The 127,073-nt window shown below is 50.1% G+C and overlaps 4 protein-coding genes and 1 non-coding gene across 11 annotated transcripts; 3 read left to right on the top strand and 2 right to left on the bottom strand.

The window, feature by feature from the left end:
• Window positions 1-30,284: 30,284 nt before the first annotated feature.
• On the top strand, window positions 30,285-48,836 carry LOC127667623 (NADH-cytochrome b5 reductase 3). 3 transcript variants are annotated; one of them, XM_052160769.1, is made up of 10 exons: window positions 32,403-32,467; window positions 32,699-32,770; window positions 36,765-36,896; window positions 41,420-41,492; window positions 41,758-41,864; window positions 42,695-42,824; window positions 43,220-43,303; window positions 43,478-43,563; window positions 44,474-44,573; window positions 47,645-48,836. In XM_052160769.1, exons 3-10 carry the CDS (start codon window positions 36,813-36,815, stop codon window positions 47,815-47,817), a joined length of 837 nt encoding a protein of 278 aa, XP_052016729.1. In that variant the 5' UTR covers window positions 32,403-32,467; window positions 32,699-32,770; window positions 36,765-36,812; the 3' UTR covers window positions 47,818-48,836. The 3 variants fall into 3 exon arrangements, with proteins under 3 accessions (XP_052016728.1, XP_052016727.1, XP_052016729.1); XM_052160768.1 differs by lacking the exons at window positions 32,403-32,467; window positions 32,699-32,770 and adding an exon at window positions 30,285-30,401; XM_052160767.1 differs by lacking the exon at window positions 32,699-32,770 and having other exon boundaries at window positions 32,362-32,467.
• Window positions 48,837-51,189: 2,353 nt separating this feature from the next.
• On the bottom strand, window positions 51,190-51,340 carry LOC127668278 (U12 minor spliceosomal RNA). The gene has a single exon (XR_007974051.1). It is a non-coding gene; the product is annotated as a U12 minor spliceosomal RNA (small nuclear RNA).
• A 277-nt stretch (window positions 51,341-51,617) lies between these two features.
• On the top strand, window positions 51,618-83,339 carry Poldip3 (DNA polymerase delta interacting protein 3). The gene is made up of 9 exons (XM_052160508.1): window positions 51,618-51,783; window positions 69,702-70,092; window positions 70,731-70,817; window positions 72,857-72,952; window positions 75,186-75,365; window positions 75,794-75,871; window positions 77,056-77,185; window positions 80,201-80,267; window positions 81,337-83,339. Exons 1-9 carry the CDS (start codon window positions 51,725-51,727, stop codon window positions 81,509-81,511), a joined length of 1,263 nt encoding a protein of 420 aa, XP_052016468.1. The 5' UTR covers window positions 51,618-51,724; the 3' UTR covers window positions 81,512-83,339.
• Window positions 83,340-87,088: 3,749 nt separating this feature from the next.
• On the top strand, window positions 87,089-93,692 carry Rrp7a (ribosomal RNA processing 7 homolog A). The gene is made up of 7 exons (XM_052160984.1): window positions 87,089-87,202; window positions 88,059-88,201; window positions 89,989-90,114; window positions 90,677-90,794; window positions 91,789-91,886; window positions 92,233-92,431; window positions 93,121-93,692. Exons 1-7 carry the CDS (start codon window positions 87,130-87,132, stop codon window positions 93,204-93,206), a joined length of 843 nt encoding a protein of 280 aa, XP_052016944.1. The 5' UTR covers window positions 87,089-87,129; the 3' UTR covers window positions 93,207-93,692.
• On the bottom strand, window positions 93,434-113,770 carry Serhl2 (serine hydrolase like 2). Of its 5 annotated transcripts, none has more exons than XM_052160978.1 (12): window positions 113,649-113,770; window positions 111,888-112,037; window positions 111,690-111,803; window positions 111,311-111,352; window positions 110,926-110,945; window positions 110,550-110,624; window positions 108,857-108,966; window positions 107,706-107,785; window positions 98,374-98,408; window positions 95,991-96,073; window positions 94,487-94,583; window positions 93,434-93,824 (listed from the first exon to the last, which is right to left on the bottom strand). In XM_052160978.1, exons 1-12 carry the CDS (start codon window positions 113,650-113,652, stop codon window positions 93,702-93,704), a joined length of 933 nt encoding a protein of 310 aa, XP_052016938.1. In that variant the 5' UTR covers window positions 113,653-113,770; the 3' UTR covers window positions 93,434-93,701. The 5 variants fall into 5 exon arrangements, with proteins under 5 accessions (XP_052016938.1, XP_052016940.1, XP_052016939.1 ...); XM_052160982.1 differs by having other exon boundaries at window positions 93,732-93,986; XM_052160980.1 differs by lacking the exon at window positions 110,550-110,624.
• Window positions 113,771-127,073: the final 13,303 nt, after the last annotated feature.

The following is a 127,073-nucleotide window of genomic DNA, read 5'->3' as shown; positions in this document are numbered from 1 at the left end:
AGGGGGGTTGAGACTACACAGCTTCATTTTTCATGTTGCCAATGTCTACAACATGCATTGGCTCCAAAGAACAGAGTACACATGGACATCACAGACTTGTGTCTGCCTGGGTGGGTCAGAGTAGCTGGACTGGGTTCCTCCCCTGAGGAGGCAGGGTTTTTCTGTGTAGCCCTGGCTGTCCTCCAACTAAGGTATCTGTCCCTACCTCCCGAGTGTTGGGATTAAAGGCGTATGGCACTATGCCTGGCTGCAACTTTTGTGTTTTAAGACTAATTTACAGCAAATTCCTTGTGAGGTCCTGTTTGTCCACACTGGAGACAGGTGAGAACTCGGAAAGTACTCTAGGCCTAGTCAAAGATCAGGTTGCGAGCGGAGCTGCTACCGGCAGGGGGCGCTCGGAGCCATCCAATGCCACTCCCAGTCCCGACAGTCTATGAAGACGTGGTTTTCACCACAAACATCAGAGGACCCATGGAGAACATGGTAGAGACGGGGACCCGGATTTGTGGCAAGATCCCCGCCCCGAGACACACACACACACACCCGCGCTAGATGGACCCACACCCCCTGGGCAAGACAGAAGGCCGGAAAAAGAGGCTCTTCTAGTAAAATGGACTGAGCAACGCCCCCTGTTGCGAATCTAGCGCTTAACTGAAAAGAAAAGGCGCTGTGGAGATGGCCTAGGATTTAATTGCACCAAGCTGATCATGGTTCTTTTTTATTTCTGGCCCGTGAAACTTATATTCAGTTTGTGATGATCAGAAACACGGCGATCTGGACCCCTCCCCCCCCCCACGCGCGCGCGCGCGCACACACACACTGCTGCCGCTATTCGTGGGGTGGAAAGCGCGTCCTCCCCCAACCCCCGGGAGAGTAGGGAGTCACACTCTTAACCCCCCCTTAGTTCCCCCTACCTGGGAACCACAGCTAAGCTGTAGCTCTGTGCTCCATCACCCTTAGAACACGCCAGGGACTATTTCCTACAGAGAAGGATGCTGTTGGGTCGCGCTCAGAGGTAATATTGTCCCAGTCTCTGCTGTTTTGGACTGAGATTCTACAGGAAGCTTCGACAAACCAAACCAAAGCACACATCTCTCAAGATAAGTAAGTGCCTCTCAACCCAAGCAAAGGTTCGTAGCACCCAATCAGATCCAGTTCCCTGGGGCTGTGAGGCTGCCGGTGGTGTGATAGGAAGCCCCTCTGTGTTTTAACTCAGCTAGGAAAACCACCTTGAAAATACCATTCTGCTTTTGCTCCTCCTGTTTCCTTTGGCTCTTTCCTGCCTGTGGAGTTCGCCTCCTCCGCTCAGCCAGTCTGTTCACCACGTTCTGTTTTACAGAACAAGATGCTGCATGTGATATCAGAGATGTGACTATCCCAGAGCCCTGCTGTGTCTTCAAAGCATCCTAGGAGGCAGCACACACCTGCCAGAGTTCCACAGCAAAGGCAGCTGTGGAAAGGAAGGGGGGAATAGAAGGCAGGGAAGTAGTAAGGGAGGGTGGGGAGGAAAGACAGAGAGAAGGATGTTCGACAACAGCAGGGGGCTGTAATCTGAGATGTCTGGGATGCCACAGACACCCCTCCTCCCACAGTTCTGTATCTGATAACCCACGGATTGCAGCAGTGGTCCTGATGTTGCACCTCACTACTAAGGTTGTAGTTTACAGTGTGCCTGACATCTTTCCTGAGCTCAGCACAAAATGAAGAACTCCCTTTTCTTTGCAGGGCTTGTTGTCTGCCTTATATGGGGAGCCCAATCTACAATCTACCTGGGGAATGTCACTGGTTCAATTCCTTGGAATCCCTCTCCATGCAAATGAGGCACACCTTAAGCATCAGCCAGTGAAACTTCATCCTAAGAAGTCCTTCCACAGCCGGGTGGTGGTGGCGCACGCCTGTAATCCCAGCACTCTGGGAGGCAGAGGCAGGCAGATTTCTGAGTTCGAGGCCAGCCTGGTCTACAAAGTGAGTTCCAGGACAGCCAGGGCTATACAGAGAAACCCTGTCTCGAAAAAAACAAATCCAAAAAAAAAAAAAAAAAGCCCACCACATTGGTTTGTACACAAGCTAAGATTGTCACAGAGAGCTGTTTCATTGAAGATTGTAGGAGAAGGCTTACACATACACACACTCACACTCTCCCAGCTGGACCAAGATCCTGCAGACTCCACCCTTTCCGGACTCTACTTCCTTGCAGCCTGTGTGCAGCAGCATCTGGACACCCTGAGAGAGGAAACAGGAAGTAGAACCACAGCTGGACCCCATCATACATACCGCACCCCTTGGCATATCTGTTCGGAGGGTAAAGGAACTCATCAAAACCTACTGATTCCTGAGCTGGAAAACCCATAAATCTCTGGGCTTGCCTTGAAATCCCACCAACCCCCACCCCGGAAATTTCCACTCTGGAAAACTCTACCCCCCAAGAAACCCCGTGTACATCTGCCTCCTGCTCAGCTCTTTGGGGCTTCCTAGCTAAGCAGAGCCAGCCACCCTCCGGGTCTTTCCCAGTGCATCTCCGTGTAAAGTTTCTTGTACGGTGTGACAATAGGTATGGTGTGACAATAGGTATGGTGTGATCATAGCTCTGGACTTCCAGGACACCTTTCCCCTCAGAGAAGCAACACTTCTGCCGGAAAAGCCTTTCCCTTCAGAACTGTAACGTCCACTGGGGAGCCTTTCACTGCCCTCCTCTCTCAGGCCCGGACCCTCTTCCCCAACACACAAGGAAATAAATGCCATTTTTATAAAGTTTGCTGGGGGTTGGTGACTCACGCCTTTAAAAAAGTCCCAGCGGGCTGGAGAGATGGCTCAGTGGTTAAGAGCACTGACTGCTCTTCTGAAGGTCCTGAGTTCAAATCCCAGCAACCACAAGGTGGCTCACAACCATTTGTAATGAGATCTGATACCCTCTTCTGGGAGTGTCTGAAGACAGCTACCGTGTACTAATAATACTAATACTAATAACAATACTACTACTAATAATAATAAAAGTCCCAGCACTAGGGAGGCAGAGGCAGGTGGATTTCTGAGTTTTATGCCAGCCGGGTCTACAGAGTGAGTTCCAGGACAGACTACACAGAGGATCCCTGTGCAGGATATAAATAAATAAGAAAAAATAAAATAACTTTCCATGTCTGTGGGGACCTTTCCAAGTGAGTGAAGCCCACAAAGATGATAACACCTTTCAGATGGAGCAACCCACCCGTGAAGGAGCGGGCATCTGGGCTGGAGTAGGGAATTATCCGGAGGAAGACTCGGAGGTTGGAATCTAGGGGCAGGTAGGGCTCCCTGGGGTTCCTTAGTCAGGCTTTGTGCCACCACCGCAGCCAAGGCTCTTGTCCAGCCCAATGCACAAGGGGCAGGCCTCCTGAGAGGATGCTCACGGCTGTGTGGGGGAACCGCAGTGGTCTGGAGTGCTCCATCTTGGGTCCCCAGTGTACCAGATCAGCATCTGCTGATCTAGCTCCTTCCATGAGCAGCCTTCTGGGCTGTTGGGATCTTGTGGTTTTGGAAATATTGCTTCCAGGAAGTTCTGACTGCCTGTTTAAATGTGTCTCAAGAGGAGGGGCCAGAGCAGTGCCACTGAGCTGCTGGGTGATGAGTCTGGTTGCCCTGGATACAGAGTGGCCAGCGTGGGGTGGGGGTGGGGATGAATAGGTGCACTGGCTGGTTTGTGTGGCAACTTGACACAAGCTAGAGTCATAGGGGAAAAGGAGCTTCAGTTGAGGAAATGCCTCCATGAGATCCAGCTATGAGGCATTTTCTCAATTAGTGATCAAGGAGGGAGGACCCAGCCCATGGTGGGCGGAGCCACTCCTGAGCTAGTGGTCCTGGGTTCTACAAGAAAGCAGGCTGAGCAAGTCACAGGAAACAAGCCAGTAAGTAACACCCTCCCTGGCCTCTGCATCAGCTCCTGCCACCAGGATCCTGTCCTGTGTGAGTTCCTGTCCTGACTTCCTTCAATAATGAATAGCAATGTGGAAGTGTAAGCCAAACCCTTCCCTCCCCAACTTGCGTTTTGGCCCTTGTGTTTTATTGCAGCAGTAGAAACCCTGACTAAGGCAGTGGACACCAGAAGCAACCCCAATAATTATGGGCCCAGTCCCATTCTATTCTATCCTGTTAATTTTTTTTTTTTTTTTTTTTTTGAGACAGGCCTCATGTAGTCCAGGCTGGCCTCAAACTCACTAAAAGTAGCTAAGAATCACCTTAAACTTCTTTAATTTTTTTTTTCTAATTTTGAGGCTGGAGTAATGGGTTGGTGGCTAATAGCACTTTCCTGCTCCTGCAGAAGACCTGGGTTTGGTTCCCAACACCCACGTGATGGCTCACAACCATTCATAACTCCAATTAGAGGGGACTCTTCTAACCTCTGGCGGGCACCAGGCATGCATGCGGTGCACATACCTATATGCCAGGAAAACACTCACACAACATAAAATAAATCTAGAATAAAAAATACCCTTACGGTTCTTGTTGGGGAGGAGGGTCCACGTGTCTGTCACTGTGCCCATGTGGAGGTCAGAGGATAATTCTCTCCACCATGTCCACTCAAGACATGGAGCTCTGATTATCAGGATTACCCACTCAGTTCACAGGCCAGAATCTGAATTTCTGATCCTCTGTCCTCCGTCCTCCCTGACCTGGGATCATCACTGGTGTGCACCACCACATTATAGGCTACGCTTAAGAATCAAACCTAGGAGCTGGTGCCAGTTGCACAGCACGAACGAGCTACATCACTGGTCCCTTGCATCCCATCTTTTAATATAATAAAACTGAGAGTTTCGTGAGCTGGCTGGGGCGCCAGAGCAGGGAGGGGCACTGGGATAGGATGGCTGTGGCGGCGGCTCTTGCCCATCTGTTATGTTACAAGACTGGCCAATTCGTAACTTATTTTTCAATTCTCCACATGGGGGCACTGTTGTCTTCAGGCTGTTCTTATAGCGTGAGCTTCCGATAATGAAATCCGTGCACTGAGAAGGCAGAGGCAAGCAGAGCTCTGATTTCAAGGCCAACTTGGTCTAGAGAGTGAATTCCAGGACAGCCAGGGCGGGCTACACAGAGAAATCCTGTCGCGGTGTGGGGCCGGGGGAGGGAAGCTTTGCAGAGACATCTCTGACCCAGCCAATCCAAATGTCTTCCTTACAGGGCTCCAGAAACCCCTCCGTCTTCCCAGAGCAAAACTGGCACCGGGCGTCTCCCTGCACCCAGGCAGGAGCCATGCACACTTCAGGTACCTGCGGAGATTAGTGTCAGCCCCACCCTCGCCCGAGACCAGCCTTGTGTTATCCAGGCCTGAGAACCCAAGTGAAGCCAGGCGTGGCTTAGTAGAGGAGCTTTACACCTCTGTGACCCAGAGCATGGCCGAGCAGTCTGCACACCAAGCTTATTGGCCTCCAGAGACAGCCAGACTCTCAGTCCAGACCCCCTCACTTCTTCCATCTCCAAAATGCCTCCATGTGTTTTGGCTGCACTCTGCAGTTGGCTTGTGAGCCCACAGGACCGCTTACAGGCTCACTGGTCTCTGCCTGGAAGAGTCCAAGGAGCTCATCCTGCACCTTCCTGGCCATGATATCCAGGGCCAGCCCCAGGAGGGAAGGAACCATGGTAGGAAGGGGGTGTGGGTGTTTCTAGATAACAGGCCCAGGGGCAGGAGGGGAACAGGACCTGATGGGCCAGGGCCAGAGGTGTCCACAGAACTGGCTTTCTTCTAACCAGACTGCAAGAAATCAGCAAGGTTCCAGCTCACAGGACAATGAACTTGGGCAAACTGCAGAGGAAGTGGAACCCCAAGGCTGCAACTGGGACATCAGGGTTCACAAAGCAAGCCTGTTCTCACTCACGCTATGTGGGACAGTCCCTGGGTGCTTTGATGATACGGACATGGACTGCCCCTGAGAGAGTCAGGGTCCCTAGACTCTGTAATCTGAAGAGAGTAGAGGGGGGAAGTGTACTTTGGCCACAGTAATCTAAAACTCGTATTTATTTATTTATTTATTATATGTGAGCACACTGTAGCTGTCTTCAGACACTCCAGAAAAAGGAGTCAGATCTCATTACAGATGGTTGTGAACCACCATGTGGTTGCTGGGAATTGAACTCAGGATGTTTGGAAAAGCAGTCAGTGCTTTTAACTACTGAGCCATCTCTCCAGCCCCTGACCACAGTAATCTAAAGGCAACAATTATCTAGGATTTTTCTTTTCAAATATTCATTTTATTTTGGCTTAAGTACACTTTTAATCCCAGCACTCAGGAGCCAGAAGCAGGCGGGTCTCTGTGAGTTGGAGACCAAACTGGTCTATAGAGTAAGTTCCAGGCCAGCCAAGACTACAATAGTGACATCCCATCTCTATTTAATCCTGGCTGGTCTTGAACTCTGAGATCAGTTTCCTTGAGAGACAACCCTGTATCAAAGAAAAAAAAATGTATTTTTCTTTTATAAGCATTCGCCTGTCTGTATGTCTGTCCACCACATGCATGCCTGGTGCCTTCAGAGGCGGGTAGAGGTTTGTACCTCCCCTGGAGGAGGAGTTACAGACTTTCTTCCCTGACTATCTTCAGTGGTGGACTGGGATATGAAGGTACACACTAAATAAACCCTTTCCTCTCCAAGTTGCTTTTGGCTATGGTGTTTTATCACAATAATATAGAACATATATTCATAATTTGTTGTGTTGATACTATGATCCAAACTCTGACCCCCAGGATTGCACACATGTGCCCTGAACTACTAAACTGTGTCTCCTCCCCTCCCTCCTTCTCCCCCCTCCTCCTCCCCCTCCTTCTCCCCCTCCTTCCCCTCCTCCTTTACTTGCCTGTGACCAGTCTGACATCCAAGTAGACTGAGTCAGGCAGTGATGGTGGTATCAGTGGTTGCTGGGGCAAAAGTTGCTTATTTATCTGGCAATTTGTTTCTTCCTTTAACTCTTTGTTATTCTAAGGCTAAAAGTGTAGGTACCTGAGGCCTGCAAAGCTTGTGACACCATACAAGCAATGTATAGGTCTGTTGCCAAGGCAACAGCTGCCATTTACCCAGAATTCCATAGCCCACCTTTACCTGTAATTACGTCACCCCCGGTATATAACCGGGCAGTGCTCTTTCCCTCTTTCTCTTTTCTCTTCTCCCCTTCCTTCCTGCCCGCTACCCCTTCCGAATCTTAAATAAAATCCCACGTGGAACTATCTGGCCTAGTGTGTCTCATTGTGGCTCACCGTTCCACCGCGTCTGGCGGCGAGGTGTGGCGGGCGTGCGCGTGTGGGCACAGCGAGCAGCCGCAGCCGCAACACAGCGAGCAGACAGGACCTTCGAGCGAGCACAGAAACCAACATTTTGGCGAGCTATCCAGGAGCGCTACCCGGTTATATACCGGTGGTGCCGTAATTACAGGTAAAGGTGGGCTATGGAATTCTGGGTAAACGGCAGCTGTTGCCTTGGCAACAGACCTATACATTGCTTGTATGGCTTCACAAGCTTTGCAGGCCTCAGGTACCTACATTCCTGCATTTCTTTCATTAAAAAAGAAAAAGAAAAAGGGAGGGGGGACCCGATGATGAAAAGGAGTGAGGGCGCCGTGTCTCTTAAACTACTTCCTGCTGTCTAGGGGCATTGTCAATTTTGGGGTATAGATGACTTTCATCATCGGGGTCCACCTGGTGCATGTTGGCATCGGCTACATCTGGGGACGGGGGCTCTTCCGTGGGCAGCGGCTGGTAATTCTGTAACAGAAGCTGATTAATAGTTTGGTTAGAAATTTTTTGCATTTGCCGTTGGAGGAATGTAGAAACAAGATTAATTAGGCAGGGAGCAAACAATAACACCAGGAAAATGACTAGAAGAGGCGTTACAAAAGGGAGTATCCATTTCCATATAGGGTTTTCGAAAATGCCAGAGCTGGAGGTCTCATGATCTCTGAAGTTCTTTATGTCTGACTGAAGCTCCTGTATTTTGTTTCTCACTATCCCGGATTGGTTGACATAGAAACAGCATTCTTCTTGGAGGAACAGGCAAAGACCACCTTCCTTAGCTGTTAAAACATCTAGGCCCCGTTGGTTCTGAAGCACCACGGCTGCCAAAGAATCTATCTGCTTCTGGATAGTAAGCACAGTTTCAGTCATTCCCTGGAGGTCACTTTTGAACTGAGAAGTAAATGTATTGTATTGGGCCAGAGAAGTTGTTATTCCTGCCACCCCAGTACCAACACCTATGGCTATTCCTGTAGCTACCAAAAGAGGCACGATCTGAACTGCTCTCTCGTGTCGAGCAGCTATCATATTTATAACTGGGATTGGCAGGGGCTCATTTCCCTGGATCACTCCCACCTCAGGGAAAAGGAGTACCAACGTGCAAACTCCTGACCAGCTGGCAGGTAGGCGATGATATACCTGAGTGCCACAAAGAATTGACATGTTTTGGATTGCCGGGCATTGTGGCAAAGATGATATATCAAGGCTTACGGTTTTATTACAGTCTAGGGAGCTTAATGTTCCTACAGAACGTGTCCCAGAGGTCTTAAAACAGTTTGCCATGCCAGAGAGAGGGACAGAGGTAAGGTACGGAGCCATGGTGACATCGGAGTCAGGACAGCTAACAAAAGGTGAGGTAAGGTTATTTGGCAGTATCACCGGAGAAGCTGTAAGTGACAGTTTTGAGTCAATTCCTGGGGGTACACATAACCAACAATCTTTAAAGCGACCAGGCCTGGTGACATTAAGGAGCTGGTATGCTGAGGTCAAGGTTTGAAGCAAAAAGCCACTGGCCTCTGGTATTTAACTCTAGTAATTAACTAGTAAACAGCAGGGGATTAAGAAAAAAGGCCTAGTTACCAGTTTGTTTTCTCTTTGTCTCAAGGGTCCCTTGCTGGCCAGGCAAGAGGCTTGGAGTTCATTAACTCTTCATGAACCAGAAGGAAAAGAAAAGAAGGGAAAGAAAGAGGGAAAAGAAGAGTCACATATGCAGAAAAACACACACTCTCTTGACCAGGCAGTGGTGGTGCACTCCTTTAATCCCAGCACTTGGGAGGAAGACGCAGGTAGATTTCTGAGTTCAAGGCCAACCTGGTCTACAGAGTGAGTTCCAGGACAGCCAGGGCTACACAGAGAAACCCTGACTCAAAAACAAAACAATAATCCTAGCACTCTGGGAGGTAGAGGCAGGCGAATTTCTGAGTTCGAGGCCAGCCTGATCTACAGAGTGAGCTCCAGGGCAGCCAGGGCTACACAGAGAAACCCTGTCTCGAAAAAAACCAAATCTAAAAAACAACAAACAAACAAAAACAAAATCCCAAACAAAACAAAACAAAACAAAAGAGAAAACAAAAACACAAACTCTGGATGAGGCGGAGAAGTAAATGCTCTAACAAGCCTTATTTCTGTTGTCAGTATTTATACTTTCTCTGAAAAATCACCTCATACAACCATCGGGCAGAACTGTTAGAGCAGTATAATTGATTACGTGATTTTCTAATTACTTTTACATGCCAATAAGTTCATAGTAAGTTTAAGGCAATAATTCAGGTCATAGATTGATACGACTTTAGCAATTACAGCAGAATTGTTTATATGTCTTTCCATTAAGACTAGTATCTAGGGCTGGATACTGACTGCTCTTCCAGAGGTCCTGAGTTCAATTTCCAGCAACCACATGGTGGCTCACAACCATCTGTAATGGAATCCGAGGCCCTCTTTTGGTGTGTCTGAAGACAGAGACAGTGTATTCATATAAATAAAATAAATAAATCTTTAAAAAAATGTTTTCCTTTGTAAGAGTTATCATGGTTGGGCTGGAGACATGGCTTAGCCTCCTATAAGCAATAATTTTTATGTCACAAGTCAGCATAGTTTTGACAAGAGACAGATAAATCATCTGCCTTTTGTCTAATTAGTTTTGAAGTTTTGTATAAACAAACTAGTCCATATTTTGTTTTCTGTCCTTGCACCTACAACAAGCTGTTCATTCCCAGTTTGTGACCTTTAGTTACCAGACAATGGTCTCAGAGCTAACCTAGAAGGGATGTCTTCCTTGATTACAAGTTCATTCCAAGCCTGCTTTCTTAGTGCAGTTCGCCTGTGGCACATGAAGGTTTACAGAGCTCTGTTATTTTATACAGGGATTTAAATGACCTGTACCAATTTAGGAGTTCTATAAAATCATTATCGGTAATCATGAAATCATCAATTTGTCTACATGAGAGTACATCTTCACGGTGATCTGCAGAAAATCTGCCCAATGGAGTGGGCCAGTGGCCAGGAATCATTAGAATATGTAATAGTGACAGGGAGGGCATCTCAGCAGCAAGAAGCAATCCTGGGATGAAGTCTCTTAGGGCCCTGCCTCTTGGAGATCACCCATCTCAGGCCATGCAAAACAAGAAATCTCACTTGCATGCCTTAGCCTTTCCTAGATCGATGGCTTCTGACAGTTACTTGTTTGTGTTTCTTGAGACAGGGTTTCACAGTGTGGCCCTGGCTGTCCTGGAACTCACTTTGTAGACCCGGTTGAATTTGAATGAACGGAAATCCACCTGCCTCTGGATCCGCCTCCTGAGTGCTAGGATTGAAGGCGTGCCACCCCACTGCCCTGCCCTTTCCCTTTGGAGCGCATCTCGCCACGGTGCTCCTAGTGAGGAGCTGCAGCCGGCACCACTGGGAGAGCCCACACTATAAAGTATCAGCCATCCGTGGGGTACACCGTGACCTGTTGTGAGGCTCAGTTACAGCTTCCGGGAAACAAGGCTATCAGCTCTGCTGGAGCCCGGGAGCCAATCAGCTCTGAGCTTTGAGCTGCCCAGTGCGCCTTCCCCTTGCCGACCTCCACTCCACTGCATCAGCTGCCCCGGGCCCTGTCAGGAATCTGAGCCCTATCCCAGTGGAATCTGCTGGTATCCGCAAAAGTTGAAAGGCAGCTGGGGGGTCTCTGATAAGTTACTCTCTGCTGATGAAATAAGCGAGTTCAAGCCAGGTATAAAAGCAGGGGGACCAACCACACAGGAGGAAGTCTGTGAATTCTCCATGGAGTGGGAGACTGAGGGGGAAGAGAGACAGAAAGCAAGTAAGCAGAGAGAGGAGAGAGAGAAGCAGAGAAGAGCGAGGGAGAGAGATAGACAGGGAGAGGGACAGGGAGAAAGAGAGAGAGAAGGCGGAGGGGAAGGGAGATGGAAAAAGAGAGGGAGAGGGAGGGAGGGAAGCTTCTGAAGGGGGAAGCCTGGCTCCTGGTCTGGGTATGCCAGCCACGCCCTGTAACGGGTAGGGACTGAGGAATGCTGGGAGAACCAGGAGTCATGTGTAAAATACTCACCAGCCGGGCAGTGGTGGCGCACGCCTGTAATCCCAGCACTCTGGGAGGCAGAGGCAGGCGGATATCTGAGTTTGAAGCCAGCCTGGTCTACAGAGTGAGTTCCAGGACAGCCAAGGCTATACAGAGAGACCCTGTCTCGAAAAAACCAAAAATCAAAAACAAACAAACAAACAAAAAATACTCACCAAAACCCTTTGTCCCGGCTCTGAATCCCAACATCACCAACAGGTTATTTTGAGATAAGGTCTCTAAATTTGCCCGGACTGGCCTCGAACTTGAGACACTCCTGCCCTGGGCCTCCTTTGTAGCTTGGATTGTGACCCTATGCCGCAGGTCTGACCATGTCTTAGCTTGCTTTAGCTTGTGGAAATGAACGAGTGCTCCTCTTGACTGCTGGGGAGGAACCAGGGGCTCAAGGCTGGTCCGCGTCCCCTTGGTGCCCTCATCATGTGATGGGGAGACACTAAGTCAGCTGCACTAAGGAATATGTGAGAAAACGAAAGGGGCTCAGCCGTGCGATTTGTTTTTGTAAAAATGGCACCGGAAGCACGGCCAGTGGATCGCGGCTCACATGTACGGTGGCCTCGGTCTTCTGGGCAGTGTTTTGTTTTGTTTTGTTTGGGGCAGTGTCTCACTATTCCTGACTGGAATGTGCCTTCCAAGTGCTGAAATTAAGGGTGTGTGCCACTGTGCCTGTGACCTTTGATAATTATCCCTAACTCAAGGGGGAGCCGGGCTGTTCCTCACTGAGGTTCAATGATGCAGTCTATGCCCAATTGGCTACTGTAGAAACCGAGAGAGAGAGAGAGAGAGAGAGAGAGAGAGAGAGAGAGAGAACAGGAAAATGCAGGTTAGCAATGTTGGCTGTTTAACCATTTCAGGAATTCCAGGAAGCTGATCACACCGGGTCAGACAAGCTTATCTAACAAAAGACTAACAAAAGGTCCCTGCTGGTGGTGGAGGGAGGGCTCTAACAAAAGGTCCCTGCTGGTGGTGGACAGAGGGCTTGCCCGCATTTAACCTCTGCAAAAAAGTGCCCTGTGGTCCTTTTTTCTGGTAACCTTGGAATGGACCTGGCCAAGTCCACCATCCTGGCCAGTATTTAATTAAAACTTGCTTCAGACTGGATTAATAATTGTAGAACTTGTCTTTGTAGAACTCAGACTTAATAGTAGCATCTGTAACAGTGGCATCTTGGCTTCCCCAATTAGGAGTTCAAATTCATGCCTTAAGAAGACTCCAAACAGCCGGGCGGTGGTGGCGCACGCCTGTAATCCCAGCACTCTGGGAGGCAGAGGCAGGCGGATTTCTGAGTTCCAGGCCAGCCTGGTCTACAGAGTGAGTTCCAGGACAGCCAGGGCTATACAGAGAAACCCTGTCTCGGAAAAAACAAAACAAAACAAAAAATCCAAAAGAGCACTGACTGTTCTTCCAGAGGTCCTGAGTTCAATTCCCAGCAACCACATGGTGGCGCACAACCATCTGTATTGGGATCTGATGCCCTCTCCTGGTGTACTCATATTAATAAAAAAATTAAATCTTTAGCCAGGCAGTGGTGGCGTATGCCTTTAATCCCAGCAGAGGCAGGCAAATTTCCAAGTTCAAGGCTATCCTGGTCTACAGAGTGAGCGCCAGGATAGCCAGGGCTGCACAGAGAAACCCTGTCTCAGAAAAACCAGAGAGAGAGAGAGAGAGAGAGAGAGAGAGAGAGAGAGAGAGAGAAATGGGCTGTGTAAGGGGAGGAGCCATGAGGGAGGATCCAAGAGTCTATACTGAGGTAGAGACTTGCTCAGCACTGGTCCTGGGGGAGGGTGTAGGTATCTCCAGAGGCCAAAATTAGGACATCTAGACCTCTTGGATTTTGGAGTACCAAGCTGATCTTGAATTGTGTTGAACTGATCTGAAATTTCTTTGAGGCTTTCTGATAAATGCCTTGATTGGGAAGCAAACTTGCCTCTCCATTAGAGTGACTACTGCTATGATCACACACCATGATCACAAGCAAATTGGGAAAGAAGGGTTTACGTGATTCACACTTCCCTATAACTCATGTACATATGTTCATCATAGAAGGAAGTCAAGACAGGAACTCAAAAAGCGCAGGAACCTAGAGGCAGGAGCTGAGGCAGAGATCCTGGAGAGTATGCATGCTCGCCAACCTTATAACACTCAATGGTTTTTCTCACCAAAGAGTTCCAAAGTTTTTCCATAGTCTTCCCCCAAAACATACCATTAGGTTGACACAGTGATTTCCCACTGTCGTGGCACCAGTTAGAATCACTGTTGATAAAACGTTATGACCAAAGCAACTGTGGGAGGAAAGGGTTTTATTTAGTGTATGCTTCCCCTTTATTTTCCTCATGGAAGGAAGACAGGACAGGAAGTGGAAATGCCTAATTTCTTTGGAGAATCAGTTGTGTCACGTGATGTTTTTCTGGAGGCTGTCTTATAAGAGGATGTTTTGCTGTAACTTTAATTTTTTCAAACCTTATTTATTTATTTATTTATTTGGCTTTTTTTTTTCCAGACAGGGTTTCTCTGTGTAGCCCTGGCTGTCCTGGAACTCACTCAGTAGACCAGGCTGGCCTCGAACTCAGAAATCCACCTGCCTCTGCCTCCCAAGTACTGGGATTAAAGGTGTGCGCCACCACCGCCTGGCTCAAACCCTATTTTTTTTCTTTTTTTTTTTTTGATTTGGTTTTTTCGAGACAGGGTTTCTCTGTATAGCCCTGGCTGTCCTGGAACTCACTCTGTAGACCAGGCTGGCCTCGAACTCAGAAATCCACCTGCCTCTGCCTCCCAAAGTGCTGGGATTACAGGCGTGTGCCACCACCGCCCGGCTAGACAAACCCTATTTTTAATGATGGTCCTTAAATGTTTTAACCTTCCTTGTAGCGCACAGCTCACCAGAGGTAGTGAGAAAGAAAGGCTACAGGGGAAGTGGACCTGTTTAGAAAGGTTCTCTGGAGCAATTCCCATCTGTGTTGTCTGGGAATCAGCAGTTCAGTTCACAGGTCAGCACTGGCAGCTCGATCCACTCACAAACACTTCACGGATACACCTGCAGTCCAGTTTGGTAGAGTTGGGTTACAACAGTGGTGACATGACCTAGCAGAGACAGCCAGGGCTCAGCCTTGGCTCACAGCAGGAGGGATCAGCAGGAACACCAGGAGAAGTTCTCAGCTGTGCCTCTCTCGGGGAAGCGAAGATCAGCGAGGATGAGAGACACTCAAGCATTGCACATCTGGCTGGACCAGCAAGCCAAGCTCTGTCTCTGTCACTCCGTGGAGTCCTGTTTATATCCTCCAAACACCAGCGTCCTCCACAGGCCTTGCCTCAACATGTACATCCAAACAGCCCGAGTCAGAGGAGTCCTGACAAATACAGCTAGCTCAACTATGCAATGTAAGACAGACCAATACATGTGTGCTATTAGCAAAAAATCTTTCTTCACATGCTTGCTTTAACAGAACATCCTCTCTCCTGTGTCTGCTTCAATGAAATGTTCCTTCATGAGTCTGCCTTAGCCTTTCACCTGTGTCCTCTTCAGGAAAACACTCCCTCACGTGCTTGCCCCAGCAAAACACCATCTAACACAACTGACTCTCCAAAGATCCCTTAAGTTTCTACATCATTTTGCTGAAGCAGACACATGAGAGGATGTTTTGCTACCAACAGACACATGGTGTCTTTCTGGAAGCTATCTTGTGAAAGGGGATGTGATGTTTTGCTAGAATGGATGCTGAGAGGGTACATGATATTTAGAAAGCATATAACTATAACCCCACAGACGGTGAGAGGATATTCTTGCATTGGTTTGCCTTGCAACACTTTGCTGGTCTTTGTTGATCTTTGTGTTGACTTGATAGAGAGAAAGGCATGAACGAATGTCTGTTGTTATTGTGGCTGCTTCTTGCTGCTTCTGCTGACTTGTGTTTTCTGCTGGATCTAGCCGCTGTTACTAATTCATGTTTGATGTTTGCTATTGGACTGGACTGCTGACAATGCAGATTGTAATCACCCCAAAGAACTATTTCTCAACAGGCCTACAACCCGCATTTCTGATTAACCTTTCTTTTCTCCTACCTCTGGTGGGTGGGTGGGGCTAGAATGGAGATTGAAACATTTAAGAACCCTTATTAAAGTGGGTTCTATAAAACCTAAGTCTACAGGGCAGTAACCTGGAGGCAGGAGTGTTGTAGAGCAGCCACCAGTCTGAAAAGACGGCTCAGACATGAGACTAAGCCAACAGAAATTATTTATTAGCTAACAAGTGACTATACCAGGTGTTAGGGACTATCCCAGTGTAGTACATCATCAGGGTGAGCTTTAAACACAAAAACCGTGTTCTAGGTTGACATGCTTCATAACAAAAATGGTTACCCAGAAGCTGAGCTACAGAAAGCAAAAAAAAAAACAAAAAACAAAAAACAAAAAAAACAAAACAAACAAACAAACAAAACAAACAAACAAACAAAAAAAAAAAAACCTCCAAGGTTAGTACATTTAGAAACCTTTTCCAAAACTACGGACTTTGATGGATTAAGCCTTTGTTTTAGTTTTGGCCGGTGGTGCTTTCTGTGTGCTGGGTTTTACAGCCTGAACGGTCTTTCCGTCTTGGAGTCAGTTGTGCTAAGGTCCGGAGGTCTGCAGTAGGAGCTGATGCAGAGGCCATGGAGGGGTGCTGCTTTCTGCTGTGCCCCCCATGCCTGCTCAGCCTGCTTCCTTTGTTTTTTTAAAAGATTTTTTTATTTATTATATGTAAGTACACTGTAGCTGTCTTCAGACACACCAGAAGAGGGCGTCAGATCTTATTATGGATGGTTGTGAGCCACCATGTGGTTGCTGGGATTTGAACTCAGAACCTTTGGAAGAGCAATCAGTGCTGTTAACTGCTGAGCCATCTCTCCAGCCCTAAATTAAGATTTTTTTAAAAAAGTGAGAGAAAGGAGGGCAAAAAAGAGTGGCAAGTGCAATACTGATTAAGAAATGAGGTACTGGGAGTCAAAGAGATGGCTCAGCGTTTAAGAGCACCGACAGCTCTTCCAGAGGTCATGAGTTCAATTCCCAGCAAGCACATGGTAGCTCACAACCACTTGTAATGGGATCCAAATCCCTTTTCTGGTGTGTCTGAAGACAACTACCGTGTAATCATATACACAAAATAAATAAAACGTTTTAAAAAAGAGAAAGAAAGGGGGTGTCATCCTAGCACCTGGCCTCTCCGCGATTCATTTTCCCTGCCTGTAAAATGGGAATGATTATGGTGAGTTCACGACTCCATAGGCTCCAGTTTGATGTGCTGTTGAAGAAGCTAGTATGTGTATCCACACCTAAAAACATGAAGCAGGTATAGTGGTGGTGCATGTCTTTAATCCCAGCCCTCAGGAGGCAGAGGCAGGTGGATCTATGAGTTGAAGTCTGGTCTATGGAGTGAGGCCAGGAAAGAGAAAACCTGTCTCAAAAAACCAAGAAGGAAGAGGAGAAGGAGGAGGGACAGAGTGGGGAGGGAATGAATGAATGAATGGGGGTGTCAGAAGTTGCCTCTTCTGTGAAATTGTGTAAATTGAGCAGGGTCCTAGATCCTGTCCTCTCACCCTATAAGGCAGTGAGGGCTAGGCTCCTGGCTTTACCATGACCTCCTAGAGCCTGTGTGAGAACTGCAGCGGGAGGTTTTATGTGTGTGCTGGGAATGGATTTTACAGGAAGAAAAAAACAAAAACAAAAACAAAAACAAACCAGGCCCTGTGTTCTAAGTGGCAGCCTCCTGTATCAGGCTGATTGCCTGGCTTCGTTCTGTCTGAGGAGTTCCGACCTGAGGGGCAGGCGGCTCTGGCAATGGTTCACTCATCCTCTACGGTTTCTGTAGGGACTCTCCGCTTCAAAAGTTTTATGCAAACTAGAGGGGAGTGGTTAAAATTAAACAATTCCCGGCCATCCTCCTTTCTCTGGGTCCTAGTAGTCGGGGATTTACCTGGAACGCTCCTCTCAGGCAATGCGCCCCCTTACCCTGTGGCTGAGCCCTGTGCGGTCATTACACCCAGGACTGTGTCCTCTTCTCTAGCTGCCCTCTATGTGGGAAGAGGTGTCTCCCAGACCTGCAAGCCTTCCCTAGGTGAGTGCTAAGAGCCCTTCCGAGGGTGCGTGCAAGGGTGCGCAAAAAGTCTGCTCCCAGCTCACCTCTTCAGAATTTTGCCAGAGCGAGCAGAGAAAAAAGGTCAGGAGAAAAATAGGGCAGGCACAGACCGCAGACTGAAGATCAGCATCTGCGATCGATCGCGACTGTGCACCAGAGCCAAAGCCACCGCGGCTGGCTGCACAGGGCGGCTCTTTGGGGGTGGGGTCGCTCTCTTCTCTCTCTGTCTCTCTGTCTCTCTCTCTCCCTCCCTCCCTCTTTCTCTCTCTCTCTCTCTCTCTCTCTCTCTCTCTCTCTGTCTCTGTCTCTGTCTCTCTTTCCCCTCCCTTTCCCCTTCTCTCTCCCCTCCCTCTCCCTCTTCCTCCCCTCTCCCTTTCCCCCCTCTCCCCTCCCTTGCTCCCTCTCTTTCTCGGACTCCCGAGCCCTTGCCCATCATCCCTCCATGGCTCAAAGTCACACAGTAAGCTAAAGGCGAGCCCTTTCCCAGCTCCAGAACCCAGTAGCGATTCCCTTCACAGGAATCTTTTCCCAGCCTTTTCCCCTCCCCGTGTGGCCGTGGGTATGCAGATCCTTCTGAGGACCTTCCAGACCCACAGGCCCCACTCCCTTGGTTCCAGGGAGAGTTTCTAGATCTCCCACTGAACTCCACCCCCATTAGTATGACTGGACAAAGAACGGTCGGTCGCCTGATCTAAACTGAGCCAGTTAAGGTTGCCAATTTCTTGGCACCATTGATGTGGCGATGGACACATGACAAAACAGGCCAATCAGAGTTTCTCCTGCAGATCTTTTTTTTTTTTTTCATCTGCTTCCCTGGACCAAATTATGGTAAGACCCAGGTAGGACGATGCCCACGTTGGTGGGAGAGTTGGTGGGAGAACTGGGGCTCCCTGGAACAAGAGTGAAAGAGGAACCCTGACCCTCTCCCGAGGATTCTCCAAATAGTTGATGAGCCATCCCGGGACCTTCCTCCGCAGCTACTTTGAATTAGGGTTCTGTCTACCAGAGCCACACCCAGTTAAGAATGTGGCTAGGAGCCCAGCATGGCTGAGCAGGCCTTTAGTCCCAGCACTTGGGAAGCAGAGGCAGATCTCTGTGAGTTCCAGAATAGCCTGGCTGTATAGGAAGACCCTGTCTCAGAAAGTGGGGAGGGGGACGGAGGGAAAGACAGACGGAGAGACAGACACACAGAAGCTGGGGTTTTAGGGTCCCTTGTCCTGGTAACGGTAACAAGCTAGGTTCAGTCACAAGTCCCCAATTAAAGTGGCAACAAAAAAATAGTGGAAAGCAGAGAAAGGTGACTGTCAGTGCGGTCACTTTGAGAGGAGGGACTGACAAAGAGGTCCAGTTACTACAGGAGCTCCAGAACCTCCTGTTTCCTTGGTAACACTAGAAATGTAAACATCAGTTTTGCCTTTCCTTGACATTTAAGCTACCTTGTAGGATAAGGCTTTGTATGATACTAATATGAGGGTAGAATGATCTGGCTTCGTTCTAAGTTCCATCTCTAGTCCTGGTGGGGACCTACCCAGGAGGAGCTGGTAGGGCAAACGATTCCCCTCAAGCAGACAAACACTCCCCTGACCCCACCCGGAAGCCCCCTGACCCCACCCAGAAGTCCCTTCTCTTCGGCAGCTGCTTCCAGTCACTGGTGGAATTTCTGCCTATTTCTTTTCTTTTTTTTAAAAAAAAGATTTATTTATTATTATATGTAAGTACGCTGTTGCTGTCTTTAGACACACCAGAGGAGGGCATCAGATCTCATTTCGGATAGTTGTAAGCCCATGTGGTTGCTGGAATTTGAACCTTTGGAAGAGCAGTCAGTGCTCTTAACCGCTGAGCCATCTCTCCGTCTCCCAGTGAATTATTTTGTAAATGTATGGTTTACCTACGTGTGGGTCTGTGCATCAGGTCCGTGCCTATTGCCCAAGGGGGTCAGAAGAGGCTTTGGATCCCCTGGAGCTGGAGTCACAGGTGGTGTGAGCCATCTTGCCTGGGTGTGGGAACTGAACTTGAAGGAATCTCCGCACTCTTAACCCCTGATCTGTCACTTCTGCTCCAAAGCGTAGCACAGAGCCAAGGGTGACCTTGAACTCCTGCTCCTGTTTCCTCTGCCTCCCAAGTGCTGGCTGATGAACATATGCCCCGTGCTTGACCCAGACAGCTCTCTGTGTTCCTTACGTCCTCTCCTCCTCTGTGGCACCAGCCCACCCTACCCCCAGCTCTGGTGTGGAGGCTGAAGAGATGGCTTAGCAATGAAGCTCTTCCAGAGAATTTGAGTTTAAAACCCAGCACCCATATGGTAACTCATGGTCACAAGTACTTGTAACTACCTCTCCGTGGGGCCCAAGAACTTCTTTGGATCTGCACATAAACACACACGCGCATGCACACAGTACACATAAATAACAAAATACCTTTTTTATTTTTTTTAAAGATAAAGCTAGTGTCATGGTATATAGCTTTAGTCCCAACACTTAGGAGTAGGCAGAAGATATCTGAGTCTGGAGCTAGCCTGGTCTACATAGTTTCAGGCCAGCAAGGGGAAAATGGTATAGAAGCAAGAGTTTTTGACAGGGTCTCCATATGTTGCCCTTGACTAATCTGGATTTTTTTTTCTTTTTTTTTTTTTTTTTGGTTTTGTTGAGACAAGGTTTCTCTGTATAGCGCTGGCTGTCCTGGAACTCACTCTGTAGACCAGGCTGGCCTCAAACTCAGAAATCCGCCTGCCTCTGTCTCCCAGAGTGCTGGGATCACAGGCATACGCCACCACCGCCCAGCTTGGATCTTGATATATACATCAGTAAGGCCTCAGACTCAGAGATCTCCCTGACTTTGCCTCCCAAGTTCTGGGACTGAAAGCCAAGCCACTACTGCTCAGGAGAGAGCTGTGGGAGAATACTCCAGAGAGAAGCGACGATGTGGACTTTCGGGTGTTTTAAGCTGTGAGAGAAGATATCTTTGCCAACCTCAGCCAGTTCATGGCTGTTTTTAGGGCGTCCCCCAGTCACTCATGCCAGTTCATGGCTGTTTTTAGGGCGTCCCCCAGTCACTCATGCCAGTGCACAAAGATGCCATTGGCAGTTTGGCAGAAAGACTTATGCATACCGGCTCAAAGGATGATCTCGTGACCCAAGCAGCAGGGATGGGACTTTATAAGAAGACATGACTTAGTGGAGGGACCAAGTAACCCACTGTGATGGTTCCTATATGACTGGCCTAGGAAGTGACCCTATTAGGAGGTGTGGCCTTGTTGGAGTAGATGTGTCACTGTGGGTATGGGCTTCAGACCCTCACCCTAGTTGCCTGGAAGTCAGTCTTCTACTAGCAGCCTTCAGATGAAGATGTAGAACTCTCAGCTCCTCCTGCACCATATCTGCCTGGATTCTGCCACGTTTCTGCATTGACGACAATGGACTGACCGTCTGAGCCTGTAAGCCAGCCCCAATTAAATGTTGTCCTTTATAAGACTTGCCTTAGTCATGGTGTCTGTTCACAGCAGTGAAACCCTAACTAAGACACCCATCACCTGTCAACAGTGCTGCCTCACGGCCTTTGTGTGTGCTGTCTCTGTCTCTTCATTGTCCCAGGCAGGGTTTCTCTGTGGAGCCCTGGCTGTCCTGAAACTCTCACTCTGTAGACCAGGCTGGCCTTAAACTCAGAGATCCGCCTGCCTCTGCCTCCCAAGTGCTGGGATTAAAGGCCTGCGCCACCACTGCCTGGCCTTTTTTTTTTTAATATTTATTTTTATTTTATGCACATTGGTGTGAGAGTGTCAGTTCTGCAGCAACTGAAGTTACAGATATGAGTTGCCATGTCGGCGCTAGGAACTGAGCCTCAGTAGCCAGTACCTCTAACCACTGAGCCAACTCTCTCTCTCTCTCTGTAGCCCTGGCTATCCTGGAACTCACTCTGTAGACCAGGCTAGCCTCCAATTCAGAAATCCACCTGCCTCTGCCTCCCGAGTGCTGGGATTAAAGGCGTGCGCCACCACTGTGCAAATGTTCTCTTCTTATGGCCAGGAATGCTCTTCCCCAGTTGTCTATGAGACTTGTTGCGACACCCCCTCAGGCCTCCATTTCCGTGCACACCTTAGAAGCCATCCCACTTACCCTAGCCCCTATTCCCACTCTTCCTTCCCCCTGCCATCTGCCATCACAGTCTCCTTCCCTTCCCTCTCCTTCCTTTGTCTTCCTGTCTTATTTCTTGTTTTTTCCATTAATTTATTGTTCCCTTTACATCCTGATCTAAGCCTCCTTCTCTTCCCAGTCCCTCCCTCACATGCCCCCCTCCCACCCCACCCCTTCTTCCCCTTCATCTCTGACTGGGTGTTGTATAGATCAGGGCTGGCCTCAAACTTGCTTCCCTCTGAGAGGCCAAACCTACTCCATCTCGGGACCAGCCACCATCTTAAGAGAAACTTGACCTATAGCTGGACCCAAGCTGCACCCTAGTACCAGGAAGGACCCCATGGCTTGTCCTTGCCCCATACTCCAGAGCTACTCCCTAGCTACTTCCTAGCAACAGTCAATCAAAGATAAGTCCGATTGTTTCAGATGGACTTTCAGACGGTTCATGGTTTTGTCTAATAGTCATTTGATTAGGCGCTTGCCAGGCTGAAACCCCCTCGCTTGCTTGCCGTTTCCTAGAGAGCCTAGTTCAATTGCATCGTAGTCAGCTCCTTGGTGGTCTTTTGGGGTTAACAAATGCTTCCTGGCACAACCTCCCATACTACACCCCTCCTCCTGGCCAAAGTTGCTATCTTACCATGTTGACTGTATGTCCCTGTCCTCTGTGTTTTTGGTGCCCTCAGAGGCCAGAAGAAGGTGTCTGATCCTCCGGAAGAGAGTTAAAGATGGCTGTGAGCTTCCATGGGGGTGTTGGGAATTGAACCTTGGTTCTTTGGAAGAGCAGCCAGAGCTCTTAACCACTGAGCTGTCTCTCCAGCCCCTCAAACTTGCTATTTTGAACTGATATTCTTTTTTTTTTCTTTCTGGCTTTTTCAAGACAGGGTTTCTCTGTGTGGCTCTGGCTGTCCTGGAACTTACTCTGTAAACCAGGCTGGCCTCAAACTCAGAAATCTGCCTGCCTCTGCCTCCCAAGTGCTGGGGGATTGCAGGGGTGTGTCACCACTGCCCGGCTGCATGACCAAAATCTTGACCTTGCATAAATCACTCCTCTCTCCCAGCCTGTTCCCTCAGCCATAAACTGAGGGATTGTCTTTAGCTGGGTCTGGTGGTACATGCACTTGGGAGGTAGAGGCAAGAATATCAGTTCAAAAAAAGCCGGGCAGTTGTGGCGCACGCCTGTAATCCCAACACTTGGGAGGCAGAGGCAGGCGGATTTTTGAGTTCGAGGCCAGCCTGGTCTACAGAGTGAGTTCCAAGACAGCTAGAGCTACACAGAGAAACCCTGTCTTGAAAAAGATTTTGGTCATAGTCAACAGATAGATGTGGACATTTCTGGGTGGAGTGACAGGGTATCCCCTATATCATGTCAACTATCCTGGCCACCCTGACATTCCAGGTAAACATTAAAGAGGAAAGACAGGTGTTCCAGAGGTGGGGGGTGGGGGGAGCCAGTCTCCTAAGAAAGTAGATTGCAGGTGAGAATTCTAGCTTTACTCTTGTCGGGCTGTGTGGCCTTGGGCATAATTCTGTGTTTCTGAACCTTGGCCTTGCCTCTGTAAGATGAGACAGAAAGCTCTGGGTAAGGGGTCAGTTGCTCTCCAGGGGACCCGGCCAGGTTCTTCTTGCCCCCTAGGTAATGAATCCTCCTGGCTGGGAGGTATTCTGTAGACTTCAGCAACATCCTGAGAGGATTACCACACCATGCACGCACGGGCGGGCGCCAAGGCTTGTTTCAACAGGACCAGCCCTGCTTGCTTAGAGATTGCTCAAGGGTGGATCTGGATGGTGTGTCACCTCAAGAGAGGCTTCGGGGGAGGCTCTGGTGAGACTACTAAGGGTCCTCCCTACACTCAACCGAACCCACTGGCCTGCATTTTCCTTTCCTTTTATTGGAACATCCCCAGCCCTGCTCTCCTTTTTCAAAACTGTGTAACACAATCTCCTTTACGCGGTAAGATCCCAGGGATTATGTCCTTAGAGCCCAGTAGAACATTTCACAGGCCCTGCAGGGATCTGGCTGGAAGGGTGGTGTGTCTGTGTCTGGTTCTTGCTTCCCCTAGGACAACCTTATTCTCCCTTCCCCACCTTGGGCCCCCGGGATCCCTGAGGGCTTCCTGAAACACAAATGACATTGTGGGATAATCTGAGCGACATCTCTCTTTCCAGAAGGTTCCTTACAGCTCAGCTCCCTAACCCACAGTAGCATCTCTCCAGGGCTGGCCTCACTTTCCCTCTTGAGGCCCATACAGTCTTTTCACTTTACAGCCAGACTCAAGTGTTTCCTGGGCTTTCTGTATCCTCTCTTCCAGTCCCTCTGATCCAGTCCCTCTGATCTGATGTGTGTGTGTGTCTGTGTGAGAGACTGTCTCTCACACCAGGCCACCGGCCAGCACCTTGCTCAATCCAATGCCTCTGTGCTTGATCTTCCTAGTTGGTGAGCCCCAAGCCTCAGCGTTCAGATGTCCTCGTATTCTCTGACCAGGTCTGAGCCCTTGTATCTAGCTAGTCACTGAAAGTGCTCGCTCATTGGTTCCTGGCCCCTTCCCTTACTCAGCCTTCCCTGGAGTGACAGGGATTCTTATGCTTTCTTATGGCATGGTTTGGGAGAGAGAGAGTGTGAGTGTGTGTGTGTGCATGTGTGTGTGTGGTATGAGTGTGTCTGTGTGTGTGTCTGTGTGTGTGTGTCTGTGTGTGTGTGTGTCTGTATGTGTGTGTGTATGTGTATGTGTGTGTGCCCCTGAGATAGATAGGGTCTTATGTAGTTCAGGCTGGGCTCCGACTTATTATGTAGCCAAAGATGATCTTGAACATCTTCCATCTTCCACATCTTGGGTGCTGAGTTCTGTGGTTTGCACCCCATGCCTGGTTCACAGAGTACTTTATAGTAAGGTCTGTCCGTGACCCTCCAAATTCAAGTCCACCTTGCCTGAAGCTAGAAGCTACACTCAGAACACCCTGGTGTTCAAGGCCCATTAACTCCAGCATCACGTGCCTGTCTCATCATCCTGGCAACCCTTGCCCCACATCCTACATCCAACAGTACCTGCCTCATATATTTAGTTCAGCATATTTGAGTAGAAAGTTATACATTGATTGCCCAAAATTTCTATTTAATTTTATTTTTCTTGGTACCAAGCAAACAACTGAGATGCCTAAAGCCTAAGACTTCTTTATTGTACGGATACCCTGAACAATCTGTGAGACATACTTATACTAAAATGTGAGGCAAGGCTTGGTGGAGGTGGTGCACACCTTTAATCCCAGCACTTGGGAAGCAGAGGCAAGTGATCTCCGTCCGGAGTCAAGTCTGAGTTTGCGGTCAGCTTGGTGTATAGAGTGAGTTCCAGGACAGCCAGGGCCACACAGACAAACCTTTTATTTATTTATTTATTTATTTATTTATTTATTTATGGTTTTTTGAGACAGGGTTTCTCTGTGTAGCCCTGGCTGTCCTGGAACTCACTCTATAGACCAGGCTGGCCTCGAACTCAGAAATCCGCCTGCCTCTGCCTCAAGTGCTGGGATTACAGGCAAGCGCCACCACGCCCAGCTTATTTATTTATTTATTTATTTATTAAGATTTATTTATTACTATGTGTAAGTACACTGTAGCAATCCCAGCAATCACATGGTGGCTCACAACCATCTGTAATGAGATCTAATGCCCTCCTCTGGAGTGTCTGAAGACAGCTACAGTGTACTCACATATGATAAATAAATAAATCTTAAAAAAAAAAAAGGAAAGAAAAAAATGTGAGGTAAGAGTTTACCCATCTGTTCTCTATTTATTTATACTTAATCTGATGATGTAACTCCTGAACCTGTAAGCAGTGCCTGGGATACCTCCAAGGGTAGGGTGACTCCAACTCAGGCCCTCAGATCTGCCCGTAAAGTCTGCCTGGGAGCCTTTATCCAAACCCTCACCAATCCCTGGAAGGTCTAGAGTCAGAGGCCCCCGGAAAGCGGTGTTGATTTTTTGCTCATCTTGGTCAGTCAGATGACTCAGCAGGGAAAGTCACTCACCTGCAAGTCCCACGATGCTCAGAGTTTGTTCCCTGGGTCCCACAAGATGGAAGGAGCGGACTGGTCCTCAGGGGTTGTCTTCTGACCTCCGTGTGTCTGGTGGCTCATGAACACCCACCCCCACGGAAATACATAAACAAACAAATACAAACTACCAACTCTCTGTTCTCTCTGGTCCATGACTCATTCCTATACCAAAAATGGAATGACCTTTAGCCTTTTGTGAGTGTCGAGGGTCTGGGCTGGGCCAGGGAGGCTCTGCCAATGCCCGGAGGAAATGGAGTAAAAAGGAAATTCTGGTTTTTACTCATAGCAGGGCCTTGAGGGATTAGGTCGTGTGTCTTTTCGTCCACTTATGCAGTTCCTAAACCAGTGACCACCATTCCAGGCCAGGATCACTGGGGATTGGGCTACTCATGGATTCAAAGCAAAGGCCTGCCTTTCCCTGGGAAGATCCGCCCAGAGCCGGCTGCCATGAGGGATGAAGACAGCTGACACGGTACCTCCATGATGTACCTCTGGTACATCTGTCACAGATGAGAGGAGACAGCAGGAGACCTGCCTGGTAAGGGCCTGGAAGGGAGTGGGCAGGAGCACCTGGCTCTGGACGCAGCAGCAAGTTTGCCATCCTGGCACTCAGGAGGCTGAGCCTGGAGGAGTGTTGAGGTGAGCGTTCGAAGCCAGCTTGGGCTGTGAGTGAGTTCCAGGCCAGTTGGGCGCTATCTCGGGAGACACCCCCACCCCGAAAAAAAAAAAGAAAGAAGAAAAGGAAAGGGAAGGAAAGAAAAGAAAAGGAAAGGAAAGGAAAGAAAAGAATAGAATTAGGGCTGGAGAGATGGCTCAGTGGTTAAGAGCACTGACTGGTCTTCCAGAGGTCCTGAGTTCAATTCCCAGCAACCACATGGTGGCTCACAACCATCTGTAATGAGATCTGACGCCCTCTTCTAGTGTGTCTGAAGACAGCTACAGTGTACTCAAGTACATAAAATAAATATATAATTCTTTTTTTAAAAAAAGGAATTAAAATTTGTAACAAACAAAATACACTAAAGAACAAGGATTCCGGTGGTCATCCAGGGTATGAAAGTCTGGGCAAGAGGGTAGAGCGACGAGCATAGAAAGAAAAACAACAGCCGGGCGGGGGTGGCGCACATCTGTAATCCCAGCACTTGGGAGGCAGAGGCAGGCAGATTTCTGAGTTCAAGGCCAGCCTGGTCTACAGAGTGAGTTCCGGGACAATCAGGGTTACACAGAGAAACCTTGTCTCAAAATAAATAAATAAATATTTAAAAAAATTAAAAAAAAAACAACAAGAAAGGAAAACAACGGCTTTACTGCTACTGTCCCCAATGCCACACACTCCCTTTTCCCCCGCTGCCCCTGGTAAGGCCTATTGTCAACTCCTTGGAGAAGCCTGGAAAGAAAGTTATCTCCTTCTCTCCAAAGAAAATGGGCCATAGACTCCCTCAGCTTGCTCTGACTGTCACCCTTGAAGCCACATCCTTATGTGAGCTAAAGTCTGGATCAGACTGGGTGGGGAGGAGGCCAGGATTGTCCGGGGGTTAGGGGCAGGGTGACAGGAAGAGAGACCATGTCCTCCTGGGAAGCAAGGACTTGTGGGCAGCACTCAACCACTGTATAGAGCAGAGATCTGGGAAGAGAGTTTGTCGAGAGTTGAGACCCAGTTCAGTAATCAAACAGAACAAGTCAGGCATACTGAGACAAGCTTGTGATCCAGGACTCAGGAGGCAGAGGCAGGAGGATCACCTGGAGCTGGCAGCTAGCTTGGTCTACAGAGTGAGAGAGAGACACCAAGTCAGACAACTTTGTCAGCACACTTTGAGGAGCTCAGTCCTCACCGGGGCTGCAGGCCGCCAAGCTTCGGTGCTCCGGCTCCAGGCAGCAGAGAGGCCCAGGTGGCTTGTTTTATTAGATTTATTTTATTTATGGCTGTGTATGAGCACATGTGTACAAGGTGTTCATGGAGGGCAGGAGAGGGCGTCAGTTCCCCTAGATCAGCGGTTCTCAACCTTCCTAATGCTGTGATCTTTTAATACAGTTCCACATGTAACGGTGTGCCTCAACCACAAAGTTGGTTTTGTGTGATTCTGCCATTGTTATGAATCATAATGTAAATAATCTGTGTTTTCCGATGGTCTTTTTGGGGTTGCTGCACACAGGCTGTCCTAGGCCTGGAGTTGGTATGGTTGCTCGTGCAGGGAACTGAACTCTCGTATTCTGAAAGACTAGCGAGTGCTCCTAACCTCTGAGTCATCTCTCCAAACTGTGACTCTTCCTCTGTACAGTCCAGTAGTCATAGTAACTCTCCTGACCACGTGACTCTTCCCTCCCCTAAGACGACAAGATCTGTCCAGATTTTGGCATGAGCTTCAACTATTCTCTACTTTGATCTCAGGTCATGAGTCCACATGGCCTGGAGGTCATATAGCCATTGGGGGGGGGGGGCAATGCTAGTGTGAGGCCTGCTGCGATATCCAGTTTCCTGTCTGTGGAAGGGTCTGTAGAAATATCAAGAGCAAAGTCCCCTTTTTGGCTTTTCACTTGACATATTGCCAGTTGATTGAAGTAGGAGCGCAGACAGGATCTGAAGTAGGGGCCTCTCTGAGGACAATGGCCTGTGACCTCTGACCCCTGTGAGGACAGTTGCCTGTGACCTCTGACCCATGCCACTTTCAGGAAGAGAAGCAACTGTGAGGAGGTTCAGTCAGAGAGAAAAGAGATGGACAGTCAGTAAGGATCGTAAGGAAGGCAACAGTGAAGGCAGGGGGATGGCTCCAATGATAACAGGAGCTGTGCTTGCTACGCAAGCGTGAAGACCACACTGCGGATCTCCAGTACATATTGCATAGATTACTTACTTCTAGGCACAAAAAGAGTCTCCATATCTACCCGCACCGGGTTTAAGACAAGGTCTTACTCTGTAGAACAGACTGGCTTGTGTTTGTGATCCTCCTGTCTCAGCCTCTCGAATGCTGAGATTAAAAGCAGAATAATACTTAGCTGATGTCAGATCCAGCCTCATATTCCAGGGTAGTAGGTGCCCTTCCACATCCTGGCTCCTGAGTTTTCTTGTTTGTTTCTTTGAGACAGAGACTCATGTAGCACAGGCTGACCTCAACTCAGTATGTAGCCAGGGATAGATAACCTTGAACCCTTGCCTCCACTACACAAGTTCTGAAATCACAGATGTGTTGGCCATTGTTCCTTATTGATTATTTATTTATTTACTTGAGACTGGGTCTCTGTGGCAGTTTGAAAAAGAAATGGTCCTCATAGGCTCCTGTATTTGAACGTTTAGTCCCCAATTTGTGGTTTGTGGAGAGGCATGGAAGTGTGGTCTTGCTTGATGAAGAAATGTCCCTGGGGGTGGGCCTGGCCCCACTTCAGTTCTCTCTTGGGTTCCTATTTAAGGTTCAGGTGTTATCTCTTAGCATCCTTCTCCCCCAGCCATGTTTGCCTGCTTCTTGTGGCCAGCCATGCCTTCCAGCTATAGTGGGCTCTTATCTCTCTGGAACTGTGAACCCAAATAAACTCCTCCATCTTTCCTAAAGGAAAAATCTTTCCTTTTTGCCTTTGGTCATGGTGTATTACCCCAGCAACAGAAAAGTTGTACAGAAACTAGTGCAGTCTCACCGTGTCTGTAGCCTGGAACTCACACAGATCCACCTGCCTCTTCGGTCGTGAAGGCTTGGGTCGCCAAGGCAGGCCCTAATTCCCTATTTTCATGCAGCAAGTCTTTTCCTCATTCTGTCCCTCAACTCTCCCGGGTCTTATGTCACTTAGGGCCACACCCATCTCAGCCTATCTGGCCTCGCCCACCTCCTGCTTCTACCCACTTTGTTCCCACCTCCAGGCTCTGCGCCTCCGATGCGATGCTCTCAGAGCTGCCTTCCATGCACTATCGGGCCAGCACCAGGATGAAGAATACTTCGAAATACCAGGGACTTATTTACCTCCTCACTAGGTCACACATTCAGCAAGTGTTTACAGAGTCCCTATGTGATCGGCTCTCTTCTGGGGTCCAGGCACAGAGAACTGACTGCAGATTCCCGATTTGGGGAAGCCCCACGGTCTAGTGGGATAAGTTTGTGAACACAGCATCGTGAACCAACAGGCAGAATAACTGAAGCGCTACAAAGACCACTCTGCACCAGTGGCGTCCCTCCGTCCCTCGAGGGAGCACAGGACCAGAGCTGGCCTAGCTGAAGAGGTGACACCTGAACTTTAATCCGGAACTGGCCTCAATGCTTTTGTTGATTGTTCACAGGCTTGAAATGGGGCAGGGCAGGGGCTGTGGCCTGAACTCTGTGGCCAATGATGGGTGGCGACACGCCCCGGGCGCGATTAGAGCCCTGGCCAGTACAATCGGCTCCTGCAGGCTCCCAGGACCTAAGTTCAGGATTTGAGAGCCCATCATGGGGGCGACATTTTGTTCTCTTCACCGGGACAAAACAGGCCCAGAAGCCACAAGCTACCTCCCGAAGCCATACAGAGGCGCCACAGTAGCTAATCACGCAGAGCTGAGCCCCTTCCGTGCAGAGCCGTCAGCCACTCAGAGCGCGCTCTTGTCTACACAAGCGGAAGTGGGCGGGGATATTGGAATCCCCGCCCCTATCCACGCCTTCTACCCGCCCACCTCCACGCTCCTGACTGGCTGGCTGCTCAGCGCTTCCCCGCCTCCGAGGTGTTGCGGCTAGGGCGGGTTGTTGGGGGAGCGGCCGGCCGAGTAGCGGGTGTAGAACGGTGCGGCCACTGTCTTCCTCGCCACCATGGGGGCCCAGCTGAGCACGGTAGGCGGCATAGGTCTGGGGTCTCCAGGCTTGCACCGTGGGGGCACCGTACGATCCGGGGCGCCCAGCACCGGTTTGCGAGCACCGCGCCCCACCCGGCCCCGTGCGGACCGTGACTCACCCCCTGGCTAGTGGCTGCGCCACTTCGGCCCTGCCTCATGCCAGAGGGGCCCGAGCGCGGGGTGGACATTGAAGACTCTGTTGGGTATACGCGAATGTGACGGGGAATAAGTGACGTGTGCGCCCGCGTGAGTTGGCGTGACTTGCGAGTGTGAGAAAGTTGAAGAGCCTGAGCCCGTGGGAATGTGAAAGGTGTGAGGGTTTTGTAAATGTGAACGCGAAGCGTTGACTGTAGGTGCACAGGTGTGTGCGTGGAGGAACCCATAGTGGCCTGCGTGAGAATGGGGGCGTGGGTGTGAAGACGCGGGCGTGGATAGTGGACACGTGTGAGCTGGCAGGAAGAGTACTTTGGGGTGCGTGTGTGTATGGGAGAAGTGTGTAGGGTGTCCCTACAGGGCTTGGGTGCATCCTCTTGCCATAAACAAGGCAGTGGTTGGCCATGATCTTTCCAGCTAGCCGTCACCCAGAAAGTCCTGGCCGTTCTTGTTACTCACAGAGCTGCGCTGTCACTGAAGAAGTGTCACTTAGACTTGGCCATCAGCCCAGGGCACTGCGGATGCTGGGACCTTCTAACATCTATAAATCTGTGCTCTCACTGTTACTGTGGATCGACCACGGCCCCTTGCACAATCCTGGAGTCTACTCTCCTGATTTCCTTTTTTTTTTTTTTTTTTTTTTTTTTTTTGGCTTTTTGAGACAGGGTTTCTCGATGTAGCCCTGGAATGCTCTCTGTAGGCCAGGATGCCCTCCAACTCACAGAGATCCACCTGCCTCTGCTTCTCCAGTGCTAGATTAAAGGTGTAGGCTATCACCACCCAGCTTCTCCCTGATTTCTTTCTTTCTTTCTTTCTTTCTTTCTTTCTTTCTTTCTTTCTTTCTTTCTTTCTTTTTCTTTTTCTTTTTCTTTTTTTTTTTTTTTTTTTTTTTTGAGACAGGGTTTCTGTGTAGCCCTGACTGTCCTGGAACTCACTCTGTAGACCAGGCTGGCCTGGAACTCAGAAATCCACCTGCTTCTGCCTCCCAGAGTGCTGGGATTATTGTTTTGTTTTTTGAGACAGGGTTTCTCTGTGTAGCTCTGGCTGTCCTGGAACTCACTCTGTAGACCAGGCTGGCCTCAAACTTAGAAATCTGCCTGCCTCTGCCTCCCAAGTGCTGGGATTTACAGGCATGTGACACCACTGCCCAGCTTCTCCCTGATTTCTTAAGAGCATGCACGTGAACTGTGCCCAGTCCCAGTCACACAAACATACCCTTGAGGTGCCCAGCTCTTTGGCTATGACAAGATTAGACCAGCACCTGTCTTAGAGGGTGCCCTCCTCTCTGCAAGATTTAGGGCTCTTGGTAAAGGCAGTCAGCTGGCCTCTTGGCATGGCATTGGCTCTTGAGAGGGTGGCCAATCCAGGATGGACATCTAAGGAGCAGCCTGGCCCAAGGCAGACCCCAGAGTGACGGCATCCCATCCCATAATAACATTCTGGCCAGTTTTCCCAGAGACTTGTCCATGATCCCTTACCTGCCCCTACTTTCCAGGGTCTCCTTACTTTTGGACCATGGTGGTGGTACCCCAACACCTGGCTTTTCTGTCAATTCATGGTCTGTGACAGTAGTTCCTTGTAGGCAGCAGAGCTCCGTCTGATTATCAGGAGGCCCCACCATGGCCTCATCAGTACAAGGAATGCTTGCTATTGCCTTTGACTTACGGGACTGACTGGGGTCTTCCACCTCAGTGCCCACAGTATATATCAGGGCTGGAGGCCTGTGTGCTTTGTGTGTGGCTGCAAGGCATTGGGTGTGCCAAGATGTCTTATCTGGGCCATGCAGGCCCTGTGGGAGGCCTCCTGCATATATTGGGGGCCCCAACCCAGAGGATGGCACTCGAGTTTGCTGTCCACCAGGAAAACATTGCAGGCTTGACCAGCTGCTCTGGACTGCCTCTCTGCCTGTTTGTGAGTTCCAGAAAGCCCTTGACAGACCCATTCCTCTTGTAGAGTATATAAGGCCTTTCTAATAGCTCCTGGTAACTCTGGGCCTGGTTGGTGGCTTAGGTTCCACAGAGGGTTGCTCAACTGTCCACCTGTTCCCTCCTCCTGGGCTCCCTTCCCCCATTATCTGGAGCCCAGCCCAGAGCCCCCCTGTCTCAGGACTTCCTCCATACCCTCCCACTTCCTCCCACTTAGAACAAGACCGACCGGGGGAGGGCTGTGGTCACTTGATCCTGGCAGAACAGCAGGAGAGTGGGTAGTGGGCAGGTAAGTGAGCCGGTGACTGGCTTGTCTAAGCTCCAGGTCAGTCAGGGAGCTGGCACCTGGGAGGAGGTGGGGGCTGAGCTCTCTACCAACTTTCCCTATCCAGTATGGGCAGAGTGGATGCCAGGGTTTTAGAAGGGTTCCGAAATGACAGAGTGAAACGCCCAGGCAGGGTGGCCCATGGGTGAGGAACAGGCTGTGCATCCCTTAGCTACACTGAGTGAGCTGGGGGCTCCCTCCTGGGACCCTGGGACCCAGTTTCTTTACTTCTCTTTGCTGTCAGAGCAGGGAGAGGAAGAGGTACGTTCCTTCGTACAGTGGAGTCTGGCCTGCAGGGTCAAGGTCTGGGAAGCAGCTGCCCTCAAGGACTTAAAACTGGTTGGGGTAAGGGTGTGTGTGTGTATATGTGTGTGTGTGTGTGTGTGTGTGTGTGTGTGCATGCACGTGTGTGGACAGCTGAGGAGTTGCTGGGCCAGGGCCTTGGCCATCTGTCTCCTGTTTATTTGGCTCTGTTGCTGGGACTAGGGTTGTGCCGTGGAAGGATGGGGGACAGCCTGTTTACCCCATGCCAGTGAGGACAGAATACAGCCAGTCTCCTGGTGAGTAAGTCTACTTGGGCCTCTAACTTTGGGAGACCAAACCTTTGCTCTGCTGCTCCTGGCCTTGGTGCAGTTCTCCTGAGACTGGGTCTGTCTCCCCTCTAGTTGGAGCTCCTTGGACATAGGGTTTAGGCCTGCCCCCTACACACCTATCTTAGCCACAGGAGCGCTTGCTAGGGCTGTTGACTGACTGAATGACAGGCAGCAAGAATGGCTTGTGACAACTGCCTTTCTAGATAGGAATTTTTACTCAGAAAAGTTTCGCCTCTTCCCTCTCAATGTCCAGACGTGACCCTGGGCTCAGGCTTGTCACCAAAGCCTCTTGTTTTCTTACCTGAATTGGGAGAGACAGCAGCACCTCCCAGATGCAGCCTGAGGGTTGAGGTAAGAGGGCAGTGCTTATGCGGAGCAGCCAGGAGCCAGTTCTTGGCTCATTAAGCCTGACCCTTCTGAGCATGCTCCAATGCCAGGGACAGGTGGCTTGACTCCCTCTGCAGCCTGTGCTGCGCCTCAGGAAGACAGGATGGGCTGAGCCCTTTCCTCATCTGGGAACAGTCCTGGCTTTTGCCCTGGTTTTAGAAACTTACACACAGCGTAAGAAGTCAGAGTCATGAGGGATTAGGAGAGAGAGATGTTGTTGTCCATGTGGTAAGTCCACAAATATTTACAGAGTACCTCCTGCCCCAAGTGCTGGCATAATGGTGACTGGGCGGCCCTAAGTCACCCAGAGACTGGAGAGGGGGCCACTCTGAGCCCAGGACTGGTATGGGGGCCCTAGCCTATGTCCAGGGACCTACCCAGAGGCCTGGCACTGGTGGGTTTAGGGTGAGTAAGGGTTGCAGGCTGGTCCACACATGGCCACCTACATGTTGGGCCTCTCCAAGCCTCCGTCATTATGGGGATGTGGGGACAGCTGCATTAACTTCTGTGTTAGCTATGACTAAAGGCATCTTAGGAAAGAGTCTGTTTCAGCCTGCACTTCCAGAGGGCTAGAGTCTGTCGTAGCAGGGAAGGCTTGGCAGAGGGAGTGGGGAGCTAAGGGATTATAATTCAGCCACATATAGGACACAGATAGCTTGTCTTCCTCCAGCGAGGTTGTACTCCTAGAGGTTCTATGACCTCACTAAACAACACCATGTATTGGAGACCACATGTTCAAATCCACAAGCTATGAGAGATGTTCCTCCTTCAAACCATTTTCACAATGGGAACCTGCCGTGGAGGGTCAGGAACGAATCCAGGTGTGTGACAGGCCCTGGGAAGTCAGCTGCAGGCTCAGGGGCCTCCAGCCAGGGAGCCTGACCGTGTACTCAAAACAGCACTGCTCGGGGAGATGAGCCAGGGTACACCGAGCATGGGCCCACTTGGTGGGAGTCATTGGTGCCCAACAGTGATGGTTTCTGGATATGGTTTTGCTCCCTGCCATGGGGTCCTCGTGCTTGTTGGAGGTCTGGAGCAGCTTGCTTGGGATGCTGGATTTGGAACTGTTTCCGCCTTCCAAGGGGGAATAGCATCTTGCTACAGACTCTGATGGGGACACGGTAGGACCTGTCCCTAGAGGTGGCTTAGAAACAACAAGATGGGACTGAGAAGTCCCGAATTCAAATTGCAGTCACATTCGCGTTTGGTTTTGTCACTTGGCCAGCCACGTTTGTTTACCCTGAGAAAGCACGTGAGAATCTGAGTATGAATGTGATCCTGGGATGTTAGTATGACTTGGGGCAGGGCAGTTCCCTCTAGTATGTTTCCCCTCTCTGGCTTGGAGTAGTCGCTACACTTAGTCAAGAGCTGAAATGGGGTGGTCCCAGGGACACAAGGCCTGTCCTTGGAGCAGTACCAGCTCAGGGATTACGGCTGGCGTCTGCTCTGCGCGTGGCCTTTGGAAGCCCATCACTTCTGTCTCCAGAGCCCTAGGGAATCTTTCTGAGTTCTGGGCTGGGCCCCAAACCTGGGTTTCTTTGAGCTTACACTCTGTGGTGTCGGCTTGGTCTTTCAATGAACCATGAGACAGTGCTGGCATGGTGCTGGGCACAGTGGTGCGCATTGAATAGGTGTGTCCCTGATATAAGTATTATGGACCCAGGAACTGGCTCTTCTTAAACTCATGGGTAACATACCAGGAGCCTGTAGGGTAAGGCCTTAGCTGGGAGAGAGGCAGTTTGTTTTGGGACCAACAAAGGGCCCCTGGCTGCTGGGGCTGCTCGAACCTGCAGGGCCGGTTTGGGGGTGAGGAGCTGGGGGTGAGGAACTTGTCTGGCTGACTGACTGACGCTTCTCAGGTTGCACACCCCTCTAGAGACTTGGGGGGGGGGGGCACTCCCATCTTAGCCTACTGCTCCCCGGGAAGAGTTCCTTATGAGCCTCACATTCCTTTTTGCAGATGGGACAGGAGGCTCAGACAGAGTGCCCTCAGAAGCTACTAGAAGGTGGGGAGTCCTGGCAGGGCTTTGAGGGGGGTGGGTACAGTGGGGCTGGGCCAACCAATCGGCCCAGTGAGGGAGAGAAGTTCCTTACTCTGGTCTCCTGACAGAAATAACCAGAAAGGAAAGATCTTTGCTTGTGATGTCTGTCTGTTGCAGCGTGATGTCAGTCTGTCATAGCAGAGGCAGTCTTGGCAGTGGAAGGAGGAGCCTGTTGCTGAGGCTCTTCACATCCCTGCTAACCAGGGAGCAGAGACCGGGCAGGAGCCGGATTCAGTGACTGACTCACTTCTTTCAGCTGAGCGCAGCGTCCCAAAACAGTTGCCCAGGGCTACTCATTGAGGAGCAGTGCCCAGCCAGTGCCGACAGCAGCCCAGCACCCAGGGAGGGACTCAGGGTCATTATTTAGGGGAAGTGACTCAACTTATCCAACCTCACTGCCTTGTTTCCATGGCTCTGGGTAGAAGCAAGGAGGAAAAAGTGTGGAAGCCCTAAGAGACTGGGGCCCTGTGCTCAGGGCAGTGGCTCCTAGGAAACTGGTGCTTCGACTCTTGGAGCCCTGTGCTCGGTGACGTGGATTCTGGGCAGGGCTGAGAACCGGACCTTGGGTCTGGGATCCGACTCCATCCATAGAGTAATTGCTCAGAATGTGTGACACACGTCCTGTAATGTCCACACCTGGGAGCAGGAAGATCAGAAGTGCAAGGTTTTCCAAAACTTTCCTCATGCTGCTGGGCACAGAGGACCGAATGGTGTGGCGGATGTCATGAGTCTGGTTTGGGTAGGTTCTCCTGGGGTGGGGGTGGGGCTGCCGAATGGAGTTCGATGGACGAGGCTGGAGGGGAAAGGTCACAGGAGGGAAGGCCCAGGGATGCTGGTGAAGTGTCATCTGTGAGGAAACGTCATCTGTGAGGAAGCGTCATCTGTGAGGAAGGGGCAGGACCCGTGCTGACCCTGGGCTCCACTCTGTCTTTGCAGTTGAGCCGTGTGGCACTCTCTCCCGTCTGGTTCATCTACAGTCTGTTCATGAAGCTCTTTCAGCGCTCCACACCGGCCATCACCCTTGAGAACCCCGACATCAAGTACCCTCTGCGGCTCGTCGACAAGGAGGTGAGTGCCCCTGCTCTACCCCCAGCGTCCCCGTGGCTCCCAGGCACCCATGCCGCTCCTCCATGCCCCCCTGGCCTGCATGTTGCAACCTGCCCGCGCTGTAGATGGAGAAGTGACAGGGATGCAGACCCTGCTCTCTGTGGCGTGAATTCTCTCTGGGGAGATAGAAACAAGCACCTGCTCCCTCAGAGATGGCACAAGAAAGGCCAGAGGACCAGTCCAACAAAAGCCACACTGGGGATCCCAAAGCAGCCATGTCACCAAGAAGCCTCACCCTGACATGGATGACAGATTTTCGCACATGGCACAGATGGCGTGCCCTCTGAGTTAACCCTCTCTTGTCTGTACCTTCAGAGACTCCATGGCCATTCAGTTAGGGCAGAATCACATAACTGTCTGGGAGGTGCAGGAGGGAGTGGCTAGAACCTCAGGTGAAGGTCCCTCTCCAGTGACCCTCCCCAGACCACCCTTCTATGAGGGAAAGCAGCTACAGGCCTGGTGTGGGGGGTGGGGCGTGTCTTTCAAGCAGTCACAGCAGCTCGATCAAAATGATAAGTGGTGTGCAGGAGGGTAACGTGACACCCTATGACACCGTGTTCAGTGTCCCATGGAACATGAGAATGGGAGAGGCCCTTTGGGACTTCGGGGTACACACCCCCTACTTAGCCCTGGGAGCAGAGTAAGAGGTTGAGCGCTCTGTCACTTGGAGATAAGAGTTTATCCCTTCCCCTGTGGGAGATGCAGCCATGCCTTTGTTAGCATGGGTGTCTGCCTCTGTTGCCTCTGGGAAGTATGTCTGCACCAGGCCTGCTCTGGTGTTCTGGCCAGGACCGGGGCTGAAAGTCTTTCCTCAGGCTCAGCTGCCCTGCCTCGCTTTCCTCTGGCCCTCCCTGCTCTATTCCTGGCATCCTTTAGTTGTTTCCAGAGGGGTGTGGCAGGAAAAGGGAGTCAGGGAGCAGAGAGTCAGAGCCCAGAGTGGAGGAGCCTTGGCTTCAGGCCCCAGGGCCCAGGTCTCCACTCTGTGTGTGACCATGGGATTAACCTTCTCGCAGGGAGCTGATGGGACGCATGTATGTGTCTGTGATGTTCTCAGAGCTGTAGAGGAGACAGAAGGGGAAACCAAATAAAACAAGAAGCCCCTTCCCAATGAGACCCCTGTAGCTTCTCAGTAAGCCTTACACACATGTAGACATGTATGTAATGAGACCCCTGTAGCTTCTCAGTAAGCCTTACACACATGTAGACATGTATGTAATGAGACCCCTGTAGCTTCTCAGTAAGCCTTACACACATGTAGACATGTATGTAATGAGACCCCTGTAGCTTCTCAGTAAGCTTACACACATGTAGACATGTATGTAATGAGACCCCTGTAGCTTCTCAGTAAGCCTACATATGTGTAGGCATGTATGTAATAAGACCCCTATAGCTTCTCAGTAAGCCTTACACACATGTAGACATATATGTAATGAGACCCCTGTAGCTTCTCAGTAAGCTACACACATGTAGACATGTATGTAATGAGACTCCTGTAGCTTCTCAGTAAGCCTTACATATATAGACATATGCGTAGCTTTTTTCTTACCAAAATGGAGTTCTCGTGTTTTTGGTTTTTTGCCTTTCTTTTCTTTGTTTCTTTCTTTCTTTTTGTTTTGTTTTGTTTTTTTGGTTTCTTTTTGTTTTTTTCCTGAGACAGGGTTTCTCTGTGTAGCCCTGGCTGTCCTGGAACTCACTCTGTAGACCAGCACTTGGGAGGCAGAGGCAGGTGGATTTCTGAGTTCGAGGCCAGCCTGGTCTACACAGTGAGTTCCAGGACAGCCAGGGCTATACAGAAAAACCCTGTCTCGAAAAAAACCAAAAAAAATAAAAAATAAAAAATAAAAAATAAAAGGATTAGAGGCTTGAGCCACCAGCATGTTTTTAAAACTTATTGTTTGTCAGGTTTCTGGCTTGTGTATTACGGAGGATGGGACCCTGGCCCTGAGCAAGAGGCCCAGGGCTATGCCCCTCATCCTCGTAACCTGGTTTTATTTTTAATTTTTCTATTTTCTCCCTTCTCGTGGCATGACTTGTGTGTCACTATAAAGGTCACACTGCTGTGTGGTGGGGCCTCCCCTCCCCACCCGTGGCTGGCCCAGCCCCGCAGTGTGTTGTTTTGGAACCTGAAGCCTGTTTCCGTTTTACTCATACAATGCAGATGGGTTTTCACGAACCCAAAGTGGCCTTGTTTTGTTTGGTTGGTTTTTTGTTTTTGTTTTTGTGATGTCTGGTGTCCTTTAAAAAGACATGAGACCACTCACTGGGGACCCTCCTGTCCCCATTGAATGAGCGCCTGGCATTTCTGGAGTTCAGTTTCTTCTCCGCCCTCTCCACAGCCTGGTGCTGCCCATCGCGGTGCTGCTTTGTGGGCCTGCCAAACTGCTCTTAGTAGTTAGTTATCACTACTTCCTCTAAAAAAACCCCTGAAGGGTGGTGTCTGTCCTTGGCTCTTTGGCCCAGTCAATAGAGTTGGACTCTGCTCCTCGTCAGGATGAGGCTACATTTGGCCCAGTCCAAAGGTTCTGGGAGGCAGGGTGGCCACAGTTTGCCTTGTGTGGTACCCAGTTGGGCTTCTGCAAATGTTTCCTCTGCTCCAGTGTGCAGGGATGGGGCTTTCCCCTACCCAACGGCCGCCCCGTGCTTACTTCCTCCTGAGGGGCAAGGCCTTCTTCCTCAGACTGGGCTGAGGCAGGGAAGCATGCATTGCATTCCAGTGCCAGTGCTGTGTCGGGCTGTGGACACCAGCTCCTGCGAGGACGGCCCTGCAGCTGCTGGCTCTCCCCACAGCCAGTTGGGTACCAGGAGTAGGGTCTAGAATCAGCTCTGACGTAACTCACCAGCAGATTTTCGACCCTCCTGTGGTGGCCTCAGGACTGCTTCTCAAGCTCCTAAGCAGCCCCTGACCACCCTTGAAGGGGAAGTGGCCACCACGGTCCAGCTTTGACTCTCCCCTGGTGTCCGGCCTGTGGAGGATGGTGACCAGACTTCAGGCTCTTGGCTGCGCCCCACACCAGGACCTCCCAGGCAGTGGGGGTCGCTGTGGTCCCTGGCCCTGCACAGCCATAGCCACTCACTTCCTGTGGGTTTCTGGCTGCAGTGACTTCTAGACTTTTCTACTGCCAGGGTTGGCGCTCTGTCTCGGCTTTGTTCCTTTTCTAGTCCTATCACAAGGACTCCTGTTAGCCTAGGCTCCTGCTGAGGGGCCACATGGATTTTCTAGGTTATCTGGTATTCTCCCTTTGGGACCATCTGTTCACGTTGACCACCCTGCTACGTGGCCCTCTCTGGGCCAACAAGAGCAGAGGCCCACTGAACGTGCTCCTGACCCCCTCCCCTGCCCCATATATGTGTGCTGGTGACATTAGTGTCACTGTGGGGGACTCTGTGGTGATGTCAGTGTGACTATGAGGTGGGGGGGCTCTGTGGTGACGTCTGTGTGACTGTGAGGTGAGGGGCTCTGTGGTGGCATCTGTGTGACTGTGAGGCAGGGCTCTGTGGTGATGTCAGTGTCACTATGAGGTGGGGGGCTCTGTGGTATGACGTCAGTGTCACTGTGAGGCGGGGGGGGGGGGGCTCTGTGGTGACATCAGTGTGACTGTGAGGTGAGGGGTTCTGTGGTGACGTCTGTGTGACTGTGAGGTGAGGGGCTCTGTGGTGGCATCTGTGTGACTGTGAGGTGGGGGGCTCTGTGGTGACATCAGTGTGACTGTGAGGCAGGGCTCTGTGGTGATGTCAGTGTCGCTGTGAGGTGGGGGCTCTGTGGTGACATTTGTGTGACTGTGAGGTGGGGGGGCTCTGATGACGTCTGTGTGACTGTGAGGTGGGGGGCTCTGTGGTGACATCAGTGTGACTGTGAGGCAGGGCTCTGTGGTGATGTCAGTGTCACTATGAGGTGGGGGGCTCTGTGGTATGATGTCAGTGTCACTGTGAGGTGGGGGGCTCTGTGGTGATATCAGTGTGACTGTGAGGTGGGGGACTCTGGTGATGTTAATGTGACACTGAGGTGAGGGCTCTGTGGTGATGTCAGTGTCACTGTGAGGTGGGGGCTCAGTGGTGACATTTGTGTGACTGTGAGGTGGGGGGCTCTGATGATGTCTGTGTGACTGTGAGGCAGGGCTCTCTGGTGACGTCAGTGTCACTGTGAGGTGGGGGGCTCTGTGGTGTGATATCAGTGTCACTGTGAGGCGGGGGCTCTGTGGTGACATCAGTGTGACTGTGAGGTGGGGGCTCTGGTGACGTCAGTGTGACACTGAAGTGGGGGCTCTGGTGATGTCAGTATCACTGTGAGGTGGGGGGCTCTGTGGTGTGACGTCAGTGTGACTGTGAGGTGGGGGGCTCTGGTGACGTCAGTGTAACACTGAGGTGGGGGCTCTGTGGTGACATCAGTGTCACTGTGAGGCGGGGGCTCTGGGGGGCTCTGTGGTGACGTCATTGTTATTGTGAGGTGGGAGTCTCTGTGATCCAGCAGCTCTGCCTCTCTGCAGATCATCAGTCATGACACTCGGCGCTTCCGATTCGCCCTCCCTTCGCCCCAGCACATCCTGGGCCTTCCTATTGGTGAGTTTGTCCAGCCCGTCTCCTCTGGGGTGAAGAGCGGGAGGGGGCAGTACCTGGCCTTGCAGAATGGGCCTGTGTCCTGGGCAGTGGCACTAGCACAGGTGTAGAGACCCATGCCGAGGTGCACTGGGAGTCCCTCATGCTGTGGCAGGGAACAGTGGAGCCAAGGCCAGGCCAGAGGTTGAAGGTGAGACAGGCGACACCCGGGGAAGATAAGCTGCTGGGGGGGTAGGGCCTGACCTCGTGACCGTTCCCTGTCCTGCAGGTCAGCACATCTACCTCTCCACTAGGATCGATGGCAACCTGGTCATTCGGCCCTACACCCCTGTGTCTAGCGATGATGACAAGGGCTTTGTGGACTTGGTGGTCAAGGTGGGGTCTCCATGGTGTGGCTGCAGGGGTGGGGGTTGTCTGTGAGATCCTATCTGCTTCCTACTCAGGAAACAGAAAGGGAGACCTTAGCCGAGTAGGTGTGGACCATGTGATGTGGGAGGGCTTGTGAGAACTGAGGGCAGAGCAGGCCTTGGGGGGGTAGGAGGGTGGGGAGGTGGGGGGTGGAGACAACCATAGGGCCAGGCAGGGCCTTGTATGCCTCAGCTTGAAGCTGGGATAAAGGAAATGGTCCTGGACTGAGCATCTGTTCCGGTTGGAGTTACAGAGAGTAATGAGTTACAGAGAGTAATGTGATTACAGAAGAGAGGTGGGGAGTCTAGTGTGGGGGGAGGGGGACGGCGAGAGAAGGGGGAGGGGAGGCTCTCCAGCCCAGTCTCTGTTGGCTCCTGCGAAGACCTGCACTGGAGCCTCTGCCCGTGTTCTGCCCACCTCTCCCCTCCCCCACCCCTCAGGCTCCTGCTTGTCTCTGAGGCCCAGGCCCTTAGGGAAATGGCCCAGTCCTGACTGGGACACTGCTGCTCCTCTGTCCCCATGTTCTCAGGCCACGTCCCCATAGGCCTCCCCCTCCCAAGACAGTACCACAGGGGCCCGGAAGGAAGAGGGCTGTTTGAGTGACTGCTGAGGCATGTCCCGGGAGGGGAGGGCAGGGCTCTCCGAGAAGCCACACCACCCTTGGGCTAGTGGCAGGTTTATGTGGCCAGTGGAAGCCTCGCTTCTGCGAGGTGTGGGATGGAAGGCCACGGGATGGGAGGGAGGGGCTGCGTGCCCTGAGGCTGGGTGGGGACTGAGGCACCCCACCTGGCTTGCAGGTTTACTTCAAGGACACCCATCCCAAGTTTCCAGCTGGAGGGAAAATGTCTCAGTACCTGGAAAACATGAATATTGGAGACACCATCGAGTTCCGGGGCCCCAATGGGCTACTGGTCTACCAGGGCAAAGGTGATTGGAGCAGGCACCCCTGGGGACAGGGCAGGACTCTGGGACTGGAAAGCTGGGGGCGCTGTGTCCGGGGTGGGGACTGGAGGGGGACATGTGGTGTTGTCCCCTACCTTGGTTGTTGGCTGTTTAGAGGCTAAGTGGCCGGCGCAGGCGCTGTCCCTGGCTGTGCTTGGGGACCAGGGTCATTTGCAGACCAGCTTGCTTTGCTTGCTCAGTGCCCCCCAACAAGCCAGCCCTCACGGAGGAGCCTCCTCTCTGCCCACCTGTGCTCTCTCTGTTCTGTAAAAGGACTTATTTGAGCAGATCCCCGTCTTCACTCCAGCTGGCCAGGGCTGTGTGGTGTTTACCCTGCCCTGGGCCCCACAGGCTCAGCTGCTCCTTCCTCCTCTTCCCAGGGAAGTTCGCCATCCGCGCAGACAAGAAGTCCAACCCGGTTGTCAGGACGGTGAAGTCTGTAGGCATGATTGCAGGAGGGACAGGTAAGGGTTGGAACCCTGACTGAGCCATGGTGGGTCCGGATGTGGGCGTGGGAGGAGGCCTATGGTAGGAGGGAGGGCTGAGGCCGGGCCTGGGGATCCCACGCATCTCCTTGCTCGGGTGCGCGGCGCGCTGCGGCAGGCGCCCCCTCAGTGTCTGTGGGCCCTGTTTTACAGGCATCACCCCAATGCTGCAGGTGATCCGAGCCGTCATGAAGGACCCCGAGGACCACACGGTGTGCTATCTGCTCTTTGCCAACCAGGTCGGTGAACAGACCCCGCCCGGAACGTGCAGGCCGGGCCCTGGGTAGGAGTCTGAATGGCTCTGCAGCGACGCCAAGGATGTCTGGAATGAGGGGCAGTGCGAACATTCTGGCAGCAGCAGGTGTGGGTGGCTGCTGCAGAGGGAGCACGGGGCCTCTCTCTCCCTGTTCCGCTCCTCCCTCCACACTTGGTGCAGATTGGCGACTCTGGTTCACTGGCCTGGGCAGAGGCGGAAGTGAGATGCCTAGAACAGGACACAGGCCCTCGCGGTGCCCTGAGCACGGCTGAAGCCTGGCTTTTGTGAGCTGCTGTGAGGCCTAGGAGGAGTGGCTTGCCCCTTCTGCTCTACACTTCTCGCGGGGAGAACAGGCCAGTGAAGCAAGACTGTCTCGAGAGCTTTCTATGTGTTGGGTCCCAATATGAAGTCATATGATGTCTCTGGGGAGACCAAGCCGGGTCCCACGTGTAGAGGCCAGGCCCTGGCGCTCTGTGCTTCTCAGTTATAATTCAGGTCATCGTGTCCCCAGGGTCTGGCCCAGCTTTATACTGAGAGAGAGAGAGAGAGAGAGAGAGAGAGAGAGAGAGCCCCTAAGCTGGCAGTAAACTTACTATAGTGGAGGCTGGTCCTGAACTCAGGAGCTTCCTGCCTCAGCCTCTGAGTGCTGGGATTACAGGCGTGCCACCGTGCCGGCTCGCAGAGCTCTGTAGGCAAGGTGTCTGGAGAGAGCCGCCGGGTCACCAGGATTCCAGTGAGCTTCAACATCTGCCTCTGAGCTGCTGCGTGTGGCCCACGGGGTGGGGTGGGGTGGGGTGGTGGTGTGATGACTCACCCTTGGGTCTGTCCCTCTTGAGGTCCCCGAGGGCAGTCCCTGAGTCACCTGTCCTGACTGGGGGTCCTGTCTCCTGTAGTCGGAGAAGGACATCCTGCTGCGGCCTGAGCTAGAGGAACTGAGGAACGAACACTCTGCTCGCTTCAAGCTCTGGTACACAGTGGACAAAGCCCCTGAGGGTGAGCATGGGGAAACCCCTGGTGGAGCGGGAGGCAACCCTCAGCCCTGAGCCTTCACCAGGCCCAGTCAGTACGCATGGCCTGCTCATGGCTGAGGAGGAATCAAACCTCAGTGGGAGAAGTGCCACACCACAGCAGCAGCTGGCATGAGACCCTGTCCTCTTAACAACAAAACCCAACACTGCATCCTCTTTGCTGTAAAGAAAACAGCCCCACCCCTTTCCTGCATACTCTGAGACTGTTTCTAGTCACACCAGGTAGAGAGAGCAAATGTAGACTGTTTCTAGTCACCTCTGGTAAAGAGAGCAAAGATAGACTGTTTCTAGTCACCCCAGGCAGAGAGGGCAAAGATAGACTGTTTCTAGTCACCCCAGATAGAGAGGGCAAAGATAGACTGTTTCTAGTCACCCCAGATAGAGAGGGCAAAGATAGACTGTTTCTAGTCACCCCAGGCAGAGAGGGCAAAGATAGATTATTTCTATCTACCCCAGGTAGAGAGGGCAAAGATAGGCTGTTTCTATTAACCCCACATAGAGAGGGCAAAGATAGACTGTTTGTACCTATCTTGGGTAGAGAGGGCAAAGATAGAGCAAAGAAATGGTTCCACCCAAGCCCACCTTGGTGCCCAAGGAGTTTATTGGGGTTTTGGAGGAGCATGGCTGAGGGCGTCTCTTACTGGAACCTGGTGACTCAGAAACCTTGCCGTGCACTTTGCAGGCAGCTCCACTGAAGAGTGCACTCTTCCACACACTTCACTGCTTTTGTAACCCCAGGGAGGCCCTGGCGAGTTCCAAGTTTCTGGAGGTTTATGAGCCTCGGCCTCCCTCCTGCCCCTGGCAGGAAGGAGTTTCTGTGGGAAGGGAGCAGCTCTTCAACATGGCCAAGCCGCGTGTGTGAGTCAGCGGGGCACTGGGTGTGGTGTCTGAAGGGCTGCTTTTCATCCAGTAAAGAAAGGAGGTGGGCTTGCTCCCGGAGCAGCTGTCTGGAGAATGACCACTCCCTACCCAGGCAGGGTCAGGACCAGTGCTGCTCCCTTGTGGTGGTCTCTGGAAATGCAGACTGCCTCCCAGGGCTGGTTTCCCAGGGCTAGGGCAAGGGTTGGGTAATCGCGTGGCCCACACAGAAGCAGCAGCAGGCCCTTAAGACATAGACACAAGGCCCACACATGGCGAATGATCACCTTTGGGACCTGAATAACCAAACACTATCAAAAAGGCCCTGTGAGCCTGTGTACCTGTGAGCACTGTCAGGATGCTTATGCCTAGACAGCACGCCTTCTTCTGGAGGAGTCTGAGGAAGCTCGCAGTCACTCATGAGCTGAGTCAGAGGGGTGCAAATGGAATTTAGGAACGGAAGGAAAACAAGTGGGAATCAGGCTCACACAAAAACATGGCTGTGAGGCCTGTCCAATACACATGCACCTTGTATGTCGCTCTGACACTCCTGGCGGCCAGGGTGCAAAGGGAAATGTGTCCCATTCCTTAGCTCATGGTGTCCTTAAGCTGATGGAGGACACTTGATCAAACACAGTAGATTCTTCCCAGTCCTAGGGTCTCCTGGGACTGTTTTAGTTCTTCCCGTACCTGGGAACCCATAGAGGACACATCGTATAGGCAGTGCCTCCCTGTCAGCCAACACCTTTTAAAGAAATTATCAACGTTATTATTGTGTGTGTGTTGGGGACTGCATTCCACAGCACATTCGTGGGGTTTAGAGGACAAGCTTGTGGAGTGGGATTTGGTCGGCAGACGTGCCTTATGCAGCACTGAGCCGCCTCCTTGGCCCAGTGCCTTTTTTGCCTTGAGCTTCGTGTCGTTTCTGTTGGTGGTTAGGACTTCCAGGATGTTCTGGGTTGTAAAGGGCAGGGACAAGGCAGAGATAATCCTGAGGGAGACTGGAAGGACTGAGGGCCTGTGCCAGGCCTGGTGGAGCCCTGGGTCTAGGAAGCAGCCCCAGTGGCAGGTGTCAGTGGCCCTGTGTTCCTCTGCTCTGCTGCCACCTCTGCCTGTTTACCTCTGAACCCAAGCTGGAGGTTGGGCCCACTGGGCAGAGCTCAGGAGCTGGCCTGGATCAGGTGCTCTCAGCTGGACGGAGAGATGATGGATTGTTTCTCTGAGTAGCCAGAACCAGTCAGCCAGTGCTTAAAAGTCAACATTGGACCAGAGCCCTCCCTAGCCTCTGTGGGCTGCCTTCTCCATGATCCACTGCCTGTTCTGAGATGGGAAATGGTGTGCTCACAGGCCACAGCAGGAGACAGAGGGTGGCTGAATGGGGCAGCTGTTGTCCCATGGCCCACACCTAGAGGTTGAGTCTGTCCCAGTGTCACTTGTGTCAAGATTCTGGACTGTCCTTGCATATGGCTACTTCCAGGGGACCTAAAGCTGTCCTTGAACTCACTCCCCTTGTCTCTCTCAAGTGCTGGGATTACACTCGTGATTGTAATCTTGCCTGGCTTGCTCATTGTTTACTGAGTGACAGTTTCTCGGCTGAGTGACAGTTTCACGTCAGGGACCAGGACGCAGCTCTGAACAAGCCTATGGGCTGACTCTGTGATGGCGGAAGAATCAGGCGATGAGCTGTAGCGGGGGTTCCAGGTGTAGCAAGTGTCATTCTGACCAGCCTGGGCTGGGTACCTTCTTAGGGAGATGAGCGGGTATCACCTTGACCGATTCTGGGCCCAATGTTGGTTTCTATAGAGTCCAGACGCCACACCATGGACCAGGGCGACACTTGTTTAGCATGCACGGACTGAGTTCCATTCCTAGCACTACAACTCTGAATAACCCTATGGTAGTTGTAGGGGGTTCTGTGGGGCAGGCTTTCAAACCGTAAGGCGGGTGGGTGCAGGGAGCCGGTGGGGGGGGCATGGAGGCCTGTGTCCCAGCTGTAGGCTGTCAGGAGGGAGTGGTTCAGAGACCACAGCAGGATAGGTTTACTGAAAGGGAAGTAGAGCATCTGGGAGAGGACAGGACAGACAGGAGAACAGTGGGCCAGGTGGGCAGCGGGTCAGGTGGGCAGCAGGTCAGGTGGGCACTGGATCTCACTGACTCACCTGGTTTCTTGTTCTACAGCCTGGGACTATAGCCAGGGCTTCGTGAATGAGGAGATGATCAGGAACCACCTTCCACCTCCTGGGGAGGAGCCGCTGATCCTGATGTGTGGACCCCCACCGATGATCCAGTTTGCCTGTTTGCCAAACCTGGAGCGTGTGGGCCACCCCAAGGAACGATGCTTCACCTTCTGAGGGCTGGGCGCTGGCCACTCCCATGCCCGCTGCTCATGCACTCACCACAACCACCCGTCCACCCCTTCCTTCCCCACCACTGTCGCTCACCCTGACATATGTCCACATCCATGCTGGGGCCTGGGTTCAGCCTGGCCTGCCCAGCCCTGGCCATCCAGCTGTACTGGCCCCTGAGGGGCCCCTTTGGGAGCAGGCCTGGATATCAGGTGGCTTCTGTTGACCACTCTCTGAATAGGCTTCTGTCTGGTACTAACTGGCCATTACCAGAGATGTCCCATGACCACCCCCTTACACACACACACACACACACACACACAGAGGGAGAGAGGGAAGGAGTGGGGAGAGAGAGACAGAGAGAGAGAGATGAGAGAGAGAGAGAGAGAGGAGAGAGAGAGAGAGAGAGAGAGAGGAGAGAGAGAGAGAGAGAGGGGGGAGAGAGAGAGAGAGAGAGAGAGAGAGAGAGAGAGAGAGAGCAGTCAGTACCATGCCTACTTGTTGCCAAGGACCACAATCCATAGAAAGGATATGCAAGGTAAACAGTTACCTACAGTCCTAGGAACCATGCCTACTACTAACCACCTACCTGCCTTAGGCCGTGGCCTGGCCTGTGCCCCTAAACACTACATTAGACAGTGACACCCAGAGGTTCTCTTAGGAGGGTGTCTGGCAGTGACCGGCCAGCCCACACTTGCTGGCCAGGGGTCTCTTGGGGCAGCAGCATGTGGACCCTTCCAAGACCACATACACTGCCCCGCCTCCATGCAGTCTTGAGTGCCCTAAGTTGTCAGCCCAGCAGAGTTGGGTAGACTTTGGGGTCCCTGGCTTGTTTCTCCATCCCAAACCTCCCTCCTGTCTGGTTCCCAGCCTAGGGTTTGGGGGGGTTCTGAGCAGTGCCTCTTGTCCTGGAGACAGACCCGGTGCCTGGCGCTGCCTTCAGCAGGCAGCAGGCACAGGCAGCTTCCTGCACACTGGCTTTTTTAGTCATTTATGGGAAAAAAGTAAAACTTTGCAAATCCTGACCCTTCTGATGTTTCTTTGGGGATCACCAGGGAGGGGAGGGGGCTATGAGGAATGGATGTGTATTTTGTTTCAGATATGCATTGCATTGCCTGACCAGAGTTTGGGCAGTGGAGTAGGCAGACAGAGTCCAGCCTTATCCTATCTGTCACTGTCTGGTGACGGCCATTCCCATGTCGGGACAGCCCTGTGGAGGGTGGAGGCTGGTTCACGTTCTTCCTGAGTCACATGCTGTTCTTCCCTGGGATGCCTCTGCTGTTGCCCTCCCGTCCCTGATTGTCAGCTCTGGATTTTGCTGGGAAAGATGCTAAAGTGATTACCTTTGTAAGACAGTCACTTAAAGACGGATCAGGTGGAAATGCCGGATGTTCTTAAAACTGGGCGGCGGGAAAGCCACCTGTCTGAGGGTTTCTATTGCTTCTACCAAACACCATGACCCAAAAAAGCAAGCTGGGGAGAAAAGGGTCTAATCAGTTTACACTTTCCATAATGCTTGCTGGTCATTATTGAAGGAAGTCAGGACCGGAGCTGATGCAGAAGCCATGGACGGTGGTGCTGCTAGCTGCCTTGCTTCCATGGCTTGCTCAGCCTGCTTTCTCACAGAATCCAGGACCACCAGCCCAGGGATGGCACCACCCACAGTGGGCTGGGCCCGCCCACCCTTGATCACTAATTGAGAAAATGCCTTATGGCTGGATCTCAGGGAGGCATTTCCTCAACTGAGGCTTCTTCCTCTCTGATGGTTCCGGCTTGTGTCAAGATGACACAGAACCAGCCAGCATGCCACCTCTGAGGAGATGGTTGGGATGTGAGGCCTTGTCCTGCTGGGGCAAATAATGTTCAGGTGGTGAGCGTGAGTTGAGAGTTCTATGGTTGGAAGCCGGTGGCTGCGCGACTGGGCAGTGTTTGCTGCCCAAATGGATAGTCTGATCACGGAAGCTCATTGTCGTGGGAGAGGTCAGTGGGACTGCCCCCAAAAAGCTGCACCCTAGTCCCAACTCCAGAAGAGTCTCAGAATTTATGGATGATCTCTATATAGTAAGGGAGTGTTATGACGACTTACAGTCTGTACCGTAGTCCAACTCCCCTACAATGGCCATCTGTGGATGGCAAGTCCAAGGATCTAGAGTTGCTCTGTCCCACGAGGTTAGTAGTTTAAGCTGTTCTTCTGTCGAGGTAGATGTATGCAATACCCTGGGAGGTCAAGGAGAAGGCTTTGAATCTCCTGGCACTGGAGTTACTTGTGAGCTTCCGCGTGGGTGTGGAGAACCAAACCCAGGTCCTTTACAATATCAGCAGTGCTCTTAGCCGCTCCGCTCTGCACTTGCCGTCCTGCTCCTGCATCACATTCTTCGTAGGGATGCTGTGGTCTCCCTGCACGTGGGGAGAGAACAACCAAACGCACGGGGCAGCACGCATGGGCCTCAGGGCAGCCGCCATTAGGCACCATGTGATTGACAGAGCAGGGTTACCTTTAGACTAATTGGTTGTTAGGGAATGAGGTGGGCGGCCAACGGTCTCGGCCTTCCCTAGCCACAGGGACCTCCCGTGGCCTGAGGAATGTACTCTAGCCTCTCCCTTCTGGGAGGGGCAGGTGTTCCACGACCTTTCCGACGTTCCTGAGCTAACCCTTTCACTGCAGTTTGTGCTGCACATCTGAGCTATACTCCCAGGTCTGTGCGTTCCATAATTATCACACACATCTGGCGCCAGGCCAGCTTCTAGAAATTCTGTCTCATTAGCGAGAAACTATCCCATAGGCCAAACACTAACAAATCGGTCAGGTTAGCCCTCCCGAACTCCTTCATTTGCCTCATTTACACATGTGGAAGACAGACAGAAAGGTGGCTACTCTAGGGGCCCTTCCGCTCTCTCACTAAATGGGCACAACATGGGCAGTTGCGTCAGGGCACGGTTCAATGAAATGAGCACTTAGAAACCCGAGGTACGGAAGTCCCGGGCCGGGGTCGATGTGTACGTTCACAGGGTTTCTCTGTGTAGCCCTGGCTGTCCTGGAACTTACTCTGTAGACCAGGCTGACCTCAACTCAGAAATCAGCCTGCCTCTGCCTCCCAAGGGCTGGGATTACAGGCGTGCGCCACCACCGCCCGGCCGTAAGAATTTTGTCTGGTGGTGGCATGCGAAGGCGGATTTCTGAGTTCGAGGCCAGGCGGGTTTACAGAGTGAGCTCCAAGTTCGAGGCCAGCCTGGTCTACAAACGTGGGCTCCAGGGATATACAGAGAAACCGTGTCTCGAAAAGACCGAAATAAAAAAAGAAAGTGAAGTAGGAGCGAGGTAGACTAAGGTTGCTTAATGTAGTTGCAGAGCTTTCTGTCTTTCATAGTCTTAAGAGCCGGGCAGATCACGATACCTAGGCATCCCGCAAAGTAGGCGGGTCGCCTTAGATAGTAACCTTTACCCGTTCAAAAATTCGTCTCACATAAGCAGTGAGGACTCGGGCGTCACCCCGAATCGTTATTTTCCTTACTCATAAGTTTAAGGCATGAAAGGCTTCCCTAACTTCCTCAGGGGTAAGGAATTGTATTCTTATTTCAGGTATGGTGAGTGTTCTGCCGTCTGTTTGATTAAAAGATTTGTTTTCCTGATAGCTCTTGTAGTTGTTTATGCTTCATATCACTTTAACTCCTTATTTGCAAAAGGAGAAGGGGGGGAAAAGAGTCCACAATGCTGCGGATTTCTACATGCAAATTAGAAGTAGGCACCGCAAAGGCTCACGGGGAGAGGCTCCACCCCTTCCGTTTCGAGCGTCGTTTGAGCTGTCGCGAGAGTTGGTCGTCCGGGTGTCGGAAGCTGCTCATAACTCCTGCCGAGGGGCGGGCTCGCTGCAGACGGCTTTTCATCCGCTCTCCGCTAGCTTGGTGGCGCAAGATGGCCGATATCTCGCTGGACGAGCTCATCCGGAAGCGCGGAACGGCGACCAAGGGACGGTGAGCGGCTTTTTCCTTTATTCGAGGCTTGTGGGGGCTCTCTGCTTCTTGGGGTTCGGGGCGGAGGAGGGAGCAGCCCGGGGTGCGCCGCCGCTTGCACCCGCCCCCTTCGTCCGCCGCGCTCCTTATTGGCCGGGCCGCGCGGGCCCAGCCGCCGCCGGTCCACTGGCTGGTGGGCCCGGGAGGCCCGGTCGCCGGCGAGCCGAGGGCTGGGCAGGCCCGGGGACCAGGGTGGCGCAGTCTCCGCTCGGCCTTTAGGCCCCGGGAGTTAAGAGGGCGGAAGCTGAGCGAAGGAGACCCCAGCCCAGAGCTGTATGCGGCCCATTCTGCGGGTTCTCTTAGCCACTGTGCTTAGCCCGACCCGTTTTAAGCTAAGAGCCTTTTCATATGCGAAGTGCCTTGTTCCTTTCACTATAGTGTCTGAGTGGTCGTTCGTTTGTTTTCTTGAGCCGGGCTCTCACCTAGCCGGAGCAGGCCTCGAACTCGCAGAGTCTCTGAGGCTGGCCAGAATCCTTCTCCTTCCTTCCATTTCTCAAGTGCAGAGATGAAAGGCGAGTTTGTTTCTGTTTGAGAAGCTGGCTTTCTCCATGCTGTCCAGGCTGGCTTCGAACTCCTGATCTCAATCGATCCTCCTGCCTCAGTCAGTCTCTTGAGGTGTTCATGGGGTTGTTGAATTATCTTATACCCGTTTCACAAATGGGAAAGCTGGAGCCAGAGAGAAAGACCTCCCCAAAGCCTCTGAGTGCCCCTGCTGACTGAATTGGCTTCAGGCAAAGACAGAAAAACAATTCCAAGAGGGCGCATTGACATTCACTGATGTATGCTCTGGAGTCTTAAGTGAGACATTCGGGCTCTGCAGACTGTAAACACTGACAGCCGTTTCTAGCTTTTATAAGTTTGCAATGTGAAAAAGTAGTAACTCTGTTAGTGGTCCGCAGCAAATAGCTGCGCTGCTGTAGGAACTGTTTCCCTGGGCCTGGAGAGAAGGCTCAGCAGTTAGGACACCAACTGTTCTTCCAGAGGGCCTGAGTTCAATTCCCAGCAACCCCATGGTGGCTCACAAGCATCTGTAACAGGATCCAAAGCTCTCTTCTGGTGTGACTGAAGACAGCTACAGTGTACTCTCATACATAAAATAAATAGATCTTTTTTTTTTTTTTAAGGAACTTTTTTCAGACACTGATCTGCTCAGCTATGCCATTCCTTCCCCATGCCCATGTCTAGTAAACTGTTGTCTCCCACACTGAAGCGAAACAAACTCCCCTCCAGTCCCAGTGATCGCCTGATCACCAGGTCCTATTGTCACCCGTCTTCTGGGCCATAATGAGATAGATACTCTTTGAGAGATTGACAGCCACGAGGATTAAGCCATTAAAAAGTTTTGAGACAAGCCAGGTGGTGGTGGTGGTGGTGCAGGTGGTGGTGCATGCCTTTAATCCCAGCATTTGGGAGGCAGAGGCAGGAGGATTTCTGAGTTCAAAGCCAGCCTGGTCTACAGAGTGAGTTCTAGGACAGCCAGGGCTATACAGAGAAACCCTGTCTCAAACCAAATCCCCCCCCCCCCCCCAAAAAAAGGTTTTGAGACCTTTTATTAGTGACTAGGCCAAGAGTTGGCCACTTGGTGACCATGCTCAGGGATTGTTTTTAAAGACAAAACCAGTTGAGTCCGGTGCTGGGGAGGGCATCATGTTTAATCTGTTCTTGCAGAGGTCAACAATGTGTTTCAGACAGTACATTATTTTATTTGCACTACTTCGTGGTTATTTTAGTTTCATGTTAAGCTGCACAGACATCAGTTATATTTATTCATAGGCCTGCACCAAGGAGGGTCATGGACGTTCCCAAAAGCAACTCCAAGGCGGATGTGGCTGTTGATCGGGAAGAGCTAGGAACTGTTTAGGTCAGTGGTTCTCAGCCTTCCTAAAGCTGTGACCCTTTAATACAGCTCCTCATGCTGTAGTGACCCCATCCATAAAGTTGTTTTCTTTGCTACTTCATAACTAATGGGTCGTAGTGGATCTGTTTTCTGATGGTCTTAGGTGATCCCTGTGAAAGTGTCATTGAACCCCAAAGGGATCTCTTTCCACCCATGGGTTGAGAATTGATAATCTAAGCCGGGCGTGGTGGCGCGCACGCCTGTAATCCCAGCACTTGGGAGGCAGAGGCAGGCAGATTTCTGAGTTCCAGGCCAGCCTGGTCTACAGAGTGAGTTCCAGGACAGCCAGGGCTACACAGAGAAGCCCTGTCTCGAAAAACAAAACAAAACAAAAAAATCTAGGTGGACAGAAAATATGGGACCCATTCATTTTATTAACACCACTCCGCTGTTTTCTCAACTGTTGTCTGTGAATACTACTCTCACAGATCTTCCCTCAGGTAAACGGTGTGGAGTTGGTTCTGGGCTGTTCAACATACCTGGACCTGTCCAGGCCTTAGAGGTTGCTAACTGTTCCCAGGTTCTGTTAGATGCTTCCCCTCAGTTCCTGAAGCCATGCTGCCTATAAAACCTATTTGTTGCCAGGCGGTCGTGGTGCACGCCTGTAATCCCAGCACTCTGGGAGGCAGAGGCAGGTGATTTTCTGAGTTCGAGGCCATCCTGGTCTACAGAGTGAGTTCCAGGACAACCAGGGATATACACAGAAACCTTGTCTGGGGGTGGGGGGGAAGAACAAATCCAAAAACAAAACAAAGCAAAAAACCTGTTTGTTTTTCTTGGGATGTACAGTTTTATGTGAAGCAATGGGGATAGCTTCAGGGAGGAGATGTATGTGTGTGCAACTTCATGGAAAACAGGTTGTGAACCAGACACACACACACACACAGACACACACACACATACAGGCATGCCCCCTGCCACATAATGTTTTTGTGGTCTTAACATGTTGTTCAGAGAACTGCTTGTGAATGAGAGGCTGTGCTTGTTAGCTGTGACAGTTGCTATGACAGTACTTGAGCTAGTCAACTAAAGGGCTCATGGTTTGAGGTGACTGAGTGGAGAAGTGAAAGGACAGAATACACCCTGACCAAGGAGGGTCACCAGCTCCTATTGTCACCTGTCTTCTGGGCCATAATGAGATAGACACTCTTTGAGAGAGTGTCAGTGTAGGCCTTACCCCTAAGAGCCCATTTAGCTGTGGACTCATCAGTGGAATAATCTGTTGGTAGGGTTAGTCCTTCATGAGTCAGTCACTTCTTAACAGCACCATCGCAGCTTGTGTGCTGAAGGAGGCAGAGGTAGAAGGATCACTAGTGTAGCCAGCCTAGGCTACACATTTCAGAAATCTGGGCAGTGGTGGTGCATGTCTTTAGTCCCAGCACTTGGGAGGCAGAAGCAGGAGGATTTCAGAGTTCCAGGCCAGCCTGGTTTACAGATTGAGCTCCAGGACAGCCAAGGCTACACAGAGGAAACCCTGTTTCAAAAAACCATAAATAAATAAAGATAGATAGATAGATAGATAGATAGATAGACAGATAGATAGACAGATAGACAGACAGAACGAACCATCAAGCCAGGCACACACCTTTAGTCTCAGCACTTGGAGGCAGAAGCAGTTGGATCTCTCTGAGTTCAAGGCCTGCTTGCTCAACATAGAAAGTTCCAGGACAGTTAGAGCTACACAGACAACCCAGTCCACCCCTATTCCAACCCAAAATAGAACCACCATCTAGACACCAACCCTTCATTCTTGATCCAAACCGTAAACTTTGTTTTTTAAGTTTGTACCATGTTAGAACTGAGGGTGGTAAGAACAGGCCTGTGATCTCAGTAAGAGCAGGCCTGTGATCTCAGCACTGGGGAGCTGAGGTAGGAGGCCTGCTGCCCATCGTGAGCTGCATAGACCTGTCTCAGAAAACAGAATGAACCTTGTAGTCAATGTTCAGAGAAATGTGATGGGAGGTTGTGAAGCTTCCCTTACAGAAAGAGAAGCCGCAAACTGTGTGGGGACCCACGTGGTAAGAAGGCTCTAGTCTGATGACCATGGCCACAGTTTAGTTCTGCCTCACCATTCCAATTGCTAAACTGCCCCTTCTCTTCCCACACGTGTAGAACACCTCCCGTTTCACCAGAACAAGTGCTCACTAGGTACATAGTGGCTTTCTCTGCTGTCACTGTTAAAGGAAAATGTGACTTTTCAGTGTGAAAATTTTGCTTTTATGTGAAGATTGGATTGGGACTGGAGTATTCGGAAAGACTTGAAGACAGTGCAAGGGTTAAGACTTCCTGAAATTCCATTTCACTTGCACAGTCAGTAAACACTAGATTGAGACTCCATGTCGAGTTCTGTGAAGAGTCTGAACAGTTTCAGTAAGGGAATGTCATTTCCCATAGTAAATGCTTTGTTTAGTGCTTTCTAGAAGGAATCAGTCCCTGTTCTGACAATTTTGGTTGTGTGTTTAGTGATTTAGAGAGTGTGTGGCTCCTGGGGCAGCCACTCTCTTCCTGGTAGATATGACAAAAGCCACAGAGTCTCTGCTAGGGAAGACAGTCTTTTTATGCTTACCTGCCTATTATGCCTTCCCCACTGCTTACCACAAGACTGCCCGTCCCAAGGCACACTGTGTAGTCAGGACCCGAGGAGCCGCTGCAATCCAAGAGCAGCACGGCCTGGGAGCAAAGGCAGGCGTGTGCGCGCGCGCGCCGGTTGGAGAGCCCGGCACGGACTGCTTGTGTGGAGCTGATGGCTTCCAGAGCAGAGAAAGGTCAGTAGTACCTGGGCTCCCTGTTAATCATGAAAAGATGCTTTGATGAATGGGTATTTGTAGAATGGAAGAGTGGTTTGAGTGACACTTGATCTGTCTCTTGGTGAACCCTGCTGTCCTACCTACACTTGTCTCTGAGTTTAGGTTCGAAGGACCTTGGGCTAAGTCTGAGCTGGGCATCAGCTGTAGTGCAGCGACAGGCGGTGCCTTAGCTATGAGAGTCTCTGAGGAAATTAGTTGAGGCAGCCCTTCTCTTTAGTTTGTTTCTTCGTTTAATTTAGTTTTGGGATCACTACTGGTCTAGTAAGAGTGTGCTAGAATTGATAAGCTGAGCATGTCACATTTGAGCAGTCTTTGGAACCGAAGTGGGTGGAGGAAAGTGAATTTAGGTTCAGACCTACTGTCCAGACCCGGGCCCCACTGTTACTCTGTGTTGAGATGAGCTGAAGGAAATGTGGCTGCAGACACAAAAAAAAGGGGAAGAAAAGTTTTCAGTAAAGGAGTGTGACCTTGTGTCTTTTTTATTAATTTGGATTGAACTGTTTGGTTTTCTCTGTATAAAAATTATCTCAGTGCTGGTCAGTGGTTAAGAGCACTGGCTGCTGCTCTTCCAGGGTGCCTGGGTTCGATTCCCAGCACCCACATGACAGTGTACAACTCTATAACTAGTCCTTAGGGATCTGACATCTTCTTTTGGCTTCCCTGGGCACTGTGTGCACTTGGTACCCAGACGTACATTCAGACACTCATAAAATAAAAGATAAATAAAATCTTCAAAAACAACAACCCCTGATCCCAGACGACACCTCAGGGCCAGTAAATTCTATCAGCAGGTTAAAGAGTCTGCCACCAAGCCTGACAACTTGAGCTCTGTCCCGAACTCCCGAAAGTTGCCCTTGAGCTCTACATTGTACTGTGGTGCATACATGGCCACACACATATGCAACAAATAAGTATATATATATATTTTTTTAATAAGTATATTTTTTAAAAAATGTTAACACATACATTATCTAACACCCACTTCGGCTCAAAGATTGCTCAAAATGTGACATGAAGCTCTAAATTAAACAAAGAAACAAAGAGAAGGGCTGCCTCAACTAATTTCCTCAGAGACTCTCACAGCTAAGGCACTGCCTGTCGCTGCACTACAGCTATGCCCAGCTCGGACTTAGCCCAAGGTCCTTCACACCTAAATCAAAGACAAGTGTAGGTAGGTATTATACTCCCCGTTGTGTGTTTAAATATAACTCGGGCTACCTTCATGAGCCTCTTTTGTGCCCATCTTCTGGAGCTGGCCTTGGCACTGTCTTCCAAAGGACCAGAAAGGCAAGGCATTCCTATTCCTGACACACCCTCCATGTACACCAGGTTCTAGTTGGAGAATAGGAATAGGAAGGGTCCAGTGGACATCTGCCTTTCATTTGGTCTACAGTGTCCCTTCCCAGGATCTCAAGGAGTAGGTGGGGGTGCTTGAAAGCTATGAGTACACTGCTGATCTTGTCCTGGATGGCACAGCTAAGGGTCCTGGTCAGGGCAAGAGAGACATGGCTCAGCTGTTAGCACTGTCTGCTCTTTCAGAGGTCCTGAGTTTCAATTCCCAGCAACCACATGGTAGCTCACAACCATCTATAATGAGATCTGGTACCTCCTTCTGGCCTGCAAACATACTTAGAGGCAACACTGTATATGTAAAAAAGAAAAATTAAAAAGGAGTCCTGCTCAAAGGCATCCTCCCTTACCTTCCCAAAGGAAAAAACAAAACAAAACAAAACAAAAAACGGAATGTGTTTAGGAAATTCGGTAGTCCCTAAAATGCAATGTAAGATATAAGGCTGCAAACTTAGAGATGGGGTGGGACTAAGATGGGGGAGGGGGGCTTTGTTAGTTTTCAGCAGTTCTGGGGCAGGTAACATAATTGACTGTATGAGGAGGCTGCTCCTACCTGGAGTGTTTTATTTGAAGAATTCCGGATGACTAATGCTTGTCTTGTAACCCGTGCTGCTGCCTGCTGGGATGAATAGCTGGCTTGTCGTGCAGAATGAGGAGATGTGATTATAAAAAGCTGGGACACAGAAGCTCCCACGGCTGTGAAAGGAGTTGAAAGAATGCCTGTGACCAAGGAATGAGTGCATCAAATTGCAAAGTAGCTACTCCAGCAGGAGCAGCGCCTACATCCCCACCAGATCCTCCCCTCCACAGATGCACAAGTCAAAGGGTGAAGGTGGCCTCTAGGGTTCTGTGGCATGGCCACGCTGAGCGGTTCTTACTACTGTCCTGTGTGTCAGTATATCCCTGTCACCAGGCAAGGCATTACTGTAGATTACAATGTCAGTCCAGGTTGTCTTGGTGGCTTCTGTGTGACCGACTGAGCACTTTTGTCCAGTGTTCTTCACGTCCATTCTCATCTGATCACTAGGTGAGTGTGCTCTGTCCCTGAGTAAGATGTTGCTCCACCTGGGGACAGCAGTCATCTTTACTTTGAAAATGTTAATAATGGCTATTTGTTGGTGTTTTAAATAGATTGAGGTACATTCAGATCTGTTCTTCACCAGTAGTGTCTAGGATTAGGGGAATCTCCCTGAATATTATAGTAATCCTAGTTACAAGCTTGTGGTGTAGGGTTTGGTGGTTTGGTTTTAAAGATTTACCTAGCCAGTGTAGTATCCCATACCTTTAGTCCCAGCACTAGGAGGCAGGGGCAATCTCTGAGTTTGAGGCCAGCCTGATCTACATAGTGAGTTCTAGGACAGGCAGAGCTACACCAAGAGCTCTGAAAAACTTTACGTTTTTGGTTATTTACCTGCATGTACATGCATGCCTGGTGCTTTTGATGGCCCAGAAGGGGACATCAGATCACCTGGAACTTGGATTATAGATACTTTTCAGCTTCCAGAAGTGGGTTCTAGGAACTAAATTTTGGTGCTCTCACAAGAGCAGGAAATGCTCTTAGTCAGGTCTCTAGCCCCTCCCCCTTTCTTGACAATAATGTTTCATTTCTTAAATGATTGAAGAAATGGATAACATAACTTTTGAAACCAATATTGAGGCCAGCCTGGTCTACAGAGTGAGTTCCAGGACAACCAGGGCTACACAGAGAAACCCTGTCTCAAAAAAACCAAATCCAAAAAACTAAAAAAAAAGAAAAGAAAAGAAAAGAAAAAGAAAGAAAGAAAGCAATATTGACATTATGGTGTCTAGAATGTCACCAGATTCCCTTTGTTAGTTTGAGAAATGAGGCAGAGAAGCAGACTTGATCTCAGCAGGCTGAGGCTGCTTTCTTGGAGCAGTGAGGAGCCACAACCGTCCTGAGGGACGAAAGCTGAACAACACATTTAAAGAGGCTGGGGTCATGCACGCCTGCATGGGCAGGTATCAGAAGGTGGGAGAAGGATGGGCTAGCCGGGCGGTGGTGGCGCACGCCTGTAAGTAATCCCAGCACCTGGGAGGCAGAGGCAGGCGGATTTCTGAGTTCGAGGCCAGCCTGGTCTACAGAGTGAGTTCCAGGACAGCCAGGGTTATACAGAGAAACCCTGTCTTGAAAAAACCAAATCCAAAAAACAAAACAAACAAACAAAAAAAACCCAAAAGGTGGGTTTATACTGGGCACACGGTCTCTGCCGGTGGAGCAGAGTAGTCAGGCTGGGGCTAAACTGTTCTTTATGGCTAGCTAGGGTTAGAGTTCCTTACAGCCTGACTCACCTGAGGCCGTCGTTAACCCATACTCTGGAAGAGCAAAAAGGGGCAGAGGTAGGGGTTATAGTTTCATGGAGGCTTCTTCCAGCTGGAAGGGGGGTGACAGTGGGGGGAGGAATGCTGAAGTTCCTTCTAGGTTGGACAGGGCTGGTGGTTTTCCCCCAGGAAGAATTCCGTGGCCCTCTGGGTGGCAGAAGCTTGTAGTGTTGGTTGGAGGAGCTTGGTGAGAGCGTAAGTCAGGGACCAAAGAGTGAAGTTAGCACAGCCACCGTGATTGGGCTGCCAAGGGGTAATCCATGTCCCCAAGAAGTCGGGTGTCCTTCCAGAAGGTATTGTCCACCCTTTGTCTATGTTTGATTCTTTCTAATAGTTACTGAGTGTTTTCTCTATTGGGCCAGGTTGGTTTGTATAAAAACATTTTCTCTTAGGAACGCTGAGACACCTCCCTTTTGACAGTCCCTAAGTGTAGTCCTCTGCAGTTCTGGAGGAGCACTGGAGCCCGGAGATGTGTTTGATTTTTGTTGGCTCATGATGCTTTGTTGTTCCAAGCTCAGGTCTTCCTTCCTTTTGTTGATCAGTTGGCTGCGTTGTACCTGCTGGAGCCCTGTCACTTGTAGGGGGAGAGCCATTGGGAGAGCAGGGCGCATATGGGGGCCTTTGGTAGGGTAAACACTTCAAAGACAGGGTAAAATGTGACTATGAGGATGAGAAGGATGAAAGAAGGGATGGGGAGGATAGGATGCAGGCTGGGATGGAATTAAAAGTCCATATATACATGTGAGAAAGCCCGTGGTTGAAGTTTTATATGGTCCGTGTGTCTTTGGGCCCCATCTCAAACCAGGTATAATTTGTTGGTGTGAAAGTAGCATCATATTTTGGAGGTGAGTGTAAATTCCATCCTCAGCTGGAGTCAGAACTAGTCACAGACTCCTGCAGCAGCCAAAGGGGTTGCCTGTCAATCTGATCTAAAGTTTCTCTTAGGTTTTTGAGAACTGGTAAGAGGAAAGTTAATTGATGTAGAAAGGTAGTTCTGTGTAGGCAACAAGAGGGATGAATTGGATGGTGATCTCCCTTCAGAGATCACCCAAATTGTTTTTAGAGGTTTACAGTGCAGATTTCTCTGACAAAGGGGACAACATAGAAAGGGCAGCAGTTAGAGTGCCTCAGTGGGGGGGTCCATCCACTGGACCAGTAAAACTCAACAAATGGCTAAGATCTAGGAAATCAGGAGGGAATAACCGTACAACCTTGTGGGAACATTAAGAGACAAAATTAACATAAATCTTGTTTAGTAAGGTTAAGTCTGGCACAACTGGCCAGATTATGGACCCAAGTTTTGTTGAAGGATAAAGTAACTTTAATTAACAATTTATTACATCAGACTCCTGCATAAGGAAAAACACCTGGAAACTTTGTAAAAGAAGCTTAATTTCAGCAATTTTCAGCATCTAGTTGACAATTTAAAAGAGAAATAGAACTCTATTTGTCATTTTTATAGGATTGTCTATCAAAGTTTTCAAAGATAACACTTGGATAGTCTAAATATCCAGAACTGTAAGTTTGATGGCAGAGTATCTGGCAATGTTCTTTAATCACAAAACTTCGGTGTTCAGGGTATGGATTCCGGAATTGGTTTTTGTTAAAAGGAAGACTTGAAAGTGTAAGACCCGATAAAAGTGGGTGCTCCAGCCCCCCATGCCTCGGAAGGCGACACCCAAATCACTTGCGAGAAATGGTCTCAATGCAATAGCAAGAGGATTTTTTTATTCCAGACCTCTGGGTTCCACAGCCATACACCGAGCAGGGGTAGAGGACTGTGGACCTGGAGTGCAGAATTGCAACAGCTTTTATAAGTTTACAACAAAGCCCACAAATCACAAAGCAATCATTCCTTAGCATCGAGAGCCCGCGTAGTGGGAGCCAATCGGTTTGTACCACTCCATAATTTTTAGGCCAACCAGTTTAAATTATCAGCCTGAGCTCCGTGGACCAATTAGTTTCCTATTTTCTTGGAGGTCTATAGCTGCGTGAACTCCTGGATGGGGGTAATGGCATAAGCAGTTTACAGAAGCAAAATAAGCAGATAATTAGCTCATTTCCAGTTACCTTAGGGGGCCAAGATCACCTATTCAAGGCCCTTTTGCCTAGCTCTTAACAAAGGGCGTCTCTGGAATGGGACCTTTTACCTAGTTTCTAACAAAGAGCATAAAGAGCAGGCTCTGGAATATGAAGTGTTTGGGGCTCCTTAAAAGGCTGGAGTTAGAGCTTCTTTGGAGGGAGATAGCATTTTAAACTTCTGACTTCTTGGGGTCATTAGAGACTTAGGCAGTATTTTTTATCCTTTCAAAAGCCAGGATAAAGGACATGGCCAACTGAATGGCACACATGTCCTGTACCAGTAGGTGGTAGGGTTACATGCAGGTTTAGCGTTCTCATGTCTCAGTTCAGGAGGCTGAGGGCAGAGCAATTGCTGTCTGCCTGTTAAACCCATTTTACTCATTTAATTTTCATAGCCATTGTTTTAAACTTTTTATTGGTGTGCGTGTGCATGTGTGTGCGCGTGAGAGAGAGAGAGAGAGAGAGAGAGAGAGAGAGAACTTCACATCATGCACCCCAATCCCTCTCCGTCCCTCCATATCCATCCTCCATTGTCGTAACTTCCCCCCTTCCAAAGGAAACCAGAAATAGAATAAATTAAGAGGAAAAAGAATAAAGAATCTTGCTGTGAAAGCTGTGATGTATCCCACAGTATGCCCTTTGTTCCAGATGCTTTTACCTGGATGTGTTCATGGCAGTCTGCTCAAGGTCTCTGGCTTCTGCTGCACTATCAATCCTGGATCCTCACTGGAACTCCTCTCGGGGATCCTATGTCATGGAGATCCTGCAGCTTTGGGTCTATAGGACCTGACCTTTCACGGCAGTCATAGATGGAATAGGTGTTAGGGTGGGCCAACTCAGAGCCCTGGACCTGGGCCTGGGTGGTAACTGAGTTGATCAGCCTGCTAGCTCTCTCTTGATCATGCCGCCAGGACCAGTTCTCTGGAACTGTCCCATCTCATGCCCGTCCTGTCTCATGCCATTGTACCTACATCACCAGGGCCAGTTTTAGTGTGCTGCCCAGATGAGGGGCAGGGGCCAGCTCTGTACAGCCCTGGGAGTTGAAAATGTTCCTAGGTGGCAACCCAGACCAAGGGGGTCCATATGGCCTTTGGTGGTAACATGGTCCATGGACATCAACACATATGTTGGGCCAGGGACCCAGACATGGTCCTTGGCACTGGCATGGGCCAGGACTTCACCATGGCTGCAGGTGGCCTGCAGACCACTTACATCAGGCTGTTCTCACTACCCCTGAGCCTCCAGGTCCCCCTTCTTGATTGCGCACACATCCTGTGTCTCTCTCCCCGTCTCTCCACCCCTTACTTGTTCATCTTAGTGGCGCCCAGGTTTCTGGGTGTTTTGTCCCACCCATGGGTGGGATCTCTGGGCCCATAACCATTTTTAGTTAAAAAATATTATTTTATATAAAACAAGCTAGAACTTTAAACTTGTTTTGAGTTCCTTGATTCAGGCTTAACTTTGACTACACATACAGAAGACTATATATGAGAGAAGTAAATTAGACTCTCCCTCCAAGCTTGTCTCTCACTGAATTACATTTGTACTTAGCATGACTACGAACATAGTTCTTTACCCTTAAAGAATTTGATAATTTATCGGGTTACTAACCCTTAACTGTATGTCTTAATTACCTTTAAAAGTTTATAATAAGCTGGGCGGTGGTGGCGCACGCCTGTAATCCCAGCACTCTGGGAGGCAGAGGCAGGTGGAATTCTGAGTTCCAGGACAGCCAGGGCTACACAGAGAAACCTTGTCTCAAACCAAATCCAAAAAAAAAAAAAAAAAAAGTTTATAATAAGTAACTTCTAGGATAAGAATTTAAGGTAGGCATGGTGGTTTAATAATAACTTAGAATAAGTAACTTCTAAGATAGGAGTTTAAGGTACGCCTTTAATTCCAGTACTTGGGAGGCAGAAGCAGGCAGATCTCTGAGTTTGAGGCCAGCCAAGGTTACACAGAGAAACCCTATCAAAATAACCAAACCCAAACAAAAGGATTTTATAATTTTTATCTCTGTTAAAGTTTGTCTTTAAAGTTTGTCTTACAATTTTGAATTGAAGCTCTCTTAGTATCAAAATAAACTTCAAACTATAGATACAGTCCTTGGAGGCGACTAAAAGTTAACAAAGATGTAGACACATATCTTTAAGTCAGATTTTGTTAACATGAATAAACCATTATAACCTTAGGAGTTTGTACATGCATGTTTCAACTACTAATTTTTGTTGTAGGTTGTTTTTGTTTGTTTGGGGGGGTTTTTTTGGGGGGTGTTTTTTTTTCTCTGTATAGCCCTGGCTGTCCTGGAACTTACTCTGTGTAGACCAAGCTGGCCTCAAACTCAGAAATCCATCTGCTTCTGCCTCCCAGAGTGCTGGGATTACAGACGTGTGCTACCACCACCCGGCTTGTTGTAGGTTTTAAGTTACCTAGAGTGGGGGGGAGTATTCAGAAAGCTAGAAAACCCTAATTTAGTCATTTTAACTTTTATAAATCCTTCTGTCCTGATTTAAAAAAAAAAAAAAATATTAGCGGGGCTGGAGAGATGGCTCAGTGGTTAAGAGCATTGACTGCTCTTCCAGAGGTCCTGAGTTCAATTCCCAGCAACCACATGGTGGCTCACAACCATCTGTAATGAGATCTGATGCCCTCTTCTGGTGTGTCTGAAGACAGTGACACTGTACTCACATACATAAAATAAATGAGTCTTGTAAAAAATATATATATCCTGAGCTGTAACAGTTTTGCGCCACTCATAAGAACATTTTCTAGGAGAGGCATTGGTAATCGTTGGTGCTTTACTCGGGGCTTCATTGCTGCATAGGGGACCTTCTTCCATTTTTAGTCTTTAGCCTGTATACCCAGGAAACCTTGAGATCCAATGTAATTAGGACCTGATTGCGCATCAACTGTCCTAACCAGCTAGGAGGAGTGACTCAGGTGACAGACAGTCCAGTGACCTTGTCTTTCTTTTTTGAAGGACTGTTGACATTTAACAAGTCCAGCTGTTTTAAGCAAGTACACTTGGAGTTCTGAAGATGGTTGTTGTTTAGCTTAGAAGGTATTATGCAGCATCACCTCAACAAGAGAAGGTTGAATTCAAGTTACACAGAGTAATGCAGTAATCAATATTAACAGGTGTACATTTGTTAAACCATTAGGCCTTGTAAATGTCCAGGTAAAATCTTACAGGAAACATAGGTTTTGTTTGTTTGTTTTTAATAATAATCATCATTAAATTCACGTTTAAATCATCTGACAGAACTTAGTTGAGAGATCCTCATTGAGACTGCACTGCTGGAGTTATTGAGAGATTTTGGACAGAGGGTCTCTCTTATCCTTTCCATGTGTGGACATCATGTTAACTGGTTCTATAATAGACACTTCTATACCATGAAATAATGAACAGTAGCCGCTGTTGGAAATAGCTTACCTCTTGGCTGTTGTAAGTGCATAATGTTGTTTCTCGCCTGTTTTGTTCTCCTCCCTGTCAGAGTTGGGGCAGCCTGACCCATGACAGAGGATTTGGAGGAAATGTTGAGATAAGTAGGCCTGTGTCTGAAGCAGGCAGACCAAAGGCCATCTCAGAGCCAGCTTTTCAAGTGAGTTAAGACAGCCTGGGACAACTTTTCAGTATTATCCATATTCAAAGGACACTTGAGTCTCTTCAAGGCTATACCAAGTGTCCTGTATTTCCACAGCCAGTTCGTCTATAGATGGGTGAATTAACTTGAAAAGCCGAGCAAGTAACTGAAAAGTGGAAATAAAAGTGGGAGTATCCAAGCTTGATGGGGCAGGAGACAAATGCAGGCCAAAGGTAAAGAAGTCCCAGGAACAGTTTGGGAAAGTTAGGGACCCAATGTAGATCTGTCTGTCTGGGCCAGGTTTTAAGTCTCAAAAAGCAAGGAACAAACAGAACAACAACAACAACAACAAAAACCAGACAAAAAAGAAAGAACTGGCAAGCAGGACTGGGAGAGTGTCTTATCCCCAGGCTAAGGGAAAGATGAGAACCCCTGAGCGTTAGGAGGAGAGGAGGAGGAGGAGGCGGCATCGTATGCTTCTGAGACTGAGGGGAGTCAAAGCCAAAGCAAACTGTGGGACATTGTGATCCAGAGAAGGGGTGAAAGCTCCCAGAGCTTCTGGGGCCTAGTCAGGGTGCCTCCAAGCCAGACCCAGACCCAGATAGAGTTACTGTGTCCTCAGTTTGGGTAGGTGAATGGGAGAGATTACCCCCTGGAAAGTTCTTTGAGCCGAGCCTTCCTGTGATGCAGGGTTGACACAGGTAAGGAAGTACAGGGTATGCTCATGAGAAAGTCCAGGCTGTGGGGAACACAGGCTTATAAACCTTATTGTAGTAAGGGCTGTGGAGTGCTTTGGAAGATGGGGTGTTCCTCCATCTGGGAACCAGGGAGCAGAGAGGCTTTAGTAGAGACAGGGATACAAGAGTGAAAGAATGTTTTTGAATTTGAGAAAAAAGCTAGATGTCTCTTCAACTGCGGGAGCAGAGAACTTGCCGGCTGTGGGCTACAGTTTCCTACACGCTGCTTGTCTAGAATGCCCTTTGACTGCTGCCTTTCCCAGACTGCCTGGGTCCTGTCTACGCTTCCACTTGTTCATGATGACCCCACAGGCTGTGCCTGTGCCTTCCTGTGCAGTCGGACTGTGTTGATTGTTTGACTGGCTGCAGGCCATTCTTCAGTTTGAAGCTCCCCGAGGCTTACCCTTTCCCACTTCTTCTGGTAATCTGATTGCCTGTGACTTTGGAGGAGGTCAGTAAGTGGGTATTTTAATCTTGGGTGCTCTCTATTAGCTTTGCTTTCCTTTAGATCTACGTGGTCATTGTCGAGTAAAATATTTTCCTCAGTTTATTAGTAGGACTTGGTAGCAACTCTGTCTGAACCCATAGTCAGTTTTTATTTTTATTTTTAATGGACATCACCAACAGATGTGAGAGACTTTGAGAACACCTCTAAGGCACTCTGTGTGAGCAGGGTCTCAACTCTCACCAAGGCTCCTTCAGGATGGTGTTAGGTTCTCTTAAGTAACGCCACTATTGCCTGTGGCTTCCAAGCTAAGACAGGGTGGCCCAATTGAGTGGGGTATCTGTTGTCTGCTTCATGGCTGTTTTATTCTCCCTGCTCAGGTGACTTGAAGGAGGTGGGGGGTGGGGAGTGAGGTAGGAGGATCCTTGTGACTGGTGACTTGCCTAGGAGGCTCCTCCTGGGAGGCTCAGGCAGTGGGTTGGAAACAGCAGGGCAACCTTGTTCATGCAGCATAGCTTTTCTGGGTTTGGCTGTGCAAGTTAAAAATGCAGCCTGGGTTATCCCCCCAGAGTCTGGCTTCAGCAGCTGGGGTGGGATCTGACAGCTCTGAGTTCAGGATGTACCACAAGAGTCTCTGAGGCTTAACCAGCTCACAGTACTACTTTTAAAGTGCTGGGTCCTAGAAAAGAAATGAACCGCCTTCTCCCCCCTCTAGCTCAGGGTTGGGGAGAGAAATGAAAACAAGGAAATTAGCAGCTATAACAGGCACAAAGGAAGGTTGTCTAGGGGAATCAAGGAGGGTGTCAGGATAGCAGTGGCTGTCCTGGCTGGGATGGAAAAAGGCCTGCTGGTTGAGTAGGTAGGTAGCCAGGCAAGAGAAACCTGCAGACTCCTGCACTGCACTTGACTCGGCAGGGCCTGCGGTGTGCCCTCCAGCCACTGTAGGCCACAGGAATGAGGCCTGATTAATGGACCGACCTACCTACCCTCTGCCTGTCTGCCTGCCTGCCTTCCGTCCTTCCTACCTTCCTTCCTTCCCTTCATGGTTTTTGTTTGTTTGTTTGTCTTCCTAAAAGACAGGGTTTCTCTGTGTAGCCCTGGCCTCATTGTATAGACCAGCCAGGCTTCAAATTGCCTGCCTCAGCCTCCCAAATGCTGGGATTAAAGACATGCACCACCACCACCCAGCTCATTCTAATTTTTAAAATTAATATTTTTGTTTTATTTTCTACTTATTTTATGTGTGTGCATGGTGCATGTGTGTGTGCCTTTGCATATTGAGTCGTAAGAGGCTGGAAAGAGGCATCATATCTTCTGTGGCTACAGTTGCAGGAAGTTGGTTGAGGGCCACCTTGTGTGAGTGATGGGAACTAAACTTGGGTCAGGAAAAATAGCAAGTGCTTTTAACTGCTACACCATCTCTCTAGCTTCCCTTTCCAATTTTAGGAGATTCTGAAATTGTACATTTTTTGTTATTGAACAGCTTATTTTTTTTTAAGATTAACTTGTTTCATGTATGAGTATTTTATATGAACGTATGTAATGTATGTATGTGTACCATATGTGTGTCAGAGCAGAGCATTGGATCCCTTGAAATTGGAGTTACAGATGATTGTAGACCACTGTATTCATGTTTCCATTGCTGTGAAGAGACACCATGACCATGGCAACTCTTATAAATGACAACATCTAATTGGGGCTGCCTTACAGGTTCAGAGATTCAGCCCATTATCATCAAGGCAGGAAACATGGCACATCCAGGCAGGCATGGTGCTACAAGAGTTGAGAGTTCTTCTTCTTGATCAGAATGCAGCTAGAAATCTGTCTGTCTTCCAGGCAGTTAGGAGGAAGGTCTCAAACCCCACCTCCAAATGGTTATACTTCCTCCAACAAGGCCATACCTAATAGTGCCACTCCTTGAGCCAAACATCTTCAAACCACCACACAGCCACCATGCCAGTCCTAGGAGCTGAACTTATGTTCACTTCTAGAGTAAGAAATCTTAACCACTGAGCTGGACTCTGCTTTTGATATTCATTCATTTGTTCGTTCATTCATTCATTCATTCGTTCATTCATTCATTCATTCATTCAGACCTGTGTCTTGCAGTCTGGCTCAAACCAGCCTTCACTCAACAGTCTTCTTGCCTCAATCTCCCAAATGCTCTGATTACAAGCATTGCCATGCATGGCTGCTGATACATCTTCATTCTGTTAATCTTTTAAGTGCTGAGACCTATAAGTTGGCTTCTTTAGTCCTACCAAGAGGTGCCTGCCTGCATAGAGGCACCATTTGTTTTAAGGGGCAATTTCACCAGGTCTGCCTTCCTTCTACCCAGAAAGCAGGCATAATAATAGATGCCTCATAATAATAAATGCCCCAAGGTATATAAAGGGCTGACTAAAAGAGTGATCGAGGTAGCAAACAGTTTTAACTGGTTATGGGTTCTCCATGATTTTGTGTATGAAAGTTAAAGGCCTGCGGCAGGAAAGACGTAATTATGTTTCTGTGTATTTGGGTGCCAGAGGATTCTGGAAATTCCGGAACAAGCTTTTTGCTCTGTGTCTCCAACTCTCCTCCACGGCTGCATGCTGTTAAGCCCCCAGATCCATTTACTGCTTTAATATGTGTTTGCAGGCTGAGTGTCAGACCAGGAATTGGAGGCGTCCGGTCTCGAGTTGGGCTCCAGCATAGTCTTCTTAGCCAGCAGGCTCGCACGGCCACCTTCCAGCAGAGATTTGACGCCAGGCAGAAGATTGGCCTATCAGATGCTCGGCTTAAGTTGGGTGTCAAAGATGCCCGTGAAAAGCTTTTGCAGAAAGATGCCCGGTTTCGGATCAAAGGAAAAGTACAAGATGCCAGAGAGATGCTGAACTCACGAAAGCAGCAGAACACTGTGCCCCAGAAGCCCCGCCAGGTGGCTGATGCCCGGGAGAAGATCAGCTTGAAGAGGAGATCCCCTGCTACATTCACGAGCCCGCCCATCGGGACTGTGACCCCTGCTCTGAAACTCACCAAAACTATCCAGGTAGGCTGTGGCTCCCCTCCAGTATTTTCAGAAACCTGGGAAGAAAGCTAGAAGTATGTATGGAAAAATGGGGAATGGGAAAATACAGTTGTTCCAAGTGTCAGTCCAGCACATTCTGACTTAAGAAATGAGGACATTACAGGCTTGTGCAGCACAGGGTCTTGTCCTTCAAAGGAGAGGTCCACAAGAATGAACTAACTTTCTAAAATGAGACCAGAGTAGAGAAAAGCAGAGAGAGTGCAAAGCATGCTGCAGATAGTTTTGTCTTAGCTCCTCATGAAACTCTATATTACCCCAGTTTTATAGAAGAGAGTATGTAAGGAGTGGGAAACAGCGTCTGACATTACTCAATCAGCTTAGTCAGTCAGAGGACCAGGTGGGAGCCCAGGAGATCTGACTGCTTGTCCAGTGCCCCTACCACCCCAGGAGGAAAGGAAACTGCAAAGCTAACTGTATTAGCTTCGTGATTGGGGAATGGCAGCACCAGTTGTCGACTGAGCCAAGTCCATTGAGAGCTCTTCAGGGCCATTATTGCATGACCTTTGCTGATACCTGTTTACATCAATTTTAAATTCATTGACCTACTTAGAGTGCACATAAACCCTCTGGGATGGATTGTGACTACTGGATGTTTCTAGGTTCCACAGCAAAAGGCCATGGTGCCACTTCATGCCCATCCTGCTGGAATGAGGATCAATGTTGTCAATAACCACCAGGCCAAACAGGTAGAATGAGTGTGTGTGGTACCCACGTGTGAGTATGTATTCATGCATTTTGCTTTGATGTGGTCTTTTAGGGTAGATAACCGAGGACTGGCCTCGGGCTCCTATTCCAAAGTACCAAAAGATTTTCACTTTGGAATTTGTAAGTTTTAAGACGTTTGTGCTAGGTGTGATGGCACACACATTTAATCCTAGACCTCAGGGAGCAGAGGCAGGTGAATTTCTTTGAATTTGAGGCTAGCCTGCTCTACATAGTGAGATGCTATTGCAGAAAAAGAAGCAGAAGCCCCTTAGAAGTCATGACGGCTCACAGCTGTAAGCTCAGTACTTGGACGTTGGCTCAGGGCTCATAGATTTGAGGCCAACCTGGGCCATATAGTGAGTTCAGGACAGCCTGGGCTACAAAATGAGACCTTTTTTTTAAAATAAGAAAGAAACTGCTTAATCCAGGCATGGTGTATGTATAATCAGCTGGGAGGGTCACAATGTCTAGGACAGCCTCAACTACATAGGGAGACCTTGTTTCCAAAAAGAAACTTTTTAAAAAAAGGTTTATTGTTTTATAAATGTAAGTATGCTGTCACAGTCAGATCCCATTACAGATGGTTGTGAGCCACCATGTGGTTGCTGGGACGTGACCTCGGGACCTCTGGAAGAGCAGCCAGTGCTCTTAACCGCTGAGCCATCTGTCATGTAGTTAGGCTTGTTTCTAGTTCATTATGAACATCATTTGATACTCCTGCCTCCACCTTCCTAATCCGTTGTGCTGTTAGTGAAACCAGGGCTTTTGTGTTACCATGTAAGGAGCTACACTCTAGCCTCTGAGAAGAAATTTGTCATTGAGAGAGGAGAGGTGTAAAGGGCAGTAGAAGATGGGAAAGTCAAATAGTGATTATAAACATTGTGTGTGTCTAATAGAGAGAAACACCGTCATGTGCCTGCTCACTGGGCAGGCACTACTGAAAATCTGTGGGAGCTTCCTGTAGAGGCTTGTTTTTTTTAAAAATGTATCCGTGTTTGTTTGCATGTATGAATGTGTGCATCATGTATGCAGAAGAAGGTCCCTGGAACTGCGGTTACAGCCTTGATGTGGGTGCTGGGAACTGAGAGAGCAGCAGTGGTGCTATCGCTGGGCCGGCTCTCCAGCCCCCTGGCGTTGCCCGGTTGTTCTGATGTGCTGGAGAAGTACTGGGCCACTGACCCACTCCTCCAGTCTTCCTGTTTTTTCATTTGTTGTTGCTACTTTTTGTTTAGTACCTGGGTAGGATTGAGATTATGTTGTCACCCAATTTTTTAATGTTTTTTTTTCTTCAGAATTTGCTTCAAATTTATAGTAACATCTTTAACAACTGGATAATCTGCTGATTTGACATTTTTTCCTGTCAGAAATATTATGCTATGAACATCTTTAGGATTTTGTAGGGTTTAGGTTTACTCCCACAGACCAGACTTTGGGATGACTTTCCAAGCCAATTGATACATAGTCTTGTTCTTCACAGTGACAATGTGCTCAGTGATAGACTAACTACAGGGCATAGACCAGACTAGTTGTGTATTAGACTCTGCCATATACTTTGTTATTTCACAATGAAGTCCTTCCTCAGACTGTATTACTAACTGAATAGAACATGTTGTAGATTCTGGATATACGTTTGCTACTTACAAAAAGGTATTTCTGGCCATGTGTTAAAAATTTGGGAGGCCGGGGACATGGGAATTGAATTTCACGCCACCTGGGCAACATGAATGTTTTACCAAAAAGGAATTTCGGAACTCCTAAGCATAGAAGTTGTCACTGGGTTCTGTGGTAGCAGTCCCCTGTGAGGACCTGGGTCACGCGTCTCTTGACCCCTGTACTCGTGAGCCTTGCCCCTTCCTAAGCCCTTGTTCATTCCGGCAGCCGTTGCCCCGCTCTTGATTCAGATGTGTGTTGAGGCCTGCACACCTTCTTAGCATTTGTCAACTGATTGATGTGTTTATTTTCAGGGTGCTAGGGATCACTGAGTGACACCCTAGCCCAGCTACTATCTCTTTCTTCTCAGAACTTGTATGACCTAGATGAAGACGATGACATTGTGGCACCTGTTCCTACCAAGCAGATGAAGTTTGCAGCCACTGGCAGCCTTGCCCACCACATGGTATGGCCATTGTCCCTTTCCCTTGCACTCTGCACATCAGATCAGGTGGACAGATGGGGTTGTGGACAATCACTGATTTGGGCTGTAAGCTTTTTTTTTTTCTTTTTTCGAGACGGTTTCTCTGTGTAGCCCTGGCTGTCCTGGAACTCACTCTGTAGACCAGGCTGGCCTCGAACTCAGAAATCTGCCTGCCTCTGCCTCTCAGAGTGCTGGGATTACAGGCGTGCGCCACCACTGCCTGGTGACTGTAAGCGTTTTAGAGCTGTAACTAGCCAGCTCCTTGGTTTTACCATTGCTGAGACTGGAGGTTCGTGGTCCTATGCAGTGACATGAAGAGCTGCAGCCCCAGAGGCTGATTTGAGTCACTTGAAGGGAATTGTGTCTTAGTCCATTTTCTGCTACTGTAACAGTACAACAGCTGGGTGAACTGTAAGCAATCTAAGTTTACCAGGAAGTCAAGAAAGTTGGGTTGCATCAGTAAGGGCACTGGTCAGACTTCACACAGAGAAGTGAGAAAGCAGTGTTTGGGAGCCTGAGGAAGGTCCTGCTACAGAGGCTCAGCTCTGGCCAGGATCCCAACTGTGATGCAGTCTCCTGGGTACTAATTAAGGTCTTACTGTGGTTGTGAGGGTGAATGGTGCCACTTCATTTATTCACAAAGGGAAAAGATCTTTCCAGAAATAAGACCGGTTGGGTTTGTTGTCTATCTGCTGGCTTAGTCCATTGCTTATTCCAGTTGGAAAGACAGTGCTTATAGTAATTCACTTAAGATTTCTGCCCATCTCAGTGACATGGGGATTGTATTGTGGTAAGGAAGCAGCACGTAGAGGTAGATGAACCTATTCAACATTAGCAGCTTAGGAGGAGTACAGGGAGCTGCTGAGCTAGAGCAGCATGGCTCCCAGGGCATTGTCCTGGCTCTTGAGACGCAGAAAGTGGCTAGAGAGTGTGGAGTCTGCCATGGGGAAGATGCCTCAGGCAGACCAGCAGCAGTCTGGTGAGCTGACCTGCTGCATACTCCGCTTCTCTGGCTACAGCATCTGTCCTTTCTTCCTGTTCAGTTGATAGCAAACCTTAAGTCAGCAAAACCACCTGCTGCCTTAGTTCATGTACCATTCTAGTCAGGTCCACGTGAAGAGTTTCTGTTTCCAAGGGATCACATCCTCAGCTCTGGAGGGGCTGGTACTGATGTTCTGTATATGCTAAGTCTCTGCAGCCTGTCCTTACAGTCTGGGAGCTACAGAGGCTATGACTGTGCATGGTGCCTCTACATTGCCAGGTCAGAGACCAAAAGCTAGGAGTTCAGTGTCTTCCTGAGAGTTCCTAAGGGCTGGAGAGATAGCTCAAAGGTTAAGAGCACTGTCTGCTTGCTCTTCAAGAGGGCCTGGTTTCAGTTTCCGGCAGCCGCTTGGTAGCTCACATCCATCTGTAACCCCATTTCCCGGGGATCTGACAGATACAGCTGCAAACAAAACACCAATGCACAGAAAAGAAAAAATAATCATTAAAAAAGAAAATGAAGAGAGTTCTGTGTTCAGCCATCTGCCAGCTGATAATCCTTCCGTCGTAATTGAAGCTCCTGGAGGAATTATTCGAGCTTGAACTCAGGCTTTTGGCCTTCTGACCGGCTGTAAATGAGCCTGTGGGTGTTGAGTCTCAGGTCACGTCCTTGATGACGAGGTGCAAGTCAAGCAGCAACAGTTCATTTGCCGCTTGCTACTCGACCAGGCCCTCAGCAGGTAGCACACAGGCCTTTTAAGGCAAAAAGCCTGAAGCAGGAAAAAAGACCCAATTTGTCCTTTACGGTGATTGGCTGTATCTGTATCAGCAAGGAACTGATTGGTTCTGGCTCCAGTTTACCTGGGAAGGGTGGGTGGGTGAGGGCTGGGATGAGTTGTTTACTAGCTACTAGCTAAGTAAGGTAGAGGGCAGGGGCAGGGGGCCAATGGAGAAGGGAAGGGTAGGGTTACCTTGGTCCTTTCATGGCTCTTGAGTGAGTTTGAAATTCTTTTGCTAAGCAAGAACTAGCTCTTCTGTGGTTCCCAACAAGGGTTCTGGTCACTGCTCTGTCGCCTGCTCTTGCTCCTCCCTAGTATGCCTTGCTGGCACTAGCTGCCCTGCCCTGCCCTGTGGGCTCAGACTGAGGCTTTGGGGGTCTTGCATTAGCGTGTTTGTAGCTCTCAGGCAATGGCCGTGTCTCCGGTTTCTCACTCTTTTCTGCCTGTTTGTGTAGACTGGCCTGAGTAGTTCCAAGCTGTCCATGTCCAAGGCCCTGCCTCTCACAAAAGTGGTCCAGAACGACGCCTACACCGCTCCTGTTCTCCCCGCCTCTGCCCGAACCAAAGCCTTGACCAACATGTCCCGGACACTGGTGAACAAGGAGGAGCCTCCCAAAGAGCTGCCACCTGCCGAGGTAAGGTGAAAGCTACAGCTAAGTGTCAGCCTGTGTTGGGTGTCAGTGTGCTCTGTGTACCCTTGTCTTCAGTGAGCTTGCTAGCCAGGAAGGACCCTTGTAGAGAGATCACACTGCATGGCTTGAGGGTCCCAGAAGAGAGTACTGAGAACCATGAGATGGCACATTGGCCTCTCGGGAGTTTACACCTGCACCATTTGTTCTGCCTGGTCTAAAAGCATGGATAGCATTCCATGCAGAAGCTCGGGTTAAAGGGCCTGTATCCCCTAGGAAGGAGCAGGAGTCTCCTGGCCTCTTCTGTCTAGGATGCCTGGTGTGGTGGGTGCACGCTGAATGGGCTTTCTGCTGTGCCTTCCTGGTCAGTTGTCTGGAGTGAGTTTTGTGGGCCCATGTCACTTTCTGACACTGCTCATGCCTGTCTTTGGCAGCCTGTGCTTAGCCCCTTGGAAGGCACCAAGATGACTGTGAATAATCTACACCCGCGAGTCACAGAGGAGGACATAGTTGTAAGTACTGCCGTGGGTCACCCGACCTTTTAGTTAGTCACAGGCTGCTTCTGTGGGATGAGTTTCTAGGACCATGTCAGTTTAATGATTTGCTGGAACTCAAAGGATGGTCATACTCAGGGTAGGGTGTTGTTTGGTTTTAGTTTTGGTTTTTTGAGACAGGGTTTCTCTGTATAATAGACCCTGGCTATCCTGGACCCACTTTGTAGATCTGGTTGGCCTTGAACTCACAGAGATCAGCTTGCCTCACCACTCCTGGCTCAGGGTTAAGTTCTGATCTGCCACTTTCATACATCTTCACATGCTATGCCCTCTGTGGCCTCTGCCTCTGGTCACTAAGATGCAGTGATTACATGTGACAACAACACGGACAAAGCACTCCTTTAAAGATGATTTCAGGCCGGGCAGTGGTGGCGCACGCCTTTAATCCCAGCACTTGGGAGCCCGAGACAGGAGGATTTCTGAATTTGAGGCCAGCCTGGTCTACAGAGTTAGTTCCAGGACAGCCAGGGCTACACAGAGAAACCTTGTCTTGAAAAACAAACAAAAAAACCCAAAACAAACAAAAGATGATTTCAGTTGAAGCCTGGTATGTAGCTCGGGTATATAAGCCGGGTATTAATGCCTTACAGCAGCCCAAAGGCTGTGGCAGGAAGCCAGCTAGGAGGGGACGCAACCTGGGCAAAGAAGGCAGCGCCCATTGGCCACCTGTGTCTGATTTGCTAGGATTCTCCTGATTTTAGTGCACAAAGTCCCATGCCATATCCTAGGAAGCCCTTCATCAGGCAACCTTGACTGGCAGTCATCCAGAGTAGAACACCAGCATCCAGTGTTGCCCCAGTCTCTCCCCTCCCGCCCCCATGATGCATTAGCCACTGCCTTAATAAGCTTTTTCAACTGTTAGTTCTGTGGTTCTATCTCAGAGCTTTCGAAAGCCCTTTGATAAGCCTGGGCCTGGCTCTAATGCAGAACTCTCTGAAATTCCATAATTGTTATCCCTGTTGAACGGAACAGGGAGAGCTTGGGGCAGGGCACTTTGTGGCAGGTCACTCGTACAGCAGGCGAAGAATACCAGCTGACAAGGACCTAGAATCCTGGGCGTACAGCTGCAGTGCAATCCTTGGAGAGTGTGAGTGGCAAGTAGTCTGTCTGCATTTCCCTCCCAACTCTCTTGTCCTTTGCAGGAGCTTTTCTGTGTGTGTGGAGCTCTCAAGCGGGCTCGACTGGTCCATCCTGGGGTAGCAGAGGTTGTCTTTGTGAAGAAGGATGATGCCATCACTGCTTACAAGAAATACAACAACCGGTGTCTGGATGGTAGGTTACAGGGGGCCTGTCATCCTGCTCCCCTCTGTTTTAAAGCAGTGAGCTTTTGGAGTAAACTATCTTCTGAGATTGGTACAAAGACATCTTGGGGAACTCCTCCTCCTAGGGCTTCTGGGTAACAGGAAGAGGTAATCATTTGCGCTCTCTGAGTAGTGCATCTCCATGGATCTCTAAAAGGGTCCTGCTGGGAAAGCCGGGTGCCACAGCTTCTCCCTTCACATGCAGGCGATTTGCTAAGACCCAGCCTTCTCAGAGGCTGGGAGTCTTGGCTTCTGGGGGGATGGGGAGGAAGGTGTCTCGCAATAAATACACTGCTTCCTAGTTATATCTCAAGCTACACAGTTGGGAGCTCTGGGCCATGCTCCTTTCCCACTTGCTCATTATGAATGTGCTGAGGACCAGGACTCTGTACTAGAAGCAGGGAGGGAGAGAAAAGCAAAGATGGTTTGCATTTCCCTGTTGGCTAATGGTGTTGACTGTTTTTTCATGTGCTTATCTGCTGTATTTGTGTCTTCTAGAGAAATGTCTGTTCTTTGTTCAGTCTATTTATTATTGGATCCTTTTTTGTTTGTCTTTGATTTTTGAGACAGGGTTTCTCTGTTTAGCCCAGGTTCTCTCTATATCTAGGCCAGGCTGGCCTCAAACTCTGGCCTCTGTCATCCAGTTTCTGGGATTAGAGGCATGTGCCACTGTTCCAACTGGATGTTTTCTTTTTAAATCCTGAGTTGTCGAGGCCAGCCTGGTCTACAGGGTGAGTTCCAGGACAGCCAGGGCTATACAGAGAAACCCTGTCTCGAAAAAACCAAATCCAAAAAAACGGAAAAAAAAAATCCTGAGTTGTAAAGGTTCTTCATATCCTCACAAGGCTAGAGAGGCAGCACATGGGTTAAGTGCAGGCATAAGGACCTGCTGAGGTCCTCCCTGTACCCCTGAAACGAGGTCCTCCCTGTACCCCGTGAAAGGCCGCATGCTGCTGTGACATCATGGCTGTTGGTGCAGGAGCAAAAGGATGGCATTCATGGTCCGGACTCCCTCTCTCCCTTCCTTCCCTCCCTCCCTCCCTCCCCTTCTTCCTTCCTTTGATGGGAGTGGTTGTATTTGCACACTACAGGGTCTCCCTCTGTAGCTTAGCCTGGTGTCAAACTCAAAGCAGTACTCCAGCCTCTATCTCCCAAGGGCTGAGATTACAAGCATGTACCAACTTAATTTTGTGGTCCTTTGTTTTTGGTGCTAGGGATCAAACCAGGGGCCTCACACGTGCGAGGCAAACCCCTCCCACTGAGCTGCAGCTCTGCCTCTGGACCTTTAACCAGCAGCAGTGACTAGACACGCAACTCTAATTCGTGTGACCGTTTCTATATTGTCATAGCTAATGGAGCTCATGCCTGGGCACTGTCTGAGACAGTCTAGCCTGGCCTGCATGGTTTCAGGACAGCATAGGCTGTAAATCAGAACCTGTCTTAAACTCATTATAGGGTTATTAGCTGATCTGATTTCATGTTGTCTTTTCAGGTAATAGGCACACCAGACAGAGGCAGGTGTGGCTGGTTGGCCGGTCTACCAGAACACACACTTCTGATGCTTCTTACTGTATCACATGACTGATGTCATAACCCTGAGGCAGCTCCAGGCAGAGCAGAGTCACCAAAACATGACAGATTTAGAGTGAACCCTGCTCCTGTGGAAAGTAGCACTGCTACTCTCTTTGATTTGCTGTGCTAGGACTAACCTTGGGTTTGGGGAGGAAGGCCCTGTGATGCAGAGTGCAGCAGCATTGCAGGGCTGTGCCTGCACCAGCAGTGTGCTCTTAGTCCAGCCATGCACACAGTCCAGGACCTGCCCACACACACTGCTAGTAACCAGAATTTCGGTTTCTTGAATGGATTCAGTGTGTATTGAGTCGTTCTCTTTGTGGTTGCTCAAGGGTTTGCAGTGCACATTGTAATTTATCAGAAGCTGTTTCAGGTTAATAGTCACTTTCCTTGGGCACAGACATGCTCTCCTGGGCAGCTCTGTTCCCTTTGCACATTGTTTCTCACAGCAGGAGTGCAGTCTCATAGCACCAGATCCTTTATGGCAAAGGAAAGCCTTACATCACAGACTTTTTCACGTGGGTTCATAGCATGCATGTTTACCATGTGCCTCACAGACTTGTTTGAGTGGTTTCTTACTGCGTAATTCCTTCCCCACCCACAGTCACCATTTCCATTATAAAGCAAAGTTCTGGCCTTTTTGCTTCCCGGTCTCATTACTGAGGATCCCTCACACTCTTAGGTTTCCTTAGTGTCCACATGTGTTAGTGTGCTTTCTGCTGCTCTGATGAAATACTTGAGGCTATATCCTTTTTTTTTTTTTAAGATTTATTTATTTATTATATGTAAGTACACTGTGGCTGTTTTCAGACACCCCAGAAGGAGTCAGATCTTGTTACGGATGGTTGTGAGCCACCATGTGGTTGCTGGGATTTGAACTCAGGCCTTCAGAAGAGTAGACAGTGCTTTTAACCGCTGAGCCATCTCTCCAGCCCGAGGCTATATTCTTTTAATAGAAAAGAAACTTACGTGGGGTTTTCAGAGGCGGCAGCAGCAGCATTGGTTTAGCATAGATAAGGACTTCCTAAACCGAGCTTGTTGTTTTCATCACACAGTGTGCCATGCTTAGTGGTTACATGTTTTACAAAGGATGAAAAGTTTAAGCATGAAGTTGGGAAAGAGACTTCTCAATCACCTTCCCAAGGATAGAGTTTAGGTGAAAGATAGGGTGTGATCTAAGGTGTAAGGCACACACCAGACCTGCTAGATAGCTTCTGTATGTTCTGCACTAGGTATTCCAGGCTGGCTGTAAACTTGGAATCCTTCTGTCTGAGTCTCAGTATTTAGATTTCTGAGCTGTGCCACCATGCCTGGCTTCAGTGGTAGAATTTGAACTGTAGTCATGGAGTGGTGATCCTCATCCTCTGAGGAGGAACGGGTCTCTTGATGGAGCCTTTTCATTTTTGGTTTTCAGGGCAACCTATGAAGTGCAACCTTCACATGAATGGAAATGTCATCACCTCAGACCAACCCATCCTGCTGTAAGTGCTAGGGGCACAGGCTGGGACAGCCCCTGCTGCTTCACTCTGCAGTCGCCTCTTTTCTGATGCTCAGTGGTCAATCAAAATGCTTGAATTAGAACCAAGCGGTTTGTCTTAAACTGTCCCCAGGGTTTGAGTAGTGTCCTATTGATTAATATGACAGTGTCCTGCTTCTCTGAGGGAAGTGGAGAGCAAGCTCTCACATCGCTTTGTGTGTGACCGCCAGCTTCATGGGAAAAGTAACTGCACTTCCTTGCAACTCTGCCTTGAGTGAGGTTGGGAGATACCTGGGCACATGTGCCTGCTCACACTAAGGATATTTTAGAGCCTGGGGTGCATAGAATATTGAGGCTGGCAGACTAGAATTTTTCTTGAAAAAGGAAATATACCCAAGGAGAAGCTGACACATACCAGGATGGGTGGAATCATGCCAGGAAGGTCTAGAATACGCTTGGACATGCAAAGGCCGGATCCAAACCTAGGTAGTAGATGGCAATTGGACAAATCAGTAAAACCATCCCCGAAATAAGTCATGCTTTAAACGTGTTTTAGAAGGGGAGTGGAGAGATAGTTCAGTAATAAGAGTGCATACTGCTCTTACAAGAGAACCCAGTGGTGTCTCCCCACACCCATGTTGGGCAGTTCAAAACTATCTGTGAGCATCTGTACACACATGCACAGATACATACATATACATAAATAATATAAAATTTAAAAAATAAAAATACTGAAGTTTTTTATGTCTTGATACATAACTCAATCATTAGACTAATTAGAATTAATGTGATTGACGTACTTAGACTTGAAAGATTTGTATAATATATGACCTTGTTTGACCACCCAGAAGAACATGCAGAATTTCCAGATGTGAAACTTGAGCACTCGGCAGGCTATAGCTAGGTTTTGTTTTGTTCAACAGTAAATAAGGAAAATACCAGTTTCCAGTAAGATAGAGTTGGATAGAGGAATGTGGAGAGCATTGTTGTTCATGCCTAGCTCCCAAGATGCTTGGGGGACCCAGTGCAGCCTCTGGAGAAACTGACAGCGATTGTGTTCTCTGCTCTCACAGGCGGTTGAGTGACAGCCCCTCAGTGAAAAAGGAGAGTGAGCTGCCTCGGAGGGGCAATCCTGCCTCTTCCAACCCTCCTGCCGAAGTGGACCCCGACACCATTCTCAGAGCACTCTTCAAGTCCTCAGGGGCCTCAGTGACCACACAACCCACAGAATTCAAAATCAAACTTTGAGAAGGGGAGCAAGGCAGCCAGAAACAGGGCAGAGGAGGGTGGCTCTGTTTCCCAAGGCAAAGTTGAGACCAACGGGCCATCGGACTGAAGCCCCTGATCAAGGGACAAAGTTCCAGGGAGAGCTTCCTCGCTGGACGGGACCCACCTTTCTGTGTTACTCTGTACCTTGCTCTTCCGTGTGTTCCATTTCTGTAGTATGTTGCCTCTTTCCTGCACTCATCACCCAGGTAGGCTGGGCTTGTCGCTGTGCCTCCCCTACCCTCGGCCCCTAGCTGCTTTCTTCTCTAGAAATGGTGGTGCACTCTTTCCCTGGGTAGCCTTCTTGTGGCCCAGTGGGACACAGGGTGCAGGAGCTTGTTGGAAAGACTGCTTCTTTTTTTTTTTTTTAAATGTTTTCAAGAGTTTTCTTGTTCTGTTGAAGTTTTCACACAAAACAGGGAATGAATGGGGCCTCCTGCCATTCAGTGGGCACCAGGTCAGCTGGGGGCTGCATCAGGCTGCTGGCTTCTGTGTTCTCACCACTGTCCTCTCCAGGCCTGACTGCCAATGTGCAGTGCTCTGTGACAGGCAGGTAGGGCGGCTGTGGCCAGCTCTTGGCCACCTGTGCTGTCTCGGCAGTGTACGACATCCCAGCGTTCATGCTCCCTTGTTAGTGTTGGGCCAAAGGCCCTGGCTCGGCTCTCAGCTTCCACATGGGAGTGAGGAGGGACCTGTGCCTACTCACCCTCTGAGTTCACACCGTACAGGGCAGCAGCAAAGCCTGGTTTTGGTGCAGGTGCCAGTTCCAAGTTGGTTGAGCCTTTTCCCAGGTTCTACCCTGGGCTGCAGCGCAGAGGACTTGGGGGAGATTGATTGAATCAGAGCCATTGGTTGGCTCTGCCTCTGCTTTTCTGACTGGTTATCTACAAAACAGCAATCAAGGTTGCCCAAAGTGCAGCCTCTACCAGGGCCAGGGCCACTGTCTCTGCTAGTGTAGTGACCCACACTGACGAGAAGTCTGAGGAGGGCAGGCCTAAGAAGCAGGCTGGTGGGTTACTTTATACAGTGTGCTTCTCTGTTGTTAGTGTGGCGCTGTGGGACGTGGGCAGGTGCTGAGTGTCAGGTAGCAGCGTTCCAGAGCTGGCCAGTAGTCCCCTGACGATGGCAACAGAAGATGTAAGCTGTCCTAGCTGCAGCAGGATCCATCCCAGGAGTGCACTCTTACGAGCCAAGGAACTAAGGAAGCTGAGGCACTGTGAACCCAGTCAAGGCTAGCCCAGGAAAGAACCTCAACTAATTGCTATTTTCCTGAGTTAGACCTGCCCAGCTGGAAGGGTCTGTTTTGAATCTAAATCAAGCCTTCAGGTCTAAGGTTGCCCAGCAAAGGAACCTGGGAATGACATCTGGGGTGTCCACTCCTATAGAAGCCTCCTTCTCTTAAACCCTTCTAAATGGGTACAAACTTAATTCTTCTCAGAAACTGGAAGACATTCCTCTGTGTTTGCCCCTTCCTGGCCCACTAGGAAGCTAGGGGCTACCTTCTCTGCCCTAATGGGAGCAGTTGGCACGCCTTCTGCTTTGTGTAGAGTAGGGACGGCTGAGGCCCTTCCTGGGTCCCCTGTCTTTTTGAGCCAGGCGTGCTATGATGGCACACTCAACCAAGTCATGTGGTACTTTGGGGAGTGGGGTGTTTGCCCCTCCTGCATTTCACAATGTCATCTTGGGAAACAGAAAAGAAGGTTCCCCACTCCATGCATTACTTCTTTGTGTCTTGTTCAGGAGAGAAAGACATTGTGGGATGGAGGGGCTTGTTACTTTCCATTTCTCAATAAATGTTTGTTATTCCTAACTTTGAGCTATAATGTCTTTTTATTGCTTTTATTATATTTATTGGGTGTGTGTACATTTCATGATCCATGTGTGGTGGTCAGGGGCCAACCTGAGGGAGTCCATTCTCTCCTTCCACCACAAGGGTTCTGTGATCGAAACTCAGTTTATCAGACTTTTTTTTTTTTTTTGGATTTGGTTTTTTCTCAAGGCAGGGTTTCTCCGTGTAGCCCTGGCTGTCCTGGAACTCACTCTCTAGACCAGGCTGGCCTCGAACTCAGAAATCGTCTGCCTCTCTCTCCCAGAGAGCTGGGATTACAGGTGTGCGCCACCACTGCCCAGCTATCAGGCTTAAGTAAAGGTAAACACCTTTACCTACTGAGCCATCTTGTTGGCTCTGGACGGTCCCCCCCCCACACACACACACACACACCTTTATCAGTGTGTGCATGTGGTGAAAGTGTGTGGGCATACTTGATGCCTGATGGAAACTGGAGTTATAGTTGGGAGCTGCTTTGTAGGTGCTGGGAATCAAACCCTGGTTCTTTGGAAGAATAGCCAAGTCTTATCCACTGAATCATCTCTCTAGCCTCAAAGTAAATTCCTAACTGACCCTCTTAAGATCAGAGATTATATACTTCCAATATATGCTGTCACAGAGTGCACATTTCCATTCCAAATGGGAGAAAAGGAATGGGAAAAATTGGGCTAAAAGGAAGACCAAAACCCTGCAGTACAAACACCAAACCCTGTGGCGCCATGTGCAGTGATTTGGAGACTTGAGTTTCCAAGAGATAAGATAGCTCTGCCCCTCCAGCTTTGCTCTCTGCAACAACTCCATGGCTGCTTCCACTTCTCACATGCAGCTTTCTGTCAGATAGCCATGTCTCTGCATCTCCACCATCTTGGAGTCTGATGCAGCCTAGGCTTCACCATGGCAGTTAAGCGGTGGAGGGAGCCTGGCCTTGTTCTAACATTGTCACATACACCAGGGCGCATGAATGACTGCCAGGTCAAGCTTCTGTGTGGAAGCTGGTAAACTTCTAGGCAGTTGCTTTCTGGGAGCAGGAAATCACTTTTGCAGGTGCAGAGCTGGAGGTGTCTGTACCTCACAATTACAGCCTCTCAGCACGTGACTGGGCTGCAGCACAAGGCTTCTCAAGCTGTTCCTCTCCAAGTACTGTTCTGTCCCCATCAACAAATAACTACTTTTCTGATGCCATAAATCTCTTATAAACTGTAAGTATTCCTGTGAGTTTAAGTTCTTGAGAGCAAGACACCAGCTCCCTACAAACCAGGCCTCACTCCTACTTTGATGTCTACTTGACACAAGCTAGTTATCTGAAAGGACGGAACCTCAACTGAGAAAATGTTTTAAGTTCCAACTGTAGGGCATTTTCTCTCTCTCTCTAAAAATATATCTTTAGAGAGATCATATACAATTTTCCAAAAATAATTATTTGGAAGGAAACAAAATACATTGCAGTTTGGGAAATCACATAAGAAGCTGCTCAGCTCCATCACATCACAGGGGATTTACTTCGTGGGCCCAAACACAGGTTCAAGGGGGCCCCAGGATCAGGAGGTAAGCTCATCATGTTTTTCTTTGCTGGTCTGGAAAGAAGACAAGGTCAAAGGCTTGTTTTCATGAGGAAGGGGTTCAAACACCCTCAAGTGCACATATTTATCTTCACCAACATCAACCTTGATGAAATTGGTGCTGGCCACTACCGGCCTCTTGGAGGATACTACTTTAAAGACATCAGACTCCTGAGTCTTGGCCGTGGTCAGCATTGTAGTAGATGACCCACCTTATCTTGGCAACTATAGTCAGGGTAGCACAGAGAAGCTAAGGACAGGCATCTTCTTAGTAAGTGATTGTGGGTGGGGCCATCCCTAGGCAGGTGGTCCTGAGTTCTATAAGAAATCTGCTGAGCAAGCCACAAGGAGCAAGTCAGTAAGCACCCATTCGTGGTTTTATCAGCCCCTGCCTCCAGGTTCCTGACCTGCTTGAGTTCCTGCCTTCACTGCTGATGAACTGCTGTTACATGAAACTAAATAAAGCCTTTCCTCTAGCCGGGCAGTGGTGGCGCACACCTGTGATCCCAGCACTTGGGGGGCAGAGGCAGGTGGATTTCTGAGTTCGAGGCCAGCCTGGTCTACAGAGTGAGTTCCAGGACAGCCAGGGCTACACAGAGAAACCCTGTCTTGAAAAAAACCAAATAAATGAATAAATAAATAAAAGGCATTCCTCCCCAAGTGGCTTTCAGTTGTGTTTCATCACACCTAAGGTAGCCCTAGTGAACACACAGCCAAGATCACAGCCATGCCCAGCTGGAAAAGGTTTATTTGGGCTCACTTCAGTTTGTAAAAATTTAAGAATCTGCCAGGCATGGGTGATGTGTGTGTTGTCTACCATTAGTCCCAGCACTGGAGGAGACAGGCAAACAGATCTGTGGTAAAAACTGAACCTAGCCTAGTCTACATAGCTAGCCTGAGGCCAGCTCAGGCTACATTGTGAAATCTTGTCTCAAAGCCCACACATACTTTTTCTTGTGGGAGAGAGCACACGCGGTGAGTCATATACCATGGAGTGCACGAGGTCGAAGGGTGACTTGCCGAAGACAGTTCTTTTCCACGGATGTAATTCAGGATGTCATGCTCAACAACATGGCTCTGTGTTTAGTTTCAACCCCAGGCTTCTCAGCCCCTTCCTCTCTCAACTAAAAAGACTGACTTGACTATTCGTGGCATCTCTGCTTAAAATCCCACAGTTGCATTGTGAAACCCTAACTCAAAATGTGAGCCCTCAACTCGATATTTTTAGACTTCTAGCTACTAGCCTAATACATAGAAACTTGCTCCTTTGCCCTACTGCCCCCAGCTTTAACTTCGACATTGCCCTAGAAGATAACACTCCCTGTTCCCAGATCTGGCCTGCCAGCTTCTTGACACAGCTGAGGGAGGGTCTTGCTAAATCTTCAACCACATAATGGCCCAAGAATGTTGCCCGTTTGCTCTAGCCCCACCATATCCCTGACGCATTTAGTGCTCTGTTAAATGTTTAGCATCCATGATGCATTTAGTGCTCTGTTAAACGTTTAGCCACACAATATCCTAAGAATGTTGGCTCTAGATAACCTGTTATCACCCCCAGAGGTTAGCCGGCTTCCCCAGTCGTTTTGGGTTTATGGAGGTTTGAATCATTGACAGAATGTCTAATTCGTTGTCAAACTTTCCCCGGGGGGAAAAAAAAACAACCCGAACACGCGAACACCGCAGCTCAGGGTCGCATCCCTCTCTCTGCCTGGGCGTGGGTTATGGGATTGGCCCTAGTGCATTGGATTCTCCAATAAACCTTTGCGTTTGCATCAAGAAGGTCTCTCGTGAATTTCTGGGAGCGTCGCCTTTTCCCGAGACTTGGGCTGCACCACGATTCAAACAATGCTTTTTTTTTTTTTTTTTTTAATTTTATGTGTTATGAGTGTGCCTGTGCACCACGTGTATACTGTGCCCACAGAGGCCAGAAGAGGGCATCAGAGCTCCCTGGAACTGGGAGTTACGGACAATTGTGAGTGAACAGAAGAGAACTTCCTCTGGAAGAGCAGCCAGTGCTCTTACTTTCCAGCCATTGCTCCAACCTCCCTCTACTTCCCAATTGGACAAGAAAGGCTAAATCTTGGGGCTGGGAAAGATCCGGGAGGCGGTCCTGGGGCTGAGAGGGCGGAGCCCCGCGTGACACCTTCGTCGTGGAAACGCACCGGAAGACGGAACTACAACTCCCAGCGGTCTCTGCGCTCCCAGTTAGCAAGATGGTGTCTCGCAAGAGGAAACTTAAGGCGGGCGGCCACGAGGAAAGTGTACCGAGCCCACCGGGGTATTCAGGTAAGCTGCTGAGGGCAGGAACCGACCAGCTTGCGGGGAGGTGGCCTGCGGGTGGCAGAGGCCCCGCAGCTCGTCATGTGTCGGGGTGCCGGACCCCGCCGCTCCGGCTCTGGGTGCTGATTCCGCGGGCGTTCCTCCGAGAGGCCTTGGGCATGGGCGGCTTTCTCCCGGCGGCGCCTGCCCGGTGTGCAGCTTCGTCGTCCTCAGAAGCTAGTTACCCGCCGATCTGCTCGAGTCTCATTCCTTTTTTTTTTTTTTAAAGATTTATTTATTATTATATGTAAGTACACTGTAGCTGTCTTCAGACACACCAGAAGAGGGCATCAGATCTCATTACAGATGGTTGTGAGCCACCATGTGGTTGCTGGGATTTGAACTCAGGACCTTTGGAAGAGCAGTCAGTGCTCTTAACCTCTGAGCCATCTCTCCAGCCCCTCGAGTCTCATTCCTTAACAAGCGCTTCCTGAGTGAAGGCCGCAGCTGTATCCTTCCCAGCCCCGAGATTCGCATCCCACTGGTGTAGACTAGCTGGGAAGGTGGGGCTCCAAATGAAGAATGGATGGAGGGAAGAGAGTTGGTGTGCCAAGCAGAGCAGCTCAGGCTATGGAGGCCGATGGTGTTAGCGGATACCCCGAGAACGCAACTCTCGAACCCGGCCGCTAGCTCAGTGTGCGCCCTCCCTCAAGCCTCCCACCTTGATTTTCCGAGGACATTCCTCTCCAGCTTCCCCTGGATGGATGGACGAACAGGCGGGCAGATGGAGCTAGAAAGGGACAAAGAGAATGGAACAGGGTGGCATAGGCACTGACCTCCCCTCAGGTACACCAAACTCCCCTGCACTCGTTTCCTCTGTTAGCTGTTCCGGTTAAGTTCTCAGAAAAGCAGCAGGCTTCTCATTACCTCTACATGAGACAGCACAGAGTTCGCCAAGGCACACAGTCCACGTGGCCTCCCAATCGGACCCTTTTTATCCTCAATGTGCCCCCATACTGCACACAGGTAAGAGTCTGGTAAGAGAGCAGTGGGTTGTGAGTGGGGGCTTGCCACGGGATCCTGGCTGTCAGGTGGAAATGGCAGCAACCCCCCAGTGGAGGCTGTTGAAAGACTGGAGCTTTCAGAATAAAAATATAGGCTCCCCTCACTGCCCACACAACCCTCCCTCCCTCCCCCCCCCCCCCCCCCCCCCGGGTCTAGACAGGGCCTCACTCTCCCTGGGCTGTTCGGGATGCTGTACTTCCAAACCTTCCCCATCTTGACTCATTAAGTTATAAGTGGTCACACCTGGCTTGGAAATTAATTACCCTTCCAACCATTTTGTTTGTTTGCTAGCTTTTCTTTTTCAAAAGAAAAGTCTAACAAAAATTACTGCAGTTCTATCTAGACATACTTGTTAATTTGTCACAGAAAGCATTACGTTTGTAGTTTTGCTTCAGACAAGATCTCTTGCAGCACGAGCTGGCTTCCTACTCAACATGTAGGTGAGGCTGGCCTTGAACTCATGATTCTTCTGCTTTCACCTCTCAAATTCTGGGATTACATGCGTGTGCTACCAGACGGCTTTAATCCCAGCACTCAGAAGCAGAGGCAAGTAGATCTCAGAGTTTGAGGCCAGCCTGGTCTACAGAGTGAGTTCCATGACAGTGAAAGCTACACAGAGAAACCAATGAAAAAAAAAGATCAAGCTGGCGGTGGTGGCGCACGCCTTTAATCCCAGCACTCAGGAGGCAGAGGCAGGCGGATTTCTGAGTTCGAGGACAGCCAGGGCTACACAGAGAGAAACCCTGTCTCGAAAAAAACCCCCAAAATAAATAAATGAATAAAAGGTTTATTTACTTGCTATATTGGAGATTTTCCATAGACCAGCTCTCTGCAGTCTCACCCCCTTCTTTATTTCTTGGTCTCCTCATGTAGCAGCCCTGGCTATCCTGGATGTATAGTTCAGGCTGGCCTCGAACTTACAGATATCCACCCCACACATGTAGACACACATATCCCATGAGTGCTGGGATTTCAGCTATGTGTCAATGAGCATGGTGGGATTTATTATTATTATTATTATATTATTATTATTAGGGGTGTAGTTCAGTGGCAGAGTGCTGACTCTGGGTTCAAGCCCCAGGATCACATAAATCAGATTTTGGGGACAGGAAGATCAGAAGTTCAAGGCTGGGGCTGGAGAGATGGCTCAGCAGTTAAGGGCATTAGGCTGCTCTTCCAGAGGTCCTGAGTTCAATTCCCAGAAACCACATGGTGACTCACAACCATCTGTAATGGGATCTGATGCCCTTTTCTGGCATGCCAGGTATACATGCACATAGAACACTCCTATATATAAAGTAAATATTATTTAAAAAATTGATGGTATTTTCCCTGTTGCCAAAAAAAAAAAAAGAAGAAGAAGAAGAAATTCAGGGCCTGTTTTGGGTACAGACGGAGTTCAGCCAGCCTGGGCAGCAGGTTAGAGAGAAGGGCTGGGCCTCATGTGGTGCCGTCACAGGCTGAGGGTATCTGTGTAATCAGCACAGAGCTGAGAAATCCCTCCTGCTCTTCCCGTGACACTGCAGTGATTAGCGCAGACTTGGGTAGTAAGGTTTAATTACGTCAGATGAGAGTCCTTACCTTTGGGACCCCTGCCTCCACGCTGTCATGGGAGTCAGTCACTGTTGGGGCACGTAGGCCCCATGGGTATCGCAGATTTGGGCCCCGAGTCCTTTGGGCTGTTATGGGGGTCAGGATGTCCAAGGAGCCTGTGGGTGCTCACATTCTGCCTCCCTCGGACCTCGTAGGAGAGCCTGTCTCGATGCCTCTCCTCCTGCGGCGCCATCAAGACAGTGGAGCTTCAGGAGAAGCCTGACCTTGCCGAGAGCCCTAAGGAGCCAAAGTCGCAGTTTTTCCATCCCAAGCCGGTGCCGGTAGGCCGCCCAGTAACACAGGGTTCCATTGGAGTCGGGGCAGGGGCTGGGGCCGGGGTGGCTCAACAGCAGGCTTTTGGAGAGACCACTCCCTATAGCAGTCTCTAATGTGTGATTTAGGAGGTTGTAAGCATGATGGCTTCCGATTCTCTCAGACGTGCCACATTCTTTGACTTCTTCTTGCCCTCTCTGCCCATTTCCCACTTCAGCATGGTCCTCCTCGGGACAAGTGTCCTGGCTCTAGGAGCCCTGTTCTGTCCCCTCTCCCCAGGTGACCTATGTGTACTTGACGTACAAGGGAGTCTGATCCTGAGTTTGAGCCTTGTCTGTTTATGACCTGCCCTGGCCTGGGGTGAGCCTACTTCCCCCTGAGTGCTCAGGAGTCCGGCTGGGGAAGAGCTACAACAGGTCCCTGGAGCAGTCGACTAGCCAGGAGCACGGCTGTCCTCCCTCGCACTCTGGAATGATAGATGAACTCTTAGTACCACATCCTGTGGCTCCAGGCAATGGGGATCTTGTCTCACAAGCTGGAAGGCTCTACACAGTCTCTCTTTCCCCCCAGGGCTTTCAGGTAGCTTACGTGGTGTTCCAGAAGCCAAGTGGAGTGGCATCTGCTTTGAACCTGAAGGGGCCCCTGCTGGTTTCTACAGAGAGCCACCGTGTGAAGAGCGGAGTTCACAGTCAGTACTTCTGGCTCTGTCCAGTGCTCCTTCCCCGGGCCTTGGGTTGGTGAGAGACACTTTCTGGGGACAGCATCTATGGATGCCACAAGCTGTGTCCCCCTCTTCCTAAGGCCCGTGCTGGCAGGGCTGTTTGAGACATGTCAGCACCAGGCAGGGAGGCACTAGCCCAGCGTGCTGCCACTAGACCCTTCCGTGCACATGAACCTGGGCTCTAAATCCCGGGACATGAGGGGCCTCTGCAAGGGGGTCCCGGCTTGCTGACCATATCTCGGTGGAACTCTTAGCTGTCACTTCCTGGAGAATGTTCTACGATAACCTGTAGCTCTGATGAGTGTTTGTTAAACATTTGGGCAGCAGAGGTGAAGGACGGGGGCAGATAGCAAGCAGCAGGCAGACAGCAGAACATCCCATCCCAGCAGAGGTGGCTGGGGCAGCCAGGCCGAGAGCAGGCCAAGGTGACACAGCATCAAGTGCAGGCTGAGGCTGTGACGGAATGCTGGGAATGCTGGGGAGGTGAGGCAGTCCGTAGGAGATCTGGTCCATCACCTCCTGACTTCCGTACCACTGCATAAAAAGTGGTGCCATCTGCTGGAAGCCTTTAGCCTGCTTGATGTTTTCCCCTTTCCCTGGTACAGAGCCAGGGAGCCAGGCTGGCACAGGAGGGGTTTGGAGGAGACAGGGTGGGGGGGTTCTCTGAGTTTGCTTGGTTTTTTTTGTTGTTGTTGTTTTTTTAATTTCAAAGAGTTTATTTTGTGAGTGTGAGGGTTTTGTCTGCATGATATATGAGCACCACATGTGTCTGGTGTCCAAAGAAGTCAGAAAGGGGGCATCCTGGACCTGGAGCTGTAGATAGTTGTGAGCCACCATGTTGAAACCTGGAACTAAACCTGGGTCCTTACAGCTGCAGCAGGGGCTCAGGTCAGCCGAGCGATAAGGTCCACTGAGGCTTTCCCAGTGTAGTCTACATCATGCCCTGTCCCCTCTCCCTCAGAGTGGATCAGTGACTATGAAGAGTCCGTGCTGGACCCCGAGGCCCTGAGGATGGAAGTAGACACATTCATGGAGGCCTATGACAAGAAGATAGCTGAGGTAGGCCTTCAGCGGGGCTCCCGGGTTGTGTAGCCCCGGGACGGCGCTCTGTATTGTAGTGTGGGGCCTGGGAGGGAACCGTCCGTGGTGGCAGCCTGGCTTTTAGTTACCACGAGGCGTGTAGGCTCCCGGTTTTGCTTGATGAAACCTGATACCTGGCTGGGTGGTGTGGACTCCTAATGGTCTGTAGGTGAAGAGAGCGTCCTTGATATGTCTGTTGCCCAACACTTGCTGTGGGGGGCCTTCTGGCCAGCAGGCACTGTGTGCCTAGGGGACTGGGCCTCTAGCCAGTCAGGGACATCCTGCTGCCGCAGTGCCCCGCCCATCAACAGCCTCTTCCTTGCAGGAGGAAGCTAAGGCTAAGGAAGAGGAGGGAGTCCCTGATGAGGAGGGCTGGGTAAAGGTCACCCGCCGAGGCCGCAGGCCTGTGCTCCCTCGGACAGAAGCGGCCAACCTGCGTGTCCTCGAGAGGGAGAAGCGGAAACGCGCCCGCAAGGAGCTGCTCAACTTCTATGCCTGGCAGCACCGAGAGACCAAGATGGAGCGTAAGACGCACTTGAGGGCACCTCACACATCCGGGGGCAGGGAGCGGGTGTCCTCAGTCATGTCCTCCACGAACTCAGGGTCACTGTGTCCTTATGCTCTCCAGAGTGCCCAGGCAGAGATCTGTCCACCCCCAGCCAGACACCAGCAGAGGGGTGGGGTACTTGTGGAGGGAGGGCTGCTTGAAGGGTCCACGAGGGAGTGCAGTCTCGGTGCTGCCCACGAAGAGCACCCTGTGCCCAGGACATTTTCCCTGTTGGTTCGAGGCTCTCCTGAGCGCAGGCTGGACCAGCAGCTGCCTTCAGACCCCAGCCTCTGTTGGCACGGACACCGCCTCACTGTCTCTCCCACACCTCCCTGGCTCCTGCACTGGTCTAGACACCGCATGTCACCAGAGCAGCCTGTCCTCACAGCTCTGGATGCCACCTCCCTGACTTGAGGCACTTGGTTAATCCGCTGACTTCTCCCTGCTCCAAGGCCACATCTAGGGAAAGGTGCCCCTTGGCTGCTGCTTCTCGGCTTCCCATAGCCCAGCCCAGGCCTCGCCTCTAGAGAAAATGTCCAGTTCTGTTTCTGTGCAAGATCCCAGGACACAGCAGGAATAGGGAACGTAGAGGGGACCCTTTAGAGGGCTAGCTGGCAGTCCCTGCATCCTGAGGCTGTGTGACCCACTGTGTCCCCTCTCCCCCAGATTTAGCACAGCTGCGAAAGAAGTTTGAGGAGGACAAGCAGAGGATTGAGCTGATGCGTGCCCAGCGTAAATTCCGACCCTACTGAGCTCTTCTGGCAAGCAGCTGCCAGGCCAAGAAGGAGCTGGTGCCACAGTGCCGTCTCTGCGCCCACACAGGCAGGAAGGAGAGGGCAAGGCTGTCCTGGGAGGTGAATCTGGCCTTCACAGAGCTGCCCTGCCCCTCCCCCTCAGTGAAGACACTCCCTGGAAACCTACTGACCATCTGATAAGCCTGAACCCCATGAAGCCCTCCCAAAAACCGCCACTCTGACAGTGAAGATGGGAGATGATTTTATTTCCATACAGCTGGCGGCAAGGACAGGCTCCAGCAGCCTCAGAGGGCCGGCCCCAGGCCTGCTTCCTTAGCCCCAGCAAACACCCAGCCCCCTCTCAAAGGCACGAATCACACCAGACTCTTTTCCCTGCCACCTCTCTTGGCCTTTTAGCCCAGGGAGACCCACGCCCACCCCACCTATTTTGTGGGAAAAGAGTGCTCAAGGTCAGTGGAAGCTGTAAAGTGAGGACAGGGTCCCAGGCCAGAGCTACAGCCGGGAAGAGGACAGCGGCGGCAGGCACTGGAGGAAGGAGCTGATGACTCCAGCCACAACCCGAGGCGTGTTCATGTGGACGTAGTGGCTGCCCGGGACTTCCACAAACTGGTACCGCTGGGGAGAGGGGTAGGTGGTGAGATACTGCCCACTCAGACGCCCGTGGCCAGCTGCCTCCAAGTGGGTCAGAGGTGACCTCTGAGCAGCCCTTGTCTGTTCACTGTAGCCTGGGGACTTGGAGGCTGTCACAGGAATGTAGGTGTCCAAGCTCTGAAGTTACTGTATATATTACACAGGGACAGCAGAGGAAGCTACAGTCAGGGTCGCTGCCAGTTCTGTTAGCGATAAAGCCCTCAAGGAAAAGTAGGCTACTGCGGGAGCTTGTGAAAAGAGCCCTCCCCCACCCCCACTTTGTGACAGCATCAGGCCTAGGTGATTCTAAGTGGTGAGGACCTTAAAGGGCCGGGACCCACAGAGGCCTCCCCTACCCAGTAGTTGTAACACTTGTCAACAGAGGGAAATGCAGGGCTGCTTCTAGAAAGGTGCGCCTCAGAATTAAGCCTGCCTGGGTCTTAGGGGAGGATAATAAAATTCTGCCAACAATCAGTCTCTCCTGAATTCTTGACTAGATGTTCCAGGTCTCTGGGGACTGGCCATAGAGGGATGCAGCCTGCTGGCTCCTTGGATCTGAAGTGGTGCCAACCCAGGAGATAGATCCGAAGGAACTGAAGTGGGTTCACCGCATACACGTGCCCAACCTCCCGGGCCACACCCCTTACCTCCTTTAGGATGGATCTTAGCGTGTCCACCATGAAGAGCAGGGGCTCCTTGTGTTTATCATTCACCCGCCTCACATCGTAGAACCCCTGCAGTGCCCTGGGCAGCAAGAAATTGAGGTGCCCCCTAGCTCTGCATCCTGATAGCACCCCTGCCCTGCCAGGTTTCAGGCCCTGAAGAGGCCAAGCCTCGGCTGCCCTCCAGGTTTTCTTCAGCCTAGATTTGCCCTGGGGTTCAGTCATCTGGCACCAGGCTAGCGCACACTGAATGGTTCACAGCAGTGTGGAGAGGAAGGGCCATTTTCTGCTGGGCTGAGATCCAGCCAGGGCTCGAGGCCAGGCTTTTCTTTAAAACAAAACCTATTGAGGTGGAATGGACACAGACAGCCATCCCCCTGTCTGTCTGAGACCCGCTATAGCCTAGGCTCAGATTCGCCCGAGCCTACTGTGTTCTCTCTAGTCCTGAGTGATGGGTGCGAGCCGCACTACCCAGCCCCTTCCAGGGTTCTAAGTTCAAATTAGCCTTGATGTATGAAGGGGTCAACAGCTCCCCCCAACTCCATAATGAGTTAAAAATGTAAGTTTAAAAAGTCTTAAGCAAGCTGGGCGGTGGTGGCGCACGCCTTTAATCCCAGCACTTGGGAAGCAGAGGCAGGCAGATTTCTGAGTTCGAGACCAGCCTGGTCTACAGAGTGTGTTCCAGGACAGCCAGGGCTACACAGAGAAACCCTGTCTCAAAAAAACAAACAAACAAAAAAAGTCTCAAGCATCCTAGCACACACACACTGCAGAGCACCAGGCTGCTGCCACAGACAAAAATCACGGACAGGACTACTTAGACCAACTCTGTTGCCAGCCCAGGCCAAGGTCAAAATTCCTGGAAGTGTAGACAGTCCTGCTGCGACCCCACTGATCAATGGGGTAAATTTGTCCAATCCAGCTAGGGGTGTGTCCCCTTCCTCATGGCCCCCAGGGCTTCCCTCCAGAAGCTATGCACAAAGAAGACAATCCTTCCTAATAGAGTAGGCCTTATTAACGAGTTCCCAAAGTTGCCTGTGCAGTTCCTACAAAGCATATATATTCTCCCTTTTCAGCATGAGGACATGGTGGCATAGGTCGCCACAAGACAGGCTCCCCCAGAGGCCAGCTGAGCCCCAGTGCCATCCCTGCTCCCAGACTACCTCTCACTTTTTTTTTTTTTTTTTTTTGGTTTTCTTCTGAGACAGGGTTTCTCTGTCTCTCTGTCCTGGAACTCACTCTGTAGACCAGACTGGTCTCGAACTCAGAAATCTGCCTGCCTCTGCCTCCAAGTGCAGGGATTAAAGGTTTGCACCACCACTGCCCGGCAACCTCTCGCCTTGTCTTATCCCTCCCAGCACCTGCTGACAAAGATGTTTCCTGAGAAGGGCTGATTGAGAGCAGTATGTCAACACACTGGAAGAAGTAGGGCTCCTTCCTAGAGGTTCCTGGACCCCGGGTCTGTCGAGGGCACTGGGTCTAGACTCACTTGATCATCAGCACACGGGCCTGCAGTCTCCTCGTAGCCTGCACAAACAACTCCTTGCTCACAAAGTCAAAGCTGTTCTCTGGCTGCAGAGACAAAACCAGGGTGAACCCCTGCCAGAGAGCCCCATCCCAGCAGGCCAGTGTCCACCAAGTCATGACTCGTCAAAGCCCCTTGACTTCCATTCAGCGAAGTCCTACCCTGTCCCGCCCCCAGCTTCCCCTCCCCCCCTAGCCATTCTTCCTTCTTGTTGGAATCATAGTCACTCAGGTGCTGTAGGCCACATGTGCTGCAGGTGTGACACGCATGCTAGAATCAGGAGACTGTGCAGGAGAAATTACGTAGTTAATAAAGTATAAGATGCAGTACAGTGGGCTGAGGACAAAGGTCAGGGGTAGACAGTGCTGGGTCCTAGTGAGTATCTGATACCGTGTCTCACACACACACAAAATTCACTCCTGGGCTAGAGAGATGGCTCGGCCAGTAGAGTAATTGTGACAAAACCGAAGTCTCATCCTCAGACTTCACGTTTCAAAGACAGAAAAAAAAAAAGATTAAAAACCCAACAAGAAAAACAACTGCACCTGTGTGAAACATTCCAATAATCTCGTCCGTCAAGAAGCAGAAATAGGTGGACTTTTGGAATTTGCTGGCCAGCTGGCTTTAGCCCATTTGGAAAAGTTCCAGACCATCTCAAAAAAAAAAAAAAAAAAAGATAATTAAATGTATTGTAGCTGAGAAAGGCATGGAAGGTCGCCCTCTGACCTCCACATGCAAAAGTATGTCAGACAAAGCCACTCTTTGTCGTGCTCCTCAGGCTAAAACCACCATGGCTACATTTTCAAAAGCAGAGAGTCCCACATCTCGGCTGTGACAAGGCCCTGGGGGCTGCCTCCCAGAGCTCAGGTTACACAGTGGCTTCACTGGAGTGGGGGATGGAGTGGGGGTGCAGCCCAGGCAGGGAGGCCCTGAACCCCGGCCACAGCCAACAGCGAACAGGAGGTGGCAGCATCGAGCAGGCTGGCGCTTGGGCCTTGTCCTCCAGCCTCCCTCCCTCCTTTTCCTCAGGAACTGGGGTTATCTGGCTCAAGGGTACAATCAGGCCTCCGACTTCATTTTAAGTTGGTCCCAAGGCAAGGATTAAGGGCCATTACCTCCACTCCTGCCTGCAGATGAGAAGCTCTTTGGAGTTTCTGTGGCAGCTTATTCCTCCATGGAAGCCTTTGTGGGCTGGCCATACTGGGGACCTTGCCTGTCGTCCCCTGTTGTCAGCTGCCTCTCTCCCTCAACATCTTTTAGCTTCTTCCAGTTTCATTTCCTGACCCACTTTTTTTTTTTTATAAGTAATAAGAGAAAACAGACAGCGAGGTCAAACTGAACTGCCAGCCCTGAGGCCTTGTGCATCAGACACCAGGTGTGGGACCCGGAGCCAGTGTGCCCTGCTGCCCCAGATCCATGGGGTCCTCCTCAAGGGGAGAATTTCTGTATTCTCTAGCCCCACACCAATGTTTTGCCCCGGGCTTCCTTCACTTCTGTGAGAGACTTCCTGTAGCAAGGGTACGTGGCAACGTGAAGTCCTGAGACAAGGGTCTGTGTCCATGTTCATGCACATGTATGTATGAAAAGACATTTGGAGTCGGGGGAGTCCACAATATATATGCACACATGTATGAGAAGACATGAAAGGAGTCTGGAGATGTAGCTCAGGGGTATAGCACTTGCCTAGTATGCGTTCAGTTGCCACCAGCACCTCCGTGTGTGTGTGTGTGTGTGTGTGTGTGTGTGTGTGTGTGTGTGTGTGTGTGTGTATGTGTGTGTAAGAAAGAGATGGGGAGGGGAAGCAGGCAGACAGGGAGACAGACAGGGAGACAGACTGGGGTGAAATCACACCTTGTGCATCATTGGCAGGAACATAAAATAGTTCAGCCTCTGGAAACAACAATTCAGCCATTTCTCAAAAGATCAGCCACACGTTCCCACGGGCTGCAGAAATCCTCTCTGGCAGAGCCAAGAACCAGAAGCAAGGACTGCACCTCATATTACAGCAGTGATGCTCTCAATCACCAAAACATGAAACACTGACGCCTGTCAGGCAGCTTAAAGGGGGATTGTGTTTGTTTGTATAGGAGTACACAATGGCTGTCTTCAGACACACCAGAAAAGAGTGTCTGAAGAACCATTACAAACGGTTGTGAGCCACCAAATAGTTGCTGGGATTTGAACTCAGGACCTCTAGAAGAGCAGGCAGTGCTCTTAACCACCGAGCCATCTCTCCGGCCCCGGGGATCGTATCTTGTGTCTATCCTATGTTATGTATATGTAATTTCAAAACTACTTTAAGCAAGAGACTACAGACCAAAGGAAGCAGAAAGGCAGTGACGCTTACCAAAGAGATCCTCCGGTCCCTGTTCAGCACCAGACCTGGAGAAAAGCACAAAGCACAGTGGGCCTGGTGTCACAGGAAGGACTCATGCTGCCCAGAGAAGTCCCAGCCTCACAGACTCATCTGGGCTGGTGAGAGCCCAATGTCAGCCAGCCCTGGACGCCCCATCCTGGGATTCTTCCAGAGCAGGGCTTGGCCAAGGCTGCCCACATCTCCTCAGTCACTGAGGGACAGCACAGGATGACAGAGGCAACAAAGTTCTCTCCTTCCTTCCTTCCTTCCTTCCTTCCTTCCTTCCTTCCTTCCTTCCTTCCTTCCTTCCTTCCTTCCTTCCTTCCTTCCTCCCTCCCTCCCTCCCTCCCTCCCTCCCTCCCTCCCTCCCTCCCTCCCTTCCTCCCTTCCCTTTTTGCTTTTGAAGATAGTATCTCACTTTGCGGCCCTTGATGGCCTGAACTCACTATGTAGACCAGGCTGTCTCAATTCACAGAGATTTGTTGCCTCCAAGTGCTGGGATTAATGGCACACTACCACTCTGGGCTCCACCTCTCCTCTCAGAGAAAAGAAACTGTTTGGACCTTTAACACCAAGAAATAGTAACTAAGAACTATGGCGTTCCTTGTCAGAGAAGGAGAAAGGCCTGAATGTTGTCCTTCTAACGGTCTGACATGGTCTCTGCCATGGATGACGGACAACTCCTCTCATCTAGGAAGGCTTAGCCACGCCCTCCTGGGCCACATCTATGATTCCTGGAGAACTGTGTACAGGGATTTTGGGGGTGGGGCTGAGCAGCCTCGACTGCCCTGCAGGAACCCAGAGGCCTTGGCAGGGGATGGAAAAGTTAATTCTGGGACCAGCTTCTTGAGGGAAACGGAAGGCTGCGGGTGTCAGTGTACGAGAAAGAGGCCTTACAGAGGTTGGTCCGCTGCCTCATGCACAGCCACCAAAGAGAAGGGGAAGTCAGATCCGAGCCCCTTCTGCAAGTGGGCTGAGTGCCCAACATGATACACAGTTAAATGAAATTATCAACCTCCACTGGCATTAGACTCAAAGGAGCAAATGACTCCAACTCCAAAATCCATCAGACATATACATGTCCGGTTGCAGTGCCACAAGTCTACATCCAAGAAGAAAGAAACCGGTCAGAGAGAAGTCAGGACAGAAGAAGTGACAACCGCAGGACAGGAGTTTACAATTCTGTGTCCCCCAACATGGGAACATTGTTAAAACGTAGATAAAGCCAAGGGCTGGGTAGAGACAGTGGCTCTAACCACTGGGCCATCTCTCCAGCCCCTCCCCCCACCCCCTTTCATTTAATGTCCGTTTTTTTGGATCTGGTGTTAAGTCTCATGTGGGTTGTTTTGTGGTCTTGTTTGGTAGACGATGCTGGCTTCAAACTCATGAAGACCCGTCTGCCTCCGCCTTCTGAGTGCTGGGCTTACATGTGTGTGCCACCACTGCCCAGAGCCTTCAACTACATCTCCTTTCCCTTCCTGCAGTGCTGGGGTGGGACCCAGGACCTCTCCTGGGTTCGAGGCAAGCACTGTACCACAGAGGGGGCTACACACACCAAACCTACATGTTTATTCTTTATAAGCTACCTAGGTTTTTTTCTGTGTTTTTGTTTTGTTTTGAGACAAGGTTTCTCTGTACTGTCCTGGAGCAAACTGGTCTCGAATTCAGAGATCCACCTACCGCTGCCTCCTCAGCGCTGGGATTAAAGGCATGTGCCACCGTCACCACCAGCACATTCTTAGGTTTTAAAGATTTATATATGTTGGAGAGATGGCTCAGCGGGTAAGAGCACTGACTACTCTTCCAGAGGTCCTGAGTTCAATTCCCAGCAACCATATGGTGGCTCACAACCATCTGTAATGGGATCCCACGCCCTCTTCTGGTGTGTCTGAATACAGCAACAATGTATTTATATACATAAAATAAATAAATATGCCGGTGGTGGTGGCACACGCCTGTAATCCCAGCACTTGGGAGGCAGAGGCAGCCAGATTTCTGAGTTTGAGGACAGCCAGGGCTACACAAGAACTAAATCCAAAAAACCAAAATAAATAAATAAATAAATAAATAAATACATCTTTTGTTTGTTTTTTTGAGACAAGGTTTCTCTATGTAGTCCTAGCTGTCCTGGAACTCACTCTGTAGACCAGGCTGGCCTCGAACTCAGAAATCTGCCTGCCTCTGCCTCCCAAGTGCTGGGATTAAAGGTGTGCACCACCACGGCCACCTGGCAAATAAATACATCTTTTTTTTAAAAAAAGATGTTTATATTTATTTTTTGAGACAGGTTTCACTATGCAGCCTTTCCTGGCCTGGATTTGCAGTGTAGATGAGGCCTCAACCTCACAGAGATCCACCTGCTTCTGCCTCTTTGAGGAGTAAAGGTGTGTGTCACCGTGCCTAGATTCAGGTTTTTTTCATAGTGACAACGGAGAAGACTAAGATGGGTGACAAAGTATAAAAGAGTGTGGGAGCGATGGTTCAGGGTCAAGAGCACTGGCTGTTCTACAGGAGCCAGGTTCAAGTCCCAGCGTCCACGTGGCAGTCACAAGCATCTGTATCTCTACTTCCAAAGGCTCCAATGCGTTCCGTTCCTCAGATCTATGATATCTGATGCAGAGACAGACAAGCAAGCAAAATACCATACATAGAAAATAAAATAAATTTAAGTACTTTAAAAAAAAAAAAAAGAAAGAAAGAAAGGGGTATGGTGGCGCATGCCTTTAATCCCAGCATGTGGGAGGCAGAGGCAGGCACATCTCTGAGTTTGAGGCCAGCCTGGTCTACAGAGTTCCAGGACTACACAGAGAAAGCCTGTCTTAAAAAATTAAAACCCAAAGCAAACAAAAAAACTTGCCCCCCCCCCCCAAAAAAAAGTTGGGCAGTAGGCAGCAAACACATTTAAGCCCAGCTCTCAGAAGCAGCCCGGAAGCAGACAGGTTTTTGTGAGTTTGAAGCCAGCCTACCTAATCCAGTTCCTACCAAACAAACAAGAACAAAAACCATCGAACCCCCATGTGACTTATTTACCACCAGAACCAAAAAATGAACATTAAATTAAAGGGGAGGTGGGGAGGCCTGGAGAGATGGCTCAGTGGTTAAGAGCACCAATTGCTCTTCCAGAGGACCCGGGTTCATTCCCAGCATCCACACGGCGGCTACGAACTGTAACTTTAGGTACAAGGGATCAGATACCCTCACACACAGACATACACGCAGGCACAACACCAACACACACAAAATAAATAAATCATGAAAAAAAACCCAGAAATGATGGCTGGGCTTATATGTCTGGGAAGAGTTGGGAGGAATCAGCCTCCCCACAGGAAAAGCAATACACGAATCTAGATACCACACTCGGAGAGAAAAGGCAATTATGGAAATATTAAGAAATGCTCTTTTCTGTAATGATTAGGTTTTTGCCTCCAATTAGAGATGATGGAACTCGTAGATGGCAAATGCCATGTCTGATTGTTGACAGAGTTCCATCCAGGCAGGCACTTGCGGCTCTGGACACCCAGAGAACCAAGTAGAGAGACTGGTCACCGCTCTCCCAGATTACCTCAGCCTAACGAGTCTGAGGCCAAGGCCTCCGTGCCACCGGGTGCTATCAGTCCAATCTCTCTACCAGATGAAGGGTCCTCTCTTCTCTTGCAGGGTGGGGCCTGCCCTAGCTGGTGACTTCCTCCAGGTCTGGGGTCTCTGCTCAGAGAATGTGAAAATCCCGGGGGATCCCTGAGAGGGTGCAAGCAGCTCGTGGTTTTTCTTTTTCTTTTTTTAAATATTATCTATTTTTTAAGGATTTTATTTATTTATTATATATAAGTACATTGTAGTTGTCTTCAGGCACCCCAGAAGAGGGCATCAGATCCTATTATGAATGGTTGTGAGCCACCATGTGGTTGCTGGGAATTGAACTCAGGACCTCTGGAAGAGCAGTCAGTGCTCTTGACCACTGAGCCATCTCTCCAGCCCACTAGAAAAGCAAAGTCACTTTTGGTGAAGCTCTCAAGGGAGTTTCAGCTGTCCAGCTGTTGGTCACAGCCAGGAATTAGTACAAAGCCTTTCAGTCCCTAATCCAGTTCCTAAGTCCAACCCCACTTTGCCTCCTCAAGCCTTTCCCCACAACTTCCAGAGGACAGACTATACTGGCTGGGTTTGTGTGTCAACTTGACACAAGTTGGAGTTATCACAGAGAAAGGAGTCTCCCTGGAGTAAGTGCCTCCATGAGATCCAGCTGTAAGGCATTTTCTCAATTAGTGATCAAGGGGGGGGGGGCTTGTGGGTGGTGCCATCCCTGGGCTGGTAGTCTTGGGTTCTATAAGAGAGCAGGCTGAGCAAGCCAGGGGAAGCAAGCCAGTAAGGAATATCCCTCCATGGCCTCTGCATCAGCTCCTGCTTCCTGACCTGCTTGAGTTCCGGTCCTGACTTCCTTTAGTGATGAACAGCAGTGTGGAAGTGTAAGCTCAATAAACCCTTTCCTCCCCAACTTGCTTCTCGGTCATGATGTCTGTGCAGGAATAGTAACCCTGACTCAGACACAGACTATTCTAGAACTTTAGCTGTTTTGCTTCACTCTTCCCTCCTTCACCTCAGTGCTAGAGTTCTGCCCACTGCCCCCTCGCTGTCACCCTCCCCTGTCCTGTGAACCCCACATTCCTGTGCACCTCCCTAGGCAAGGACACCTGTGTTCTGGAGACAAGTGGTTTCAAGTGGACATCCTCTCTGTCCAGGGCTGGACACTCCTCCCTATAAAACTGGAGAGCCAGCAGGAGAGATGGCTCAGCGGTTAAGGGCACTCACTGCTCTTCCAGAGGTCCTGAGTTCAATTCCCAGCAACCACATGGTGGCTCACAACCATGGATAATGAGATCTGACATCCTCTTCTGGTGTGTCGGAAGACAGTGACAGTGTACTCACATACATTAAATAAATAAATAACATAAACCGGAGAGCCCGGGCATGAGATATAGTGTCCCTCAAGGACACAGCAAGCCAGGCCAGAAGGTCTCCTATCTGTCAGTGGGGAAATTCCTTCTCAAGATAGGCTTGGGAAGTCCCCTGAAGTCCGTGGCTGTTGCAGGTTATTTGATCACACTGTACACTTCAAGACTGTGTTCTTTACTGAAGAAAAAAACTGTTTCTGGTTGTGGTGTGTGCTCAGCGCTTAGCACACACATTTAGTCCCTCTGGCTGGAATCCAGACACGGGCTTAGTACACACCTTTAATCCCAAACAATGAAGGTAAAGTTTGTAGGAGGAAGCACCCATGTTTGAAAGTGATGTCTAACTGACTGGCAGAAAAAGTGACCAAATCAGAGAAAGATTTGACAGACTAGGATCTGCCCAACTCTCAGGAGGAGAGAGAGGAAAGAGGGGCAGCGTAAGATGGAGAGAGAGGAAGGAAGCAGTTTTACTGGGACAGTTGTACAGGACAGGCTGGAGGGAGGGAGAGAGGGAGAGAGGGAGAGAGGGAGGGAGGAGAGAGAGAGAGAGAGAGAGAGAGAGAGAGAGAGAGAGAGAACAAGCTATATATAGTTGAAGACAGAACGAGCCAGAGAATGAGAAGGAGCCAGAAGGTTAGAACGGATCACCACAGTGAGTTTGAGGCCAAGCAGAGCAATTCAGGAGAGGCTGAGAGAGGAGCCAGACTGAATCAGGCAGCATGGAGAGGAGTTTGGAGCCAGACCAGCTGAGTTGACCAGACAGCCAGAGATCAGAAAGAGCTAGAAAGGGTGAGCTTATTCAGCAGTTAAATCTCAGAGGTGAAAACATTCTAGGCCTAAATAAGATAGTACAGAGGCTAGCAGCTCCAAGATGACAATTACATCAGGCGAATAAACGTTACTAGTACGAGTGGCTCCCAGGGATCCCCAGCAGGAGGCTGTGTGTGTGCCTTACATCCCACTGACCCCCAAAACATCTTCAGCCTGTAAAGCTGGGTCGCTGTCATCTTGCCTGTGTCCTGGACAGGGAAATGGCCTAGGCCAAGTTGAACCCTCATGAAGCCACGGACTCCACAGGGCAGATTCACTTGGCCCTGCTTGGTCTAGCCTCGAGCCCCGTGCTCGGAAGCACCTCACCGCCCTCTCCCCTCAGCTTCCAGGCAGGTCCTTGCCACCCTGTGGCCTCTGTCTCTGGTGGCCTTTCTCTGTCTCTGTTTTAGCCATATTCTCTACCGATTGCTTCCCAATGTCCAAGTTATTCAGTTGGAGTGCCAGGAATATTCCCTTAGCCACCCCTCTGTCCCAGAGCAAGGCTGCATAGCTCTACTTGTAGGGAAAGCTGGGAGGGGAGAGGCTGACCTCAGGTCCAACAGATGAGCCAGCTGTGTGAAGGAAAAATGACATCCACCTGGGACAGAAAGTAGGTCAGAGATCCATTCTCTCTGGACTTAGTTTAAAAAACAAAAAAAAGGAGAGAGAAACTAAGAGGAGAGAAACTAAGAGTCCCCTGGGGCATTAAGGTGGCTCAGTCAGCAAAGGTACTTATCACCAGGCCTGGAGACCTGAGTTCAAGACCTGACACCCTCAAAGCGAACAGAGAAAACCGAACCCTCACAAATTGTTCTCTGACCTCTCTATGTGCACACACCCAGAAATGTAATTGAGAACAAACAGGTCCTCACGCGGAGCGCTCGCTCACAGGCAGCCAGTCCCAGCAGCCGCTCCGCCTAAGCACAGGGGTCTCCTTCCCACCTAGGAGGCCTAGCCCTCCGCGGGGCAGCAGCAAACTCGGCGATCTTCCTCTAACTGTCTCCGCTGGGACTTGCCAAGGTCACAGACAGATCCAGCAGAGGCTGAAGGCGAGGGCACTGTGCCCACAGACCTGGCACTCAGAGACTCTGGCTGTTGTCCTGTTGGGGATGGCTGTGTCATTAGACCACTCCATTTCTCACTCAGGGGGGCTAGAAAGCTCCACTCCTCTACAAATCCTTTCCCTTTCAGATATGGGCAGCCGTCCCAGGTCCCCTGCCAAGTGTTTCTGTGACTCTGCTCGAGCCAGACAGGTGCTTTCTGTGCTTTGGATGGAATGCGGCTGGGTTTAAGGTAGGGAGTTGGGCATCCTGGAGGGAAGGTAGAGTTTCCCTGGCCAGACACTGGGGGAGGCTTTTCCTTTTGTTCTTAGGAGCTTGAACAGAGCAGGTTTCTCCGGCTTTGAAGAATAACACCCCCAACCAGGAGAATGTGTGGTGGAAGGTGTTGCTTTTGTTGTTTGCTCGAGGCCAGGGAATCCAGGCGGGCCCCAAGCATTCTCTTTCCCAAATGCTAGGGATTCAGTCCCACGTGCCACACCTGGCTTGAAGCACGCTCAGGGCAGGAACACTTGGGTTTAGAAGAATGTGCCTAAGGCTGTGTTCCTAGATAGGCTCTTTCCCTATCTTGGTAAATTAAATCAGCTTTAACACCTCACTGTCCAGGTTTAGTTGGGCACTCCCTTCTGCTGAAAGTGGGAGTCAGGAAACCTGCAACTGCTTCCTCACCTGAATTACTCAGAAATCACGCCTGTGTTGGCAGTGGTGGTGGGGTGTTGGGGGGCGGGGCAGAGCCATGGCTTCCTAAGGATGACCATATCCAGAGACTCAGCAAGCTCTGGATCTACCTTCTCCTAAGCTAATTCTGCTATTGATAAGTGCTCCCACGACAGTGCTCCCCAGCACAGCAATGCCCAACTGTCTCCTTAGTGACTGTTCAGCGTCTGTGCTCACATTCCAGGTGGGCTGGCCAGGCCACGCCTCTTCTGGATTAGCCCATTTCTATACAGGGAACTCCTAGCTTGGTCAACTTTGTTGAGCACAGAAGTGTGGGCCCTCAACTTTCCTATGAGTTTTTAGGAAGGGGAGACAGAGGCTCAAGACTAAAAGCCCAACATATCAGAATGGCAGCCTGCACCCAGACATTCCGGGCCTGCTCCCTGTGACCTCACTGTGTTAGTGGTTATTCCTCTTCAGCAGTTGGAATTCTAGTCAGACAGGACAAGAGTTCCCACGCGACAACCTGTCTCTGCCAGAGCCCGTTGGCTCCAGTCCCCAGCATGCCCTCTCCAGTCAGCAGGACTTTGCAACTTGCCCCCACCTCCACAGGCACCTGGAGGGGTAGCTTTTGGTTCTTCAGAAATTAGGTCACATTTATAACCTCAACTGAACCTATCAGCCTATAGAAGTGACAATTACCACTAAGGACCTTTTCTGTTTCCTCTCAGTACAGGTAAATCCCATGATCAGCTAGCTGTCACCGAACTCTAGATTTTATGCTGTGTTTGGTGCACTTCCTGTCTCACCTCACCTGAGAGTGGCTCCCATAAGCCCCCTCTAGAGCAGGCTCCAGGCCCTCCCAGGGGCTCTCCTATCTACTCTTGGCTTTTCTGTAACACTGTTGCTACGGTTAATCAGGAATGTCAACTTCGAGGGATCCAGAATCACTGTGGAAACAAATCTCTGCAGATGTCTCTGAGGGAGTTTCTAGATTAGACTGAGGTGGGGAGGCCTGCCATGACCCTGGGCAGCACCACCCCATGCACTGGGGTCCAGCACAGAAGACACAGTGAGTGAGCTGAGCACCACCATCCATCTCCTCTCCCTGCTTCCTCACCGTGGACACAATGTGACCAGATACTTCCTGCTCCTGCCACCACCCCGCCATACCCTCTTTCTCCATCATGATGGGCAGTCTCCTGCGACTGTGAGCTAAAAAAAAAAAAAAAAAACCCTTCTTCCTCGAAGCTGTCAGATCCCCTGCTGCAGCGACAGACAAATGTCCATTTGTTTACCATTGTTATCCTGTTTAAAACTTACTTTTCCTGCTCGGCCTTGTCCTTGCTTAAGCCTAGGAAATGTCATTTCTACAAAGGTACCCCTTGGAGCGGCACCACCTATAGATTCTGGCCCATTGCCTGAACTAGTGTGGCTCACCCCACACTGTCTTGATAGGAAACTGCAGCTCTTTGACCCTAAGGTTTTGGTTTTTGGTTTTTCTTTAACAATTATACGGGACAGGTAATCTAGAAGATGCTCGGGCCAGGGGCTCCCGGAGCCATGGCATCTCCACAGGTTCTAAAAACCTCCTCCCCATAAGCCCGACAGACATGGTCATGACAGTCATCAAGTTTTAGTTCAAATACCTAGCCGTCCTTCCCATAGAATGTCTTTCTCCACGGCTAATGTGACCTTTCATCAGGTACTTGACCCCTTGTAGGCTTAGTTTCCTCTGCCCTCACAGGGCCATGTGTGAGGTAATGGGAGACCGTGAGATACACCAAGCCTCAGCCTGGCACAGGCAAGGCCCCATGCCATCCCTCAGGCACATCAGACAGTGAGTCCTTACCTTCCGCTGTCTTCCTGGCTCCTCTCTGTAGGAGGAGTTCCCCAGAGTCTTTATTCAAGTGGCTGTTTTGACTCAGGAGCCTGGGGGAGGGGGGAGGGAGACAGAAATACACTAAAGGAACCAGGCCTTGATCAAGCCCTGGAGCCAGACAGAAAGGGGAGCAGGCAGCTAGAGTTGATGGCGTGCTTTAATTCTAGCACTTAAGAGAGGCTGAGGCAGGAGGACCTTGATTTCAAGGCCAGTCATGACTACGTAGTGGGTTCAAGGCCAGCCTGAGTTATAGTTACATCTCTCTAAAACGAATGAACCACGAAAAGGGCAAGGGATGCGGCTCAGCATAAAGGGCTTGCCTAGCAGGCGCCACCCATGAGGGCATAGGCTCAGTCTCCAGAAAGGACAGCAGTAGGGAGGAAGAGACCTGGCTGAGAAGACCCTGCCCATGAGGGATGGATAAGTCAGTCAGTGGAGTTACCTAACAGCCTGCCTGTTACTTTGTGTCCGTATCCATTTATGTAGACACCGGTTATTGAGCTGGATAAAAGCACTCACCTGTCAATAAAAGGCTGATGGGCCCAGAAAACAACAACAACAACAACAAGCCCTGTCCTACTGTGTGCACTGCCAGATGCAGTAGGCACAAATGTGACCAGTCCCAGTGTGGCCATGCTTGCAGAGTTTAGACGCCAACAAGGACACAGGTAGTGTGGCTGCTCTGGGGTAGAAGCCGCCACACAGCTCTAGCAGGAGAATGGGAGAGAACTGTGGGTAAACTGTTAAGGAGCCTAAGGTTGGTTAGACAGAGGGAAGAGGTGTAAAATAAAACATGAACTTGAGGGGGAAGGAAGAGGACCCACCCCCACCCACCACCACAGCACTAGTAAAGAGGGGTGGTGACAACAAGAGGCTTCTGGGAAGTGCCCAGGAGAGGCTTGGTGCTGGGTGCCACCCCAGGGGGAAGCAACCTGGGGTGGGGGCAGGGGGATGACCTTATGAGGAGGGGGAGAGGAGGAATAGCAGGAGGAGAAAAAGGAGGCATCTTCTCCCTGACTTGGAGGGCACAGCAATCCCATTCCTTTCTCCCCACCCCACCCCCAACTCCTCCCACCCCCACCTCTCACCCCCCAACCCCTGCCCCGGTTCCCAGCACTCACTTCTGCAACAGGTCCTCTGAGCTGTAGGCTCGCGGGGGCTTCTGGGAGGCTTCCACCTGCAGCACTTGTTCTATGTGTCTCCGCTTGTAGGTCAGTATGTTCTCCATTTCCTAAGGATTCAGCCACAGCTGCTGACTCGCAACGCCCCAGTGAGGGGTCCCAGCCCCTCCCCTGGTCCTGCCCGCTGCCCTAGGTGCCCTTCTGAGGGATCTGCCCCTGCAGTCAGCCCTTCCTCATGCAGCACAAGCTTGCCTGGGACAGCTAGAGGGACTAGACGATTTTTTTTTGTGTGGGGGGGAGGGCATCCCTGTTAACTGCCAAGCGTTTTGGAGAGCTGCGACTCAAGGATTCCATTGAGGGTGGGCAACTTCACCGATATCAATCAGTGATGTCACTGCTACTGGCAGAGAGTGGAACCAGGTAGGCGAGGAGGTAGATCCGAGAATCCATCTGCCACACCCCATGTCCCCAGTGGAAGAAGACCAGCAGGTTCAGGATTTTAGGGCTCACTGCCACCCAGCCCCACCCAGGAGGAAACTCCAAGGCTCTATGCTTGTGCCATCAGTGGGACATTACATAGAACAAAGGGTGAAGTTTGCCATAGTCTGTGCATTGAATTGCTCATTAACCCATGAGTTATCGGTTCGTGCAGTGGAAAATTACTGAGTGCTTACAACGTGCAGGGGTGGAAGACATGGGGATAGAAGCACAAAAACACAGAGGCAGGTAAGATGGCTCATGCCTCTAATTCCTGCCCTTAAGAGGAGGCTGGAGGGCTGGAGAGATGGCTCAGCGGTTAAGAGCACTGACTGTCCTTCTAGAGGTCCTGAGTTCAATTCCCAGCAACCACATGGTGGCTCACAACCATCTGTAATGAGATTTGACTCCCTTTTCAGGTGTCTGAAGACAGCTACACTGTACTTACATATAATAAATAAATAATTTAAAAAAAAAGAGGAGGCTGGGGCAGGAGGATTGTCATGAGTTCCTGGCTAGCTTTGATTACAGAATGAGTTCCTGTCTGGAAGAGGAGGAGGAAGAAAGCAAGAAAGCAAGAAAGCAAGAAAGCAAGAAAGAAAGAAAGAAAAAGGAAGGAAGGAAGGAAAGAAAAAAGAAAGTTCTTATCCTCAGGGCAGGTGTGGCCATTTTATGAATGGAAGGATTTAAATTGACACAGCAGCATCCTCTGGAACGAAATAACTTCCTTAGGGTCACACAGTGTGTAAAGGACAGAGCCACGACTCAGGTTCAGAGACAGCAGTGGCTGCTGTGACTGATGGTGGAGGTCGGAGGTGTTGGTATTTTTCTATCAGTCACACTGAGGGTTGAGGTCCCCTGTGCTCAGCACAAAGAACTTGGTGAAATGTTAGTGCAGGGAGCTCGCTCAGGCCCAGAACACCCTCAAGCCACAGCCACTCCCCACTCCACCTTCTGCTGATTCACATTCTATGCAGGATCCACCAGCTTTCTGCAGACTGCAGGACACATGCTGAGCCTTCCCACCAGTTCCCACGCCCTTGGTCCCTCACATTCTTAGGGTCACGAGCTTCAGGATGATCCCTGGCTAACTTGCCCACCCTCTGCCACAATCTCATTAATGCATCCTTCATGTCCACCACAGGAGACAGAGCTGAAGGCACCCCCTAAAGTCTGGGGTCAGTCCCCATGATGGCCTCCCAGAAGCCTCTCCTACATTAAAGTCCAGGAGAAATGGCGTCGAGTCCAGCAAGATCAGTTTGTCCACCATCTCGGGGAACATGCAGGCAAACTAGAGAGTGACACAGACAGAGGGACAAGTGAGTGGGTGGGGGAAGGCACAGGCTTCACCAGAACAGGAGTCTTCTGTCCCTCCAGTGTGCTTCTCCCCGACCTGGCTATAGACCCCAGTAACCCTGGTCTTAGGAGTCTTGGGGATGACAGACAGGACAGAAACTCTACAAGAGATCTTCACTAGGACACAGTGTGTGTAGAAACTGACTCTGGCTAAGGAGGTGTGGGGCTCTCCCTGTCTTACCTTCTGCTTGTCCCCCCAAGGTCCCCAGGCAACCCCAGCACAGCCATGTACTCACCATGCCGCCCACAGAGCCACCTGCCGGACAAAAGAGCTGTGGTGACATTCTGTGTGGCCTCTCCTCAGCTCCCAGGGCCCTCCGCCTACCTCTTTCCTGGGGTTGTCCCATGCCCAGTTCCTTTCCCACCATTGGCTTGAGACTCTGCATCTCCAACTCTGGCCTCTCCCTGGGCCACCAAGTGCCCTTCATCAGAAAGCATTACAAAGCCACACCCCTCTACCTCATCTGAGACCAGAGGGCCCAGGCTCTAAGGTAAGCATTAGATGATTCTCTTACCCCTCTCTTCAGAGGGGCAGGGAAAGGTACCAGGTACCCACAATGTCAAGTTTTCTCTTTCCTCTAGCCCTCCACAGAACTCGGGTCCCGCCTTAAGCTGACTCACCAAAACTGTGGCCCATGAGGGAGAACTGATTCCACTTAAAGGCTGAAAACACAAAGCCAGAAAGAAGGTTTGCAAGGCCCAGCCTTACTCTGTCCTTTCTCCTGTGCCCTGGCTCGGGACTCCCTCCAAAGACCTGCAGCCCCCACTCCCACCCCAGGAGACCCTGAGCTGAGGGGGCTCAAGCGGCACTGTGGGAAGCTCCTAGCAGAAAAGCAAGCTCTTTTCAGTTGCCAGGAAACCTGACATGGAAACTTCAGGCAGGCATCCATTCCCAGGTCAGTACTGCCTCCTAGATCTGCGTCCTATTCCTAGGATGAGAGATGGTGCAGAGGACCCCCCCCCCCAGTCCCTCATGGCACTCACACCGACTCCGGCTCACCTGTTGCCACCCTTCGGACCTCGCTCACGAAATTCTGGTGGTAGTACGGGAGGCCTGGGTTGTAATGGGATGAGAGCCCATGACCTCCGAAATCCATGGCCACATAACAGAAGTCTGCAGCAGAGAAGAGGAAGACAGAGGTTCGACACAGCTGCCTTCACCCCCCCCCCCCCATTGCCCTTCAGCCCACGGCCCTACCTTGTGGTAGAAGAGGGATAAGCCTGTCAAAGGAGTTGGCGTTGTCCAGCCAGCCGTGCAGGCAGAGAACAGGAGGGTTCTTCTGGGAACCCCAGATTTTGACAGCAATGTGCCCCCAGGGCACAGCCAACTTCAACTCCGAGAACAAACCTGCAAGGCAGATCTGGTCATTCAACCCCTGCCTCCGTGAATCCAGTGCTTTCTAAGCCCCTATGTGTGCACTAACATGCACAGGCGTCGGTGCTACCGGCCTGTGTCCTAGCTTTGGACAGACACCTGCCAGCTATCTTGAGGGAAAAGACTGCTGGGTGAGAAAGATCCGAATAGGTTTTTCAGGGCATAGCTCATTGGTTTTAGAGCAGAACTGGAAGGAAGGGGTAGGTTGGGGGCTGCTGGCTTGAATCCTGACACTTGTGGGTTGTATGCATGACCTTGGGCTGGTGCCTAAAACCTCTCAGTCCTCAGTTTCCCTTTCTGTTAAACAGGAGTAAATAGAGTATAATGCCTCTTAACTGTAGAGACCTATTCCATAGATACCTGAAACTTCAAGCTGTAGCAAACCCCATACAGTGAACGTTACCTATGTATATATGAAATATATATCTCATATATACATAGGTAACGTGTATATATATATATATGTTACCTATGTGTGTGTATACCTATATACCTATATATGTCACCTATATATATGATATATATCATATATATATCTTATATACATAGGTAATGTGTATATACATACACACACACATATATATATATGATAAATTTTAACATAAATTAGGCACAGTAGGAGATGGGCAACAGGAATTAATAAAATCCAATGCTGATAACAATACACATGCCTGTCATCCCAGTACAAACATAAAGGTCAGACATGGGTAGATGAGGAATTTGAGGCCAGCCTCTTGCATAAGGTCTTGTCTTACAAAACTTCAACAAATCAAAACAAATATACTGCAATGAAAATGTGTGCAGCACTCTCCGATTCTATGTGAGTACTAATCATACCGGTAACCCTGGCCTCGTCCTGAGGAGGCGCAGGCAGGAGGATTTCGGCCAGTTTAAGGATAGGTTAGTCTAGGGAGTTCCAAGCCAGCTAAAGTTACATACAGTAAGATGGCTGGGGTTTTAAGACAGTACTCAGAGTACCATGCAGCTCAAAGCTGGATTGTGCCCTACATTTTTGGACATTAGGAAACAACCCTTGGAAGTTGAAACTGGGAGACAGCGGCAGGCAGCATTTTCTAACCCTTCAGAACAGATGCCAGACACTTTATACACTGTATACACCATGAGTTGGAGAGTTGGACCACTGCTGTCTCAGTGCACAGACCACTAAACTGAAGCACAGGAAAGGGAGATGGGGAGATGGGGAGAAGGGGAAGGGGGGCGGGGAAGAAGAGTGTCAGAGAGAGACAGAGAGACAGAGAGACAGAGAGCAAGCTAGACTCTGGGGCTCTAGCTGGGCCTCTTCTGGTTAAATGTGTCCCAGAGCTGACTCTGCTGCTGGACCCAAAGTGCAACCCCAAATAGCCACGCGCATACACCTCTAGTCTAGGGGCTCTAAGGACTCAGCGGCCATCGGGAGCCTGGCTCCGCTAGATTCCAATGCTGCCCACTGAGCCTGGATACCCAGAGGAGAGAGCGAGGAGTGTCCGCTCCACCGGCTCAAATAAGTGTGGGGGCGCCTGGGAGTTCTCGCCAGGCCTCCCCCTTTCCCGCTCCGATCTAAGGGGCCATGAGGGACATTTTCACCCATTGCTCTGGTCCGCGAGGCTGTCACTCCTCGCTGAGGAGGTCACAGGAACGGGAAGGACTCAGAAGCTCACGCCCCGCCTCTCGCGACCCGCTCACTGACTTTCCCTCCAGGCCCTCCCTATCCCCACAGGCTTCCGTCTCCTTAGCCTTTATCCTGGCGCCAGCCACGCCCCTACCAGCGACACCGCCCACAAGCCCACAACCAGGCCCCACCCCCGAGGCCACGCCTTCACAAATTCTCTTGCCTGGGATTTTCAAAAGGCTCTCAGGGATAGCCCGGCTCCTGGCTCATGCCATACAGCTAGGGTGGGGTGGTGTCAGAGCTAGCGGAGACGTCTCTGGAGGACAAAGCTTTGGCAGGCTCAATACCTAGGGAGCCCCGCATGATTACCACGAGCTAGACAAGGCCCCGGCGGCCCCACAGCGAGGAAAACTCCCTTGAGAATCCTCTGATTCCCACAGAGGTCGGACAATTGTTCGACAGTGTTTCACACCATCCGTTTCCCCACGGTGTCCGCGGCCCCTCAGCAGCGCCTGGCACTATCCAGCATTTATAATTGATTGCACGGTTTGAGTGAATAAATGAAGGTATAAAGAGAGGCCTCTGGCAGAAACCATCCCTAGGCAAAGAAGGACTCAAAACAGTTTCAGTCCAGAGAAGTCCAGGAGCCCCGAGTCAGGCTGTGGGCACAGGGTGCGTTCTGTGTGCTGGGAAGGGCCGAAGGGTTTCGGAGGCCAGCCTGGGCTATACTGCAAGACTCTCTTAGGGTTTCTATTCCTGCACAAACATCATGACCAAGAAGTTGGGGAGGAAAGGGTTTATTCAGCTTCACAAAAGGAAGTCGGGACTGGAACTCAAGCAGGTCAGGAAGCAGGAGCTGATGCAGAGGCCATGGAGGAGGTTCCTTACTGGCTTGCTTCCCCTGGCTTGCTCAGCTTGCTCTCTTATAGAACCCAGGAATACCAGCCCAGGGGCCCTCCCCACTTGATCACTAATTAAGAAATGCCCCACAGCTGGATCTCATGGAGGCACTTCCCCAACTGAAGCTCCTTTCTCTGTGATAACTCCAACCTGTGTCAAGTTGACACACAAAGCCAGCCACTACACTCTCCAATGACCAAAATCCATCCTAAAGCAAGCCCTAGGACTACAAACATTCCCAAAATGGACACATGCAGGCACCACATTTTTAAAAGAAATCTGAGCCCCCTGAGCTTTTAAAATGACCGGGCGTGCTCTCTGGAACAACGGGAGATATTCCCCATTGCTGAAGGGGCTCGCTGTCCTAACTGGTGAACCACAGACCTGGGCACTGAGAGAAACCAATGTGACAAGTTCCCCAAAAGAGGTGACAGGGCAAACCCTGAGGAAAGATGCCCATAGGCTGTAGTAAGGGGGACCGGGTAGAGCCGCTCTGTAGAGAAACTTGAGGCCAGAAAATAGGACAAGGTAGATGAGGAACTGGAAAATGGACTCCAGGTTGTGACAACTTTTCTGAGTGGTTTCACTCAGAAGTTAGGAGGGGGAACACACCACACTTTTCTATTCTATTCTTTGTTTTTTTGGAGACAGGGTTCAAACTCACTACATAGCTGAAGGTAACCTTGAATTGAGCCATCTCCTTCCTTCTGCAGAATACTGGAGGTTGTATGCCTGGTTTATGCACTGCTGGGGATCAAAACTGTGGATTCATGCATGCTAGGTAAATATTCTACCAATGGCGCTACCTCCCCAGGCCCTTGAGAGCATTTCTGGTGGGTACAATCAGTGGGTAATCCGGTGGGTATCTATCAGTCGAGGAAATGGTTTGACTCCTCATAGATAAGGATCTTCACTGAGTTCTATTGGAGTACAGATACTCTCAGAGGCACGGGGACCAGACACCTGCCACAGAGGCTGCTTTCCCATTCTTCTCCAATGATACATTATTACCAACACTTGAGTCAGTACCTTTGACCTCAAAACTCCCGTGGTTTGACCAGCCCCTTCAGGAGCCATGGTCTCAGGCCGCTCCTGTCTGTCTGTCCTGCTGTTCCACGACTACAGTCATCCTCCCTCCATCCGGCCTCATCCTCAAGTTCACATCCATCTCTATCCCATCTGGTTTCCACCTGCCTCTTCCCTTTCTATCCCTGTAACCATTCTGGCCGGCTTATCCTGCTACCACAAGCTGCCACCAGCTCCTCCCCCCATCTCTTATTTTACCCCCTGAGAATCCGGGTGCCTCTCAGGGCTGGCTGGGGTGGGAGCTGATCTCCTGTCATTCCATTAGATGGTGTTAGGGGCCTCATTTCCTCCTTTTCATGGGAATCCTGTGCTATCTGTTCTCTCCACCTGACTCCTGCTGCCTATACCTCTGAGCCCTTTCCCCTTCCATCCAGAACCCCATTCCCTCCCACCTCTACCCTGGAAAATTCTACCCTCTTTTCAAGGCTTGGTTTCAAAAGTCGGCCTCCCCAGAAGCCCTCTCAGTCCTTGTTCCTCTTCATACCCTTGCTACCTGCCTCTCAGCTCCACCTGGCTCTAGCCATCTCTCTCTGAATGCACGTTGGCTTTTTAAAAAGTAGGATATGGTTCTTTTAAAAACGATTTGTCCCTAACATCTACCAGAGTGCCTTGTGCACAGGAGGGACTCAATCGATGGCTGCCTATTGGATCGGCTGAGAATTGTTATGGGCAGACTGCCACAGGCTGGCTGGCAGGCTGACTGGCTGGCTTTCTCTCTGCCTCTGTTTGTCTCTGTCTGTCTCTGACACTGTCCCTGTCCCTCCCCCTCTCCCTCCTCTGTCCCCTCCCCCCCTTTGCTCGCGCGCGCGTGCGCTCTCTCTCTCTCTCTCTCTCTCTCTCTCTCTCTCTCTCAGCTCTCATAAGCTATAGCAACAAGATGGCAGGGAGAGTGCTTTTTAAGGTCTTAGGTTCTTTCTTACCCCATGCTTACAGTTCCTCAGACTGCAATAGCAGCAGCATCCAGGGAAAGGGATTACTAAGCACGCACAGCACACAGCACATACCCAACTGAGAGAGACAAGAGTTCCCCAGGGGTCCCCCCTTCATCAGCAAGAGGAAGCCCCTAGCTAAATCTGTGAAATGACACTAAAGCCAGCACGGGATCCTGGATTGGATGCGGGAACAGAAAAGAACACTGGCGGAGGAGCTGGGGACTCTGTATAACCCTGAGTGTGGCTAGCAGCAGTGGACCAGTGTTTATTTCTGGCTGCCCAGGGCTTGAAAGATGCTGACAGCACAGGAATGGGGGGGGGAGGTGCATATAAACGGTATTCTGGAGGGTTTTTTTTTTTCCAGTTTTTCCTGTAAATTTAAACACATTAAGATTTCAGTGTCTTTAATATATCCAATCTCTCCAAAAATCCAAAATCTCTTTTAAAATTGCAAGGTCTCTCAGTGATGGTCTCCTGTAAAAATCAAAATTAGATTAAATTCCCTCTTCAAGAGAGAGGAACCAGGGCACAGTCACAATCTGAACCAAGCAAAACCAAACTCTAACCGTATCAATGACTCAAGGTCCAATGTTTGGGAACTTACACACAGTCTTCCAGGCTCCTCCAGAGGACATGGGTCATCCTCCTGCCCCATGAGCAGCACACACAGCTTGTCTTCACAGCTCTGGCTGGCTCCAGGCCACTGCTGCTGCTGCTCTTGGTGATTGTCCTACGGTACCAGCATCTTCAAAACTGCTGGGGGGGGGGGGGGGTCGTTTGCTGCACGTTTTCACCGAGAGCCTCTCGTAGGCTCTCTTTAGCGTGCCAAGCCTTGATGCATGACCCCTTCAGTCCTGGGCCTTCAACTACCACTGAGGCCGCACCTTCACCAGTGGCCTTCCATGGCTGCTCACGGTGCTAAAGCCTCAGCTGCTCTCCATGACCTCTTCATGCCTTCAAAATCAATATCACATGGGTGATTCTTGCACATCATCAAGTCCAGCTGCCTGAGAGAGTTACAACCTTGGCTGCCTCTGGAACACAGCTTCTCTGTGCTCTCAGGAAACACTTCCTAGAAGATTTCACCTCAGTGGTATTGGTCTCTTCTTAATCACTGCTAATTTCTTAGCTCCAGCTAACCAGCATCAATAATCCCGGTAAGGCCAAGATTTTACTTCAGTAGTTTGGATATCTTGCTAACAACAGCCCCAGCTAACCAGAACCACAAAATCTTAAATCAGAATAGCAAACAGTCCTGATAGAGTCTTTAAACTTCCCTCTGAAATTTCACAATGCGGGCCTCCATTGTCTGCACTGCTGTCAAGATTCTTAGCCTCCAAGCTCCCACAAAACATCCCACAGAGCTCTTAACACTCAATGGCTTTTCTTGTTCAAAGTCCTTCCACAATCTTCCCCCAAACCTGCTCAGGTCTGTCACAGCAATACCCTACTAGACTGGTATCAACTTGTCTTAGTCAAGGTTTCTGTTGCTGAGACAAAACACCATGACTAAAGTTGGGGAGAAAAGGGTTTATTTGGCTTACATTTCCAGATCATTGTCCAATCATGGGAGGAAGTCAGGACAGGAACTCAAGCAGGGCTGCGGTGACCTGGAGGCAGGAGCTGATGCAGAGGCCCTGGACCGTGCTGCTTACTGGCTTGTTCCTCATGGCTTGCTCAGCCTGCTTTCTTGTAGAACCCAGGACCACCAGGCCAGGGATGGCACCACCCACCAACCTTGGGCTGGGCCCTCCCTCCTTGATCACAAATTGAGAAAATGCCTTACAGCTGGATCTCATGGAGGCATTTCCTCAGCCGAGGATCCTTTCTCTCTGATGACTCCAGCCTGTGTCAGGTTGACACAGAACCAGCCAGTACAGCATAGATAGCAAAAGCCTGTCTCAAAGCAAAACTTATCAGGAATCTGGGTGATAAATTATCAGGGGGGAGGGGGGAGCACTTTCTTTGAAATAGCCAAGGAGTGACCCCCAGGTGCCACTTGCCTTATCTACCTGTTGTGTCATAGCTACTGTGACCATTCAAGGACAGAAGTCCCAGGAACAATGAACAATTCTGCTTTGCTTCTATATCTTTGGTAAAAATTTTCTATCATTTCCTTTATTGTTAAAAAACAGTTTATGGGGGCTGGAGAGATGGCTCAGCAGGTAAGGGCACTGACTGCTCTTCCAAAGGTCCAGCGACCACATGGTGGCTCACAACCATCCGTAATGAGATCTGACTCCCTCTTCTGGAGTGTCTAAAGACAGCTATGGTGTACTTACATATAATAAGTAAATAAATCTTTTTTAAAAAAAAGTTTAAAAGTTTAACCAGACCCATCTCTCAGAGACCTGGGAAGAGAGTCAGAGGAGGGTGGCTGCTTGGGATAGAGTTACAGGTGTTACCTGATGCTTTCTGGACCACTGTTCAGTGCTAAGTCTCAGGTGACTGTTGCCTGTCTAGCCAGCCATTTTGTACTACTGCTAACGTTACAAGGACGTTTTCTCAGTAGTAACAGTCACTACTGTTACTGGGAAACTTTCTCATGCCAGTGCTGACTGCAGATTCTGCTATGTTCTGTGCTTTGGTGTTCCTGGAAACCAGCCACAAGAGAAGTCAGTTAGAACTGCTTTGTGCAGAGCCAACCACCCAGCAGCCCTTCCTGCACCCATGTAGGGGCTTTTGTGGTTTCTTGCCTTTATAAGCTGGCCCTGGGATAGACCTCAACATAAGAGAGACACCAGCACCAATTAGGAAGCCATTTGGAGTACTACTTCTATTTTTAGTAGGGGGTTGAATAAAGTTTATGTTCCCAAGACCTCCCTGGGAACTGACATCCTACTTGACAGAGACATATACGTCATGGTTAGCAAGTTAAGACATGAATGTTAGTCAAGGCAAGTCCCCAGCCACCGTCAAATACCCTGACCAATGAGAACAGAAAAATGTACAACACAGACGTGTTCCTGAGGAAATCTCCTATCCCTAAATCCTGATTGGTGGAATGCTTGTAGATTTCAGGCTTAAAATGCTCTATAGGATTCTAGCTGGGGAGCCGGGCAGTGGTGGTACACGTCTTTAATCCCAGCACTTGGGAGGCAGAGGCAGGTGGATTTCTGAGTTCGAGACCGGCCTGGTCTACAGAGTGAGTTCCAGGATAGCCAGGGTTACACAGAGAAATCCTGTCTCAAAAAACACAACAACAACAAAAACAAACAAAAGATTGTATCTGGGCATCAAAGTTCAGTTCCTGAGTATGGACTGCATTCCTGGTAGATCAGTCTTGAGGTTCAAGAAACCAGCCCTGTTTGACTGAGATCAGTGTCTGCGTGGTTTGTGCAGTGATTCCCAGACTCTAACCATTTAGAAACAAACAGAAAATCAGATACATTTTGTAAAAGGCAGGGGAAATTTGAATCTGGGGTGTAGATGGGTAGATTTCATGCTTGGTATTCTTGAAGTCTCCAGTTTAATCCTCATCACTGCACACAACAAAAATTGTGGCACATACTTCTAATCTTAGCAGTTAGGAAGTAAAGGCAAGAACATCAGAAGTTCAAGGCCATCCTAGGCTACATAAGTTTAGGGATAGCCTGGGATATATGAGACTGTTAAACCTGAGGATCTGGAGGAGAAAGGATCAAATCCACAGGTATGCAATGAAAGCAAGTTGCATTTTGAAGTATACCAGGGATTGGCCAGCTGTCTTATAGAAGAGATAAGGTATTCACAGGGGTGAGACAGTTGGCTGTTCTCCATTGTTAGAAATATGCAATGAAGGAGAAGAAACAAGGGGAAGGACATATCACATGTGTGGGTGTTTTGCAGTTTACATTGTTTTTTTCCAGACAGGGTTTCTCTGTGTAGCTTTGGCTGTCTTGAAACTCACTATGTAGACTAGACTGGCCTGGAACCCTACCTTGGCCTCCCAAGTGCTGGTATTAAAGGTGTGAGCTACCACCACCACCACTACTAGCACTACCACAACCACCTGGCCCAAAAACAAGCCCCCCCCCCCCCCCAGACAGGGTTTCTGAGACAGGGTTTCTCTGGGTTGACTTGGCTGTCCTGGAACTCTGTAGACCAGGCTGGCCTCGAACTCAGAAATCCTCCTGCCTCTGCCTCCCAAGTGCTGGGATTACAGGAGTGTGCCACCACTACCCGGCTCCAAAAACAACTTCTTAATTACAAATAGAAACCTTAACTCTCAAGGACTTGAAGTTACTCTTTTACAAACAAAACTCTTAACCTGCACAGGACAAGCAGGAACTTATTCTTAACTGTCTTAACTGCAAACAGAATCCTTAACCTGCAAGTTATAGTGTTCTTGTTTTAGTCTCTCATTAACTTCCAAGGTTTACTGGTCCTGTATTAGTCTTGCAAGACCCCATCTCAAAAACCAAAATCTTGTGCTGTAGTGGCCGGCAAAGGCCTTAAACCCAGCCGAGCACTTCAACAGGCAGAGGCAACTGGATCTCTGTGAGCCTGAGGCCTGGCTAGTCTACAGAGCGAGTTCCAGGCCAGGCCTACAAGGTGAGACCTTGTCTCAAGAAAACAAAAGCAAACAAACAACCCAAAACACCCAATAAAGCCTTGGAGCTGAGTGGTAGAGCTTACAGCCTAGCACTACAAGGTACTGGGTTCAATTCCCAGCAGTGTCACAAAAACTAAGAAAAAGAGAAATTCCGGCACAGTGTCCCAGCCACCCAGGAAGTGGAGGCAGGAGGATTATTTGAGGTGAGAAGATGGAGGCCTGACCCCACAAGAAAACCAGACTGGAGAGAGGGCTCAATGGCTCAATAGTTAAAAGCACTGACAGTTCTTCCAAAGGACCTGGGTTCAATTCCCAGCACCCACAGAGACGCTCACAACAGACTGTTCCTCCAGAGCCAGGGCCTCCACAGACTCTGTGGGCAGGCTCTGTACTCATTGGACACCAACACAGACAGACACACAATTAAACACACAAGAATGACCCAAGAGCCGGGGAGACGCTCAGTGGTTACAGCACTGACCGCCCTTGCAGAGGACCTGGGTTCACTTGCAAGCACCAATATGGTGGCTCACCACCATCTTTAACTCCAGTTCCAGGGGATCCAGTGCCCTCTTCTGACCCGCAAGAACAGCAGGCACATGTGTGGTACAGATACGAGCATACGGGCCAAACACTCATAACGCATAAAACAAAATAAAAAATCCTAAAAGAAACCATAAAACCATCTTATGTCTGTAACTTTCTTACTCCTAGTCCCTGAACCAAAGAGAAAAGAGTAGCATCAACTTCACATAAATCTTTATGCTGACAAGTGTGCCTCGCTGTTCCCTGCCTGTCCATGCATGTCTTCTGCAGGCATCCTGCACCCTGCATGTTCATCATTAACAACCCAACTAGGCTTGCATTTTGCACAGTTGGTTAGGTAACATTATCCCCAGCTTCCAACATCTAGTGGACAGGTGGGGGGGTGGGGGCTGGGGGGCAGGGGGTGGGGGTGGGGTGAGGGTGGGTTCTTTTCATTCCAATCCAGTTTGGAAAAGGTACCACTCAGACCATGTCCCCACATGTCTTCCCTGAGCGCTCACCCAGGCGTGGCTGGTGGAGTTCACTCCCCCGTCCCGCACTCATGGTTAACTGCATTGTTAGCTGTTTTTGGAAGTAGCTCCGTTTTGCAGTTCCTACAATGGGTGTGGTTTCATCCCTGACATGGAGCCTGCAGCAGGACTAGTGAGGTGATTCTGGCCCACACTCACCACACCCTCGTCTCCTCCCGGAGGAGGAGGCTGCCAGCTGACTCCACTATTGTTTACCACCACACCCACAGAAGGCGAAAGTCCTGCCGTTGTGGAAAACCTGTGCAATTCTGCAGGGCCTCAGCCTCCTGGCTCCCACGAGGGCATCTCAGGAGGCCCCTACAGTCCAGTGCTTTCCTGCAGACCCTTGCTCAAATGCTCCTGCCTCAGACCAAGTTCCCTGACCCTCACCAGCCATCTAGACTCCTCTCTTCCCAAGACTTTCTGGGCATCTAAGGGGCTTATGACCAACTGCTTGCCTGTTTGCCAGTTGTCTGTCTTTTGAACGTCAGCTCTCCAGGGCAAGGCCTGTGTTTTTTTCACAGTTGTGCCTCCAGCCTGAGATCAGGCCTGGAACGTAGCAGGTGCTCAGTAAATATTTGTTGAATGAATAAACGTATGATTGCTCCAAACACGTTGGACCCCTTCACACGCCTGTGCCTGGGCATATGGTATTTCTTCAGTCTGGAAGTTGATTTTTTTTTTTTTTGGATGTTGTTACCTATGGAATACACACCTTCAATGTGTGTGCTTAACTCACAGAACTTCCTCTGCATGTGTGTGTATGTGTGTGTGTGTGTGTGTGTGTATACACTGTCCCTTCCCATCCACATAGTCACAAGAGTGGACCCCAAAGAGCCACATTTATATTTTGTGACTCTCGCCAGACCAAACCAGTCACCAATGTTGGCTACCTGACCCTTGGATTAAAGTCTCTGTCCCAGGAGTGAAGAGTTAGGTTTTTGTATTCCAGTCTTAGCCTGTCTGAAGGAAAAAAATAAAAGTCGCCCACTCCCCCCTTTTTAAAAGAAGCTGTGGTGTGGCCATTATCTACCTTTAAAGACTGCACGGCAAAGGGAATCTAAGTCAGGGAGTCTAAGTCGGGCACTCAGAGGACAGAGCTGGGCTCAGGGCCCACAGGGAAGCAAGCCATGGACCCTTCCTTCAGGGGGAGAAAGGCTCCTTCCTTCAGGGAGCCTCCGCCGGGAATTGCCCATCACTGTAGGGAACTCTGGAAGGTGCAGCCATGATCGGAAGGTACAGTGGTACAAAGGCCCAGCCCTTACCCTTGCCTCAGGACAACATGGAAGAGTGACCCTAGTGTCAAAGCTCACTGCAGCCTGTGAAGGTGAAGAACACTGGCTTGTGTGCACCCAGGCCTGCATCTCCGCGTGCCCATCTCACAGACAGATTCTCTGAGAGCTGAACTTACCTCAGACCTAAGGCGGAGAGTTGCTTCAGGTCTCTGAAGAAATAAAACCCGGAGGTCTAACCTCACCAGGAATGATGCCCTTGTTGGTCCTGGGTAAATGAACCTTTACTAAAGAAAGGCAGCTTGGGAGAGAGCCTTCAGCTTAGACACCCCGGAGCCGGTCAAACTTCCCCAGCCACCCCAGCTCCATGGTGCTCCACTGTACTGGGGCTGAGATGCGAGGGCCCCTGCCTATCTGTGGGGCCCTCGGAGAGGAACTGCTGCTCAGATCCGCAGTTAGCAATCCCTGCGGGCATCAACACAGCAGATGCTCAAGTGTTTCCACCTGTCACCTGGCTTTCTGCTTCTGAGCAAGCGCACAGCCAGTTCCCGTGTAGAGCCTGGATAAGCCTCGGGCTGAAGGCGGCACAGATGCTCAGAGGTCTTTAGATGCGCCCCAGAAACATATTGCAGCCCGGGCTCTCTGCTGTCATTTAGGAAGCAGAGGTGAGTTTGTCGTCCCTGGTGAGCTCGGTCTCCTGCTGGCTATGACAAGTGGTGAGAGGGGCGGCGTCTGCGGGTCACTTCCTGGTATCCTCAAGTTTATCAGTCCGAGACTGCTGCAGGAGAGACCTCAGGGCCGGTCCCCCAAGAGGGCCTACACAGTGTCTTCCAACCTAATGGTTTTGTCTTCATTTGGAGAGAAAGGCCGTGAGGGGTTTGCTTTCTCTCCAGGAGTAAATAACACCGGGAAAGTGTATGGGTGAGGTTTTCCAGATGATACCAGCTAATGGACCCCTTGGGGGTCCAAGAATCTAAGGAGCAGGTTTTGTTTTGAAGCCTTGGCTCTGACATCTGGTGTGGACCTGTGGGTTGCAGAATCACACTGCTGAAGCCAGACAGGTGGTTAAGGCAGGGCCTTTATGAACCGATTAGTGCTTTTTAAAATAAATATTTTTAATTATGCATTCGGGTGGGGGGGCAATGTGCATTTGAGTGTTGGTGCCTGTGGGGGACCAGAAGCTTTGGATCCTGTGGTATTAGTTCCTGAGCAGCCAAGTGAGGGCCAGGAACTGAATCAAGTGGGTACCAGAGACTGATGAGGGTGCTCTGGAAAAGCAATACTTGTTGTTTTGGGGTTTTGTTGTTGTTGTTATTGTTGTTTGTTTGTTTGAGACAGGGTTTCTCTGTATAGCCCTGGCTGTCCCAGAACTCACTCTGTAGACCAGGCTGGCCTCAAACTCAGAAATCTGCCTGCCTCTGCCTCCCAGAGTGCTGGGATTACAGGCGTGCACCACCACCACCCACGGCACAATACTTGTTCTTAATCACTGAGCCATCGCTCCAGTCGGCTCTCTTGCTTTCTTTTCTTTTCTTTTCTTTTCTTTTCTTTTCTTTTTTCTTTTCTTCTCTTTTCTTTTCTTTTCTTTTTTCTTTCTTTCCTTGACTGAGACAGACACGGTCTCATCATGTACCTCTGGAACCCTCTTTGTGGACCAGACTGGCCTTGAAGTCAAGAGATCCACCTACCTCTCTACTTTCCTAACACTGTGATCAAAGTCCTGTGCATCACCGCACCCAGCTGGATTCGTGTTATGGGAGTGGTTTGGACTGGTTCTGGAGAAAGTAGCTACTGATCAAAGAACTCTGGGCACTTCTGCTCTGGCCTACTTTGTAACTCAGGAAGAAGGTCCTCCCCACTGGCTGCCCTCCAGTTCAATGACCCAGCTCCTACAACAAGGAACAAACTATTCTTTTTAAATTACCCATCAATGTAATTTGGTGTTAGTGAAGACAGTTGGAGCTTCCAAGGGTGGCATCCCAGGGGACCAGGGCCTCCTTGATTTCTCTCTTCTCTGCCCCAGAGTGGAGTTCCTCTCCATGCAGCTGGAGAAGGTGGCTGGAGTAGCAAGAATGTCACACCCTCTCCCAGAGTGACAGCCCATCTCTTAGACCTCTGGGGAGAGGGGCTCTGGCTGGCAGAGTACAAAGGAGGTAGAACAAGGTGGAAAGTGTATCCTGAAAGGAAGAACCCAGCTCCTTGTCAATTACCATAATGGAAACCCCCAGACATGCCAATCACACCTTAAGTAAGCCAACTTCCAAAACTAGCCTTTCCCCCAAAGCACCAATATCACCTTATTACTACCTTTAGCGTCTTATTCATTTGTGATCCCAGCACTTGGAGGACAGAGACAGGCAGATCTCTGAGTTAGTTACAGAGTGAATTACAGGATGGCCAGAGATAAACAGAGAAACCCTGTCTTGAAAAAACAAACAAAAAAAGGACGGGTGGGGGGGGGTGGGGGGGATGGGGTGGGGGGTGGGGAGCCGGGGGTGGGGGTGGGGGAAGTAGACAGGGCCTGGTGTGGTGGTGCACACCTTTGATACAAGTAAAGATCTAGAAACAGGAAGATCTCTATGAGTTCAAGACCAGCGTGCTCTACATAGTCACCTCCAGGCTAGCCAAGGCTATATAGTGAGACCCTGTTTCAAGAAAGCAGATTGAAGCTAAGATGGCCTGGTGCCACTTGCCTTTCTGTGTGGAATCTACCTCACAGATACACCTGCTCAGAGCAGAGTTTCGGGGCTGGCCAATGTATGGTGAGTGCCAGTTGTCAACTTGACAGAACATGGAGCTTCTTGGGAGACAGGTTTCTGGGCATGCCTCTGAGATGTTATCTAGATTGCTTTAATTGAGGTGGGAAGCTTTGCCCAGCGTGGGTGGCGGCAATAGTCTCTGGCTGTGATACTGGACTGTGTAACAGGAGACAGGCAGCCGATACATTCTTAGATCTCTACTTTCTGAGTAGATACAATGTAACCACATAGTCTTTTGCCGCAGCTTCCCTCTGGAGCTGTGAACAAAAATAACTGTCCTTTAAGTCACTTTTCTTAGGGTCTTTTTATGCGAGCAAAGTAACTGCTCTCTGGATCCTTGGGCTCTTGTCCCTCTGTAGCCTGGGCAGAGGGGACAAGCCTGCCTCTGTCTCTTCACACTTGGGAAACACTGATAAGAACAGGCTCAAGAGCAAGAACAAAAAGAACAAGAGGCCAGATATGAGAGGCATCTGCTCATTACAGCGCGAGCACCACATTTTTGTTTTTTCAGAACAGCTAGGGCTGGCTTCGGGTGCAGAGGTAGAACTTTGCCCAGCAGGCACAAGGCCCCAGGTTCCATCCTCAGCCACACACATAAAAGCTGGATTTTTTTTTTTAAGCATGAAAAGACTTTATTTAGCAGGACAGTGGTGGCACACGCCTTTAATCCCAGCACTTGGGAGGCAGAGGCAGGTGGATTTCTGAGTTCGAGGCCAGCCTGGTCTACAGAGTGAGTTCCAGGACAGCCAGGACTATACAGAGAAACCCTGTCTCGGAAAAAAAACCAAATAAACAAAAAAAGACTTTATTTACCTTGGGGGGCGGGAGTGGGGGGTGGACAGAGTGGCTCATACCTTTAATCCCAGAAACTCAGAAGGCAGAGGCAGACAGATCTCTGAATT

Source organism: Apodemus sylvaticus, chromosome 17 (assembly GCF_947179515.1).
Source record: "Apodemus sylvaticus chromosome 17, mApoSyl1.1, whole genome shotgun sequence".
Taxonomy (NCBI): domain Eukaryota; kingdom Metazoa; phylum Chordata; class Mammalia; order Rodentia; family Muridae; genus Apodemus; species Apodemus sylvaticus.
Note: the sequence above shows the minus strand (reverse complement) of the source record. Positions and strands in the feature narration are given on the sequence as shown.

Excerpts from the sequence above, each read along its gene's own strand:
- LOC127667623 (XM_052160767.1), top strand. The coding sequence starts at position 32,390 with ATGGCACTCGAGTTTGCTGTCCACCAGGAAAACATTGCAGGCTTGACC. Across the intron at positions 42,825-43,219 it reads ACTGGTCTACCAGGGCAAAG|GGAAGTTCGCCATCCGCGCA; the intron begins GTGATTGGAGCA and ends TCCTCTTCCCAG. Across the intron at positions 43,304-43,477 it reads CATGATTGCAGGAGGGACAG|GCATCACCCCAATGCTGCAG; the intron begins GTAAGGGTTGGA and ends CCTGTTTTACAG.
- Serhl2 (XM_052160978.1), bottom strand. Across the intron at positions 111,353-111,689 it reads GGTCCGAAGGGTGGCAACAG|CCTTTAAGTGGAATCAGTTC; the intron begins GTGAGCCGGAGT and ends TTGTGTTTTCAG. Across the intron at positions 98,409-107,705 it reads AGCCAGGAAGACAGCGGAAG|GTCTGGTGCTGAACAGGGAC; the intron begins GTAAGGACTCAC and ends GCTTTTCTCCAG.
- Rrp7a (XM_052160984.1), top strand. The coding sequence starts at position 87,130 with ATGGTGTCTCGCAAGAGGAAACTTAAGGCGGGCGGCCACGAGGAAAGT. Across the intron at positions 88,202-89,988 it reads TGCCCCCATACTGCACACAG|GAGAGCCTGTCTCGATGCCT; the intron begins GTAAGAGTCTGG and ends CGGACCTCGTAG. Across the intron at positions 91,887-92,232 it reads ATGACAAGAAGATAGCTGAG|GAGGAAGCTAAGGCTAAGGA; the intron begins GTAGGCCTTCAG and ends TCTTCCTTGCAG.
- Poldip3 (XM_052160508.1), top strand. The coding sequence starts at position 51,725 with ATGGCCGATATCTCGCTGGACGAGCTCATCCGGAAGCGCGGAACGGCG. Across the intron at positions 51,784-69,701 it reads GGAACGGCGACCAAGGGACG|GCTGAGTGTCAGACCAGGAA; the intron begins GTGAGCGGCTTT and ends ATGTGTTTGCAG. Across the intron at positions 75,366-75,793 it reads AAGAGCTGCCACCTGCCGAG|CCTGTGCTTAGCCCCTTGGA; the intron begins GTAAGGTGAAAG and ends TGTCTTTGGCAG.